Source organism: Pelodiscus sinensis, chromosome 29, assembly GCF_052426305.1.
Source record: "Pelodiscus sinensis isolate ZL-2025 chromosome 29, ASM5242630v1, whole genome shotgun sequence".
NCBI lineage: Eukaryota > Metazoa > Chordata > Testudines > Trionychidae > Pelodiscus > Pelodiscus sinensis.
The window spans coordinates 8,515,669-8,652,134 of record NC_143080.1 but is presented as its reverse complement, the minus strand read 5'-3'; the positions used below and the strand labels follow the sequence as shown (position 1 = coordinate 8,652,134).

General features: G+C 56.1%; 5 protein-coding genes across 18 annotated transcripts in view; 2 read left to right on the top strand and 3 right to left on the bottom strand.

Annotated features, from left to right (window-relative positions):
* The window catches only part of UBTF (upstream binding transcription factor), a 43,423-nt gene extending 7,023 nt beyond the window's left edge, over nucleotides 1–36,400 (top strand). For 3 of the 6 annotated variants that reach the window (XM_075911193.2, XM_075911195.2, XM_075911196.2), the window contains 19 exons: nucleotides 8,009–8,184; nucleotides 9,270–9,353; nucleotides 13,939–14,094; nucleotides 16,231–16,295; nucleotides 17,201–17,321; nucleotides 17,759–17,869; nucleotides 18,206–18,339; nucleotides 19,908–20,049; nucleotides 21,098–21,139; nucleotides 26,342–26,455; nucleotides 26,771–26,926; nucleotides 28,173–28,328; nucleotides 29,022–29,132; nucleotides 29,630–29,718; nucleotides 30,214–30,403; nucleotides 31,211–31,258; nucleotides 32,687–32,755; nucleotides 33,719–33,865; nucleotides 35,971–36,400. In XM_075911193.2, the coding sequence (XP_075767308.2) occupies nucleotides 8,009–8,184; nucleotides 9,270–9,353; nucleotides 13,939–14,094; nucleotides 16,231–16,295; nucleotides 17,201–17,321; nucleotides 17,759–17,869; nucleotides 18,206–18,339; nucleotides 19,908–20,049; nucleotides 21,098–21,139; nucleotides 26,342–26,455; nucleotides 26,771–26,926; nucleotides 28,173–28,328; nucleotides 29,022–29,132; nucleotides 29,630–29,718; nucleotides 30,214–30,403; nucleotides 31,211–31,258; nucleotides 32,687–32,755; nucleotides 33,719–33,865; nucleotides 35,971–36,084 (2,225 nt within the window). In that variant the 3' untranslated portion in view covers nucleotides 36,085–36,400. The other 3 variants (XM_075911197.2, XM_075911199.2, XM_075911198.2) reach the window with 3 other exon arrangements.
* Nucleotides 36,401–52,489: 16,089 nt separating this feature from the next.
* ATXN7L3 (ataxin 7 like 3) lies at nucleotides 52,490–73,628 on the top strand. Of its 3 annotated transcripts, XM_089773971.1 has the most exons (14): nucleotides 52,625–52,928; nucleotides 56,304–56,416; nucleotides 58,218–58,350; nucleotides 61,782–61,953; nucleotides 62,490–62,587; nucleotides 63,362–63,384; nucleotides 63,945–63,990; nucleotides 64,779–64,810; nucleotides 65,278–65,346; nucleotides 68,060–68,103; nucleotides 68,362–68,433; nucleotides 69,182–69,315; nucleotides 69,650–69,692; nucleotides 69,767–73,628. In XM_089773971.1, the coding sequence occupies exons 2-14, from the start codon at nucleotides 56,366–56,368 to the stop codon at nucleotides 69,861–69,863; spliced, it is 1,014 nt and encodes a 337-aa protein (XP_089630097.1). In that variant the 5' UTR covers nucleotides 52,625–52,928; nucleotides 56,304–56,365; the 3' UTR covers nucleotides 69,864–73,628. The 3 variants fall into 3 exon arrangements, with proteins under 3 accessions (XP_075767319.1, XP_089630097.1, XP_075767318.1); XM_075911204.2 differs by lacking the exon at nucleotides 52,625–52,928 and adding an exon at nucleotides 52,490–52,511 and having other exon boundaries at nucleotides 69,650–73,628; XM_075911203.2 differs by having other exon boundaries at nucleotides 52,627–52,928; nucleotides 69,650–73,628.
* On the bottom strand, nucleotides 73,623–80,992 carry TMUB2 (transmembrane and ubiquitin like domain containing 2). 3 transcript variants are annotated; one of them, XM_075911206.2, is made up of 3 exons: nucleotides 80,835–80,992; nucleotides 77,302–77,898; nucleotides 73,623–76,129 (listed from the first exon to the last, which is right to left on the bottom strand). In XM_075911206.2, exons 2-3 carry the CDS (start codon nucleotides 77,871–77,873, stop codon nucleotides 75,775–75,777), a joined length of 927 nt encoding a protein of 308 aa, XP_075767321.2. In that variant the 5' UTR covers nucleotides 77,874–77,898; nucleotides 80,835–80,992; the 3' UTR covers nucleotides 73,623–75,774. The 3 variants fall into 3 exon arrangements, with proteins under 3 accessions (XP_075767321.2, XP_089630098.1, XP_089630099.1); XM_089773972.1 differs by having other exon boundaries at nucleotides 77,302–78,003; nucleotides 80,835–80,983; XM_089773973.1 differs by lacking the exon at nucleotides 80,835–80,992 and adding an exon at nucleotides 79,896–80,039.
* A 2,119-nt stretch (nucleotides 80,993–83,111) lies between these two features.
* On the bottom strand, nucleotides 83,112–96,969 carry ASB16 (ankyrin repeat and SOCS box containing 16). 2 transcript variants are annotated; one of them, XM_006125719.5, is made up of 5 exons: nucleotides 95,419–96,969; nucleotides 94,228–94,495; nucleotides 90,862–91,354; nucleotides 90,025–90,138; nucleotides 83,112–88,494 (listed from the first exon to the last, which is right to left on the bottom strand). In XM_006125719.5, the coding sequence occupies exons 1-5, from the start codon at nucleotides 95,732–95,734 to the stop codon at nucleotides 88,309–88,311; spliced, it is 1,377 nt and encodes a 458-aa protein (XP_006125781.3). In that variant the 5' UTR covers nucleotides 95,735–96,969; the 3' UTR covers nucleotides 83,112–88,308. The 2 variants fall into 2 exon arrangements, with proteins under 2 accessions (XP_006125781.3, XP_075767317.2); XM_075911202.2 differs by having other exon boundaries at nucleotides 94,228–94,942; nucleotides 95,419–95,558.
* Nucleotides 96,970–97,038: 69 nt separating this feature from the next.
* Nucleotides 97,039–112,175, bottom strand: HROB (homologous recombination factor with OB-fold). 4 transcript variants are annotated; one of them, XM_006125720.5, is made up of 10 exons: nucleotides 111,446–111,688; nucleotides 111,312–111,362; nucleotides 109,553–110,689; nucleotides 107,065–107,148; nucleotides 105,182–105,322; nucleotides 102,811–102,919; nucleotides 101,896–101,981; nucleotides 100,042–100,200; nucleotides 99,528–99,750; nucleotides 97,042–99,092 (listed from the first exon to the last, which is right to left on the bottom strand). In XM_006125720.5, the coding sequence occupies exons 1-10, from the start codon at nucleotides 111,572–111,574 to the stop codon at nucleotides 99,019–99,021; spliced, it is 2,193 nt and encodes a 730-aa protein (XP_006125782.3). In that variant the 5' UTR covers nucleotides 111,575–111,688; the 3' UTR covers nucleotides 97,042–99,018. The 4 variants fall into 4 exon arrangements, with proteins under 4 accessions (XP_089630095.1, XP_006125782.3, XP_089630094.1 ...); XM_089773968.1 differs by lacking the exon at nucleotides 111,446–111,688 and adding an exon at nucleotides 112,036–112,175 and having other exon boundaries at nucleotides 97,044–99,092; XM_089773970.1 differs by lacking the exon at nucleotides 111,446–111,688 and adding an exon at nucleotides 112,062–112,156 and having other exon boundaries at nucleotides 97,046–99,092.
* Nucleotides 112,176–136,466: the final 24,291 nt, after the last annotated feature.

Sequence of the window (136,466 nt, the reverse complement as noted above, 5' to 3'; positions counted from 1 at the left end):
GGTTGGCCAGCTCTGGAAATCTCAGAAGATCCGAACTCTTAATTCTTAATTTGGTTTTTATATCTTTATTTGCCCCCTTTGTGAAAATCCGCTGACTCTTCCTAGTTCTTCTGGAGTTGCGCAAGCCTGCAACTTTGTGGACAAAGCGGGACTTCTGTAAGAGTTGCAGTAGCACCGTTGTCCCAGAATTACACAATTATGGGTTTGGCTAGTGCAGGGGTGAAGGACCTTTTGTGTATCAGGCTCATTGAACCACTAACAATATCAGCGGGGAACCCCAGACATTCAACTCACCTGCTCTTGCGGGAGAAGGAGGGAGGAAAGGGGCTTCCCCCCGCCCCCCCACAGTGGGGTGTGCTGGCACCGAGGGGTTGGAGCCACAAGCTCCAGCTTGCCTCGCTGCAAGGGGAAACCCCAAGCCTCTGCCCCCGCGGTGGGTGAGTTGAACATGTGTGGCCTGCAGGCCAGATGAAAATGAACGAAGGGGAGGGAGGTTGCCCACTCCTGCTCTAGCGAGCCCAGGACTTTAACAAAGGAGGGGAAGGAATTTGGAAAAGAAGTCATGGGAGGGATGTGAGGAGGAAACGGTGGTCTCAGTCCTGCCCTCCGATTCGCCCAGTGGTTCCCTGTCCTGTGCAGATCCCCGCTGGAGTCACTGACGCTCTGCATGGACGCAGGGCACCACGCGAGCAGATCCCACTGCAAGGTCGAGACCCACGTCTGTGCCTCAGGCCCACGGCTCAGTGAGTGGAGCCTCCTCGCCCAGACCTGCGCTGAGCAGGGACCTCGGCTTGCCAGTTTGCTTTTCAGTTCCACGGGGGCAGGAAATTGTCAGGCGGGGGATGTTCAGACATGTTCAGGGTTTCTGGTCGGAGTCCATTCCTGCAGCGAGCTCCCGGCCGTGCTGTTGACTTCAGCAGAGAGGCAGAGCCGAAGACGCTGCAGGATCAGGGCTATGAAATGCTACTTAAAGGCTAAATGTTGTTCCGTAGGGAAACTTCCATTCGCTTACACGGTCAGTAGGTTTTAACTTTCCTGTGGCTACACTCGCCAACCCCCCTCTGGGGGGGTAGGCAGCCTGGCTCCCCCCCCTCCCCCCCGGCCTCCAGGAAGGACCAGGCTGAGGTGTGGCATGCCTGGCCAGCCCCCGCTCACCCTCCTGGCTGCAAGGACACCCCGGAGGCCAGGCCAGGTGGGAAGAGGGAGCTCTCCAGGGCCTCGCAGGTCCCGCACTCTTCCCCTGTCGGCCGGCCCCGGCTCTTGGGCTCTCTGCCTCTTCCCCTCCTGGCTGCCGGGGTGGGGGGCCGGGGCGAGGTTGTACTGCCCCGGTGCTCCCCCAGGCCGCCGGGACGGGATGGGCCAAAGCCGTGCTGGGCCTGTTTCTCCCCCCGGCCGCTGGGGAGGCTCCGAGGCCACCTCGACTCTTCCCCCCGCCAGAGGCCAAAGTCACCCCCCTGCCCCTGCCTCTTTGCTCCCACCAGCTGCCGGGGATGGGGGGGGCCGAGGCCTGGCCTGCCCAGCTTTCCTCCTAACCCCACACCTCTGGAAAGGCTGTGCGGCTGCAGCCCTGCCCCTCGGAGCTCCAGGGAGACTGGGAAGGCTGCACTACTGCTGCCCGGCTGCCACCACCCCCGGCACCAGGGAGGCCGGGGCCCTCAGCGCAGGTAAGGGAGGAGGCGGGGTGGCCGACATCCCGCAGGAAAAACTTTTGTCTATAGAGAGAGGGTTTTTTTTTTTCATTCCATTTGGGCTAGTGGTTTCCTTGCCACCAAATTGCTAGAAATATAGGCCTGGCAAGGACTTTCTGGCCATGTAGTTCAGTCCCCTGCACTGAGGCAGTATTATCTAGACCACCCCCAAGAGGAGTTTGGCCTTTTCTTAAAAACGCCCAGTGATGGAGATCCAACCCCCCCTCCCTTCAGGAAATTGTTCAGGTGTTTAACTCCCTTGACTGGAAGTTTTTCTTACTGTGCCCTTTCCTGTTTATAACAATCTTTTGCATGCTTGTATCCTGTTCCTTCTTGGTGTTCCCTTTTCCATAATAAGCAAACCCTATTTTTCCCCCCCAGTCTTTCCTCATAGGCTGTGTTTTCTAGACCATTTGCCACCTGTGTTGTCTCTGGATTCTCTCCAGTTGAGCCACATCTGGAAGTGGGCACGCTACCCCGTTTGAGGCTTTGAGTGCTGCTGAGTTACCTCTTGTGTCTGTCTTACAGCGCTCCCGTGAATACAGCCCAGAATGACGCTTGCTTTTTTTTTTTTTTTTTGCAACATTGTTGACTCATTGTAGTTTGTGATCCTCTGTAATCCCCAGAGCCTCTCCTGCCCTGTTCCCTCCTCTCATTTTTGTATTTTGTGCTATCCGTTATTCCTTCCTAAGTGGAGCGACTTTGTGTTTGTCATGATTGAATTCCGGCCTATTTATTTCAGACCGCTTCTCCCCGGGACGTCCTTAAGATTTGTGGGGTGCTACCCAGAGCTTAAATCGGTGCCTCCAGGTCTGAGGACAGCCTGGAGGGGCGGGAGATCATGATTTTTTTTAGAGCTGTGATTTTATAATCGTTAGCAACACAGTAATGAAATAGTTTTAAACGGGATTTTTAACAAGATCCTGTGACTAACACTGTAAATTCAGAAACGGACAGTAAACACCTAGGGTTGACAAATACCTGCTATGAAATGGTTTCATTACCACTTGAATGACTCTTTCACAGGTTCAGTGGCTGCTAATAGCTCTGGCAGGCTTTTTCCTTTTTAAGTTAGCTAGACCCTCCCTGGAGGAAGTAGAGTTGCAGAAAGGCGGGTGGGTGGACATTAAGAACCAGGGCTTGCCTCAAATTTTCGGGTGCCCTACGCAGCCCTGACTTCTCCAGTTTGTCAAGATAATTTTGGTCCAGTCCTCTAACATGTAGGGTTGCCAGGTGTCCGGTTTTCATTCAGACAGTCCATTATTTTTGGCTGCTGAACGGTAAAAAAAAACCGGACATGCAATATACCTTTTCTTGGATGGAAGGCTGATGGGGACATCCCCTGCTTTGTTTTTTTTTTTGCTCAACAACTTTGGCTCCCCGTTTTTTTTGGTTTGTTTTTTGCTTTTTGGGGGGCTCAACTCATTTTTTTTCCGGGATTTTTTGTAAGATATCTGGCAACCCTACCAACATGCTTTCAACCCCTTCTACCTTAGGATTGTCCATACAATTTGTTAGTGCACTCCAGGGATGTGAATGATTAACCGCATAAACAAGAGAAGTCCTGTGGCACCTTATAGGCATCTGACGAAGTGGGTCTTTGCCCACGAAAGCTTAATGCTCCAATAAATCTTAGTCTATAAGGTGCCACAGGACTTCTCGTTGGTTATGCAGATTCAGACTAACACAACTACCCCTCTAATGATTAACCGGTAAGCATCACCTGGTAAGGTTAACAGTTGGGAGCTGGAGCAGCCCCCTGGGGCCCACTGTGGGTGGGGGCACTCCAGCCCAGCCAGAAAAAACTCCGTTGGGTGCACCCCAGTTAGGGGCGCTCCAGCCTGGCTGGAGGTGCACCCACCCATGGCGAGTGGGCTGGAGCAGCCCCCCCTGCTACCCCTCTTTAATGGGTTAAGCGGTTACACATAGGCTGCATCTAGACTGGCAAGTTTTTCTGCAAAAGCGGCTGCTTTTGCATAAAAACTTGCCAGCTGTCTACACTGGCCGCTTGAATTTGCGCAGGAACACTGACGATCGAATGTAAGATTGTCAGTGTTCTTCCGCAAATACTATGCTGCTCCCGTTCGGGAAAAAGCCCTCTTGCACAAATGTATTTTTTGCAAGTGTAGACAGCTAAAAACTGTTTTGCGCAAAAAAGCCCCGATGGCGAAAATGGCGATCGGGGCTTTCTTGCGCAAAACCGCGTCTAGATTGGCACGGACGCTTTAGCACAAAAAGTGCTTTCGCGCAAAAGCACCTGTGCCAATCTAGACGCTCTTTTCCGCAAATGCTTTTCTGTTAAAAGCATTTGCGGAAAATCATGCAGTCTAGACCTAGCCATAGGCTACGTCTACACTGGCCCCTTTTCCGGAAGGGGCATGTAAATTTCACCAGTCGTCGTAGGGAAATAAGCGGGGGATTTAAATATCCCCCGCGGCATTTAAATAAAAATGTCCGCCGCTTTTTTCCGGCTTTTAAAAAAGCCGGAAAAGAGCGTCTACACTGGCCCCGATCCTCCGGGAAAAAGTGCCCTTTTCCGGAGGGTCTTATTCCTACTTTGAAGTAGGAATAAGACCCTCCGGAAAAGGGCACTTTGAAGTAGGAATAAGACCCTCCGGAAAAGGGCACTTTTTCCGGAGGATCGGGGCCAGTGTAGACGCTCTTTTCCGGCTTTTTTAAAAGCCGGAAAAAAGCGGCGGACATTTTTATTTAAATGCCGCGGGGGATATTTAAATCCCCCGCGGATTTCCCTACGACGACTGGTGAAATTTACATGCCCCTTCCGGAAAAGGGGCCAGTGTAGACGTAGCCCTGATGTTTAACTGTGTAAGTAACTGAATGGGATTTTACATCCCTAGTGTACTCTGTGCCATTATCCAAATGATCTGTGAAGATACCAAATCGAATGGATCCGGGGTAGGTCCTTGTGGGACTCCTCTTGCTGTGCCCCTCCAGTCTGACTGTGAGCAAGTGATGTTTTCTTTCTGAGTATGGTTTTCCAGCTGGTAGTCCCCTGCTCCTCAATTGCAGATTCATATAGGCTCCCTACTTTCCTTGGGAGAAGGTCATGTGAGGCAGTATCAGAAGCCTTCCTAGAGTGGGGTTGCATCCTATCTACTTCTCCTAGCCTCAAGGATTGTTACCCTGTCCAAGAAGGGTATTAGCTTGGTTTGACATGATTTGTTCTTGACAAATCCATGTTGACTGCTACTTATCACCTTGATCTTCCCCGTGCTTACAAGCAGACTGCTTGGCGATATGCTCCATTCTCTTTTCTGGCCTTTGGAGTTGAGCTGAATTTGCCAGGTTTTGTCCTTATTCCTCTTTGTATGGCGAGGTGCTTTAATTGCCCTTTCACACTCCTCTGAAATCTCTCCTGTCCTCCATGAGTTTTCAAAGACAATCGCTAGTGGTTTGGAGATCTCGTCAAGGGTTGTAAGATCCAGCCACTAAGGTCATGTGGTCGGCTCTCCTGCCCAACACAGGCTGGAGACCCTCACTCAGTCACTCCGTGCATGTGTTGATTGCCGAGAGAAACGAGCCAGGACGATAACGGTGTTTAACTGTCTCCTTCGCCAGGGTTCAGTCTCCCCTTGTTTTCATTAACGTGCGTCCTCACTTCGGACTCCGAACCAAAGCCTTTGCTGCCGGTGAATTGCTGGTGGGCCGCACAGCCGGCTCTGCCGCATCTCCCTGCCTCGAGGGTCGGTGGTCGCAAAATGGAAACCGTCACATGTAGAGCACACGGGACTTTGTGCAACCCGCCGCTCTCCACTGATGTGGAGCTCTGACCCCCCAGCTTGCAGGGCAGCCCTTCATCTCCCGATTGCTCAGGCTGTGTACTTGTAGCAAGGGGGACGGCAGACTTGTTTGGACCCTGGGCAAGGTGGGGGGAAGGGGCGGGGCCTAGGGCGGAAGAGGCGGGGCTGAGAGAGCCTCTCCCGGGCAGCCCTCAGCGCTCTCTGGGGCTCTGGCGGTGATTTAAAGGGCCAGGAGCTCCGGCAGCTGCCATTCCACGGTCGTGGTGGCTAGGAGCCCCAGGCCCTTTTAAATCAGTGGGCTCCAGGGAAATTGCCCCCTCCCCCTATCGATGGACCTGACTTGTAGCTTCTTGGTGTTGATGTCTCCCCCAAGCCCCCCACAGCAATTCTGGGCCCCAGGCACGTACCCGCTGCGCTCGCGTGGACACGACCCGCCTGACACTGGGCGGTGCTGCTGGGCGCGCTCTTCCCGTGTGGGCAAGGCCTGCCCGGCTGCCTGTGCCACTGCCGGTACCACCCCGCACACGCTTAGGAGCCCGGCGGGTGATTTGAAAGGGGTTCCCGGACGCTGCTGCTGCTGCTGCTGCCACGGGTCCTTTTAAATTGCCCGAGCCCAGGTCAGCAGGCCTGGACTCCTGCTCTGTTTCTGGGGCGCCCAGCTGAGAGAACCCACCGGGTTTTAAAATCAGCAGGTCCTGGCCTCTTTTCAGGGCCCAAGCAGTTGAAGGTGCAACCCCCCGGTGGGGAGGGGGATTCTGAGGAGGAAGGGGATGAAAGCAAGCGAAGGAAAGTCTGGGCTACGTGTCAGGGAGAAGTGCTGCAGGAAGTGAGAGCTCTGTGACCCACAGCGGTTCCCCGGGGCTTTTCCCCCTTTAGCTCTGACTTCTGCCGGCTGAGGGGCTGGGGGACATTGGAAACAGCCCTGCCAGGCTCCCCACTTCCCCTTTTGCTGCCATCGCTGGGCGCGTCAATTCCCCACCCTCTCTCTGGCCGGCTTCCTGTTTCTTCCGGCCGGCAGGATTAGGGGTTGCCCCCACCTACGCCGAGTGGCAGCGGTGGAGCAGGGCAGCAACCCCCAAGCCACGGGGCGGCCACTTAGACCGTCTTAACGGAGGGGAAACGATCTCTGCCCGGGGGCAGAGAGGACCGGTTTGTGCTGCCCCTCTTCACAAGGGGCTGGTTCCGGTTGTTCAAACGGCGCCTTTGCAAAGTTCCAAAGGCAGCAGAGAACAACATGGCCGCTGCTCCTCGTAGGTGACCCACTCAGGATCTGCCCCTGCGCCCCCCCGTCCTCCTGTGGGGTTGGGGCAGCCCTGGCTCTGCTCTGAACACAGGGGCTCCCTGCACTGGGGGAATTCAGTGGGGATGCCCGCTGCCTGTCCTTGAGCCCCACCATGCCAGTCTTGCTGGCCTCCCAAGTGCCATAGCTCAGAGATGACTCGAGCTAATTGGGGCGGCTTGCCAGAGGGTGTCCCCCGCCTCCCTGCGTCTTGGCAGGGCACCCCGCGGAGAGGGTTGGGCTCCCTGGAAGATCCCACCGGGTTGTGGCAGCTTTCTCTCCGCCCATCAGAGGTTCTCAACCTTCCTGCATGTTCCCGGGCTGTGCCAACCTGTGCTGCTCTCTCCTGGGCTGTGCGTTGCCCTGTGCCCTTTTCCACCTCCTGTGTGGCCCTGGGTGCGTCCACTTTGCACCACTGCAACTGTGTCCCTCCCCCGCTACCGCGGACCTCTGCTAGGCTCTAGCATGGCATAAACCAGGGGTGGGGAGCCTCAGGCCCAGCGGCCGCATCCGGCCCCCGGCTTGTCTGGATCCAGCCCCCGAGGCCCATGGCATTGGGGAGCCCGTGCTGGTGCTCCAGCTCCCCCGCTGCTCCCCTGTGAGGCTGGAGCACACAAAATCTACTAGGCTGAGCCCCCCCCCGGTTCTGGTGTGCGAGGGGAACGTGAGGGAAGGTCTTTCTGCCTCTCAATCAGGCACCATGTCAGGCAGGGTTTTTTGTGTGCGGCCCTCCCCTAATTGTGGGTCAGTGGCCCCCAAAGCAAGAAAAGTTCCCCACCCCCTGAATAAGTCTTGGGTTAATTGAAGCCCTTCCACACCAAAACCCGGAGCCATGGCTTTCCAGGGGGAGGTTTCCCAGGCTGCCAGCCCGCAGTGCCTTAGACAAGAAAAGGTTCTTGCAAGTGGCCAATAGCTCCTGCCTTGTTGTGTCAAAGAAACACCCTCAATGCTTGCATAGCAATAGCTGCCAGCTTGTCTGCTGCGGCGTTCACCCCCCACCCCAACCCTCTGGCTAATGGAGACACAGCTGGAGGTGCCCCTCCTCAGCCAGTCCAGGCAATCTTCATTACGGTGGAGAATTCCATGCTGGGCCCTGTTGGGTCTCTGCAGCACTGCTGGGGTAAAGGTGATCCTGGCTGCAAGCTGCCTTGCTTGGGTCTGCCGGTAGCTGCAAGGGGCGGAAGGGCTGTCGCGTTGCTGGGGATCCGTAAAAGCTGACAGCAGGGAGGGGCCAGCTGACTGCGAGGCGGTTGAAAGCCTTTGTGTTCTTCCTTGCTCAGACCGTTGGTCCCAGGAGGACATGCTGACCCTGCTGGAGTGCATGAAGGGCATCCTGCCCTCCAACGACGGCAGCAAATTCAAAACCACCGAGTCCCATCTGGACTGGGACAAAGTGGCCTTCAAGGACTTCTCTGCCGAGATGTGCAAGATGAAGTGGATGGAGATCTCAACCGAGGTAACCTCCCCGCGTTGGGCCGTCTCCTGAGGAGGGATGTTACATTTAGATTCATGGGCTAATAGAGTAGTCGTTGCAATTTGCATCGACTAGTCGACAAGGGCGCCTCAACAGCCCCAGGGTGAAAGCGCTGCCGGGAGCACAGGGCCAGCGGGGGACTCAAGCAGTGCCCCGTTGGCCCCGTGCTCCCCACGGCGTTTCGAGGCGGCTGTGCCGCATGGAGCCCGGGATCAGCAGGAGAGTGCCCAGCTGTCCCTAGGCTCCACACGGCACTGCCACTTTGAAACACTGCGTGCAGCCCAGGGCCAGCTGGGAACTGCATGCAGCGTTTCCCTGGGCTCTACGTGGTGCTGCTGCTTTGAAGCATCCCCTCTTTTTCTCCCCCCTTTGCTGCCTCTTTCTCATAGAGGCAGGGGGGCGAGGAAGCGACGAGTCGACTAGTTCTTCACATCCCTACTCCTGAGGCTTGGTGGAGTAGTGCAGGAGGGTAGCCTAGTGGTCAGAGCAGGAGTATGGGACCCAGGGATGCCCGAGTTCCCTTTCTCGCCTACCTAAACAACCACAGTCTGATTAGCCAGCCACAAGACTTAGGTTTTCCAATCATTTGTTAACTTTCTCCCCTGCTCTGGCTCGACCAATAACTCACTGTGGGCTGCTCCCTTCCCCCACCCCTTGTCCCTATGTCCTCTGCACAGTGGAGATGATCCTGACCAGTGTTACCTCTAATCTTTGCCATCCTTGTGCAGAATAAATTTTTGTAATGTGCACCAAAGGATGTGCAAATGTGCACCACCAATAGAAACAAAGCCTAGCTGAGGGCACTCTGCTAGTGATCTGGGCGGCATTGGATTCTTTCCTAAGTGGCCGCACAAGCGCAAATCTTACAGGGAACGCTGTTCCTAACCGTACCTGCTTGGTGAAGGGCTCAAACAGCGGCTGGAATTTGCCACAGTGTGAATATGAAACCGTACAACGCTCGGCGTGTTGGCATAGGTGCGCTGGGCGCTGTATGAAGCACAAAGTCCCCTGCCCTCCCCCAGCTTGTGGTCTGTCGATCTGTCCTCGATCCCTGCTTATTCTTGTAGGTGAGGAAATTCCGAACCCTGACAGAGGTGATCATGGATGCAGAGGAGCATGTAAAGAATCCTTACAAAGGCAAAAAGCTCAAGGTAGGTAATAGACAGGAGCGGGGCCGACAAATGGGGACCATAGAATCATAGAGACCTAGAACTGGAAGGGACCATAGAATCATAGAGACCTAGAACTGGAAGGGACCATAGAATCATAGAGACCTAGAACTGGAAGGGACCATAGAATCATAGAGACCTAGAACTGGAAGGGACCATAGAATCATAGAGACCTAGCACTGGAAGGGACCATAGAATCATAGGGTATGTCTACACTGCCACCCTAGTTCGAACTAGGGTGGCAGTGTAGACATACCCATAGAGACTCTAGAACTGGAAGGGACCATTCTGTCCAGGCTGGCAGGATCTCAGCCCTGGGCAGCGAAACTACCTTCACCATCATTTGGAGGAGGGGGAGTTGTCTTCTGTGCTGGAGTCCAGTAAAATGCATCACAAGTCACGTTTCCCAGATGCGATGTTCTCTGGCAGGGCAATAGACAAGTCGATGGATCTAGTGGGGCCATACCAGGGAATTCCATTCCATCTCAGCCGGGACAGCTTCGCTTCCTTATGACAGACTAGCTGGACTTACCCAGCGTTGCCCGGGAAACCGGAGGAACAAAATTTAGAAAAACAGAAGCTGGTCCTGACAGCCTCCAGCCACACCACAGCTGCCAGTGCCTGACATCTGGCCATTATGGCAGACCCCTATGCTTTTCTACTGCTGCATAAAGCAAACTCTCTGACTCAGAAAAGAGGCGTTGCAATGTTGAGAATCAGAGCTATTTGACTTGGCAAACTGAGATACAAAAGTCACAATAGAAACTAGGTCTCTGTTTCCTTCCCGTGTCGTGAGTCTTGGAGCCATGAAAAGCACAGTGGAAGGGAGAGCCCCCAAATCATATAGAGGCCCCTCTTCAGTAGTGCGATGCTTTGCTTCCTATCAGATGGTATTTTTGCTAATTATCTTTGTAGAAGCTAATGGTTTTTGGTAGGGACGTAGGGGAGAGGCATGCTGGGTCTGCAAATTCTCATCCAAGAGCTGAGTATAGGGATGCCTCAATCCATGGGGCTGGCCCTACTGAATCGGAGAGATTTCAAGGGGACCCCGCAAACTCTTCTCCCATCTTTTTTGATGAAACTATGAGTCAACTAACTGAGCCTGCTGGCACCTCTGTAGTCCCTCCTCCAGCACCACGCCCTTGACCAGCTGCCCCTCCCATGGACTGCATCTCTCACCCCCCCCCCCCCCTGCTCCCCCAGGATCATCCAGTATCAAACCCAGGACCAGTGCTGAGATTTGAGGGATCCCCCCTCCCCCCACCTTGGATTAATTTCTCATCCACCCAGCATCATCCAGTGCTGCCCCTTGGGCCAGTGCCCCTCAAAGGAGACCCCCTCCTCCCGCCATGGGCTTCATTTCTCACTCTCTCCCTGCAGGATTGTCCAGCCCCACTTCCTTCATCCCCCTACAATCCTGCCCCCCTCCCACTTGCCCCCAATGGTCCAGCTGCACCCCCCTACAATCCTGCCCCCTCCCACTTGCCCCCAATGGTCCGGCCCCCCCCGGACCAGTTCCCCCCCCGATTCATTCCCACCATCCCCCTCCCCCTCACTCTCATCTCCGGGTCTCTGATGCGCTTCCTTCCGGACATTTTTTCAAAGTGGCAGCTGAGCGGTAACACCAGCCCTGCCCCCTCCGCCTAGAGCAAGCCCCGTTAGCCCGCCCACCCATTAGTCGGCCGCCAGGCCCCGAGCCAATCGCACTATTGAAGAGGGGCCCCCATATGCTTCCAGCAATGACAGGGAAGCCACTTCTCCCCGCACTGCCAAGCTCCGTGCAGCCCCGGGGGAGGCGTCGGTCTCTCCTCTCTTCCCTCCCACAGGACCTTAAAACCTTCTCCTGGAGGAAAGGTTCTCCCATGGAAAGTGTGGTTGCGGTTGCTCTTATAGTGTCCAAGTTATTAGAGCACAAAGATACAAACATTCTCCTTTCTATATTAGAGTAGATTTACCCTGTGTCGCTCGGGTCCTTCACCCAAATAAGTTTTGTTTTTCTTCATTTGAATCATTGCTCTGGGGTGGGGCTGGGCACGAGGGGTTCAGGAGGCAGGTGGCCTGGGGAGAGAGAACTACCCCAACTGTGTCTCAGTGTAGCAGCTTGGGGCCAGGTGAAATACACCTGTACATGCAGCGGGCACAGTCGGGGGAAGGGTTCATGTCAGACCTCTGAAATACAGAGTAGAGAGCTTTCCCTTTCCCCTCCCCTTCCCGCTGCTGACCCAATGGGGATTATAATTAAACTAGCCAATTAGCCCGTCATAAGACGGGATTTTCAGGTCTCTCCTCCATGTCGGTCTTCCCTCCTGAGCCTCCGGTGTCTGTCTCTCTCTCTCTCTCTCTCCTTCCCCTACTGCCTCCCCGTCCCTCTCTCAGTTCTCCTCTGCCTTCTGCCTCTCCCTCCTTCTCCTTCCCCTACTGCCTCCCCGTCTCTCTCTCTCAGCTCTCCTCCGCCTTCTGCCTCTCCCTCTGTCTCTCTCTTTCTCTTCTCCCCCTCCTGCCTCTCACTCTCCCTTTCTCTTCTCCTCCTCCTCCTGCCTCTCACTCTCCCTTTCTCTTCTCCTCCTCCTCCTGCCTCTCAGTCTGTCTCCGCTCCGTCTCTCTCTGTCTCTTTTCCCCCTCCTGCCTCTCACTCTCCTTTGTCTCCGTTGGGGATGCACGCTCGTCCAGGCCCCACCCCCTGGGCGTGTACGTCACCGCCTCGCCTCCCCTTTGCCTCCTGCCATGGTGCTCGGCTGACTTCTGCGCCGCTCAGCTGGGCCACCGCATGGGAGCAAATGGCCGTTTGAGCCCCGCGCTCCCCATGCAGCAGCCCCGTACTGCATGGGGAGCGCAGACCCCAAACAGCCGCTTGCGCTGCTGAGCGGCACAGAAGTCGGCCAAGCGCCACGGCGGGAGGCAACAGCGCCACCCAGAGGGAACAGCCAGCGTTTCAGCGTTACAGAGTCACAGACATTGGGCTACTATATATATGATACTGTGTAGAGATGTGGTCGCCTCATCTCAGAAAAGATATTTTGGCATCGGAAAAGGTTCAGAAAAGGGGTTTGGAACAGGTCCCATATGAAGAGAGATTAAAAAGACTTGGACTTTTCAGCTTAGAAAAGAGGAGACTAAGGGGGGATAGGATAGAGGTCTATAAAATCATGCCTGGTGTGGAAAAAGTGAATAAGGAAAAGTTATTTACTTATTCCCATAATATAAGAACCAGGGGTCACCAAATGAAATGAATAGGCAGCAGGTTTAAAACAAAAAAAAAGAATGTTTTTCTTCACTCAGCGCACAGTCAACCTGTGGAACTCCTTGCCAGAGGATGTGGCGAAGACTAAGACTTTAATAGAGTTCTAAAAAGAGCTAGATAGATTCATGGAGGTTAGGTCCATCAATGGTTATTAGCCAGGATGGGTAGAAATGGTGTCCCTAGCCTCTGTTTCTCTGGAGGTGGGTGACAGGGGAGGGATCCCATGAGGATTCCCTGTTGTGATCCCTCCCTCTGGGGCATCTGGTATTAGTCACCGTTGGCAGACAGGACCCTGGGCTGGATGGACCGTTGGTCTGATCCTGTGTTGACCCAGTTCCCATCTCTAGCTCCTTGTTGCCCCCCTGTGGTCATTCTGTTGTATAACTGTCCCACCTACCAGACCCCTGTCCTTTCCATTTTACGAGAAATGGTTAAACTCCACGCATCTCTCGTGAGCCCCAAACTCCGGCTTTGCCTTAAGTTAGGATAAGAGGAAGCCGCATACCAAATTTGATGGTCCTAGTTCTTGCCGTCTAGGCGGAGTTCTTGAACAAACGGACTCACAGACAGAGAGATATTTCTAAAACATATAGTAAGAAGATGATGATCACACTCGTCTGCTTCCTAGTGCTGTAGAAGATTAGTTACCTCAGGCCTGTAAAGCACATTAAAGGTGGAAAGCTCTGGGTAACAGCCACGTATGGTGACCATACAAACTATGTACAGCAGACGTGGGGATGTCATTGATAGCCTGTGTCTAGGTTTAGATGGGGACCTGCGAATTGGCTGTGGGAAGCAACATGGCCTAGTGGTTACAGCACACAATGTCCGTTCGGATTCTTGGGTTCTAATCCCAGTTCTGCGGTTGACTCTCGGCATGAGTGAAATCACTTCCTCATTTCGTGCCTCAGTTTCCTTTTCCCTATCTTTTAAAATGGCGAATGTCCCACAAGCTGGGCCGTGAGGCCTAACTATATGTATATTGCTTTGGGAAGCCCTGGTTTAGCCTGGATAAATCAGTGAGATTGTTACTTACTTGTTTGAGGTACTTGCGTGGGCCTCGTTACAGTAGCATCTGAGCACTTCGCAGCCTGCCATGCGTGTCTCCTCTAGGCTGGGCTGTTCCCCTGCTCGTGTCACAGTTGGGGAACCAAAGCACAGGGCCAGCTGCTGAGTGACTTGTCCTGGGTGGCACCAGGAGTTGGTGGCAGAAAAGGGAACTAACCCGTGTTCCAGGCTGGTGTGTGGCCCATCGGGCCACCCGTCCCCATTCGAGGACGCAGTGTGTGTAGGGATGTGGATGTCTAATTGTCCTCTTTCCCTCAGAAACACCCCGATTTCCCCAAGAAGCCCCTGACACCCTACTTCCGCTTCTTCATGGAGAAGCGAGCCAAATATGCCAAGCTGCACCCCGAAATGAGCAACCTGGATCTGACCAAAATCCTGTCCAAGAAATACAAGGAGCTCCCCGAAAAGAAAAAGGTAGGTGGAGCCTACAGAGCACGGCGTCGGGGAGCTCGTCTCTCTTGCCTGCAGGCACACGCCCGTCCCTTCGCTGTGAGGGTAAGTCTAGACTGCACCCCTCTGCCAGAAGAGGGATGCAGATTAGGCTGGGCGAAATTGCTAATGAAGCGGGGATTTAAATATCCCGCGCTTCATTAGCATAAAAATGGCCGCCGCTTTTTTCGGCACGGAGCTTTGTCGGAGGAAAGCGGCAGTCTAGACGAGACGCTGGTCTATCGCTAAAGAAAGCCTTTTCCGATAGATATCTCGTTTTACGAGGCATAAGGGATCTGTTGGAAAAGGCTTTCTTTAGCGATAGATCAGCGTCTAGACTGCCGCTTTTCTACGACAAAGCTCCGTGCCGAAAAAAGCGGCGGCCATTTTTATGCTAATGAAGCGCGGGATATTTAAATCCCCGCTTCATTAGCAATTTCGCCCAGCCTAATCTGCATCCCTCTGCTGGCAGAGGGGTGCAGTCTAGACATACCCTGAGTGTGCGTAGCCAGATCCCCCTGTAGTCAATGGTGGAGGGATGCTTTGGAGTCTACCTGTGCAGGGTGAGGATTCACGGGGGCAGCAAGTCCTTAGGACAGGGCCTGTGCAGAGAGGCAGTGTGGCCTAATGGGCAGAACACTGGGATTTGGGAGTCCTGGCTCAGCTGCTGGCTTGCTGGGTGACTGTGGGCAAGTCACAGCATCGCACCGTGCCTCGGTTTCCCCCCTGCTCTGTACAATGGCGATAAGGACACTGAGCTCCTTAATGAAGCGCTTTGAGATCATTGAGTGAGCAGCGCTGAACGGAGCCGGGAGTTGTCAGCCTATGACATATTGAAACCATCCTTAGTGCACTTCGTGTTTCCCCAGATCTGGGATCGGTGGGAGCGTGTTTGGTACGGCGAGGAGAAGGGCCCGTCTGTGGTGTCCACCGTTTTTTCTGTTGCCATGGCAATGGAGCCTCATAAGGCTACAGGGCCAGCTGCGGGGCGGGGCTATGGCTAATATGGGCTAGGCTCTGAGTCCAGGCTGCCCGTGTGTGGGCTCAGAGGCTCTGTCTGCAGTCGCTCGCCTGGCAATCAGAAGAGGTTGGAAACGAACCGTTCGCTGTGTGAAATGTTGGGTCTACCCAAGAGGCCAGCCCTGGCTGGTTCCATCCCATGCCACAACCCAGTGGCCGTCCCAGACCAGCTGCCACCCATCCGGGGGCGTCAGAGGATCCGCTGGAGAGCGGCAGAACCCACCAAAGCCCATCTCCCTCCCGCCCCCGACGCACTTGCTGGGCATACGTGCAGAGCGGCACGCGCTCTCGGCTTTGTATTGAAGCCCTGACCTGTTCCCGCAGGGGCCGCCGCGCCAGTGACATGAGACAGTGATAAACGTCCCTCCTTGCCACCTGGCGCCAGGTCCTGGTGGCGTGAAACCAGGCCGCGGTCTGCCTGGCTCTAGGCAATGGCTAGGGAGCAATCGCTCCGCAGCGGCCCACGGATTCAGGGCCCTTTGGGACGAATGGGAATTGTGCCTCTAACCCCCTTTGGCTGCTTTGGAAATCTCAGCCCCTAGCTGCGAGGGGTGTTAGCAAGAAGTTGACTACTCGCTTCCCTCCCACCCCCTTGCTGCCTCTGCTGGGGGAACAGGAGATGGTGCTGGGGGGAGCCAGCTTTTAAAGCCGGTTCCCCCCAGCACTGTCTCCGCAATGCTGCCTCCCCCGCTCCTCACAAGTCCCTGCTGCCTCTAATAGACTCAGCTCGGGCTGGTCCAGGTTGCTGTGCTTCTGCATTTTAAATATAATAAAAGCCCAGGGCTCTTACTACATTTAAAATGCAAAGCCACCGCACGGGTGGCTTCCAGAGCCGGCGTGAGCCAGGGCTGCTGAGTTCCCGCTTGAGCCGGCTCCGGGAGCTACCCCTGCTACGGCTCTGCAGAGCGGTCCTTATCGACTAATCGCGTGGTTGATGCAAATTGTACCGACTACATGATTAGCCAGATCACCGCAATTTAGCTAGCTGCCGTTTCAGGGCCCGATCCTGCAGGGAGCTGCACGCCCTCAGCCCCTGTTAACCCCAGCAAAACCCATGGCTTCCCTCCCCTGTTAAATCCCCGGCTCCTTTGTCCCACCCAGATGAAATACATCCAGGACTTCCAGCGGGAGAAGCAGGAATTTGAGCGGAACCTGGCAAGATTCAGGTAGGGCGCCGTCCAGCAGCCTCTAACCGAATTCATCAGGACGATGCCCGTGTATCTGTAAAACGCACAGGGGGGAGCCCCTTGTGGGTGATTAACGAGGCGAGTCTGACGAGGTGAACGGGGGGAAGGACGGCCGAGTCTGATTGGTTTCCTGACAGCTTAAGACTCACTAGGCCACTGGCTTCAAGCCGGGAGCCCCGGCAGGGGGGCGGTCGAAGGCTGTTTCTCTGGCAAAGCAGCCATGCAGTGTGGATATTGGGGGCTCCAATGGAGGAGGCCCAGTTGATGAGGTTCGTAAATACACTAAAGAGATCCCCCCTTGCAGTGTGGACACGATCTCTTCCAGCCCCAATTCCTGTGATCCCTTCACTCTCTTCTTGGGCCCTCCCCCGCCTCCTAAGCCCTAGGCCCTGATCCTCAAAGTCATTTAGGCTGCTCATTAGGCTCATGGGCACCTCAATCTTGAGGGGTTAGGCCAGGGGTGGGGAACCATTTTTGGGTGGGGGGGCCACTGACCCTCAGAAGAATCAGTTGTGGGGGCCACACAAAAGTGTGAAGCAAAAAACCAAACTCCTCACTGAGGAGGCTCCCAACTGAGGAGGAGAGAGACCCTCCCCACATTCCCCTCTCATACCAGAGCCTAGGGGGGCCCAGGCTCATAGATTTTTTTGTGAGGGGGGATGGCGGGGGCTGGAGCACCGGCGCAAGTTCCCCAATGTTGGGGTGAGCCCTGAGCCCGGGGGGCCAGATCCAGGCAAGCCAAGGGCCTCATCCGGCCCCCAGGCTTTAAGGTTCCCCACCCTCTTAGGTTCCAACCCAAGATGCCCCAGGGTGGGTCCCCAGTGGACCAGTGCCAGGGTCTCCCTTTCTGACACGCGCCCTCCCTCTCTTCCCGCGGCCTGAAGGGAAGACCACCCAGATCTTATTCAGAACGCCAAGAAGTCGGACGTCCCCGAGAAACCCAAAACCCCCCAGCAGCTGTGGTACAATCACGAGAAGAAGATCTACCTGAAAGTGCGTCCGGATGTGAGTTCCTCGTGGAGCTGTGACACTGAGTGTGGGGGGGGGGGGGGCGGGGGTGTCTTTACGCTGTGGGAGGGAGGGGGAGAGAAGCCAGGGGGGAGAAGGGGCCTGAAGGAAGAGGCACCAAGCAGAAGGCCTGTGATGTCCAGACAGAGGTAAGGAAGTGGCTCCGTGTGTCTGGGAGCAGACCCGGTGCCCGGTTTCGGCACAGCCCTGGTTTTGCTGAGGCTAGGGAAGGGCCGTGGCGCCTGCGGGCAGTGAGGAGCCCAGGCCCGCTGTGTTTCCAACCCCATTGGCACAAGCCAGAGCAGTCAGACCCCCTAGCGCAAAGGCGACTCCCCTCCCATGGCCCCTGCGAGCTCGGCTCGCTGGCGGGCGAGAGGGCGGGCGGGGCCCGCGATTCCCCCCCTGTGCCCTCACCTCTGGCTTTGGGTTTTCAGGCCACCACGAAGGAGGTGAAGGACGCGCTGGGCAAGCAGTGGTCTCAACTTTCGGACAAAAAGAGACTGAAATGGATTCATAAGGCCCTGGAACAGCGAAAGGAGTACGAGGTAGGGAACAGTCACCAGTTCCCCTCCATCATCTCCCCGGCCCGGCGGGCGCCACCTCTAGGCCACCAGCCGAGGGGCGTTCCAGGAGCCGGCCCCTCTCTGTAACCAGCCTGAGGGGTTGCTGTTTGAGGCCCCTTGCTTTCCACGCATTGTGGGACTAGCCCGCAGCCCCGGTAGCTCAGAGCCTTCCACTGCAGAGCTTGGGATCCTTCGCCTCTCGACAAGAGGGGGCAGGTGGGCGAGGCGTAGGGAGGTGACTGGCTTCTCTCCCCTCCCCGTGCTAGAGGTGTCGGCTTGGCCCCCTTAACCCGCCGGCTGCTTTGCCCCCCTCTGCAGGAGATCATGCGGGATTACATCCAGAAGCACCCGGAGATGAACCTGAGCGAGGAGGGCATCACGCGCTCCACCCTCACCAAGGCAGAACGGCAACTCAAGGACAAGTTCGATGGACGACCCACCAAGCCGCCTCCGTAAGTGCCTGGCCGGTGGGGGGCTGATGTTGCTTTTTCTTGGGGTTGGGGGAGCGCTCACGCTTTCCAGTCCTTCCTCCTTGTGGGTCCAGGGAAACCAGGGCTGGAGGAAGGCAGTCTAGGGCACTCCTGGCATGGTACCCACAGCTCTGCCCTCCCTGGCTTGTCCCCACTGGTCCTTTCCAGCAGCTGGGTCTATCTGCTTGGGAAGATGGTCAGGCCTCCTGTGCTCTCTGCCTGCTACCCCCAGAGCCCTTTGCTGGCAGGGGTGCCCCAAGGCAGCGAGTCTTGGAGTCGACGCCCCGCCGAGCTGCTGTGCCAGGCGCTCCGCAGTCTCAGGCTGACGTGGCAGTCGGGTCTCGGTTTCGAGCTTTGCTTCGCAATCGCGCGGATTAGTCTCGAGAGCTTCAGCCTGGCTTGGCGTTTAACATTTAGATTGGCCTCGCTATCCCTCAGGGGTGTGGGGAAAAAGATCACACCCTAGGGGCGCTACGGTTAGGTTGACCTGATGGCCGGTGTCGATCTGGCTTGGCAGCCGAAAGAATTCTTCCATGGACCTGGCTGCCGCTGCTTGGGGAGGTGGGTTAACTGCAGCGGGTGCGTTTATGCTGCTGCAGTACGGTGGCTTGGCCGCAGCGTAGCATCCGTCATGTGGACGTCCCCTCGGGTTCTGAGGAACCGTGTGACTTAACTCCAGTAGTGCCGAGGTCGTCTTCTGGCAGGAAGTGCTACCGGCTCCTCGTCATCCAGCCACGTTCCACGGGCGTTGACACACTGGCTGATCCAGATTTTGGAGAACAATATAATTGGGATTTTATCCAGAAAGTTTTCCCCTTCTCTTTTGCTGCACAGCTGAAATGCAGCCACCTCTGGGGTTGAACATGGCAGGGGATGCGAGGTAGGGCTGTAATAGTGTAGTCGATTAACTGTTAAGCAAAAGCTTTATAGGGTAACACTATAGACTACACGCATTCCCCCTCTTCCCCTGCCAGTACATTTTTTAGCAGTCTTGCCAGCAGCTCGGCTCAGTCCTGGCTTGCGCCAGGTCCGGGACCTACCCCTGCTGCGGCTCTGCATGTAAAGTGCATTAGGAGCTAGGTGGCAGGCAGCCCGGCTCAGTTCCGGCTCATGGCTCCAGGAGCTCAGCTCAGCTTCCCCCTCCTCCACTGGACAGGCAGGGGCGACAGGCAGCCAGTCCATGACAGGAGCTGGTTTTTAAATTGGCTCCCCTCGCAGACCAGCTCCTGCTTGGCACCCCACGCTGCTGCTTCTGATACAGGCAGGGGTCTCCTGAGGAGTGTGACTGGAGCGCCTGGCTGCCAGCCCCACCCCCAGGGACTATAGAACAGTTGAGTTACTGCTAAGAATTCATGCGCTGAATTGACTAGTCAATTGACCGATATTTAACATCCCTCCTGGGAGGTGAAGCGGAGGGAGCGGGCTGTAATCCCCGACGCTGTTCCCCAGAGGGGCACATGGGAGCTTTCCCTGGCCACGAGTGGGCAGGACCCTGGTCGGAAAGGGGGTGGGGAAGGAGTGGTGACCCCACCGCCGTGGTTGCTCCACAGGAACAGCTACTCTCTGTACTGTGCGGAGCTGATGGCCAACATGAAGGACGTCCCCAGCACGGAGCGGATGGTGCTGTGCAGCCAGCAGTGGAAGCTGCTTTCCCAGAAGGAGAAGGATGCGTACCACAAAAAGTGTGATCAGGTGAATGGGAGCGAACAGGGTTTTTTTGGTAACTCGGTAGCTGCTGATTTTTCAGCGGTGACATGTTTATACGTGGGGGAGAAGGGCGGGAGATGGTGCTCGGGTGGAGCTGGCTTTTAAGCCGGCTCCCCGTGAGCACCAGCTCCCCGCCTGCCCTCGTGTCTGTCCTTTCCTCCCCCGCTGCTGCCACTGATTCAGAGGCAGCAGCGTGGGGAGCAGACAGCTCTGCAGGAGCCGGTACGTGCAGGGAGCCAACTTGCTCCCCTCACCCTGCTCCCTCACCCTGCCTGCTCCCCTCACCCCCTGTGCTTCTGTGCCTCTATCAGAGGCAGCGGGGAGGAGACATGAGGGGGAAGCCAGCTTAAAAGCCAGCGCTCCGTGGGCACGGGTTCTCCCCCTCGCTGCCTCTGTATCTGAGGCAGCGGGGTGGGGGGGGGCGGTGGTTAGTCCTTAAGATGAATGGACAAGCCCAGGTTCATTGGTTAATCGTGTAAACAGCTACACGCTGCCGTCCCTAGGGAACAAGCTGGGGGCCTGCTGGTCCGTGGAGCTGGGTGTGGGGAAGGGGAGGAGGGCGGAGGAGAGAACAGCTGGAAACAGCTGGGTTTTTCAGCTGCATTGGCCATTTAAGTGGCAGTGTTCACACATGGATCTGGGTTAGAGCCACCCCCACTGCGGGCACGGCTCTCGTTTGCACAGCCTGTCTGCGGAGCTTGATGCCTGGCTCTGCCCATGGCCAGTCCCCGTACCTTCTCCGAGCCTCAGATGAAGCCGGGGGCATTAGAGGCTGTGAAGTGCTCGGAGCCCCTCCAGCAGGGAGTGGGCATCAGAAGCCCAACGCACTGACTGTGGCGAGGTTGCGGCCAGAGGCTCGAGCCGAGGGAATCGGCTCTCGCTCCTGTGCCGTACGGAGCTAGTTCCCACGCCAGTGCAGAGAGCTCTGTGATTTTAGATTGGTGCGTGGGGATGGAGGCGAGGTCTCTTAGTAACCGACTCTCCCTCTCTCCCTCTCTCTCTCTGTCCCTCCTGCTGCTGCTTTTCTCACCAGAAAAAGAAAGATTACGAAATCGAACTCCTTCGCTTCCTGGAGGTGGGTGTGCCCCAGATGCGGGTGGGTGGGTGGCTCGGCTCGGTCGCGAGGGGGGGGGGGTCTCCGCCAGTATTCTCTTGGCACGTCTCCTGTTGTTCATCGGTTTTATTTTGCGTGGGCACCTGATCGTGTTGCAACATTACAAAGGGAGGGGGGGCACTTTGTAGGGTATGCGTGGGGGGGGTCCTGTTTTACTCTGCAGGGCTGGCTTGAGGGGGGCAGGATGGTATCCTCGTATTCCCCGGCCGCAGCTCCAGTGGGCTCCTTTCTCAGGGGCAGGTGTAAATCGGAAGTTGGTTCCATTATAGGTGGGGTCTTGCCCCACCTCAGTGCGGTGTCCTAGCGCCTTCTCGACAAGCGTGAAACACTTGGATTAACTGCCCTCCCCGTGGCTTGTTCTCTCGCCCATCTTCCCCCCCCGGGGAGCACGGCGTGGGCCCTGCAGGTGGGGCTTGGCCTGGGTGAGTGTCCCAGCTGCTCTGCGTGTGTGTTGGAGGAGGCAGAGCCGAGACGCGCGCCTGGCGCTGGAAGCAAAGGGCGGGAGGTTAGGGATGCCCACCTGTTCCCCAGGCTTTGACCTGCTCCATCACCCAGCACCCAGTGGAGTCGGGGAGCGAACAGAGAATCTGTGTGAGAGAGAGATTTTCCCCCCCACCCCCTCCCGCCATGCATCTGCCATCCTCAAGCCCCTGGGGCCTCGGCCTTCAGGCAGCTGGTTTGGGGTGGGGGCGGGCAGTTAGGTGGTGGGCAGCTAGTTTGGGGTGGGGGCGGGCAGTTAGGTGGTGGGCAGCTGGTTTGGGGTGGGGGCGGGCAGTTAGGTGGTGGGCAGCTAGTTTGGGGTGGGGGCGGGCAGTTAGGTGGTGGGCAGCTGGTTTGGGGTGGGGGCGGGCAGGGTTTTGTTTGGACTCAGACCCACTTTTTTCCCAAAGCCTCTGGGAGCTGCTAGCCCCCGTGTTGTGTCTAGATGGGCTTGGTGAGTGCTTTAGGGCTTTTGTTTGTAAAACGAAACGGTGGAAAACCCAACAGATCCCTTCCCCGTGGGTAGAAAGTTTCCCCTCTTGGGGGGGGGGAGGGGGGGCGCCCTCTGCCTACCTGTCTTGGGATGGTCCCTTTTGTCAGAGGGTGTTTTAATCCCATCGCTGGGCGCACTCGCTAGTTTAAATCCAGGTGCTCTGGAAAGGTGCCAGTGGGTTTAGAACATGGCCCGTAGCGCACCAGGCATTTCAAGCGGGGATGCCGTTTCTCCTCTCCCTCTCCGGAGCCCTAACGGGAAGCGTGGTCTAGCGCAGGAGTCTCCAGCCTTCTAAAGCACGAGATCAGTTTTTCAATTTAAGTGCAATCCAGGATCTACCTCAAACCCAAATCCCCTTGTCCCGTCTCCTTCGTGCCCCTTCTCCGAGGCCCTGTCCCTGCTCACTGTCAGAGGCTCTCAGATCTCCCGGTAGATCCCGATCGACTGGTTGGTGACCACTGCTCTGGTGGCTAAGTAACAGGCCTGCGAGTCTAGACCAGGGCTCCCGCTAAGATTTTCCATCCATGAGCAGAGTGAGTTCAGTCTCGTGCGCCCATCTCGAGGCCGTGGGTGCTTGTTCGGACGGGTGTCATCATGGCACCCACCAGTGGCGCTGCTCCCCCAGCCCAGCACCCACCTTTGCTAGGACCCCAATCCCTGCTCCTAGGCAGTCCCCCCCCCACACTTTATAGGGAGAAGTTGAGACCTGCCCCTCCCAGGGAGTGCTGCTTCTGGGGAGGGCTGCGTGCAGGGCAGGGGCTGCTGCCTGCAGGGCTGACTGCGAGTCTCTCGGGGAGCAGCCACAGTGTTACCCATCCGGCCACGTCCTGTCTCACTGTTTCCTTGTGTTTCCTGTTGAACTACGTGGTGTGCTTGTGTTAAGATTTCACACTCCTTGGGGCAAAAATTGCCTTTTTGATCTGTTTGTCTAGCACTTAACATAAAGGTCAATGTTCCCTCTAATCTTCCCCATCCTTGTGCAGAATACATTTTGTTCTGTGCACTGAGGCATGTGCCATGTGCACCACCAGTAGAGAGACAAAATGGAGCTGTGGGCCCTCTGCTAGTCCACTGGGCAGCATTTGAATTTCTCCCGAGCAGCCGCCCACGTGCACAGCTTACAGGGAACCCTGGCCTGGTCCATAATTTGGACTTTCAGGCCCTACCATAATACAGATAAACAGATTTCACACTAATCCTTGGTGCTGATTTAGCACCTTTCATCTAAAGAAGTTCAAAGCCACTTAAAAGTGTTGTCTCCAGTTGGCTGGTGGAGAAATGTAAAGCCAGAGATGTTAAATGATTTGTCCATGGCCACTCAGGGGCAACGTCAGGAATACAAGGCAGATTCCCAGCGCCGGATGCACAGGTTTGCAAGCGCCAGTGTAGGCCACTGCATTGGTCACTGCTCTAGCAGCTGTGCAACTTAGGGTCAAGCTGGTCGCAGCTGAGAGCTCTGAGGCAATACGCTTCCAAAGGTCTCGCTAGCAGCCCTTCTGCCAAACCAATGGGATCTCAGGAGAACTGGTTCCAACTACTCCTCACTGGAACCTTTCCATCCGACGGCGGATTGAACAGGGAGAATTGCACCGGGCCCTTCTTCCAAAAACACTGACTCCAAAACAGATTTTAATTCGACAGCAGGGGTGGGGAAACCTCAGGCCTGGGGGGGCAGATGCAGCTCCCAGCTTGCCTGGATCTAGCCCCCAAGGGTTAGGGCTCCCCCCCAGATCATTGGGGAACCTGCACCTACCACAGGACTGGAGCACACAAAATCTGCTAGCCTGGGCCCCGCTAGGCTCTGGTGTGCAACGGGAATGGGGGGAGTCTTTCTGCTTCTCCATAGGGGCCACCTCAGTGAGAGTTTGTCTTTTTTTCTTTTGGGCTTCTCACCTGACTGATTTGACTGTGGGTCAGCGGCCCCCGACCCAAAAAAAGTTCCCTGCCCTTGTTCTACATACACCAGCTTTAAGTTTAGAGCAAAAGAGTCCGTAGTACGCTGACGAGGAAAAGAAAGCTTTTAAGGTGTGGAGATATTGGAGAAGGTCTAGAGAAGAGCAACAGAAATGATGAAAGGTCTAGAAAACATGAGCTGTGAGGGAAGGCCGAAAAAATTGGGCTTGTTTAGTTTAGAAAAGAGAAGACGTAGAGGGGACGCGAGAGCTGTTTTCCGGTATCAAAAAAGGTTTTAAAAGGAGGAGGGAGAAAAATTGTTTTCCTTGGCCTCTGAGAATAGGACCAGAAGCAATGGGCTTAAACTGCAGCAAGGGAGGTTTAGGTTGGAAATTAGGAAACACTTCCTGCCTGTCAGGGTGGTTAAACACTGGAATAAATTGCCTGGGGAGGTTGTGGAGTCTCCATCACTGGAGATATTCAAGAGCAGGTCGGACAGACATCAGAGATGATCTAGATGGTGCTTGGTCCTGCCGTGAGGGCAGGGGACTGGCGCTGATGACCTCTTGAGGTCCCTTCCAGTTCTAGTGTTCAGTGATTCTATGGGATTAAAAGTGAGGGAGAGATTCAGGGGGTCTGGATTTTGATGATCCAGACAAAGGGAGCAACAGAAGGGATGGCGTGACGCCATGGTGGAAAGGAATAGAGTTAACCGAGATGTGTAAGAGCCAAGAAAACAAGCAAATAGAAGGAATATAAGAAAAGGAAAGACCTAGGTCAGTCCGACGCTTTCTTGCTTACGACACATTCACTGCTACTTCATCTGGGAAAGTTGTGTTCTTCCCTTTAATCTACGATCTGTATCCTCTAGGTCTAGGAGAAGCAGTACAGCCGGGTGCAATCCCTCCTCGTGTGCTAACAACTCTTAGGATGTGTCTGAATTACATCCCTTTTTCTCAAAAAAGGGATGCGAATGAGACACTTCGAAATTGCAAATGAAGCCGGGAGTTAAATTTCCCGTGCTTCATTTACATACTGGCGGCTGCAGGTTTTTTCAAAACGGGGCTTTTCGAAAGAAAAACGGCTGCTTTGACGGGGATTGATCGAAAATAAAACTCTTTTTCGAAAGATCCTGTACTGTAAAAAGGGTTTTATTTTCGATCGATCCTAAGCAGCCGTTTTTCTTTCGAAAAGCCCCGTTTCGGAAAAAACCGTGGCTGCCATTATGCAAATGAAGCACGGGACATTTAAATCCCGCCTTCATTTGCAATTTTGAAGTGTCTCATTTGCACATCCCTTTTTCGAGAAAAGATGTAGTTTAGACACAGCCGAATTGATATAAATGGAAGGGGGAAACGAGTAGCTGAAGTCTGAAAGATCCTCGAATCCCAGGGCTGGCAGAACCCTCAGGAGTCATCGAGTCCAACCCCCTGCCCAAAGCAGGACCAATCCCAACTCAATCCTCCCAGCCAAGGCTCTGTCAAGCCGGGACTTAACAACCTCTATAGGGATGTAGATTCTACCCCCAACCTAGGGAACCCATCCCAGGATAGAGATGCCAAGATCTCTGCCTCTGACAATATTTCACCCCTTGCACCAGTCTGGGGTACAGGGTAGGCAATATTCGGGGTTGGCCAGCAACAGTTTTAAAGCCTGGGAGTGGGGTGCTGGGGACTGGCAGCAGCTTCCCCAGTTTTAAAGCCTAGCTCCAGCTCTGGCAGCCGCCCGCCATGCAGCCCTGCCCTGGGAGCAGCTGGGCAGCCACCTGGCCCCCCCACTCTCCCACCAAACCCACCTGCAGCAGCAGCTGACCTTCCCTGCTCTGCGGAGGAGGTGGGTGGGATTGAAATTCTTTGAGCGCGCCCGTGCAGGTGCCCACCCTAGAGGGAACTTAGGTCTAGACTCATGTCTATGCCACAGATTCGCTGGGTGTCCTTGGGCAAATCACTGCCACTCTGTATGTCTCTTTCCCTTTCTCTAAAGTGGGTTTCTAATGCTGTAATGAACTAGTTTATGCCTCTGTGCACCACTGCCCTCTAGTGGATGCGACTGGAAGTGCTCCCACTGTATCATAAGCCCAGTACAGCTAATGGAGATTCTCTAGTTAGCAGATTCTGGAGGGGGAGAATCCGAGGTCCGTGTGGTTTGAGATCATCGGATAGAAGGCCTTAGTGGGATTAAAGCAGTTATGATGATGTTTTACTATTCCCTTTTTGCTGGATTGTGCCTGGTGCTTAAGAACTCTCTGACACCCGCCTCCCCCTCCTCCCGTGTCTCTTTCTTTGCTTGGAACGCAGAGCCTGCCTGAGGAGGAGCAGCAGAGGGTGCTGGGGGAAGAGAAAATGCTGGGAGTGAACAAGAAAGGCGCCACCAGCCCTGCTTCCAAAAAGTCATCGCCAGACACTGGCAAGGTGAGGGCTGGCTTTGGCACAGGCGGGGTGGGTGCAGGGGGGTGCGTGTGTGTGTCATGAGAGTGGAGGGACCAAGCCAGTTACTTTTAAACCAGCTTCAAGACTTCTTGATAGCAGCTGCTGGGTCAGCAGGGGGAAAAAAAAACCCCAATAAAAGAAAGAACAGAAATTCCGATTTTTTTGGGGTCTCTTCTGTAACGATTTGAAGCTGCTGCGGTATTTTTGGGGCCCTTTTTTTCCTCCGTCTTTATATCTGATTTTTTTTTTTTTAAAAACCCTCAACTCCACACCAAGTCCCTTTGTGCTCTTCAACAGGCAGGTTCTGAGAAACCCAAACGGCCCATTTCCGCTATGTTTATCTTCTCGGAGGAGAAGCGAAAGCAGCTGCAGGAAGAGCGACCCGAACTTTCCGAGAGCGAGCTGACCCGGCTGCTGGCGCGGATGTGGAACGACCTTTCAGAGAAGAAAAAGGTTGTGAAATCGACGGCACGCGCCTTCAAACCCCTCGCTTTACGGAACGGCATCTCTAGCTAATTCGCCTCTCTCCAGAGCCCTGGAGGATGCCCGTCGCATCCATCCCCTCTAGGGGGCGCCAGCCGTTCTGTCACTGCTCACTCCTTACCTGGCCAGATGCTGCCCTGATTTTCTCCGCCCTGGCCATCAAGGCGCCAGCAGGGGGCGCTGGAGCGTGCTCGAGTGTGGCCCAGATGGACAGGCCCCCCACGCTGACCCCCTCCTCCGCAGTGGGGTCCTGGCCTTTCTCCATTGCACCTGTGAGTCTGGGCAGCCCAGGACCTGCTGCGGGGAAGGAGACGCCAGAATTAAACCAGCAGCTCAAAGAGCTTAGAACGTGCTGGGATGAAACCCGGAGAGGTCTTGACCCTGGATTTAAAAGCCTGGCGAGGGGCAGTGGAGTCGTCCGTCTGGCCCCGGGGGCGGCGGGTGGGGGGGTATTTAGCTCAGTGAGTGTGTTGGGAGTTCTGCTTTGGCTGGAAAGTTTCTGGGTGTGTGAGATGGGGGGAGGGGGCAATGGAGGACGGGCTATTTTTTCTATGCCCCAAGTCCCCAAACTGTGGGGCACCCCTTCCCCAGGGAGGCGCAGCCTTGCACCTGCTCCTAGCCTAGGCCCCCCAGTCTGTGTCTCCTCCCCCACCCCTGGAGCTGTGACTCCACTCCCAGCCCCGACTGCTAGCCCCGGCTCCCTTACCTCTGTGTCTCCCCCTTTTCCCAGAGCCGGGGCTCTGCTTCCGCCCCCAGGCCCAGGGCGTGGGAGGGCAGGGCTAAGGGGGCCACGAGGTAAGACGTTTGGGACCACTGCCCTGTGCCACCTGTGGGGGGGACACGTGGCCTTGGGGGCCTTGCACAGCAATGGGGAGAGGAGAAAAGGGGCTGGGACCTGCGTGCTCCCCCATACCCCTCTGCCCGCTATGCTAGAACACCCTCCCCTGCCATTTCCAGGCAGGCTGCTGCAGTCGCCCTGCTTCGGCCCAAACAGTCCTGCCAGTGGATGGAGCTGGAGGGCAGCCCCCAGGCGCTGTGGGCTACACTGCATTGGCTCCCCCCTCTTGCCTTAGCAGGGTGTGAGGGGGAATTGGGGCCCAGTGCTCACGTGCCTGGGTTATTTCACAGCTAGGTCCCCCGTGCAGGGGCGGGTCAGGCATGTGGGGCCCGGGAGAGACCTGGTCCTGACCCAGCCCCCCTGTGTGTGTCTGCGCAGGCCAAGTACAAAGCCCGCGAGGCCGCCATGAAGGCGCAGTCGGAGAAGAAGCACGGCGCGGACAAGGAGGAACGCGCCAAGCTGCCCGAGTCGCCCAAGACGGCCGAAGAGATCTGGCAGCAGAGCGTCATCGGAGACTACCTGGCTCGCTTCAAGGTGAGGGCTGGGAAGGAGGCAAAGAGACACTCCCCTGCCACCCCCACACTCCCGGCCGGGGAAGGATTCTGGTCGCAGGGCATCCTGCTAGTTCTGCCCCCTCTGGGGTGGGCTTGCTCTGGGGATGGAAAGGGTTAACCGGTTACACGGTCAGCATTTGGCTTCTTGGCATGCTGACCAGGGTAACCAGTTAACCGGCCGCCCCACTCATGGTGTGGGAGCAGAGGGAAGGCAGAACAGCTGCGGGCGCGGGAGCCGAGCTGCGGGCGCGGGAGCCGAGCTGCGGGCGCGGGTGCGGGAGCCGAGCTGCGGGCGCGGGTGCGGGAGCCGAGCTGCGGGTGCGGGAGCCGGGGTGCGGGTGCGGGAGCCGGGGTGCGGGAGCTGAGCTGCGGGTGCGGGAGCCGGGGTGCGGGTGCGGGAGCCGAGCTGCGGGTGCGGGAGCCACAATTTTTCCTTTCAAGAGCTGCGGGTTGGCCACCCCAGACTCATCATTCACATCCCTAGTTCGGTCGTGTGGGCGCGCCCTCAGTCAGCTGGTCTCACCCGGGCAGGGGCTAACTGTCCCCGTGCGGCGGGTTGGGGAGGAGGGTACTTGCCCACGCTCCGTGGCAGGGTGGAGAATAGGAGTCCAGAGCAATCGCCTCCGTGCCCCGGTTGGTAACCCGCGCGTGGCTGGGTCTCCCTGTGCCGCAGAACGACCGGGGCAAGGCGCTGAAGGCCATGGAGGCCACTTGGAACAACATGGAGAAGAAGGAGAAGCTGATGTGGATCAAGAAGGCGGCGGAGGATCAGAAACGATATGAGGTGGGCTCCCCTGGGGCTCTGCTCCCTGCCCCCCAACCTGAGCTGCGTCCCCTCCGCGGGGCACGGGGAGGGAGTCGCCGCGCAGCGGCATCACGGCGCCGTCTGCCCCCGCTGCACGGGGAGGGGGTGCCGGGTCCGGAGAGAGGAGACCTGCCTCCGGAGGGGCGTAGAGAGCCAGATGGGGATTCCTCTCCCCAGGCTGGGACGAGGGGTTGCTGCTTTCTAGGGGACTCGTTCCTCTGACCCCCCACGCACCTGCAGCTGGGATCCAGCCCCAGATCTCTGGGTTCCCTCTGGGGCTGGGACCCCACCTCCGAGACCCAGCGTCCCTGGATGGGGCAGGTGGCTCCCATATCTCAGGCAAGCCGTTGCCCCAATGGCAGGCTGCACCTACCCCTTGGTTGCCAGAAGTTTCCAACTGCAGGGTTGGGGGGGAGAGGCTGTGCTGAGCTGGCAATGGGCCTCACCTCCGTCTCTATCCTCCCCCTCCCCCCCAGAGAGAGCTGAGTGAGATGAGGGCCCCCCCGTGCTCCACAAACTCCTCAAAGAAGATGAAGTTCCAGGGAGAGCCGAAGAAACCCCCCATGTGAGTATCGGTCCAGGCTGGCGTCTCTTCCAGACCATGTGGAAGCCAGGCCAGTCATCCTGTACAGGAGAGAGTGGGTGGGCCGGGGCGGGATGGGGGGGGGGGCACCGCGGGGGCTCCAGCGGTGGGATGGGGACTGAGCTCAACCCTTCAGGGCCTGATAGCTCACGCAGTGCCAGCTAACTGAGAAGGGAGTGATGTCTAATAGTTAGAGGCAGGGAAGGGCAGAGAGTCCTGGGCTCCGTTCCTGTATCTGGGGTGCGCGTGGGCCGGGAGTCGGGACTCACGGGTCCTAATCCCGCCTTTGGGTGGGGGCAGCTTTTGGACTCCTGGCTCGGGGGCGGGTGGGGAGTCGGTGTCTGGGGGTCAGAGGGGAAGGACAGGTCAGGATCTTTTCTTGGCTCTGGGCATGTCTGTTCCTGCCTCCTGGCCTGGCTGCTCACGGCTGGGGTTGGGACGGGCCCCGCTCGCTGACCCCGCTCTCCCTCGCCCCAGGAACGGTTACCAGAAGTTCTCCCAGGAGCTGCTGTCCAACGGGGAACTGAACCACCTGCCGCTGAAGGAGCGGATGGTGGAGATCGGCAGCCGCTGGCAGCGCATTTCCCAGAGCCAGAAGGACTATTACAAGAAGATGGCGGAAGAGCAGCAGAAGCAGTACAAGATGCACCTGGAAATCTGGCTCAAGGTGAGTGGCTGGGGGCCGAACCACCTTCATGCCCTGCCTGGCCCCCGGCTTGGCCAGCCCTCCGGCAGCGCAGCCCTCCGACCACCCGCCTGGTCCTCTGCTGACCCTCCCCCACTCCGTTCGCAGGTGCCCGGAGGGTTTCTTCACCCCCTGGGCGTTTGGGATGCAGTGTCCTTGGTTTCGCTTCTCCCTGCACTGAGAGGCCAGTAGGATGGCTCAGAGTGGCTGCCCTGGTTCCCACGCTTTGGGGGGGGCCCACGGCAGCTGCCTCAACCGTCCTATGGATGGGGTGGTCCCCCATATTGATGTTAACTGCGGGAGGATTCCCTGGGAGGGGCCTGGCGTGGGGGGGTGCAATGGGGGAGCAGGAGGGGGTGGATTGGGGGGGAGAGATAGGACAGGGGGTAGGAGCAGGAATTAGGGAGGTGGGGGGTTGCTATGGGCCCGCACCCCCCCAGGGACGGCCCATAGGGCGTGTCTGTGGCGACGACAGATGCTGTCCCCCGGGCCCACGCTGCTCCCCTCTGCCAGCGTGGGAGCCCGGGGGGGCTCCAGACCCAGCTGTAACTCTTCCCCCAGTTCCCTGTCGGGCTTTCCAAGCTTGGGAGCCTGAGGAAATCCCCCCACCCCGGGTGGCGGGGCGGGGCTGTTACTCTCCAGCAGCACCAGGGGGCTTCGCTTCCCACCCCCGTCCCCCTCCCCAGCACAGCGCCCCCTGTTGGAGCTGGGAACACCCCTGCAGTTGCATCGCTCTGTCCCCTCCCCGCCCCCGTTCCGGGTGGTGATTGTCGTCTCCTGTCTCGGCAGAGTCTGTCCCCGCAGGAGCGAGCCACCTACAAAGAACACACCTCCAATGTGAGTATCCCCGCAACAGCGGGGCCGGGGGGAGCGGCTCGGCGGGATCACGGGGTTGGGGGGGGGCCTTGGGTTCACCCCTCCGTCCCAGATGATGGTTGAAACCTGGGGTTTTCAAACTGGGGGGTGGAATGTCGGGCGCTGGGGCTCGGTGCTGCCGGGGGATCAGGTGAGCAGTGGGGGGAGCTGAGGCAGCCACCTGCCTGTCCTGACACTGCAGACTGCGCTGCACCCCAGAAGAGTCCGGCAGCAGATCCAGCTCCTAGGTTGGGGGAGGGGAGTGCGCACAGAGCTCTGCGCCCTGCCCCTGCACTCGCCCCGCACTCTCATTGGCTGGGAACCTGCCCCCGACTGCTTCTGGGGCGCAGCCTGGTCGGCGGTGGCAGGAGAGGCAGGAAGCTGCCTTAGCCGCCCTGCTGACAGGGAACCGCTCGGGGTCAGCCCCTTCTGCCCTAGCCCTGATCCCCCCCCAAAGCTGGGGCCCCCTTGTACACCCCAAAGCTCCCATCCTCAGCCCCGCCCTGGAGCCCGCCCTCCTGTCAAAGTCTGTTGGGTTGCGGCATCAACGATTTTCTCCAACTGGGTCATGAGGAAAACTTTGAAAACGGTCGCTCGAGGGAACAAAGTCGTAATGGGTTATGTGCCGGGGCACTGAGCCTGAACCCCGCGGGGCCCTCTTGTTTTAGGGGTTGTCTGTATGCCTCGGAAGAGAGACCGCCGGCCTCAAGCAGCTTCTCGTCTCAGTAGACTCCGGGAACCAAGTGTGTGGGGGGTGGGCGGGACGCTTGACCAAAGTCAGCCAGCAGGGTAGTGGCAGAGCTGGGAATATAGAGCTAACCAGGTGGTTTTCAGCAACTACGTAAGGGTGCGTCTCGACTACATACCTCTGCCGACAGAGGCATGTAAACTAGGCTACCCGATGTAGTCGATGAAGCGGGGATTTAAATAATCCCCGCTTCATTAAAATAAAGATGGCCGCCGCGCTGTGCCGCATCAGCTGATCGTCGGCACAGTCAAGACGCGGATCGGTCAACACAGGAAGCCTTTGTCGACTGCTCCCTTATGCCTCGTGGAATGAGGTTTACAGGAGCGGTCGACAAAGGTTTCCCCTGTGGACCGCTCCGCGTCTTGACTGCCGCGCTGTGCCGACAATCAGCTGATCCGGCACAGCGCGGCGTCCATCTTTATTTTAATGAAGTGAGGATTATTTAAATCCCCGTTTCATCGACTACCTCGGGTAGCCTGGTTTACATGCCTCTGTCGGCAGAGGCATGTAGTCAAGACGCACCCTAAGCTGGCCCCACCTGAGGCCTTTCTGTGGGTGGTAGTGATGGTTCTGGGTACTTTAACCTCAGGTCTGCTAGGAGGTATCAAGGAGCTGCCGGATTTACTCCATTGACTATTCTTCTTTCCCTCCCTCCTCCGCAGAAGCGTAAGAACATGGGGAAGGTGCGGGGGCCGAACGCCAAAATGAAGCCCGCCATGCAGATCAAGTCGGTAAGTGTCCTCGTGCTCTGTCTTCCCCACGCTGGGCCAGTGGCATGACTGCACCGAGACGTTCCTGCCCCCTGGAGGGGTAGCTCTCTGGTGGGGCGGGGTGGTTGGAGAACAAGAGTTTAAAAAAAAGAAAAACCTGAAGTGTTTTTTAGAAATGCCACTGTGGTGCGGTCTGGGAACTGTAGTTCAGGTGCCTGTTACTCCTGTGTAGGACTACATTTCCCATGATGCACCATGGCACGCTTGGTACAGTGATGCTGTGCATTGTGGGAGATGTAGTCCAGCTGGGGAGCCCAGCCTGGCCTGGAGAGGAGCGTGGTAGCCAGGGGTGGGCAATAATTGTTTATGGGGGCCACTTCAGAAATTTTTTAACTGGCCCTGGGCTGCACCCAAAGGGGCAGGGCCAGGATACTTCCCTGCTTCCCCACCCACAGACCATGATTGGTTTGGGGGAGGGGGAGCGAGTGAAGTCTTTGCCCCCCCTCCAGAGGTTCCCCCTAGGCGCCCATGACCCTGGGGTGGGAGGAAACGTCACGCACTCTCCCATCTGCCCCCAGGCCAATCAGGGTTTGGGGGCGAGGGGAGCGCGCAAAGTCTCCTCCCACCCTGCCAGGAGTGCACAAGTGCCACCCGCTCCTGGCAGGGCGGGGGCAGGGTGGAAGGAACTTTGTGCGCTCCCCCCTGCTTCCGGGCCCTAATCGGCCTGGGGGCAGGGGAGCGGCAGGGCCTTTGTGGCCCGGATCAGCCCGCAGAGGCTCTTTTGCCCACCCCTGGTGGTAGCACATGGCACCTGAACTTCGCATCCCAGGGGGCACTGGGTAATCCCTGGGTCTGTTGCACGGAGGCCCCTAGCCTGTTTTCTGGAGGCCCTGCTTTTCTTCGGCCATCGTGGGGCTTCCAGGGAGGGGTGGGGGCCAAACAGCCTGGCCACAGCCGCCCACCGCGCCCCTCTGGCCCCCCCAGGAGTCCGAGGAGGAGGATGACGACGAGGATGACGAGGAGGAAGAGGAGGACGACGAGGACGACGAGGAGGAGAACGGGGACTCGTCCGAGGAAGGCGGGGACTCATCGGAGTCGAGCAGTGAGGAGGAGAGCGAGGATGGGGATGAGGTAAGGCCGCCTGCAGCGCACTGCGGGACTCGGGATGGGTGCCTTGCCTCTTGCTCACCCCACCTCGCTCTTCCCCTCCCCCCCAGTACACCCCCTCTGAGCCTGTTCACTGCTCCCAGGGCCGGCCGTGGTATCTCAGTCTGCCCTGGGATCCCTGGGCCCAGTAATCCATAGGAGTCTCTCTTCCTGCCCCCTTCCCCTGCAACATGGGATCCAGCCTTGGCAATGACCTCAGAGGAGCTGCGCCTATTCACGGGAGATCTCACCGGATCGTGTCACGCAGCCGGCGTCCGCAGCGCGAGGAGCTGTCATCCAAGAACACAGTTTGGGCAAACCAGGGCTCTGCACCTTGCTTCCCACAGCCCCGATTTCCGGGGCAGGGCTGCGTGTTCCATGCAGCGTTCCCTCTAATTTTTTCCATCCATGGGCGGAATACATTTTGTTATGTGCACCGAGGCATGTGCAGATGTGCACCACCAGTAGAAACACTTGCTGTGGGTGCTCTGCTAAACAGCTGGGCAGTGCCTGGGTGGCTGCCCACGTGCTCAGCTTACAGCAGGGGTCTCCAACCTTTTTAAGCACAAGATCACTTTTTGAATTTAAGTGCAATCCAAGATCTGCCTCATATATAATACCCTTGCCCCGCTTCCTTCCTACCCCTTCTCCAAGGCCCCGCCCCTGCTCACTCCATCCTTCCTCTCTTGCCCATCCTCACTCACTTTCATCAGGCTGGGGCAGAGGGTTGGGGGCGCAGGCTCTGGTCTTGGATTTAGGGATTTGGAGTGTGAGAGGGGCTCTGAGCTGCTCTTGGGGCAGGCAGTTGGATGTAGGAGGGGGTTCTAGGAGCAGGCTCTGGGAGGGTGTTTGGATGCAGAAGGGGTTAAGAGCTAGGATAAGGGCTTGGGGTGCATGAGGGGGCTCATGACTGGGGTAGGAGTTTGGGTTGTGGGCTCCATCTGGGCACTGCTGGTGTCTCCTGGGTGGTGGTGCAGGGGGGTTAAGGCAAACTCGTCTGTGCCCTGGCCCTGAACCACTCCCAAAAACAGCCAGCAAACTCCATCCCTGGTCCTGTTGTGCCGCCTCTCTGCTCTGTGGAGAAAGGATACAGAATGGGAGAGGGGACACCCTGACACCAGCACCCCTTTCCCTCCCCTGCCCTGCACAGAAAGCAGGAGACTCCCGGGGGAGGGGCAGGAGATGCACAGCACTGGGGGCAAGGGGCAGCTGAAGTGCCTGCACTTGACAGCCTCTTGGCCAAACCAGTCAGGATCACCTGTCAGAGGGTCCAAGATCTCCCGGTAGATCCCGATCGACTGGTTGGTGACCACTGGCCTACAGGGAACCCTGCTCCCTAGGTACCGTATACAAGGGTTAAGTGTGTCGTCTGGTGAAGATATCTGGCCTGATTCTGATCTTGGTCCTAACGGTGTAAACCTGGAGTAAGTCAGTGGAGCTACTCTGGATTTACACCAGGGTCCCACGACAACAGAATTTGGTCAATGGTGCTTGTGCAGGTGCTGGTTTCTGTGCCGTAATGGTGATTTTCTCACCCTCCCATGGGCTGGCAATCCACGTTCATTTATTCATCCTCAGCACGTTCTACTGTTTCCCACTTCCGGGGGTGGGGGGGACGGGCTTTCCCAAGTTCGCGGAGCGTGGCCGGGGGTGTTCTGAAACCCCGAACTATTTCACCGGGTTAAAAACAAACCTAAAAGCACCTAAGTTCCTGGAGGAGAGGCCGGTGGGATTGTACTGGGGATGGGAACAGCTCCTAAAGCCTTCCCCCCTTCCCCTCCGGGCTCACAGATTCGAAAGCAAAACCGCCTGTCAGCCGCGTTTCTGAGCGGCGTGCGGGTGGGGCAAGGCCAGCGGGGAGTCTGCCTGGGGCCAGATCCGATGGCTTGGCGGGCTGGATGCAGCCCTGGGCTGTATTTTGCCCAGGCCTGGCCTACGGGCTGCTGCCCATTGGGTGGCAGAGATCCCAGCGAATTTGGGCGGCGCTGGCGTGGGAAATCCAGGGGCAGCAGGGTTTACCCAGACATGGCTGCTTGAGTTCCCAGCCCCCCTCCCCAGACTCTTAACCCTTTCTTTGCCTTTCGCCCCAGAACGAGGACGACGAGGAGGAGGACGACGACGACGAGGACGAAGACAATGACTCCGAGGGCAGCAGCAGCTCCTCCTCCTCCTCAGGCGATTCCTCCGACTCGGACTCCAACTGAAACGCCCAAAGCGCCACCTTCTTGCCGTACTTTCAGTAATCCCCCCCCACACCCCGACCAGTAATATCCTGGCTGGAGCTCTGGGTAGATGGTTGCAGGGAGGGGGATGGGAAAAATCACTGTGGCTAATTTTTTTTCCCCCCTCCCTCTTAAAGATTTTCACACTAATGGGGTGGTGGTGGGGAAGCTGATAAAAGGCTTTTTTTGCAGGGTGGGGGGAGGGGAATTTCTGTGTTGTTTTTCCAACATAGAGTTTATGCTCAATCTTTTTTTTTTTTTTTTTTTTTTTTTGAGAGGGAGGGGGGATTTTCACACCTCAAGCTGCCCCCACCTCCCCTTTCAGTGTCCAGCTGCCACCTCCAGACTTTGTACAAACGCCCCCACCAAAATCCTTTTTAAAACGGCGAGAAAACAAACCACCCAGCGGCGCCAATGTCGTGGCAAGAGGGCGCGGAGGGTTGTTCCCGCGCGTGAGCCGAGCGGCTCAGGACTCAGCCGTTGGGACGGTCTCCCCCTTGGCCTCTGCAGCTGCAGGAAGGAATGGTCTCGTACCGGCGGAAGCTGCACCCGGAGCTCCTGGAGAGCAAGGTGCCACTGCACTTAAGAGCTCCCGGAATGAACTTTGCAGGCAGAATTTTTGTGTGTGTTGGGGGTGGGGGGAGAGTTTAAACAGGTTGCCCAGTTTCGGGGGTGGGAGGGGCTGGCACGGGGTGGGGGAGTCAAGGGGCTGTCATGGAGCATAGACCATCAAGAACTGATCATTGCATCACCCAGTAGAAATATGGTTGATCCGTCGTATCCAACCAGCATTTGGGCAAAGACAGTGGCCGGCGGATCCCAGATTTTTTTCTATTTTATTTTATTTTTTTTTTTACGATGAAGTGACCAATTATTGTACTGGAACGGGGCATTTGTTGACTGTCCCTGGGAGGGAGCGGGCCAGGGAGAGGGGTTCAGCTGCCAGGAGAGCTCGTCTGTTGTCGTCCGTGGTTGTCGTGTTTGTTGTTGTATTTTTTTTCTTTTATAAAGCGAGAAAGATCCATCTTTTTATAACCAAAATCTCTGTCTCTGGCGAGCCCTTGTGGCTTGGCATCTCCCCTCCCCCCGCTGCCCTCAGCCAACGCGAGAGGCCGCCTACATCAGGGCGGCGTGGAGATTGTTTCGGGAGGCGGGGACAGTGGGCGCGAATTGGTACAAGTTTCTCCTCTATCCATGCCTAGAGCAGCCTGCGTGTGGAATAGGGCGAGGGGGGGGCCTGCCATGAGAACCCAGCTGGACCATTCCACGCTGGACACCCAAGCTGGGCTGCATTATTGGGGCTGACCAGTTTCTCCCCCCTCCCAGGACCGATCTCCTCTGTCACTTTTGCTGCCAGCTCCAATAGTGTTGGTCGGATTATTCTTTTGGAAAGGAACGTTGGGGGAAGTTGCTCCGGAAAGCCAATCCTTAGCGTCACACGGCTGCGAGCTGCGCTCCCACGGCAGCTGCTTCCGAGGCGCAGGATTAGCAGCTGTGCGTATATTATATTAGTATATAATTGGCTATATATTAATATATCACATGTTCCTTTCCCGGTTGAGAGCTGGGGCTAGCTTTTCGCCCCATCCTTTTCTTACGAGGTTCATAAATGGTTGTGTAATTGGTTCTGTAAATAGCGTGTGTGTGAGAAAGAGAAAAGGCTCCGTTGCCTAATTCTCTGGGTTACTTACTGTTACAGCTCAAAGAGGGACTTGCTCCCCTCTTTCTCCCCCCCAGTGCAGAGGGTTCTTATGGGACCCCCGTGCCATCGAAGCCCTCAGTAGGTCCCTATTCCTTCCACCTTTCCTCCGGGCTGGCCGGGGGTGCTTTCACCCAGAGGGTGTGGGTCTGGAAAATGACCGCATCGGGGAAGAAAAATCCAGTGTTTGAATAACGTTGGTGTCTTTTTTTTTTTTTTAAATCCTTTCCCCGCGCCACGAGGGGAGCTGGGGGGTAAAGTTGGGCGGGCGGCGTGTTGGCCGTCTGTTCTCCCCCACCACGCCTGCCCCCTTTCAGCAAAACCCGCCACGGACGGGAAGAGGTGGCTCCGTTTCGGGGATTTTGTTAGCAGGAGCCGCAGCGGTGAATGCAAGTGCAGTGTTTCTGGGACAAGACTGCCCCTCCCTCTCCGCTCCCCCTTGATGCATTCACAGCACCAGCAATTTCATCTCTCATCTCACTGCATTCTGTGCCCCCTCCTCCCCCAATGTAGCCTGGGGAATCCAGCTTACTAAGAGACACTTGAGAACAAAAACTGGGTCCCCATTACTCCCCCCCCCCAAAAGCCCTGCCACCCTCTTTCCTCCCCTCCTCGCCCAAATAACTCTCTTTCCCCACCTCCTCTCCCCAGCACTGGGCGGGGTGACAGTATTGAGCGGGCCGGCGTGTGGCTGTCGCGGTTTTCCCCTCCGCCCCGGGTGCACGATCACTCCCCCCAGTCCCAGAGCCATGCTGTCACCCAGCGTGGTCCCGTGAGCACGGGAGGCAAGGCCGCTTGGAACCAGGAGGACTTTGCCTTTCTGCTTCCTTTCCTAGGATCTACATGTCAAGGGTTTAGCCAGCCCCTTGTGTTTTGGATTTGGCACAGCCAAGTCTGGCCAGAGTGGTGCAAAGTCCCTTTCCCTACTGTCGCAGTTGGAAAGGGGAGGGGAGAGAAAACAGATGACTAGTGAGAGGTGGTTTGGGGGTTTTTTAATAGGAGATTAGGACAACCTCAAGAGGGGGAAGCTCCCTGCAGGGAGGCAGGCAAGGGGGGGGGGGATTTTAGCAGCAAGGGTTGGGAGGGGGGCCAGGTTTGGGTTTATGGGCAAAGCAGCGTTGGCCTTGATGTCTAGCAGCAAGGGGGGAGTTGCAGCAGATTTCGGGGGGCTGGTTGGAGTGGTGGTTCCTTGGGCTGCACCCACAAGCCTCACTCCCACCTCTGTTTTCCACCGCAGCCCTTGCTTCTGCGGGATGAGCAGGCGGGTGAGTAGAGCCCCTTCTTGGGTGACTTTAGGCCTGTCTGCCCCCAATACAGCATGCAGGGGGCTACTCAAACATCCTGCGCTCTAGGATTTGGAGCATCCCAGATTCCACACCAGGTTAGTGTGGGGATGCTGTGTTGGGAACCACAGACCTACCCGCTCCCCACGTCCTCTGAAGAGAGGGCAGCTGCTGTGGGTTGTGCCTGTCAAATCAGGTCTCTACCGGGGGAGGAGATGGGGGGGGGCTACGAAAATGGGGTCCAAACGCCCAGTGGGAATATAATCAACTGAGTCACAGCATAGGAAAGGGGCTTTGTGACCACCGTAGGTGGGTCTGCACCCAGTAGCAGACCCTCCTTGCTAGGAACTTGGCACAGGCTATGCTTTCTGGGCCAGAGCCGGGTAGTTCTTGCCCAGGTATGGATTGCAGGGCCGAAGCCAGGCTAGAACGCTGCCTTCTGACTGTTTTAAGGGAGGCGTTCCTCCCTCCCATCTCCCTTCCCGGGTCTCTTGTTTGATTGTCTCCTTGGCCCCAATTCAGGAAAGCACATGTTTCATGTCAGCGAGATTTGGGTGAGTGCTTTTCTGAACTGGAGCCAGAGGGCTGCTGGGATTAAAATCCCCTTTTCTGGCCGATCAGGTCACGTTCCCAGGCAGGAATGACTCTACAGATTTCAGTGGGCTTCCCCGGCTGAGGTGAAACCGCCCCCCAGGCCTTCCGAGTCCCAAAGGGAAGCCATGCTATGGATTCAAGGAGGGTGAGGGAGATATCTTGGGAGTGAGGGGGTGCGTGCCATTCAGGCAGCTCACAGGATACCCTCCCCAAAGAGTAACGGACAATCTTTGTAGATCTAGCAAAGGGACTCAAGTGCTGATGAAAATTTAGGGTTTTTCACTCCTCCTTTCTGCCCCTTCTCTGGGTATGTTTCGATGTAACATGCCTGTGATCTCTCTTCCCCCATTCTTCCTGCCTGCTGTTTTGTATCTGTCTGTCCTGGATCCCACTTCCCAACTCTCCTCTCTCACCCCTCCCGCCCCTCTTGATCCTTTTTTTTTTTTTTTTGGGTTGGTTCTTGTTTTCTTTTTCCCTTCGTGGGGAAACCGATTTCATTTTGCTGATTGTACCCAGCGCTGTTGTATTTTAGTGGATGTGTTTTTTAGTACAAAAAAAAATTTCAAAAAAATTTTTTTCTGTTTAAAAAAAATAAAAATGAAAAATTCTTACAGTACTGACAATTTTTTTTTAAAGTTACAGGGGAGGAAAAAGTGGTTTGTACTGTAAGAGAATTGAAGCTGAGTGCATTTTTGCACTACCACAAAAACCCGTAATACTTATAGATGGACATTCTTGTGAATTACAAAAAATAAAAATAAAAAAAAATCATTTTTTTTCTAATATTTAAAGAGTGTTTTTTGTAGGTTTAAAACAAATGAAAAACAAACAAAACCCAACTTCAATTTGTATTGCTCAGTGGACTTAGAAATCAACCCTGGACAGACTTAAAACTGTGGAGGGATTTTTGGGGTTGGTTTTTTTTTTTTTTTTTGGAGGGCAAGGGAGGGATGGGGTTCGTATAATGAAGTGAAAAATAATGTTTCTGTTCTCATGTCATTACTATTAAAAAAAATAAAACTTTAGGAAAAAAACTCAGTGTATGAGGTTGTTTCCCTCCGTTGTGGCTTTGCTTAACTTAATAATTAGCTATTGCTGTTTGTTTTACAGTAGTGTTGAGAGGTGGGCTTGGGGCTGATAGGACTGTACCTACTGGGTTTGAATGTGAAATTCTATGGCTTTTGTGCAAATTGGAGTAGATCTCTGTTTCTCAGCCTTTTTAGATTGATGACCTCTTACTTGGAGGGAAAAGCCTTTGTGACCGAACATTAAATGTATCAGGGCTAAGCCTATTCTAGAGAGGTCTGTTTTGAGGGGTGGACGCCGAACACTTAACCTTGAAGGGGAAGGTGCACGAGAGAGCAAGATTAAAAAAAAAATTTCCCCTTCCCCGACTGCCTTTGAACACTTGGAGGTCGCCACCTTAAAACTAAGACCTGCATCTTTATGACCAGGGCCGGCCTTAGGTCGATTTGTCCGATTTCCCCGAATCGGGCTCCGCACCTACAGGGGCCCTGAACCCGGAAGAGTGCCGGGCGCGCTGTGGGAGGGGGCATCGGCCCCGGCGGAGGAGTGCGGCGGCTGCTTGTGCCACAGGAGGTGTGAGTGGAGCGCAGGGTTTCCCTGCGTCACAGAGAGGTGGAGGGGTGGGGGGGTATTAGCTATCTCCGGGGCTTTGCGGGGGAGGTAGCTGGGGATTTTTTGTGTGCCGGTTTTTTTTTTTGTTTTGCTCAACCAAAATTGCTGTGGGGCCTCGTCAAAATTATTCGAATTGGGCCCCGCGTTTCCCTAAAGCTGGCCCTGTTTATGACCTTAAGAGACAGCCCTTGTTCCAAAGAATTGACAGTACAAGGCCCTCAGCCTACACACACTCTGTATGTTGAAGCATGTAAGAACGAAGCACAGACTCCTCTATTCTATGTGTTTATGCAGCACCTAGCAGGGGGGTGGGCAAAGGGGGCCTCAGGGCGGGGGAGCTGCGTGAAGCTTCCTTCGCCCTGCCCCGGCTCTGCAAGGTGCCTGTCCTGGGGGTGGGGGAGCATGCCAAGCCTCTTCCAGGCATGGGTGCCTAGTGGGAAAGGGGGCTCCCCCACATGCAGACCAATCATGGTCTGGAGGTGGGGGTAGCCCTGCCCTTTCTTATTTAGGCCCAGCCCCTTCCAGGGTGGCCCAGGACTATTTCAAACATTTTTGAAGTGGCCCCTGGGCAAAAATGATTGCCCACCCCTGGCCTAGCACAGTGGGATCCTGATCTTCCATTGTTCAAGAGGATGTGTGGGAGGCACATGTATCGGTTTTGGGGTAAGAGGCAGGGCGGCGCAGGGATAGGGAGGGAGCAGAGCAGAGGTGGGGCCAGAGGCAGCCCTTTCCTAGGCTGGGGGGGGAAGGTGTCATGGCTGGAGATCCCCCCCCCCCATGTCCCTTACTAGTCACCCCTGACTTGGCCGGCAGTTCTCAGCCAGGGGGTACGTGTACAAAGAGATCTTCCAAGGGGTACCTCAGCTTGTCTAGATATTTGCCTAATTTTACAGCAGGCTACAGCAAGTAGTTTATTACGCGAGGTTAAACTTTGTGAAACCAGTCAGATTCCTGAAAGGGGCACAGCCTCCTGGAAAGGTTGAAAGCCACTGGACTAGGCTAATGATTTTAAAACGGGGCTTCCCTGGAATGCTAGTGCCCCACAGAGCCTCTGCTTTCAGCAAGGTAAAAGAGCTGCCAGCCCCCGCAGGACTGTGTGATGATCAGAGAATGGTACCAGACTAAGACCTGTTCTAACGCCCAAATCCCTGGCCTTGGGAGGTAGCTGCCACCATCCAAGTGAGGAAAACCCCCTTTTCTTCTTGAACCCAGGAAGAAAGCACTTGGGAACTTTTTCCAGAGAGGTACCCCAAGCTCTTTTACCACAAGAAAGCTTGGGGAGGGGGGGAGGAGAAGGAGAAAACAAACTGCAATCTCTGATAGCTGATCTCTCCGTCTTGAGCATGCATACACTGGTCTCCTATTGCCTTCCAGGACCCAAGAATCAAATCAGCACCTTCAAAAAGGCAATTTTCTTAGCAAAACAAAAAGCTATCCTTGATAAAGCAGGCTGGGTTGCTAGGCATTTTAAAGCAAAAGACAAAAGAACTATTTAAAAATACAGGGAAATTCCATCCCTGGGATACAGCTTAAAGTACAGTGGATGGGGCGGGGGGAGGCGACACATGGACTTAGCACAGAGAAGTTAACCAAACAAAACAAAGAAAATAACCTGAGCATGTCTAAATAGACGTTCCATTCCCTAGCTACTCACATATTCATGCTTCAAGGTCCAGTCCATTTCCATGGCCTGGAGTCTTTGTAGACGTGGTAGTTCTGACTGGTTCAAGTCATCTTATAGAATCATAGAGCTGGAAGAGAACTTAGAAGGCCATCAAGGCCAGCCCCCTGCCCAAGGCAGGACCAATCCCAATTAAATCAACCCAGCCGGGGCTTTGTCAAGCCTAGACTTAAACACCTCTAGGGATGGAGAGTCCACTACTTCCCTAGGTAACCCTCCTAGTGGAATAGTTTTTCCTAATATCCAACCTGGACCTCTCCCACCACAACTGGACCTCTCCCACCGTTCCTTGTTCGGCCATCCATCAATCCTGTGAACAGCCTTTCTTTAGCCTTTTTGGAACCTCCCTTCAGGAAGTTGAAGGCTGCTATCAAATCCCCCCTCACTCTTCTCTTCTGCAGACTAAATAGACCCAACTCCCTCAGCCTCTCCTCGTAGGTCAAATGCTCCAGCCCCCTAATCATTTTGGTTGCCCTCCCCTGGACCCTCTCCAATGCATCCACATCCTTCCTGTAATTGGGGATCCAGGACTGTACACAATACTCCAGATGTGGCCTCACCAGAGCCGAGTAAAGAGGAATAATCACATCTCTGGATTGACTGGCAATGCTTCTCTTAATGCAACCTAATATGCAATTAGCCTTCTTGGCTACAAGGGCACACTGTTGAATCATATCCAGCTTCTCATCCACTGTAATCCCCAGGTCCTTTCCTACAGAACTGCTACTTAGCCAATTGGTCCCCAGCCTGTAACAATGCTTGGGATTCTTCTATCCCAAGTGCAGGACTCTACACTTGTCCTTGTTGAACCTCATCAGATTTCTTGTGGCCCAATCCTCTAATTTGTCTAAGTCACTCTGGACTCTATCCCTGCACTCCAGCATGTCTACCTCTCCCCCTAGCTTAGTGTCATCCACAAACTTACTGAGGGTGCAATCCATCCCCTTATCCAGGTCATTAATAAAGATGTTGAACAAAACCGATCCCAGAACCGAACCTTGGGGCACTCCGCTAGAAACCAACCGCCATCCTGACATCGAACTGTTGATCACTACCCGCTGGGCCCGGTCTTCCAACCAGCTTTCTATCCATCTTACCGTCCATTTATCCAATCCACTTTCCCTTAACTTGCTGGCAAGAATATTGTGGGAGACCGTATCAAAAGCCTTGCTAAAGTCAAGGTATATCACATCCACTGACTTCCCCATATTCACAGAGCCAGTTACCTCATCATAGAAGCTAATCAGATTGGTCAGGTACGACTTGCCCTTCATGAAACCACACTGACTATTCTTGCTCACCTTCCCCTCTTCCAAGTGCTTCAAAATGGATTCCTTGAGGATCCCCTCCATGATTTCTCCAGGGACTGAGGTACGACTGACCGGCCTATAGTTCCCTGGGTCATCCTCCTTCCCTTTCTTAAAGATGGGCACTACATTTGCCTTTTTCCAATCATCCGGGATCTCTCCCAATCTCCATGACTTTTCAAAGATAATGGCCAAAGCTCCTCAATGACATTTGCCAACTCCCTCAGTACCCTCGGATGTGTTAAGTCCGGACCCATGGATTTATGTAGGTTTAGCTTTTCTAAATAGTTCCTAACCTGTTCTTTCCCCATGAAGGGCTGTCCACCTTCGTCCCATATTACATCACTTAGCGCATTAGTCTGGGAGCTGACCTTGTCTGTGAAGACAGAGGCAAGGAAAGCATTGAGTACTTCAGCTTTCCCCACATCATCTGTCATTGGGTTACCATCCTCATCCATTAGGGGCCCCACACTCTCTCTGATCACCACCTTCTTGCTAACATGCCTGTAGAAACCTTTCTTGTTATCCTTCACATCCCCTGTGAGTTGCAATTTCAATTGTGCTTTCACCTTCCTGATAACTCCCCTGCATTCTCAAGCTATACATTTATACCCCTCCCTAGTCATCTGTCCAAGTTTCCCGGCTTAAAATCTCACACAAAGAAGAAAAAGCAAGCAGGGTTTCTTTCAGTTCACCTTCCCCCATTGGCTCTCCTGGCTCCCTGCCAACAGCTCGTAGCTACCTGAGTTTAACCCTTTGGCTCCTGAATGCTGGGATGTTCAGAAAAGGCCAGCTCTCCTATCCATCACACCCCATTCTTACGTTCGTGCTGTGAAATAGCCTGCAGCCGCAGACTTACATACACCAACGAGTTTACATGGGCTCCAAATTCCATCAGGCATGCACATGCCCCTTCATCTTCGATCTGTACTTGAAACCCCCAGCCTGGCCCTCGGAGCTGCTGTGCTGCTCCAAACACTGGATTTGATTTCTTTATTCTCCGATGCTGTGAGAGCAAAGAGGGTCCCCCAAACTCCGCACAGGGACGAGGTGCTTCCATGGCGCAGGACAACAGCTTTCTGGGAGGAGATTTACATAAAGGCCTGTCCGCTTCTGGAAACTGACGCTGCCATGGGACTGCCAATTGGGGTCAGGTTGTTAAACCAGAAGCCCACCCACATTCCAGAACAGGTAAATTCTTTGCCCCTGCTGAATTCCCTCCATGTTAGCAATCGAATACGAGAGTCGGTATTTCCTTCCTTACACTTGTCACACAGAATGGCCGCGTGTTATTAACAGCAACTGTGAGGTGGTTGCATTTCCACGGTCAATGAAATGATTCCTCTCTACACCCAGGGTCTGTAAACCCTCGGCTAGGAAAGGCAGGCACGTAAGGGGTTTTGCAGCTAGTTTGTTCACTCTTCTGCTGATACTGGAATCTGTTCCTTCTTGTGCATCCACAGAATCATTAAAATGTTGCTACCAGTGATGTTTGCACTAGGGATGTAATAGTGTAGTTGATTAACTGATAAGCAAAAGCTAATAGGTTAATGCTATAGACTACGTGCACGTCCCTCCACTCCCACCTGCCAGTAAATTTTTTAGCAGGCCGGCCAGTAGCTCAGCTCAGTCCCAGCTCACACTGGGTCCGGGACCTACTCCCGCTGTGGCTCTGTATTAGGAGCCATATGGGCAAGCAGCCTGGTTCAGTTCTGGCTCATGCTGTGTCTCGGAGCTCAGCCCCGCTCTCCACCCCCTCCTGGACAGGGGCGGCTGCCACCCTGCGCTGCTGCCTCTGTATCAGAGGCAGCAGCATGGGGCAACAGGCAGCCGGTCCACCAGGGGAGCTGGTTTTAAACTATCTCCCCTTGCAGACCAGCTCTCGCCTGGCACCCTAGGCTGCTGCCTCTGATTCAGAGGCAGCAATGTGGAGTGGCAGGGGTTTCCTTGGGAGTGGGGCTGGAGCACACTGGCTTCTGGCCCCACCCTCCGGGGCCTATAGAATAGTCGACTAACCGATAAGAATGCATGACTAGTCAAATAACCGATATTTAACATCCCTAGTTTTCACCCATCCAATTCAAGACCATAGAGGGTCACACGGTAGAAAGGGGGGGGCTGGATAACCAGACACAGAGGGCTGCACAGCTGTTGCTAAGGCTAGAATCCCTGCTGTTGGTAACTATGAGCATGGAGGAAAGAACCCAGCCTCACCCTCCGATCGCGGGGGGAGCTGTCTGGAGTGGCAGGGGGCACGTTTTTCTGTGTCAGTGGGTCCCCGGGGATCTGGAGAGCTCGAGACCCAACCGTGGAATTCCACAACCCGGCTTTCAGAATCCCTTTTCAGAGCAGAACCACACTTTCTACGATGGGCTGCCTAGCAACAGTTGCTAGGACAGTACCAGCTTCCACTGGTACAGAACTGGCCTGCGGAGGGGGTGAAACCGTGCTGTCTGCCCCCAGCCTCTATGCTCAGCAGCGGCCCAAAGCTGGTAGAACAAAGACACCTGCAGATCAGGACTGAGGGAGAGCAGCTGAGCGGCGTGGGAAGCAGGGCTGGAAGGGCAGGGTGCTGTAAGCCAGGATGAAAGCGCCTCCGGGCCCCCTATCTATCAGGGTACAGCCACCGAAGAGTGTCTACCGGTTCCTCACTTCCCTGGGCACTAAATTTCTCTCCCTGGGCAGCTGATCTCCGTGAGTGAAGGGCAGCTGGCCTGTCTCTAAGGTGAGGCTGCTTCTATGAGAAGCACGACAGCCCTGGACACTTGCTTGTCCCAGACCACGGTGACTTACAAGGATCAATGGTGTCATTGTAGGCCTCCTGGCTGTCTTGTTGGATCAACGTACTTGCTACCCGGCAGGATGACAAGAGGCTGGCATGGGGAAAAGGGACACCCGGAGGAAGGGGAGGATCCCCTGGGGAGTGGGCAGGGAAGGCACAGACAGATGGAGAGAAGGGCAGGAAGTAGTCAGGTATGCTGATGGGATGGAACCGGGCAAGAAGGCAGCATGCAGATTTATATGGAGGAAGATCACTGGGTATGAGGGGAATCCTTGAAGGAGGGAGGAGTAGGCAGGCAAGTGTGGGGAGCAGGCAGGCAGGCTCTTCTGAGAGTGAGGGGAGCAGACAAGCAGGTTCCTCTGAGAGTGGGGGGAGCAGGCAGGCATGTGTGGGGAGCAGATCCCCTGAGAGTGGGGGGAGCAGGCAGGTGTGGAGAGCAGGCTCCCATGAGTGGAGGGAGCGGACAGGCAGGCTCTCCTGAGAGTGGGGGGGGGGAGAGCAGGCAGGCAGGTGTGTGTGGGGCACCTCTGAAGGGGAAGGAGTAGGCAGGCAGGCATGGGGTCACCTCTGAAGGACGGGGAGTAGGCAGGCCGTTGTGTGGAGGCACCTCTGAAGGTGGGGGGAGCAGGCAGGCAGTTGTGTGGAGGTGCCTCTGAAGGGGAGGAGCAGGCAGTTGTGGGGGGGGAGTCTCTGAAGGGGAGGAGCAGGCAGGTGTGTGTGGGGGGGAGTCTCTGAAGGGGAGGAGCAGGCAGGTGTGTGTGGGGGGAAGTCTCTGAAGGGGAGGAGCAGGCAGGTGTGTGTGTGGGGGGGAGTCTCTGAAGGAGAGGAGCAGGCAGGTGTGTGTGTGTGGGGGAGTCTCTGAAGGGGAGGAGCAGGCAGGTGTGTGTGTGGGGGGGGAGTCTCTGAAGGGGAGGAGCAGGCAGGTGTGTGTGTGGGGGAGTCTCTGAAGGGGAGGAGCAGGCAGGTGTGTGTGGGGGGAGTCTGAAGGGGAGGAGCAGGCAGGTGTGTGTGTGGGGGGGGAGTCTCTGAAGGGGAGGAGCAGGCAGGTGTGTGTGTGGGGGGAGTCTCTGAAGGGGAGGAGCAGGCAGGTGTGTGTGTGGGGGGGAGTCTCTGAAGGGGAGGAGCAGGCAGGTGTGTGTGTGTGGGGGGGGAGTCTCTGAAGGGGAGGAGCAGGCAGGTGTGTGTGTGTGGGGGAGTCTCTGAAGGGGAGGAGCAGGCAGGTGTGTGTGTGTGGGGGAGTCTCTGAAGGGGAGGAGCAGGCAGGTGTGTGTGTGTGTGTGTGGGGGGAGTCTCTGAAGGGGAGGAGCAGGCAGGTGTGTGTGTGTGTGGGGGAGTCTCTGAAGGGGAGGAGCAGGCAGGTGTGTGTGGGGGGGGAGTCTGAAGGGGAGGAGCAGGCAGGTGTGTGTGTGTGTGGGGGAGTCTCTGAAGGGGAGGAGCAGGCAGGTGTGTGTGGGGGGGGAGTCTGAAGGGGAGGAGCAGGCAGGTGTGTGTGTGTGTGGGGGAGTCTCTGAAGGGGAGGAGCAGGCAGGTGTGTGTGTGGGGGGGGAGTCTCTGAAGGGGAGGAGCAGGCAGGTGTGTGTGTGGGGGGGGGAGTCTCTGAAGGGGAGGAGCAGGCAGGTGTGTGTGTGTGGGGGGGGAGTCTCTGAAGGGGAGGAGCAGGCAGGTGTGTGTGGGGGGGGAGTCTCTGAAGGGGAGGAGCAGGCAGGTGTGTGTGTGTGGGGGGGAGTCTCTGAAGGGGAGGAGCAGGCAGGTGTGTGTGTGGGGGGGGAGTCTCTGAAGGGGAGGAGCAGGCAGGTGTGTGTGTGGGGGGGGAGTCTCTGAAGGGGAGGAGCAGGCAGGTGTGTGTGTGTGGGGGGGAGTCTCTGAAGGGGAGGAGCAGGCAGGTGTGTGTGTGTGTGGGGGAGTCTCTGAAGGGGAGGAGCAGGCAGGTGTGTGTGTGTGGGGGGGAGTCTCTGAAGGGGAGGAGCAGGCAGGTGTGTGTGTGTGGGGGGGAGTCTCTGAAGGGGAGGAGCAGGCAGGTGTGTGTGTGGGGGGGGAGTCTCTGAAGGGGAGGAGCAGGCAGGTGTGTGTGTGGGGGGGGAGTCTCTGAAGGGGAGGAGCAGGCAGGTGTGTGTGTGTGGGGGGGAGTCTCTGAAGGGGAGGAGCAGGCAGGTGTGTGTGTGGGGGGGGAGTCTCTGAAGGGGAGGAGCAGGCAGGTGTGTGTGTGGGGGGGGAGTCTCTGAAGGGGAGGAGCAGGCAGGTGTGTGTGTGTGTGGGGGAGTCTCTGAAGGGGAGGAGCAGGCAGGTGTGTGTGTGGGGGGAGGCTCTGAAGGGGAGGAGCAGGCAGGTGTGTGTGGGGGGGGAGTCTCTGAAGGGGAGGAGCAGGCAGGTGTGGGGGGGGAGTCTCTGAAGGGGAGGAGCAGGCAGGTGTGTGTGTGGGGGGGGGAGTCTCTGAAGGGGAGGAGCAGGCAGGTGTGTGTGTGGGGGGGAGTCTCTGAAGGGGAGGAGCAGGCAGGTGTGTGTGTGGGGGGGGGAGTCTCTGAAGGGGAGGAGCAGGCAGGTGTGTGTGTTAGGGGGAGTCTCTGAAGGGGAGGAGCAGGCAGGTGTGTGTGGGGGGAGTCTCTGAAGGGGAGGAGCAGGCAGGTGTGTGTGTGGGGGGGAGTCTCTGAAGGGGAGGAGCAGGCAGGTGTGTGTGTGTGGGGGGGGAGTCTCTGAAGGGGAGGAGCAGGCAGGTGTGTGTGGGGGGGGAGTCTCTGAAGGGGAGGAGCAGGCAGGTGTGTGTGTGTGGGGGGGGGAGTCTCTGAAGGGGAGGAGCAGGCAGGTGTGTGTGTGTGGGGGGGAGTCTCTGAAGGGGAGGAGCAGGCAGGTGTGTGTGTGGGGGGGGAGTCTCTGAAGGGGAGGAGCAGGCAGGTGTGTGTGTGGGGGGGGAGTCTCTGAAGGGGAGGAGCAGGCAGGTGTGTGTGTGGGGGGGAGTCTCTGAAGGGGAGGAGCAGGCAGGTGTGTGTGTGGGGGGGAGTCTCTGAAGGGGAGGAGCAGGCAGGTGTGTGTGTGGGGGGGGAGTCTCTGAAGGGGAGGAGCAGGCAGGTGTGTGTGTGTGGGGGAGTCTCTGAAGGGGAGGAGCAGGCAGGTGTGTGTGTGTGGGGGGGAGTCTCTGAAGGGGAGGAGCAGGCAGGTGTGTGTGGGGGGGGAGTCTCTGAAGGGGAGGAGCAGGCAGGTGTGTGTGTGGGGGGGGGAGTCTCTGAAGGGGAGGAGCAGGCAGGTGTGTGTGTGGGGGGGGAGTCTCTGAAGGGGAGGAGCAGGCAGGTGTGTGTGTGTGTGGGGGAGTCTCTGAAGGGGAGGAGCAGGCAGGTGTGTGGGGGGGGGAGTCTCTGAAGGGGAGGAGCAGGCAGGTGTGTGTGTGGGGGGGTGTCTCTGAAGGGGAGGAGCAGGCAGGTGTGTGTGTGGGGGGGAGTCTCTGAAGGGGAGGAGCAGGCAGGTGTGTGTGTGTGGGGGGAGTCTCTGAAGGGGAGGAGCAGGCAGGTGTGTGGGGGGGGAGTCTCTGAAGGGGAGGAGCAGGCAGGTGTGTGTGTGTGGGGGTGTCTGAAGGGGAGGAGCAGGCAGGTGTGTGTGTGGGGGGGTGTCTCTGAAGGGGAGGAGCAGGCAGGTGTGTGTGTGGGGGGGAGTCTCTGAAGGGGAGGAGCAGGCAGGTGTGTGTGTGTGGGGGAGTCTCTGAAGGGGAGGAGCAGGCAGGTGTGTGTGTGTGGGGGGGGAGTCTCTGAAGGGGAGGAGCAGGCAGGTGTGTGTGTGGGGGGGGAGTCTCTGAAGGGGAGGAGCAGGCAGGTGTGTGTGTGGGGGGGGGTGTCTCTGAAGGGGAGGAGCAGGCAGGTGTGTGTGGGGGGGGGGAGTCTCTGAAGGGGAGGAGCAGGCAGGTGTGTGTGTGTGTGGGGGGGAGTCTCTGAAGGGGAGGAGCAGGCAGGTGTGTGTGTGTGGGGGGAGTCTCTGAAGGGGAGGAGCAGGCAGGTGTGTGTGTGTGGGGGGGAGTCTCTGAAGGGGAGGAGCAGGCAGGTGTGTGTGTGTGGGGGTGTCTCTGAAGGGGAGGAGCAGGCAGGTGTGTGTGTGGGGGGGGGTGTCTCTGAAGGGGAGGAGCAGGCAGGTGTGTGTGGGGGGGGGAGTCTCTGAAGAGGAGGAGCAGGCAGGTGTGTGTGTGTGGGGGGAGTCTCTGAAGGGGAGGAGCAGGCAGGTGTGTGTGTGGGGGGGGGAGTCTCTGAAGGGGAGGAGCAGGCAGGTGTGTGTGTGTGGGGGGGAGTCTCTGAAGGGGAGGAGCAGGCAGGTGTGTGTGTGTGGGGGGGAGTCTCTGAAGGGGAGGAGCAGGCAGGTGTGTGTGTGGGGGGGAGTCTCTGAAGGGGAGGAGCAGGCAGGTGTGTGTGTGGGGGGGAGTCTCTGAAGGGGAGGAGCAGGCAGGTGTGTGTGTGGGGGGGAGTCTCTGAAGGGGAGGAGCAGGCAGGTGTGTGTGTGTGGGGGGGGAGTCTCTGAAGGGGAGGAGCAGGCAGGTGTGTGTGTGTGGGGGGAGTCTCTGAAGGGGAGGAGCAGGCAGGTGTGTGTGTGTGGGGGGGAGTCTCTGAAGGGGAGGAGCAGGCAGGTGTGTGTGTGTGGGGGGGGGAGTCTCTGAAGGGGAGGAGCAGGCAGGTGTGTGTGTGTGGGGGGGAGTCTCTGAAGGGGAGGAGCAGGCAGGTGTGTGTGTGTGGGGGGAGTCTCTGAAGGGGAGGAGCAGGCAGGTGTGTGTGTGGGGGGGGGAGTCTCTGAAGGGGAGGAGCAGGCAGGTGTGTGTGGGGGGGAGTCTCTGAAGGGGAGGAGCAGGCAGGTGTGTGTGTGTGGGGGGGGAGTCTCTGAAGGGGAGGAGCAGGCAGGTGTGTGTGTGGGGGGGTCTCTGAAGGGGAGGAGCAGGCAGGTGTGTGTGTGGGGGGGGGAGTCTCTGAAGGGGAGGAGCAGGCAGGTGTGTGTGTGTGGGGGGGAGTCTCTGAAGGGGAGGAGCAGGCAGGTGTGTGTGTGTGGGGGGGAGTCTCTGAAGGGGAGGAGCAGGCAGGTGTGTGTGTGTGGGGGGGAGTCTCTGAAGGGGAGGAGCAGGCAGGTGTGTGTGTGGGGGGGGGAGTCTCTGAAGGGGAGGAGCAGGCAGGTGTGTGTGTGTGGGGGGGGAGTCTCTGAAGGGGAGGAGCAGGCAGGTGTGTGTGTGGGGGGGGGAGTCTCTGAAGGGGAGGAGCAGGCAGGCAAGCGCGGGGCGGGGCGGGGGGACTCCAGACGGGGGAGCAGGCGTGGTTTTCCCGGAGGAGGAGGGAGCAAGTGGCCCCACCCCCGCGGCCCCTTTGTGCGCCGCCCGCTTCAAGCCCCGCCTCTCTCCCTGGAATCCTCTGACACTCGCCGTCTTGCAACAATGTAGCCAGCTCCGCGCGGCGCACAGCAGCGTGAAAAGGTGCCGGCTGCACTGATTGGCCACCGGCTAGCGGCCTCTCCCGCCTATTGGCGGGTGAGCCCGGCCTCGGCCCGCCCACCGCCCGGCCTAGCAGTATAGGTTGAGCGCCTGGTAGAAGCCACCCCCTCCCCCCCAGCGCCTGCCTGCAAATGCTGCTGCCGCCGCCCGGGCGGAGAGCGCGCTAGGGACGGGGCCGCCGCGGCTGCTGCAGGGCCGGGCTGAGCCCCCCCCAGCCTGCGCGGGCGGCTCGGCTGCCCCGGGCCGCGGCGTGCGGGACCATGGCCGGGGCCGCCGCCCGCTGAATGCGCCCGGGGAGGCGCCGCCGGGCATGGGGAGCCGGGCGCGGGGCGGGCGCTGCTGCTAGCGGGGAGCTCGGCTCTGAGCGGCCCCCCCCCCCGCGTCTTCCGCACAGCCGGGGTGAGTAACGGGGGGAGGGGCGAGGTCACTGAGCCGGGGGGGGGGGCAGCAGCGCCCCCTCCCGCCGGGCCCCCGGGGGAGTGAGTCAGGCTGGGGAGGGGCAGGTCGGAGGCACCGGGGCCGCGTCTCACCTGACCCAGGTCAGGCGCCGGGGCAAGCCCATGAGGCAGGCGGAAGCTCCTTAGGGCTGGGGGGGAGGCGCCTCTCTTCCCCCCCCCCCCCCCAGCGGGGCAACTGAGCATCCGCCCCGGCGTGGCCCTCGCTCCAAGCCAGGTGCGCGGGGCGGGTCCTGCGTTGCCAGCCGCCGGGTCCTGCCCCTCTGGCTGCCGCTGGGGCTTGGCGGACGCAGGGAGGGGCTGGGCGAGAGGGGCAGGACCCCGGGGCCGGCTCCGTGGCTCGCTGCCTTTTGTTAAGCGCCGCGAGCCTGGGAGGCGGCTGCTGCGAACAATGGGCCGCTGGGGGGAAGCCCCCCAAGTGTTGGCAGCCCCCTGGGAGCGCCTCCCTCCTTCGACCCCATCCCCTGTGCCCGCAAGCCGCTCCCTGCCGGCCGGGGGGTGGGGGAGCTGCCCTGGGGGAGATGCACTGGGAAGGGAAGAGGCCAGTTTTGAAAGCAGCATTTCCTCTTTCGGCCGGGGAGGTGGGCGCTCTCCCTGGCCACCCGCCCCGAGACTGGCCCAGACCTCGGGCTGCCTCCGCACCCCGCTTTCCTCTCTGCGCCCCCCTGGCCTGCCATTGGCATGAGGCAGCAGCCGGCAATATGGCTCCTAAGTGGATGGCTGGGTTGTTTCCTGGGTATGTGCGAGGGGGGCGGGGAGGCGTCTTTCCCCCAGGCTGCCCACTTGCATCTGATGTGACATTTCTCTGGCAGCCTTCAGTGCCAAGGCTGGGGAGCAAGCTGCTTAACACCTGTCCGGCTCCTGCCATCCCAGGTGTATCCCTTCCTGCAGAACTGCACTTCTCCAGGGTGGTGGGAAGCCAGTGGGGGGCCTTGCGACATGTTCCTCTGTGTGGACTATTCCACAAAGGGGGTGGGGAGAAGGGCAGATCAAGGGTGCCTTTTCTCAGAAGCAGGGAACACATGCCTTTTCTTCCCCCCCCCCCTTCCCTTCCAGTAGCTGGTGGTGAGGCCTCGGCCCCATGGCTCTTGCAGGGTGTGCAGACTCAGGGAGGTGCTAACAGACCGGGGGCAGCAGTGCAGATCTGTCCTGCCCAGGTGATGTTTCTCCAGCAGACAGATGGCTCTGCGCACCCCTGTAGCAGAGGGGGCTGTCGGTGCGGAAAGATAGCAGGAGCGACCTGTTCTCCACCTTGCTTGCAGCTTCCTGGCAAGAGACTGTCTCGTCGCTGGTGTGTCTCAACATGTTACTGCTCCGGTCCTGGCCCAAGTACCACGGTCTCGCTCCTCGTTCCCCTTTGCCTTCGCTGCTGGGTCTAGATTGTTGTTTTCCTAGGCAGGAGCTCTGCTAGCCTAGGAGTGGCCCTGTTTATCTGAGTCGGCCTCACGGAGAGACTGCGTTTCTAGCTAATGAAACCCCAGAGCTCACGCTAGTGGCTTATTAGCTCTGGCTCCACCTGCCCTCTGACCTGGGGCTTGGCATCTCCGGATGGGTGTCTTGGGTGTTATGCTTGGAGCTGGTTTGAGATCCTTTTATTTATTTCTATTGCGGTAGTGCTTTAGAGCCCCTAGCTGAGACCAGGGCTAGAGGCACTGCGTGTACACCGCCTCAGATTATCCCTGCTCTGTGGTCCATTGGCTACAACACTGGGCTGGGATACAGGACACTTAGTTTCTATACCTGGCCTGCTAGGTCACCTTGAGCAAGTTGCTGTGCTGCTCTGTGTCTCCGTTTCTCCCATCTGAAAAATGGGGGGGGGGGGGGGGAGAGAAATGTTACTAACCCTTGAGCTCTATTGTTAAGAGGCGAGCAGTGGTGGGAGCAATAATAAAAAGCTTGTGATGCCAAGAGACAAGACCAATAAAAGGTGGGAGGGGAAACAGATGCAGAAAAGTGACTTGCCCAAGGGGGTCACAGCAAGCCAGTGGCAGAGCAGCGATTAGAACGGGTCTCCTGAGGCCCAGACCCACCCCCCAGGTGCTGGGCCGTGCTGTCTATCCTGTACCATCCCCTGGCCCAAGGCTTGGGAGAAGAGGTGATGGCGATTCAGAGACTGGGTGAAATGCTGTTAATTGCTTCCCAAACTGGAGGGGCCCGGTGGTTTGTTTCTGTTGGCTGAGCTCATCTCAGGCACACATGGGAGGGGAGTTCCGCATATCCCTCGTTTCCCTGCCCAGCTCTGTCTGCTGCCCTCTTGTCCCCCTCTATTTTGGGGTGGGCTCCTTGCAGCCTCTCGCTTCCTATCTCTTGCCAGGATCTCCCCCCCCCCCCATTTCCCTCTCTGTTCCTTCCCCCCCCCCCTTATTCTTCCTTTATTTCCTGTCTGGGTGGGAAGGGTGTTGACTTGGTAAACTGCTGAGAGGCTGGGCAGAGCTGATGTGGGGTGCTGGAATGTGCTAATGGCTGCCATCTACCGGTGCTCTTGTCTGGAGACAATTACCGCTCCAGTAGACACTGACAGGTTTGCGAACTAGATGCCAGGGGCTCTGTGTGTCCCCTGTTCGCCCCCTTCCAGCTGTCGGATTCTTCTCCCCAAAATCCGGGCGGTTCTGCCCACTAGTGCCAAGGACGTGCCCTGCAGTTCTGGCGTTGCTGGGACGCAGCATTTGAAAATTCCTGTGTCAGGCAGACCCAAGGCGGTGCGGAGGGCCTGGCTTTGATTGAGCAGTTACAAATCTTGCAGCCTGCAATGGGGGGCTGGAGGGAAAACTGGGGCGCTGCTGTTGTTTTTGCAGGCTCTCCAAAAGGAGGGGCTGTCTGGGTAGCAGCTGGGGCTACTCTTCTGACCTGGCACTGCTTCATGAGTCACTGGTATCCAGGGCTTTTGGGCCATGGGGCCGATCTGCACAGCTCCTAGCACGGCGGGGAGCCCTGGGCATTGAGTGATGCTAGCAGCTTTCCTTACCGTGGTACCCAGCCCTCCCATCTTGTTTCAGAACTGGCTGCGCTTGTCGGTGATCCTGACACGCTCCGAATAGCACTGGTTGGGCACCGTCCATGCTTGGTTGCGGGCGGAGGCGCTTGCTCTCCCCGTGTGCCGGGGCGGAGGTCGGTGCCTGGAAACGGAGCCTCCTGCGTGGCCGAGGTGTGGGTGTCGCTTGTCTGCGGGTCGCTGATCCCGCCCGTCTGTGGTGGAGCGTTCTCGAACGACGCCCCTTCCACAGGGAGATCCCTGCCTGGCTCGCCACAGGCGGAGGGACTCGAGTTGCCCTTCAACGGTGCCCTCACCTGCTGACGGGTTTCTCGCTTCTTTGTGCAGGGGGATCCCAGCCGGGCCTGTGCTATGTGTGTTCAAAGCGTCTTCTCCACTAGTGTTTGCAAATGAAAATGGAGGAAATGTCTTTGTCTGGCCTGGATAACAGCAAGCTGGAGGTAAGCGAGCCCTGGCCTGCAGGGCTTCAGAGCCAGGCTCCCTTGGAGAATCCTTCCCATCCTCCCCGGCCTCCAGATTTACCCCGTGGATCTGGGAGCTGCTCGGTGGGAGAGGCGGGTCCTTGCTGTCACTCTCAGCTCTGCAGAGCCAAGGGGGCTCCAGGCTGCGTTAGCCACGGAATCGCTCTGAGTTCCAGTTCCAGGGCCACAGCCTGCGCTCCGTGGCACCCGTGGATGCCGGAGGTGCTGGGGGGGGGGGGGGGGGGGGAATTTGCTCTGGCAACTTTGATGCTGGGGGAGGGGAGATGATGCCAGCAAGAGCCAAGCCTGACTCATGGGCCCAGAAATGCCAGGAATGTATCCGAGGGGCAGGATGTGGGGACAGGAAAGCCGTGCCTCCAAGCTGGAGGGCCTGGCAGAAGGAAGGGCAGTGAAACGTGGCGTGTCTAGGGCAGGTTAAAGAACGGCTTTGCCGGGGAAAGGCTCGTGGGCTTGCTGGAGGGAAGGCAGCCGCGAGGGGCAGCGCCTGCTGGGTCCCCAGGGAGAAGGGGGATCTCTCTCTCTCTCTCTCTCCAGGTGTAGGCGCTGACAGACTGCAGTTGTGCCCCCCATTCTGCCAGAGGCAGTGGGGGGGGGGGGGTCAGACTCCGCCTTGCTTGGCCCCCAATTCTCTCTGTCCTGAGCTGAGTCCTCAAGGAGGGGAGGAGCTGGGGTGTTTGGCAGGGTGGGGGCACATCCAGACTGTGCGAGACCACCCCAGGAGGAGGAAGATGAGAGCTGGATGTCTGCTGCCTCGGGGGGGGGAGTTAGGAGTCACGAGATTTCCCAGGGCAGCTCCTCTGTGCTCTGGGGGAAGAGAACTCTTCTCTCTCCCCCGCCCCCCAGCTGGGGTAAAGCCATCCCTCCTGCACTCACCCAGATGTCCCTGTAGCCACGCATGGGCAGCTGCCCCGGCACTGTGGAGCCAGCTGGGCCGAGAATACACTGGGGAAAGCTGGCAGCAGGGGATACAGTGCTGGGGTGGGGGTCCGATGGGGGTCGCGGGGGGCACCTGTGCTCTGCAGCGGTGGGGGTGAGGGTTGTCCCCGGAATAGCCCCGGGGATGCGCCGATTGTGCCGCTGGGACCCATCTCATCCCGGCAGCGCTGTGCCCGGGGCACGATGGGCAGCGTGCCCGGCTGGCCCCCCGCTGCTTTGCTCCTGTGCCGCACGGTCCTGGCCCCTGCCTGGTGAAGCGCTTGGCGGCCATGTGTACGGAGCACGTCAGGGAACCCGTTACCCACAGCAGCCCACGGAGCCTCCCCACGGGGCTGCTTTTAAGGCAGACGAGCGTGGTGCAGAGACACGCTGCTCGGGGACCCCAGTGCCCGGGGTCACCCCCTATGGGAGGCGATGGCTACAGTCCCCTTTAAGACAACGCCCCACAAACCCGGCGAGGGGTGGTAACTGCAAAGGGGCCGGCGGCCAGTTGGTGCTTGTGCTGTGGATGAGCCCTGCTGCTAGGAATAATCTTGGATCCGCCCTTCAAACAACCCCCCCCCCCCCCATCCATTGCCCTGCAGGGGTGTTTCCTCTTCCGGGTGCAACCAGCCTTGGAAGTGCCTTGGGTCGTCCGTCCCCCCAGCGATTCAGCACCCCGCAGTCAGGCCTACGTGCTCTTAGCAACGTTGCAATCTCGGGCGGAGGATGGGGGGGCTTTGGTGGCAGGAGCTGCTGAAGCTGGCAGGGGGGTAACTTCACCCGGTGGGATGCAATCGGGGCCCCCTCCCCGCTGCTCCTCACCGGCTCCGTTGGGCTCCAGGCCATCGCTCACGAGATTTACACGGACCTGGTCGAGGACGCCTGCCTGGGGCTTTGCTTCGAGGTGCACCGGGCAGTCAAGTGTGGCTACTTCTTCCTGGACGACACGGACCCCGACAGCATGAAGGACTTCGGTGAGTTTCCCCTTCTGGCACCGTTCCCCCTCCTGGGGCTTACAGGGGAGCACAGGCAGGACCCTCCTTGGGTTGTAAGGGCTCCGTCAGCTTGGTGCTCTAGAAATGGAGAACTGGGCTCCGAGATCTGCTTTTTCATGGGGCCCCTTCACACAGCGAGGCCCGATGCTTCCAGAGCACCCCTAGAAGCACGTGGAGGGCTTGGCGGCTCCCCTGTGGAGCTTTGAAAGGCCCTTTTTGGCAAGGGAGACACAGCTACAGTAGCTACCCAGCTAGAGGGTAAACCGGCCAGACACCCAGTGCAGACTCCTGCTCAGAGTGGGCACCCAGCTGAGATCCAGGAGGGTTCCCTGGATCAGATCCAATGTCCATCCAGACCGGTGGCTCTCAGGCGTTCCGGGTGACCCTGCAGGAGCCTGATCTGTCTTGGCATCATCTCGCTTAAAAACAACGTGTTTGCGAAATCAGCCTTCAAAATCCAAGGGCCACAGCCCGCTAGTGCCGACGCTGCACTGACTTTCTCTCTCTGCCGTGCGGTTCTAAAACAAATCCATTGGAACCTACATCTGGTCCTGGTGGTGGTCGCAGGCTGCTGTGTGCTCCACGCTGCAAGTCAGTGTAGGAAATCGGAGCTTGTCCTGCCTTCGCGAAGGCGTTGGTTGTGGCCTGTGGCAAAACTGGGCCAATAGTTAGTGGAGCGAATGTCCCCTCTGGACAGTTTCTGCGTACCCCCAGGGGCGCACGTTCCCCGATTGAGAACCCCTGGGCTAGCCCAGCATCCTGTCCCTGACATTGGCCGCCCCAGCTGGTTCAGAGGATGATGGGACAGCCTGTCTTCCTGGCCCTGTTCATTAGAAGCCGCCTTCTGCCCTGGAGCTGGTGGTTTTAGACTCCTGGTCTTTAAACCCTTGTCTTCCTCTGAGCGGGGCCGGGGCAAAGCAGAGGTGTTGTCTTGCTTGAACTAGACTGGTCCCGGTAAGGGGATGCAGCCTCTCTCGTGTGTGTGCGCAGTGAAAGCTGCTGTATGTGGGGGTAGATGAGCTGGTTCAGGAAGGGGAAAAGCTGTTGCTGGCTCAAAGCACTTTCCTACCCAGTTGCACTGTCCTCGTGCTAGGTCTTGCACGAGATTGGTTAAAAATCCCACCCTTAATCAGCAGGTCCAAAATCTGCGTGCGCGTGGCCTTGTCAGTGCCTGGCACGGTAACGCTCCAGACAGCGGTTTTCAGACCAAAGGGGTCCCCTCTACACCATCTCCCTTTGCTTCTGGCATTGCAGCTGTTCTAGGCCGCTGCCTGGCTGGGTTTCTCAGGGCTCCTGCTTCCATGCAGCCGAGCGAGGATGTTGAGTTAGGGCCACAGGGGGAATCCCCAAGAATCCTTCGCTGACTGCGTATTTATAAAGTGTGACTTGTCTGCAGTCCGACTAGACTCCTGCGCCGCTCCTCTTCCTGGCCTGACATGAGGCCCTGGCTTAAACAGAAACCCCAAGAGGGTCGCTTTGTGTTGAGAGAAACTGAAAACACAACGAATAGTCCTGCAGTACCTTACAGACGAACAAAACCTGTCAGTGGGCCCGGGAGCTTTTGTGGGCTCAACCCGCCTCTTCAGATGACACGATCGTGCTTTATGGTCGGTTCTTTAGAAGCATGAATGCTCACCCCCCAAGTGGAGGGCTCGCGAGCCTGGTTTGGGTAGTGGCGGGTCAGACAATAGGAATGAATCTAAACCTCAAACTTGGCCTGGATTTCATCAGGCAAGTGGAAGTTGCTTCGCAAGGCCAAGTCAGTTGAAGTCATAAGGACGCGTCTGGCATTGGCTGTGCTAATAGGGGCCTGCGTTTCTTTTTTTGTGGGGGAGGGCGAGAGGCTCTTGCAGGATGGTGGCGGAATGGGCGCTTCTGTAGCAAGGGGCTGGCTGGGGACTGGCCTTGGTAGAAAGGTGGAAGGAGGGTTTTTAGTACAATTGGTGAAGTGACTGTTTCTCTGCTCCCTGGAGTCCCAGCCCCTGGGGATGTAAGAGTTGAACCACTTAACCAACAAACATCAGCTTACTGGTAGCAGTTGCAGTTAAACTTCTCTGTCGGCTCCCACTTGCTTCCAGCCGCTGCCCTGCACTGCGGGCTCTGAGGTGGCAGCCGGCTCCCTGGGAGCGGGACCGGCAGCTGGCACCAGATCCTGGTGTGCACTGGCTCTGGCTGTTGGCCCCGCTCCTGGGGAGCCAGCTGCCACCCCGCACTGCAAGCTCTGGTACCTCAGAGCCTGCAGCAGGGGGCGGCAGCCAGCTCCCTGGGAGCAGGGCTGGCAGCTGGAGCTGGGGCACACAGGGAGCCGGCTTATCCTTTAAGCCAGCTCCCGGCACGCACCGACTGCCGTCCCTGCTCCCAGGGAGCCGGCTGCGCTGCGGACTCTGCAGTATAAGCCTCACGCTGCAGAGCCTGCAGCGTACGTAACCGCTATGATTTTTAAGTTACTTTTTCATACCTTTTTTACATACCTAGTTCCACTGTGTATTTGCATTGGAGTGCAGGCCCCAATGGAGGTTGGACTCAGGAGCAGCACTTCTGTTGGTCTTCGGGCCCCCTCTTGCCTCAGTTTCTCCCCCCGGTCCCCTTCCATCCCAGTCATCCAGACTTTGCTCTGCAGTGACTCCCCTTCAGGGAGTTTCTGCTGCCAAGTTCTGGAGCAGCGGTGGGCACCCTGCAGCTGCGGGGCTCTAGATGTGGCCTGCGAGGCGTTTTGTTTAGTGTCCTCCACGGGCGAGGTTGCCAGATTCCGCTGGCTTCTGTCTAGTTTTTTCACCCGGTCTCCCCAAAGAGCCCTGCAGGGCAGGTGAAGGGAGGCGCCTGTGGATTGCGCACACAGTTGTCTGTGCGCGTCCCCTGCAGCCAATCAAACGGCTCGGGCACGTTCTAGCTCACCAAGCGCCGTGAGCAAAACAGCCTGTCCCGGGAGGCAGCTTTGGCTAGAACAGTCTTAGGGCCACCCGTGCGCCCGCTCCCTGGCCCAGGTTGTCTGTCGCTGCTCTGGAGGGTTACTCCACCTCCCCAGGCCTTTCCACCAGCCCTTTCCTGGCCGTTCTTGCTGTGCTCACGCCAAGGCTCCCTTGGTATCCCGCGGCCGGCCTTGCGTTTACCCGTCCTCCCGGTAAGCCTAGAATGCATGTGGCAGAGCCCCACCTCCTTAGAGGGCCAGCTCCCACTGTAACACCCCCCCCGGTGCTAGTGCTGTAAATATTCCCAAATGTCCGGTGCAGTTGGCAACCCAGGTGCCCACAGAAACTGGCTCTGTGCCCCGTGTGGGCTCGGGGCCCGGGGGAGCTCTCGGTGCCCGGCCAGGCCCTGCCAGGTGAATGCTGGGCTCTCGTGGAGCGTTGTGGGGGCGGAGGGAGGGACGTGGCACCGGGAGGGCTGAGGCGTGTGCCCCCTCTGCTCAGAAATCGTGGACCAGCCGGGCGTGGACATCTTCGGCCAGGTCTACAACCAGTGGAAGAACAAGGAGTGCGTGTGTCCCAACTGCAGCCGCAGCATCGCTGCCTCCCGCTTCGCCCCCCACCTGGAGAAGTGCCTGGGGATGGGCCGCAACAGCAGCCGGATCGCAAACAGGAGGTGAGGGCCGGGGCGGGCGGCAGTGGCCACTAAGCCGAGCCCTTTTCAGCTGCCCATGACCAGTGAGCCCCCACCCATGGATGTATCCCCCCCGGGGGAAACTGAGGCACAGGGAAGCTTAGCAGGGTACTGCGGTGAGTCTGGTTGAACTGGATGCAGAGCCCTGGAGTCCTGATGTAACCACTAGGCCGCCCTCCTTCCCTCTGAGCTGGGGCCAGAACCCAGGCATCTCAGTCCTCTTGACTTTCTAATGACTGGACCCTGCTTCCCTCCTGGACTCAGGCACCGAGCCCAGGAGTCTTGAGGCCCGTTTCCCTAGCTGCAATTAACACGGTTTTCTGCAAAACCTTCACTTGGTGAAACCCCTCTGCTCCTTGTTTTGCTCCCTGCTTCCCCCCACCCCACCATGCGGCTGTTCATGCTCAAGATGCCCCTCCCCAGACCTGGGCGGGTGGCTGTCCCTCTCCCTCGGGCCGCCTGCCCCGGGACCGGGGGGAGCAGGCCTCTGGAGCGCCCTTGTCTCTGTCTCCCAACAGGATCGCTAGCAGCAACAACATGAACAAATCCGAGAGCGACCAGGAGGACAACGACGACATCAACGATAACGACTGGTCCTACGGCTCCGAGAAGAAAGGTGGCGCGGCCGGGGGTGGGGGGCGCTTGCCTAGCGCAGGCTGTGGGCAGCGGGTGGGTCAGGGGGCTCTACCATGCATCAGCCTTTGTGCAGGAAGAGCCAGGTCCCCACCTCCAGTGACCCTGGGGAGTGTGGGAAGCAAGGGGGGGTCCCTACCCAGAATCCCTTAAGCCTGGCATCCCACCAGGGCCTGCCCTTCACTTGCTCCTCTGTGGAGCAGCTGTCAGAGCCCAGCACCTCTTGCCCAAGGTCATGGGGAGGAGGGCGTGGGGCAGAGCCAGGAATTGACCCCCCAGTGCCTGAGTCCAGCCCAGAGCCCCCCGGCCTGTCCTGCCTCTCCTGGGGGCGAGTTTGGGAAAGAACCTTACCTGCATCTCGTTTAGGGGAGGGCATAGACCCAGAGGCTCCGGTCTCCCTCCTGTGCCCCCCGGCTCTGCTCTGTCGGCAGCCAGGCTGAGAAGTGCACCGGGGAGCTGGCAGCACAGCGCGCGAGAGCCTGTGGCCGTGTGTTTCAGGCCCACAGGAGCTGCCCTGGGAGCAGCCTGTGGGGCAGCCGACGCCAAAAGGGTTCAAGCGAAGCAGCGTGGGGCTCGGCTTCTCCTGGGCCTGGCCATCCTGTCTCCTCGTTTCTCACCCCGGCTCCTGTGGACACTTGTACCCCTTTTCCCGGCGCTCCCGTGGGACGTGGGGGGCAGGCTCTGAGGCTGGTTGGATGTTGTGTTGGTGACGCCGTCAGGGCTAACGACCGTTCTTCCTTTCTCCTTCCCTTCCTAGCAAAGAAGCGGAAATCCGATAAGGTATGTGCCGCATGGCCTACAGCTGCCCACAGCCAGCAGCATGTTTGCAGGGGTGGTGCACCCCCACCTGTGCCTCAGTGCCCGCAACAAAATTTATTCCCCACCTGGATGGGGGGAAAAATAAAGGGAGCTTTGCCTGTGGCTCCTCCAGCCGCATGGCACCGGGGCACGGGACATGCGGTGTGCGCTGTCCCAGCTTCCTGCTGCCGGTTCCCTCCCCGGGGCTGCTCTGGTCCCGCGAGCGTTGCGAGGGAGTGTGGTTAGCGCCGTGTGGCGTGGCCGGCGCTCGTCTCCAGCTAGTCTGTGGGGCTGGGGAGGGGGGTGATGAGCAGCCTGGTCCCTAGAGAGTGGAGGATGCTGTTGGTGCAGCAAAGCCCCAGGCATTGGATGGGTGGCCCATAGACCCCGTTGTTCTGGTCCCAGGTGAGTCCGTTCCCTTGGCTAACCAGGGTGGGGAGTGTGGCTGAAAGTGTGGCTGTCCCTGAGGCGTGGCAGGCAGAAGGGCAGGGACGGGCCAGGTACGTTCTCTCTCCCCCCAAAGCATCTGTCTCTCGTTGCAGAACCCCAACTCGCCCCGGAGATCGAAATCCTTAAAACACAAGAATGGTGAGTGGCGAGGGGCCGGGACTTAGCTCCCCACAGCCCAGCCGACTGAGCGGATGTCTCGGGGGGGGCGCCCCGGTGCCGTCAGCCCAGCCCTGGCAGCAACTGTGGGGCAGGCGGGACCGACGCTGGCCGAGCCGCGCGGCAGGGCGATGGCCGTGCCAGGCTGGAAGAAGGAGCAGGAGGGTGGCAGGGCATTAGCCTCGGGGGATCCCCTAGCATAGTCTGGGCTGCTGGGTGCCCCAGGAGGATCCAATGTCCTGGGCTGCTGAGCTGCTCCCTGTAGGTCCCTGGCTCTCCCCGGAGAAGCTGATGGCTGCGGCTGAGCTGCTCCTGGAGGATCCTACAGGAAGTGTGGGTGCAGGGCTGCCAGCGGCCGCCGGACACCCTGGCTCACATCTCATGGTGCCCACTGACTAGAGCTCCTCTAAAAGGGGCCTGGGGAGAGGGGGCGGGCGTTTGCCCAGGGCCTCTCCCAAATGTTCCTGCTGCCTGCTCACTGGCTTCCTTGGTCCTGCCATGTCCGGTTTGAGGCTCTTCCCTCGCTCTGTTCCCTTGTGCCTGCCCCTGCCCCCTCCTGCCCTTAAACCCGCTTCTCCTGGGAGCCCCTCCTACACTCCCCCTCCGGCCGGGGCTGTGTCCGGCACCGTGGACGTGCAGGGCTGCGGGAGGAGGGGCTGCTTGGTGACACTGTGCCCAGGTAGGGAGGGAGGGGGCGTGGCTGCTGTTTAAGCCCCCATCCCTCCCTTTGCCCAAAGGGACGTTTCTCATCATCTCGTCCCTCTTTTCAGGGGAGCTCGGTGGGAACTCGGATCCCTTTAAGGTGAGTGTAGGTGTGAATCCGTGTTGGGGAGGAGGGAAGCATGGCCCAGTGGGTAGGGTGTCTGGCTGTGACTCAGACCTTCCCCTCCCTGTGCCTCGGTTCCCGGACTGGAGGGCGTGAAGAAATTCCAAGGGGGCGGGGGCGTGAGGTGACCCAGCCCCCCCTCCCATCAAGTTTTGCTGCCCTGCTGTGTGTGTGTGTGTGTGTGTGTGTGTGTGTGTGTGTGAGAGCACGCGCTCAACAAGTTTTTTTGGACCGGGGTGGGCATGAGGGTTTTTCAAAAATCATAAAGGGGGGGGCATGATGCTGAACGGTTTGGGAACCACTGATCTTGTGTGTGTAGCTTAGAAGGGCTGGTTCGCACCGTGTAGTTGTGGGGTCTTGCTCTGGGGCCCTCACTACAGCGATATCGCGCTGCGCCCCCGAAAATGCTTGTGATGCTCCGTCACCCTCGTATTTCCCTGCAGTACAGCAATTCTTCTGGAATCAGCTACGAAACGCTGGGTCCTGAGGAGCTCCGCTCATTGCTCACCACGGTGAGTTGCCTCCTGGGGGGGAATCGGGAGGGAATTTTCCCCCACCCTCCTCTGTGTGGGGGCCAGGGCTCCTGGTTCTATCCCCGGTTCAGATGCTACCGGCGGGGGGGGGGGTGTCTGTGGCCCAGTGGCAGTCGGCTGCCCAGGGTGGGAAGAGCTAAGATCTGGAAAGCAGTCAGAGCTGGACAGTCGCTTTCCTGCTCTGCTTGGGGCATGAGCAATACAAGTAGCCAGGGTGGGAGGCAACACAACTAGGTTGCTCCAATTCCTGTGAGATCAAGCCTATGAGTTGGGGGTCTAAGGATCTAGGGTCCAAGTAAAAATGCCCATGCCTCCTCCCCTGCTCCTGGGAGTTGTACTGGACCTAGCCTGGAGCTAGTAAGTATCTAACGCTCCGAGCGACCGCTCCTGCCCTCCGCTTCCTGGGGGTCTTGACTCTGGAGTGTGTCTCCCAAGCCCTTCCTCTTGGGCACTGCTCCTTGTTCAAAGGCTGCCTACCTTGGACACGGTTGCCCTGTCCCTGCAGTGAAAAGCCAGCGTGTCTGGCTGCTGATCCCTCCCGCTGCCGCCTGCTGGGCTCGCAGCAGCAGCAAAACTGACCAGTCTAGTTGGATTTATGTAGGGACGTGAAGGACTAGTCGACTTATCCCATAAGCATTTGCTTATCGGCAATTGACGGGCTGTTCGACTAGTCGTGCCCCCCCCCACATCAGAGACAAGAAAAGGGGGGGGGAGAAGAGGGGGTACTTCAAAGCGGCAGCGTTGCTTGAAGCCTGGGCCCGGACGCCAGGCTCCATGCGACGCTGCTGCTTTGAAACGCCGCATGCAGCCCAGGGCCAGCTGGGGTTGTCCCCAGGGTGCAAGTGGAGTTTCAAAGCGGCAGCGCTGCATGGAGCCTGGGATTAGCTGGGGACTCTCCCGCTGACCCCGGGCTCCCTGCGGTGCTTTCGCCTTTGAAGTGTAGCAACGGCCACATGGAACAGTCAAAATGCATCCACGATTCGATTAGTCAGTTCCCTGATACTTAACATCCTTCGTTAATGCTGCAGCGGTTTGACGGTGCCTCTTACAGCAGCAGAAAGGAGGAGTCCTGTGGCACTCTAAAGACTAACATGGATTTGGGTGAAGACCCACTTCCTCACGAAAAGGGAGTTGCTTCCTCGAGAGCAGTGTTTCCCAATTTTATTTGGCCACGGAACCCTTTTCAGCTTAAAATAATTTCAAGGAACCCCCCCCTAGAGTTCCCAGGGTAAAATTTGGCAAGCCCCCCCCCCCCCCCCCCCAAAAAGAGCCCTGCCAGAATTGGTTGAGCAAAAAAACCTGCAAAATAGTCTCTTTTTAAGAGGGGGCGGGGCAATGCTGCGTTCTCACCGAACCCTGGGGTTCCACGGAGCACCAATTGGGAAACACTGCTCAAGAGGAAGGCCAGTGCTAACGAGGCTGATTCAGCCAGGGTGGATGTGGCCGACTCCTAACAGTTGAGGGAGTGAAGACCAGGAGAGGGAAAGTTGCTTTTGGAGTGAGCCAGCCAGCCCCAGCCCCTGTTCAAACCCAGATGAATAGTGACCAGTTTGCAGCGTTGCAGATTCTCGTTGACATAGGATCCCAGGGCTGGAAGAGACCTCAGGAGTCATCGAGTCCAACCCCCGGCCCAGAGCAGGACCAACCCCAACTCAATCCTCCCAGCCAGGACTTAAAAACCTCTAGGGCAGCCGGCTGTGGCTCTTCTCCTCCCCTTCCCCTTCCAAAAGCGCGGCTCGCGAAGCCATAGCCACGGCTTGTGAAGCTGCCCCTGCGCATGGCTCCCTGTGCTGTCTGGTGTGGCCATTCAAAGTGGCATCTTCAAGATGGTGGCAGCCAGCGGGAGCCTGATGTGGCCAAAAAGCCTGTAATCGTGTTTCTTAAAGGGGTAACCTCCCTCAACAATTTTTCCTCGACAATTTGTTTTTTCCTCGACAATTTTTCCTCCCCGGCTCTTTGTGCTATACACACAACTATTTTGGCTCTTTGCCTGTAACGGGTTGGCCACCCCCGCTCTAGGGAACCCGTCCCAGTGCTTCCCCACCCTCCTAGGGAAATAGTTTTTCCTAATATCCAACCTGGACCTCCCCCACTGTAATTTGAGAGGGGTGTGTGTGTGTAAGCACGGCCACTTTTGAGTCTTATTGAGTGTCCCAGGAGCACTGGTTCTCCACTGGAGAAGGTAACACCCTTCTTTTCACGTGCTACGTACGCCTGCCTCTGACTTCCACTCCATGCGTCTGATGCAGCGAGTCTTTGCCCACGAAAGCTTGTCCCCAAATAGACCTGTGCGTCTCCACAGTGCCACGGGACTCCTCGTTGCTTTTGCAGCTGCAGACCAACATGAGACCCCCTCAGCGACTCGCAGCAGCAGAGGCACCTGGGGCTGCCTGGCTGCAGACTCGGGAAGAAAAGAGCTGCAGGCAGGAGGCCGCCTTGGTAGCTCTCGGGGCTAGAAATGTGTAAATTCTGCAGCTGCTGCTGGCTCCAGCCGCTTGCTGGGGTAAAGCTGCCGCTTTGCCCTGGGGATTGAAATCTTTGGAGCTCTGTGCTGCCCTCAGAGCCGGGGGTCTCTGGCTGCCAAGGAAGGTCCCTGGTTAAGGGTGTCTGAAAGCCCCACGTGGCAATGCCCCTGTGCTCCGGTTGCCCTCGCTGCCTCTGGGCTCACTCACCCCGTCTGTTCTCTCGCCAGCAATGCGGGGTGATCTCCGAACACACCAAGAAGATGTGCACCAGGTGAGAGCGTGGCCCCAGGGCTCTGGGCCTTTCCCAAAGGGTGAGCTCAGGCCTTGCCGCAGCCTTGGACTGTGGGGGGGAGGGGGCGGGTCTGGATGTCCTCTCCTGTCCTAGGAGCAGCTGTGGCTCAGTTCCCGTGGGTAGCCCCCTCCCATCAGCAAGACTCCCCGCCCAGGGAGCAAGGGCAGGGCTGGAAAGTGCAGGGAGGGGGGGACAAGCCACGGCGCGCTCTGGGCCTCACCACCTGTCCCCCCGCAGGTCGCTGCGCTGCCCCCAGCACACCGACGAGCAGCGGAGGTCAGTCAGGGTCTACCTCCTTGGACCCTCCGCGTAAGTGCGATGGGACCCGGCGCGCCCAGGGGAGAGGGACGGGCTCCTGGGCTTTCTGCTGCCAGGCCCTGGTGTGAGATCTCTGGCAAGAGCAGCCGCAGCTTCACCAGAGGAGCCCTTGTGCAACCCCAGGTGTAGGAGCGCCGGGCGGGTGGCCCCGGGGAACGGGTCTCGCTCGCGTTGGAGGCAGGTGACAGAGGTGGGCTGGCAGCCCGGGCAGGTCCACAGAGGGGAGAGGCCCCAGAGACTGGCTCGGGGCGGGGGGGGGAAGGGACTTCTCGGTTCCTGGAAGAGGGAACCTGTCCCAGGCTCGGGGGGGGGGGGGGGGGGGGTTGGAGAAGGCTCCAAGCAGCATGAGGAGGGGGGATCTGGGGAGCTGCAGGAGGGAAGGGCTCTTGTGACCCCACCCCACTCTGGCCAGCTGGACGGGGGGGGGAGAGGGGGTGTCCCAGCGAGGCACGGTCCCTCCAATGGAGCAGACGAGTGGCAGCCAGGCCTTGGGGAAGGCTTGGAACAGAAGTGCCCTTGCTGGTTACCCCCAAAACGAGTGGAATGGGAGGGGGGAGGGGGCTGCATGTAACAGGAGATCCCAAGGCCTCATTGGATGGCCAGTTGGAGCAGGTTCTCCTCTTCCCTCCCCCCCCCCCCCCAATTTCCCTGGCCCAGCTGACTGCTAACCTTGCTTGGTGGGGGGAGGGGTGCTGTCTGTGGGCAAGGCTGTGACCCCTCCCGTGTGTGGCCTCCCCAGCTCGCTCCCGGAAGCAGAGGGCAGCATGGAAAACGACAGCTTTGATGTGGCAGAGAGCCAGGCCCTCATGAGCCGGCTGCAGTGGGACGGCTCCTCGGACATCTCGCCCTCCGACTCAGCCTCCTCGAAAGCAAGTAAGTGGTGGTGGTGGTGGGGGGGGGGGGGTCTCTCCTGGCTGCCAGAGCCTCGGGAGAGGTGCCTGGAGGAATTGGGGTCCCTGGCCTGTGGTGCCCTGGGCAGAAGGGGCAGGCTGCCCCCCAGTTAATAGAAACCCCTCTGCTCTCCAGCCACTCGCTCCCGGCTTCCCCTGCCTTGCAGGGCCTGGACTTTCCGGCTGAGTCGCCACGGGAGTCTGTAGTGGGGAGCCGATGGGACTAGTCTCTGGAGCGGGGCACTTTCTTGGAGCTGGGGGGGCGGGACACGGGGCCCAGTTCCTCCCTCATGGTCCCTCTTCTCCCTTCGGCCCAGGTACGAACAACTCGGAGTCGCGCAAAACCAAAAAGAAGAAGCCGCACTTGAGCCTGGTGGGGGGCGCGCCGGGGCTGGGCTCCAGCAAGAAGAAGAAACCCAAACCGCCCGCGCCCCCCACCCCCAGCATCTACGACGACATCAACTGAGGGGCGGGGGAGGGTGGCGGCCCTGCCTGACGCCCATCGTGCCTCCTACCCCCCCGCTCGAGTAACTGTGAAGAGAAGGAATTGGACTGCCCCTGGCTTCGGGACAGGGTGCGGTGGCGCTGAAGGACGTCACTGCCTGGGGACACGGCTGACGTGTCGCATCCCCATCCCCCCGTGTCTATTTATTCTGTGATTTTTACTGGATGTCCTATCATGACTCGGTGGTGCCTTGGCCACACTAGAGCCGGGCGGGGGGGGACTGGACGAATACCTGGGCCTTGAAGGGAGGTATGCAGGAGCCTGGCCATGCCAGCCCTGCTCTGAAGGGGATGGACGGGGAGCAAGAGGCCCCACAGCTGTCCTGTTAGCAGCAGCGCTGACCCCTGAGGACGAGGGTCAATGGCAGTCAGGGTCTGTCCTTTCAGGGCCTTCCCCTTAAGGCTGTGAGACTTGTGGTGCGGAGGGGCCTGACTGGCTCCAGGCGTCTGTGTTCATTTGCACCTGTTGGGACTGGGCCATGTGGCAGAGTCTGATGTGGGGTGCTCTTCCCGGGGGGTGCTGGCCACGTGCCAGGCTCACTCCGTGCTGGTGCTCGTTGGTTGGGCAGGCCCCAGAGCGGGCACTTGTCGGTGTGCTGGGCACGGGAGAGCAGAGGCTGCAGGGTAACGTGGACACCTCAGCCTGGCGTGCCCTGGCTGGGCTTTGGGCTGCCTGGCTCTGTGGTGTGGCTGGCGCGTTCAGCCCGAGGGCGAGGTGCTGGAGCCGTCTCGGAACGGGTGTGGGGCAGGGTGTGCCCTCGCCATGCTCTGCCTTGCCTCGTGTTGTCCTGCAGGGGGCGTGGCAGCCGGGCCTGTGCCCAAGTGTGGGCTCTGTCTGTGGCTGCCGAGGCTGGCGCACCGCTCCAGAAAACCAGGGGCGGCAAGAACCTACTAGCCCCCGTCCCTGGCGCCCGTCTCCCTGAGGCTTGGGAGGGCCGTGTGCGAGCCCACCGAATCGCGCTGCTTGGGTTGCCCTTGGCTAGGGGCGACTCTTTACCCGGCACATGCTAAGCGGGACCCCGGCCCCATTTTCGGGGCAGGATACGCCCACCCCGTTTCCAGGGACACCATGTGCTTCCTGCTGACTTGGAAAACAGAATGCTTAATTTTCCTCTTCTCCCTGGGTGGCCCCCCAGCTTCTGTTCTTCCCGAGGTGTCTCTTCCCCAAGAACCAGGCCCCGCTGGCTTCTCCTCTTTGGTCTGCTCTTCTCTGGTTTGTCTTGAATTTCCATCTCGGCGACTATCAGCAGTTGGTTGCAGCCAGCTGAGCTGTCCCAGCGGCGTGTGCGTGGGGCAAATCTCCCAGGGACCAGAGACCTGAGCTGGCCGGTTTTGTTTCTAAGGTTTTCTGTGAGGAGCCGGCTGATTTGCAGTTGGGGGGAGAATTGAAGTGGCTGTCGGCTTCTCAGCCTTTTGCTAATGCACCTGGAATGCTCTGTGGCCTGCAGGTGGCAGCAGGTGTCTGACTTCCTGGGTGCTTGTGCCAGCCTGTCCGTCCGCATCTGAGAACTGACTGGTGGGGAGCCTTTCCGGTTAGAGCCGTGGCCCTGGGCCAGCCCTCTGGGGTGTGCTGCTTTGTGGGGGAGAGCTGGGGCACCCTCAATGAAAGGGCAGGAAGCCAACGGCATCCTCTGGCCCAGGGGGATGTAGCCCTCCCCTTTCATGCAGAGCTAGCTGCTTGGGTTGTGGTGGAGGCTGCATGGGGCGTAATCTCTGCCAGCTGCAGATGAATATGGGGGCGGGGTAGAGGGGTTCTTCACACTGAGGAGCAATGGAGGAGACCAGGAGCCAGAGTGTGGGGCACAAGGCCATGCCCTGGTCAGCTGTTGACATGGGAATGTGGCTCTGGTCTGGGATCTGTTCAACGGCTCGCTCCCTGCAATGGGTGGGTCCACCTGGGCTCGCCAGTGGTTTCCAGGCAGGGCCTCCCCTTGGAACGGGGATCAACCCTGAGCAGAGGCTCTGCAGGCTGGCAAACAGGAAGGGCGTCTCCGAGGGCAAGTGAGGCATCTGGCGCCTTGCTGATTCCCTGTCCGAACTAACGTGCACCTGGCACCTGTTGTTCTGAGCTAGACTCTGGCTGGACTCCCTTGTCTGGCTTGAAGTCCAGCCCGTCTGGTTCGAGGGAAGGGGCTGGCTGCAGGGAAGAGGCAGTGGGGACTTTGTGTCTCTTGGGGAGGGGAGGGCCTGTCCCCTGGGGTTTGGGTGCAGGTAGGCTAAGCAGAAGTTGCCTCTTTATCCCATGCTCATTTGGGGGGGGGGGGAAGTCTTGTTTTTAATCTAGGTTAAGAATCATGATGCTCTTCACTGGGGTACCAGAGCGTGGCAGAGATTCGGGCCTCGCATGCAGTTGTCCCTGTGAACAGGGTGCTGACTTGCTGTGCCTTCTGCTAGTGAGTGTGCTGCTCGCTGGGACGGCAGGTGCCAGAGTCATGGGGGGGGGGGGATGGGACTCTGTGGTGGTGGCCCTGTGCACTGCTTAACCCCTGGCTGAGACTGAGCCGTCTGTGGTCTCAGCCCCTCATCCACTCCCCCTCCTCCGGTCTTAGCAGAGGGGATCACTGCAGCTCGCTGGCTGCTTGCACAGGGGAACAGCAACTTGCTCCCTCCCTCCCTTTGAGCTGTGTTGCTGCTCCAGCCCAGAGCCAGGGAACTTAGCAGTGATCTCCAGTGGACTCCTGGCTTGTGGCTGGGCTGCTTAGAACTATGCCCTTCCCCTGGCTCTAGGGTGGCTGAGCTGGCTGTTGTCTCTCTAGTGAATCCAATAGACACAACTGCAGGCTTCTCACACCACTGTGGTTAGCCAAGTCAGAGGGATGCTGCTAGCTTCAGGGCAGGGCTGCAGGGTGCTCCCATGTGCCACTTTGAATCGAGCATGGCTAGTGGCTGTAGCTTGCCCCCAGCCAGAGGTTCCACAAAGGTGCTGAGATGATTGCTGTGGGCACCGGGGCATGTCAGTGTAGGAACAACGGCCTGTAGGGACCATGGACCGCTGTCCTGCAGAGCAGCGCTTGTGTTGCTCTAGACCTTTCTGTGGAAGGCGGGCAGCAGGAGTCCACCCTGCCGCAGTAAGATGTGGGAAGGGCAGTCTGCAACAGGCTCTTCCTTCTAAGGTTCAACTACTTGTTGGATTTGTGCTTTGGGGGTCACTACAGCACAGTGCAGAGAGGTTAAGACTTTTAAAAGAACCTGTCTAGGTGAATGGGTAGTAGCTCTAGGAGCAGCTGGCTAGCCACCTGCTCTCCAGGTATTGATGGCAGTGGAGCTAACTGCCACGGAGCCACTGTGTGCACACAAGCCCCAAACAACAACAACAAATGAGCCCAAGTTTACCCCCCACTGCCATAGCTGCTAGTAGAAATCCCTGGAAGCACAGCTGCATTAGTTTCAATGCAGTCTCAGAGAATAATCAAGGCTGCTTTTTTTTTTTTTAATACAGGCTCTGTATTCCTCCCCCTCCCATTTTTATTTGTAAGGTAAGCCTGCTTCACTTGAAACCCTGCATTCTATCATGATACTGGTCGTGAGGAGGGTTTTAATTTGTAACGATATAGAGAAACTGCACCTGTGACTTCTCATTTGTGTCCCTCAACACAACTGTCGGGGGGTGGGGAACGACACAGGCAGTGATCAAGTGGGGAAGGTGGGGTAAGTACTGTACTGTGGTCTTGAAATTTTTATTTTTGCATATGTAATTCATCCTGTACAGGTAGTTCCAACTTTGTAAGATCTGTGTATTCCCATTAGTAGATTGTGGCTGCCCATGTAAATAAAATGCATCTTGACTTGGTATCCAAGCTTCTTTAATGATGTTATACAGAAAAGTGCAGCTGTCCACCCTTCTGAGATGGGAAATAGTAAGTTACAGCAACTGTGGCTTTTTTTTTAACAGCCCCCTCCCAAGGGTCTATCATTAATCATAAAACTACATAAGGAAGAATGGAAACGAAATGTGCAAGCTGCCACACTGAAACTGATTGGAAGGGAGGGCCAGAATGCAGTGGTACCCTTGCGTCATGCACTGAGACCTGTCTTGCTGCTAGTGATTGAGAGTAGAAGCCAACGTCCCCGCTGTGACTGTCACACAAGAACAGAGTGCTTTTTTTTGTGCTAGTAGAACTACTTCAGGTTAGGGTGTGGGGTTTTGGTTTGTTAGTAAAAGCCCTGGTCAGAATCCGGTTATACTAGAATCACTCATTCTGGCTTAGCTTTTTCTGCTTCCTATGTCTACATGTGCCTCGGTACTTGTTTAATTGGCTGGGTGGGGTGACTTGACCCTTAAGGCTTCCCCCTTTGTCTATGGGGGAAACTGCCAAGAAGAATTGTAGTTCCACTCACAGGATAGTAATTTTGGAATAAGAATATTTGAGAAGTGTTCACAGGGGAAGCTATTTCAGAATGGCTTACCTTTAGTCTAGGTATTTTGGTCAATTTCCCTCTGTAGACAAGGTCTAAACCAGCCAGTTCACAGGTCTGTTTCTCAGGCCTTCCTTTTCATTACATGTTCAACCTATAGTGGTCCCCTCACCGCCTGTGGCTTTTCTTCTGGCCTGTAACAATCCTATTTCTTTGCTCATCCCATGGGGCATGACGAGCTCACTGTCTAACAAGGAAGGAGGGGATGCTTGCTTGAAGAAGAAAGAGCCCAACCACTGCTGTGGAAGTTGGTAAGTAACAAGACCTAGAGGCTTAACTGGGCTGAAACACAGCAAGGCTCTACATTTGTTTGGGAATCTCAGCCTCCACCCCATAATGGTTAGCAACTTCAGTGAAAAGGGATACAGTAAGCCTGCCCTGTCCTTACCCACAACATAAGCTCAGCTCTCTTAAGGCAAATTCTTTTCTGCTCCCCTGCAAACCAAAGCAGCCTTTAACCACCCGGAGCAACTTTCCATGTATTCATTTTCTCTCCACAAAATCCACATTGGTGCCTGTCTTTACAAATGTATTCAGCAAAACCAAGGGCAAGGAAGAAAGTGCTGTAAAGAATGAAGAACACTTGCCTCAACACTTCCTGTGGTAGGCACAAATCTACCCCCTGCTAGGGAGCGCTCAGCAAAAGGTGCAACCTTCCATGTACAAAAAAGAGTCCTTTTAAAAAGTAGTTCCCTCCCATTTACACAATGTGCCTGTGAGAATAGTTGGGCTTTAGAATTAGCACTATAAGCGCCAACCTCGTACAATACAAAACACGCCTGCTAGAGGGCCCAGTATCCCTGAAAGGGAGTTCTAGCGCTTAGATCCTGGGGGAGTGTGCGCACAAACTTCACTCACATGCTGACTGAGCCAGCTCTATGTAATCCAGGAAGGCAGCCCCTAACCTCTTCCAGGAGTGGCAAAGTGGTGCCATGCAGGATCAAGGGCAACATGCTGTCCTCCCCAGAGTGCATTCCTGGGAGTTTAGCCTAACCTATAGCAAGCCTGAGCATGCAAACCTACAGTAGCTGCATTCTAACAAGCCCGTTCATCCACAGAAGAGAGGCCGGACCAGAGTTCTGCCAGGCTAGAGAGTAGATCTTCTTACAGGCCACCTTCCTGCAGCTGAGGCTGCTTTAAAGATGTTCATGAGGAAGGAGACTTTCTGTCCCTTGCCTCATCTCTACCTGAGGAGTTGCTGCAGTGTCTTGGGAGTGATGATTCATCTCATGCCATAAATGAAACAGGCCAGTTAGAGTGCAGCAGGCGCACCCAGCAAAGCTGTCTCCTTCTACCAAGGAAGAAAGTCTCATTAAGCAACAGGAAAGTGAGGCACCAGTGAATCTTCCACCTGTTGTATACAGAAGGTGTTCTCGTATTTGAGCAGGCAGGGGATTCTCTGGGCCCTTAGCCAGTTTCCCTAACACCATTTGTCTCAGCACATTTAAAACAAGCTATAAAACAAAGGCTGGGTTCTGGTGACAGGGACAGACAAGAGTATCTACCCCTTCACCTTTGCCTCTTATCGTCCATACATCCCAAAAACCAGGAAGCTGAAGAAGACAGTCACCCCGACCAAGGAGACGGTGGCTGGCGCAGTGAAGAACTGGCGGTAGTTGATGCGGCAGTACCAGATCACAGCTAGCATCACCACAAAAACAGGGAGCATCAGATTCCCTAAGTTCACTGTGACCCCTCCTGCTTCTCCTGGGGTGACCACAGAGTCTGCCGTGGGCAAGCTGGTGGTCTGAGAGTGGTGGCAATGGATCACACAGTTGTCCATGATATTGAGGGAGCGGAAGGTCCGTGCCTGGTCCTGGAGTAGCTGCCCCTGATAGATAAACTTCATCTGATTTTCTCGTCCTGGAAAATATTTGCTTTTCAGGAAAACAGAAAGAGGCAAAGTTTAAGAGAGAGGCCTTAAGCACCAGTCCTACATGCAGCCAAGCCTGGGATAGTGGCTAGGGATGTGAATGACTAATTGGCGAATCAGTATTCATCACCCTTACTGAGTGATGCTCACTGGTAACGGTTAGCTAGTGGGGGGTTGAGCAGACCCTGCCCACCACAGGCCGGGGGCTTTTCCAGCCTGGTGCTTGTTTCAGCCTGGCTGGAGCAGCCTTCATTATGGCAGGCCAGAATACACCCTGCTGGTGGTTGGGCTGATTCCTCCCCTCCCCCCATTTAAGCGATTTACCAGTTAAATATAAAGTTCGACCCGTTAAGCAGAGTGCTCAAGCCATTAACTGGCATAAAACCCAAACAACAGAGCAAGGTTAAGTGTCATGAGGAGTCAAATGTAGTCAGTAAGCAATGGTCAACCTCACTGTCCTTCCCAAAACACAGCAGCAGCGACGAAGCCATTTATGTTTGCAGAATGGGGAAGTTACACAGCTTCTGCCTGTTCTAGCTACCAGTGAATAGGAAAATGAAACCACCTTCACAGTGGGTTCAAACATTTATTTGTGCCTTAAACCAGCCATTTCAGGCTCCAATCCAGATTAGCCCCGCGTAGCCATTACCAAAACATAGTCTAGAAAGTGCCTTACATGCTCCAAGACGACAAGGTTCCCTGCCCCAAGGTGATTGTCCCATGCAAACAGCAAGCAGTAGCCAAAGGCAGAAGGAGGGGGCAGGGGAGAAGAGGACAAAATATCAAGTGGGGTGTAGGGGGTGGGTTCTAGTTCCCAGTTTTGCCATTGCCTTGCTGGGTGACCTCAGGCAAGTCACTTCCCCTTCTGTGCGTACTGCTGAGAAGGGCTGTAAGAGCCAGGTAACATCACCGACCAACAGTTATACAAAGTAAGAGAAAAATCCTTCCAAGCCATTGCCAACAGGGAGAGCACAGGCCTAGAAGCCCCAGAGTTCAATTTAATTGTACTACACATTTACGGTCAGGCAGTGCCTAGACCAGACACACCCAGGAATAATCGTCGCAGTACCCATGTCTGTGCTTGAGGGTGGGAGGTTTGTGCACTTTAGTCTGGGCCTCAGATTCAAGTGGAATCCTTTCCCCCATTGCCTGAAGTTCCATCAAAGGGAGTCTTACCTCTTGAGAACACCCACAGTGTCCTCCGGTCTCACCATGGCCACCTCTTCTGTATCATTGAGGAACTTGAGACGCACTTTGATAAGCCCAGAGCATGGCTCGCTTTCCTCCCTGAGGCGTGACAATGGCAGGGGACCTTGGCTCTCTGGACCCAGCTGTTCAAGGGCACTGGACTCACTGGATGATGTCCTTTTGGGCAAGCCTTGTATGTTCAGCAGATGGTCGAGGCTGGAGTCAGAGGTGCTACCACTGCCCCCCTGCTCAACTGCAGGGCCCAAGTTAGAGGCCGCACCCTCTTCCTCGTCTGTTTTTTCTTCTGCACTTTCAGCAGACCCCTGGGGCTCCGCGGGTTCTGGCGTTACTGAGTTCCCCACATACCGTTCGACATGGCCAAGATGGATCACTGAGGATTCACCTGTAGCTACAATAGTTCCCAAAAGCTGGCTGCTTCCATCTGCTACGTAAGTGGAAAGCCATGCCAGAACCAGAGCCAGGACAAGAACCACCATGCCAGCCACCACGGTTACTTCATCCCCCACGCCTTCAATTATGGTCATGCCAGGGGGCTCCATCTCTTGGCTTCTTGCAGAAGCTTAGCTGCAAAGAACAAGGTAAAAGGAACTCAGTCTCCCCTTGTGCTCTGTACAGCCTCAGTTTGTTCCCCTTCAGGAGTATCTTCCTTTTGTTGGTCCGTGGCTGGAGCTAAGAAAAGAACAAGGGAATGAGAAGCTGTAGTTTCTGCCTTTCTAACTGTGGAGACCCTTGGTTTGTTTTAACACTGGTCCCCTTTCCTTAAAAACAGAGAGCATAAGAACCTTCAAGTGAGACATGCACAGCAAGTAGATAAGGGAACCATAACCAGCCAAGTTCACATGAAAGAAAATTAGATTCGGGGAAGGCATAAAAACAAAGCAACTGTAGTTTTGGAAGTTATTTCTGCCACATCTGCTATTTTGTACAATAGGAGATCCTGTCTAACAGCCACATTTGAACACAGTGTAGCTGTTTTTCTAATAGGTGAACTTTGCCACAAAACAGGCCAGATGTCCCCATTTCAGGAGAGCAACTGTTGATGTTCAGTGAAGGAATTGTGTGGCAAAGTTCACTTTTTAGAGTTGATGGGCAGCTGCCCTTAGAGTATCTCCTAAATAAACAACAAATTAGTGAGAGGGGAAGTGTTCCCTTACATGTATCTTTATTACTGGCATAGCTGAAAGAAAAGAAAGATAATGCAGAACTACTGAGAAAGTTAACACTGGTAGAAGCAAAGCAAGACCAAAAAATTACAAAAATATGAAATCAATTTAGCAAAAGGCAAGTCAGCTTTTTCCACAAGCAGCTCCTTCATTAATGTTCATGTATAAAACATCCCCAACCAAATCTCAAGTAAGCTGGCACCAAACTAAGAAATAATAACCATAACCAATTCTTCCATGGTGCCCTCCACAAAAGGTGTAAGCAGAACATGTGAGCTGTAATATGAGAACAAACTAGCACTTCTCATAGATGAGGAAAGAATATATTTTGCACCTTAACCACATAACTGCATTGGACAGGTCACCACTGTACTTCAGTTTCCCAGTCTGCAAAATGGTAATGGTAATATCAATCTTTCATAGGAAGATCATGAAGTTCAGCTCATTTGTAAACGTCTCAGAAAATAATGCAGAAATGCTCTTGAATGATACAGAAAGATTTTAAGTGATTGGACGCACACTGTCCAGATACAGGACTCCACCTTCTATGGATCAGGTAAAAGGCATGCCCACTGACGACTCACACATTTTTAGGAAACAAACACATTGCCAGAGTCTGCAGTTACCCAGTTACAGGGACTTGCTTCTAACTGATGTGGAGAAAGAGGAGTTGGCTGTTTCTTTAGCTAAGACTTGGGCTTGAAATCATAGAAGAGAAATTAAACGTTAGGAACAAGGGTCACATAGATTACTCCCTCACCCAGTTTACAATCATGCATTCAGTACAATTTACCATAGAAGCCTGTGTGATCTAGTAATTAATGCAGGGGACTTGGGGTCAGGACCCCTGGGTTGTAGTAGTCCTGGCTCTATTGTTGAATCATTATGTGACCATGGATAAATCACTTTTCCTCCCAGTCTCTCACTCACTTTCCTCAACTGTAAAATGGGAATATTCATTGCCTCACAGGTGGGCTGCTGAAAGTTACACAGAACTTGTGAGAAACATAGGGTTACCAGGTGTCCGGTTTTGAACCAGACAGTCCAGTATTTTAGCTTTCTGTTTGGGAAACAAATTGAGAAGTTATAAATGAGAAAATATAAATGTCCAGTTATTTTCTAAATAAGATGTAATGTAGATTGTGATGTAATGTCAAGTATTTCCGGAATTTTTGTTGAAACCATCTGGCAACCCTAGAGAAGCACTAGTGAGATTCACACACACAGCACCCTTGTCAGTCTAATCTAAGAAAACACCAGTAGGTGCCTGGCTAGGGTGCATCAAATGGAAACACCATTTGAAAACAGATATCACATTCTGTTTTTTTAGAGAGTACTGAATCACAGAGACCTTTGCCACAAAAATCTATGACTAATGTACGGGGAGAAAACACCTACCACAGCCAGGGACACAGGGTTGCCCTCAAACAGGCAGGATTCCTGCATGGCTGATAAAGGAAGAAATTCGTTTCCTAGCCCTCCTTGACCCTTGACTTTCCCTGCCCATTTCCATGATCAGGGGACTGACACCTTGCAGTAAGGCTCCTCTGCTTCAGGGAAGCACCAAAGCCTCTCAGGCCTGGGTGGGGAGGGCACTGGGGGGAGGGGGGATTAGCCTCCCATGGACTGCGTGTTAACACCACAGAGTGGGGAGATGGCACTAATGGGGGGGGGGCACGTTCCCAAGCAATAACATGGCCTCCACAGCAGTCCTCAAGGGAGGAAAGGGGGGGGGGTTAAAACCCTACAGAGGAATAGACATGGGGGGGGGGGGTTTAAACCCCTGTTTTGGGTCAGCGCCACGCTGGGGGGAAGGGAGGGGGAAGAGCCGCGGAGGCAGTGGCAGCTGAGTAGCGGGGGGAAGGGCAGAACTGGGGGTGGGGAATAGCTGGGAGGGAGTGGCAGCCAAGTAGCAGGAGAGGGGCAGAGCTGGGGGGGGGGGGGGGGCAGCCGAGTAGCGGGGGAAGGGCAGAGCTGGGGGGGAGCCAAGTAGCGGGGGAGGGGACAACTGGGGGGGGTGGGAGCCGAGGGGGGGCAGAACCGGGAGGGTGAGAGCCGAGTAGCGGGGGGGGAGAACGAGGGGGGGGCAGAACCGGGGGGGGGGGTGAGAGCCGAGTAGCGGGAGGGGGAGAGCTGGGGGGGGCAGAACCGGGGGGGGTGGGAGCCGAGTAGCGGGGGGGGGCCGGGGGCGCAAACCCCGTGGGGGGAAGGGCCGCGCCGGGGCGCTTGGGAGCCCAGGACAGCGGTCGAGCGGGGGATTCACCCTTCGTGGGCGGGGAGGGGCCGGGCCGAGGCGGGGGGGTTAAGCCGGGGGGGGGGGGGGTCTCTACCACTTACCCGGCACTCCCGCAGACGCCTCCTCCCTGCCGAAGGCCCCATACGCCGCGTCACAAGCACACGCCGCCTACGTCAGACGCGCGCCCACCGAGCTCAACTACGTTCCGCGCGCGCTGCGAACGTCAGAGGGACCCGCCCAGCGGGCCGGATGGTGGGGGAGGAGCGCGTCGGCGTACGCTGGTGACGTAGTTAAAATGAGCCGCGAGGGAAAGGGGCGGGGCCAGGAGGCAGGCGATTGGTCGGATTGATCCAAGCCCGCCTCCATAACAGGTCCCTTCAAGAGAGTTGGGCAGGGGGCGGCGCCAGGACTAGTGGGCGGGGCTTGTAACAAAGGGGTGTGGCTTCCACCTCTGTGGTCCCTATAAGGGAGGCAAGGGGGTAACTTGGCAGGGGCTAGCTCAGCCCAGCAGTGTCCCCAGGAAGTGGGGCAGAAGCTGGGGGGCAGCTCAGAAAAGACAAGACCTAGGAGACTCTGGCTGCAGGGTGGGGCCAAGGGGAAGGGGTGAACCCACAAGGTTGCAATGGTCCAAATGCTGCGTAATGCCCCGCTGTGGGACTGGGAGCCCCTGGGTCCTGCGGGACTCGCATGGGTCATAGCAGGAGCCAGCTCGACATTAAAGAACCATGTGGAGTAGGTATTAAAAAATAGGCCCACACAGGACTCTACTGCTGAGCCAGCAGCTAGAGATGTTAATCACTCCAGGAAAAGCCTTGGGAAACGTACTGGGGTGCAGTGGTGCTGCTGGAGTGCAGTGCTACAGAACAGGTTGGACACTAACATTCTAGGGAAAGTAAAAGCAGATGGACAGCCACCCAAATGTATGGTGCAAACGGGTAATTTATGAGGTCCCATTGGACATGGCTGTGGCCGGAAATAAAGCACGTGTTGTAGGTGGGGAATCATGTGAGTGGGTTGTACCCACGAATACTCATGATACCATCTACATTTTTTGTTAGGCTTGCAGCACGTTAGGGACTATTTGGTATTTTTTAATGTGCTAGTAAGTGATAATTAGTAGGAGAGGGGGTGAGAACAAACTGCCCACAGTAGTGCAAATTACATTTAGAAGAACTTTCCGTACCATGGTTAAGCTAGGAAATGAAATGTTTTGGATGAAACCATATGGAACATGGAACCAGTCATGATTTTAGAAGCCTCTACCATATCCCCTCTTAGCTGTCACTTTATTAAGCTGAAAAATCCAAGTCTTATTAATTTCTCCTCCTATAGCAGCTGTTCCATACCCTGATCATTTTTGTTGCCCTTTCTCAATCTTTTTCAATTCTAATATTTCTCTTTTGAGAGGAAGTGATCACATCTGCCCCCAGCATTCAAGATACAGACATGCCACAGATTTATAGAGGCAATATGATATTTTCTGTCTCATTATGTATCCATTTCTTAATGAGTCCCAACATGGTTTGCTTTTTTTTTTTTAAACTATTGCACATAGTATGTTTTCAAAGAACTTTCCACATAGACTCCAAGATCTCGAGTTGATTCTAGCCTTTCTTTCACATCTAGTGCCACTCGCCCACCAGCACACCCTGTTAGAACCTCCTGAAATATTTTGTACCCTGGTATTACTGTGTCCCATTAATTATCCTCCTTTTGCCAAGTTCCTGTGATGCCTCATTCTATTAAGAGCCTCATTCAATACAAGGCACTCGAGTTCACCCATGTTATTTAGAGTTCTAGCATTTGTGTATTTAAGCACCTTAAACACTTGTCACTATTTAGCAGTCAGCCATTACCTGATGTGACTCAACGAGTGTTTAGTGACTAGACCACAAGCACGATTATGAAACACGTGTCCAGTTACAAGAAACAGCTGCTGCCCCACACCCCAGGCACCAGAAGTCATAAGGACAGTGCTGAAAGGGAGGCAGCATTAACAAAGATATGCTATTTTTTCTGAGGACACAGCAGAGGAAGAGTGCAATGGCAGGACTGTGTGAGGAATATAGTGGCTGGTAGTATTAGGCTCAGTCAATGAGACAGCTTTGCTGTAAAGACAGGTGCCTGGAATCCATGCCTGGCTACAAGGTCAGGGTCGGGGTGGGACTAGGAGCTGTGCCTGGCTCCAGGAACCTGGCCTCGCTTGGTTAGAGGGGTTTAACTCTTCCTGCCCCACTCCCCAGACTTTCACATGCAGGGAAACTGAGGCATGGAACAGGGAGGTAACTTGCTCAAGGCCATCCCGCAGGGGAATAGTAGAACTGGAGATAGGGGCTAGGGGACCCAGATTCAGACCCCATCTCTGACAGACCACCCTGGAAGGAGAAGTAGCCATCTCTTGGGTAGAGTATGGCTTTTGTTTAATAGCAAACACCAACAGGATGTAACCTAGCAGGAGAAGGAATTAAGAAGAAACCACATCCTGCAGGGGGCTAAGTACAATTATTACCAAAGTGCAGCTGAGGGCTGAGGCACACGGTTCAGCACGTCTGATCGCATCCCGTCCAGGGCGGGGGCACATTGTTGTACAGAAGCTTCCTGCATTACAATGTTTTAAAGGGACCCAAACCCTTAGAATTTGGTGTGGCTGCCGCCCTGTGCAAGCTGCCAGCCCAGCTCAGGCTAAAGTTTGTGATGCTACATGATCATGTCTGGGGCAGTGGCCCCTGCTTAATGCTTCAAGGAGGAAAGAGGGGAAAAAAAGACCCACATACCCTAACCCTCCCCTACCAAGAGGCAAAACACACAGCTGTGCAAAGAACCATGACATTTGAGGCACCATATTGATCCAAATTCTATTGTGCCCTATGCAACCGCATGTTGTCTTAAGGCTCTGGCTGCCCCATCCCGTGACAGCCCGCCCTCTGCCCCTTCTGCTAGCTGCACCCAAAGGGCTCTGTGCCCAGCCCCCACTTACCGGAGATGAGTGCCCCTCATGGGCCAGAGGACTGGGCAGGGAGCAGCTGCACAGCAGGTGGCTGAAGAGAAGCAGGACTTTCACCGTAAAGGGGCCACGTCTCTCTGGCCGGCTGTGTGACCACCTGCTGCTCCTCTAGCCCACACCGCCTTCCCTGCTTGCTCCAGGTTGTCAACTCTCCTGGCATGGACCGGGAGTGTTGGCAACCCCTTTCCCTCAGCTGCAAAGGGCACCAGCATCGGTAGGGATGGCCCTGCCTTCTCCCACCCTGAACCCTACCATTTTGCACTAGCGAGTGATGTCTTCAGAGTCCCTGCAGCTGCTATCCTCATGTGTATCACCTTTACAACCTGAGCCCCGGATCCTGATTCCGCCATGTCCGGCAGGGTGTGACCTGGGGAATGGTCTGTCGTATTCCAACTGCGGGGGGGAGGGAGGGGAATGTCAGTGCCAGAGTCTGGCTTGGAGCAGGAGGTTGGATTCAAGCCCCACCTCTCACTTCCGTCAGCAAAGAAGAGGGAGAAAAATTGTTCCCTTGGGCCTCTGATGATAGGACAAGAAGCAATGGGCTTAAACTGCAGCAAGGGAGGTTTAAGAAAAACTTTATTCCAGTGTTTAACTACCCTGACAAATTGCATAGGGAGGTTGTGGAAGCTCCATCACTGGAGACATTTATGAGCAGGTTGGACAGACACCTACCAGGGATGGTTTGGATGGTGCTGGGTCCTGTTGTGAGGGCAGGGGACTGGACTTGACCTCTCAAGGTCCCTTCCAGTTCTAATGTTCTATAGGAGATGGGTTAAGGCATTATCCCTGTTCTACAGAGGGAGAACAAAGGGGAACAGCACTGCCCTGGCTTCCAGGGCACGAGGAAGGGCCTTGTCACCAAGGAAATGGCTCAGCAATATCAGATAAAAATACAACTGCTGGGCTCTACCATGCCCCGAGCAGCACCTTCAACATGCCAGCAGCTCCGCCTGTCTCCACTGCAGGAAGCAGCCAGGCAGCACTCCTTGCCCAAAGGGACTTGTCCTCCCCAAAGATCTCCCCTTCAATTGCAGGCACTTGTTTTTCCTTCTGCTGCAGGATCCCTGCCCGGTGTGCCAGAAGATCAGGGCAGATCATAGAATCATAGGACTGGAAGGGACCTCGAGAGGTCATCGAGTCCAGCCCCCCGCCCTCAAGGCAGGACCAAGCTCCGTCTACACCATCCCTGACAGATGTCTATCTAACCTGTTCTTAAATATCTCCAGAGAGGGAGATTCCACCACCTCCCTTGGCAATTTAGTCCAATATTTGACCACCCTGACAGTTAGGAATTTTTTCCTAATGTCCAATCTAAACCTCCCTTGCTGCACTTTAAGCCCATTACTCCTTGTCCTGTCCTCAGAAACCAAGAGGAACAAATTTTCTCCTTCCTCCTTGTGACACCCTTTTAGATATTTGAAAACCGCTATCATGTCCCCCCTTAATCTTCTTTTTTCCAAACTAAACAAGCCCAGTTCATGAAGCCTGGCTTCATAGGTCATGTTCTCTAGACCTTTAATCATTCTTGTCGCTCTTCTCTGTACCCTTTCCAATTTCTCCACATCTTTCTTGAAAATGGCGCCCAGAACTGGACACAGTACTCCAGCTGAGGCCTAACTAGTGCAGAGTAGAGCGGCAGAATGACTTCACGAGTTTTGCTTACAACACACCTGTTGATACAACCTAGAATCATATTTGCTTTTTTTTGCAGCAGCATCACACTGTTGACTCATATTCAACTTGTGGTCCACTATGACCCCTAGATCCCTTTCCGCCATGCTCCTTCCTAGACAGTCGCTTCCCATCTTGTATGTATGGAACTGATTGTTCCTTCCTAAGTGGAGCACTTTGCATTTCTCTTTATTAAACCTCATCCTGTTTACCTCTGACCATTTCTCTAACTTGCTAAGGTCATTTTGAATTATGTCCCTATCCTCCAAAGAAGTTGCAACCCCACCCAGTTTGGTATCATCTGCAAACTTAATAAGCGTACTCTCTATCCCAATATCTACATCATTGATGAAGATATTGAACAGTACGGGTCCCAAAACAGACCCTTGCGGAACTCCACTTGTTATCCCTTTCCAGCAGGATTTAGCACCGTTAACAACAACTCTCTGACTACGGTTATCCAGCCAATTATGCACCCACCTTATCGTGGCCCTATCTAAGTTATATTTGCCTAGATTATCAATAACTGCCGCTGTTGTACAGGCCCAGGTTGGTTTGGTTTTTAGGACCATTACCCTGCACTGGGGACAAAACATTCACACGCCCTAAAAAGGAAAGCAGAGGGGTTAGTGCAGCTGTGTAAGAACCTGGGTTCTAGTCCCACCTGCCCTGTTGATTTGCTTGGCTAAGTCATGATTGGGCCTCAGGGTTCACCAGCTGTAAAATGGGGCTCGTGCTTAGAACCCTGCCTGGATACAAAATTGGTATTGGGAAAAACAAAACGCGGCCACTCGCAGATTTAAAGTGAGTTCCATGGATTTGCAGGGCTCTCCTCGTGCTTCCCCACAGTTGCGAAGGGCATGGAGATGACGAAGAGGAATATTAGTTACTGCACTTTTGCTTTGGGGCCCATAAATATTTCCATCTGCTGCCCTCTGCATAACCTGGAGTTTTTTTTAAAAACCTTGCACCAGAGAAAGTCAGTCTCCTTAAGTCAGTCCTGCCGCCCTGCTCATAATGGTTTCTACTGTCCACCTCTGGTCCTTTACTCTTCTCAGTGTATCCTTCTTAAGATACAAGAGCTGATGACCTCAGAATCAAGTGCTTATTGTAAACACCCAAACTGCTAAGGATCCTCATTAACAAGGGAAAACACAGACCCTAGCCCCAGCCCCAGCTGTCACATAAGCAATGCAGGAAGATTTAAGACAAGCGTGGTTTTAAATTTATTTGCTGTAGCTTTTTATTTTACATTGGGAAACAACTAACACAGGCTGCCCCTAAAGTGCATAAATTGAACAGAATAATTTTACTGCAAGCTGCATGTAACTTTTGTGCTCAAGAAAAATAGTTCAGCTAATGAGACCATCCGTAATTATATTAGAAGGGCTACAGTGTGGCCTAGTGGCTAGATCAAAGCTAGCATTCTGAGAGCTAGTCTCAGCCCTACCACTGGCCTGTTGGGGAAGTCATTTCCACCTCCCTGTGCCTCGCTTTTGCCTGTGGTAAAGCAGACCTGCCTTTATAAAATGCTTTGAGATTTACAGATGAAGAAAGCTAGATATTTTTTGTTGTAAGCCAACTGAGAGGGGTTGGGAGGAAACATCCCCTCTGGGGAAATTATTGGCCCACTGGGGGGTGTTCTTGACACACACACACAAAGCTGCTGGCACTGGTCATTCTTGGACACAAGATGAGATAGGCTTCTGGGCTGGCAATTGCTACAGATCTGTCCATTAGGCCTTTGCATCACTCTCCTCTGTCTTTAAGAGCACTCCAGTTTGGGAGGGACATGCAGCACAGGCCACAGGCATCGCAAACCGAGCAGCAGATCTGTGCTTATGTTTTGTGCCTTGCTGCTGCTGGCATATTTATAGCCAGAGCATAGTTCTGGGGCCACAGCGCAGTCTGGCAGCCCCCAAGACGTGGGTTTCTGACCCCAGTACAGGCAAGAGTCAAAGCCAAATGCCATCAATCGAATCAGGGTGTTGATTCAGAAAAAGCCTACAGGTGAGAACTGCCTGTAAAGAACAAACCAACCCCAGTGTGACATCAAGGAGACCAGCAGTCCCTCTAAGCTGCAGGGCAGCCCAGCTTCACTGGTGATTAATCAGCCTCACCCCTTCCATCAGTTCCCTGCAGAGCCCTGAGCGTCTGACTGGGCAGGGCTGATTAAGCCCCTGTGAAGCTGCGGAGTTTAGAAGGAACACAGAGACCAGGCACCATCTACCCTAGTGACCTGTGGCCAGCAGGGGGCAGTACCAGCTGCTTCAGAGGTTGATGCAGGAAACCCAGGCTGTTGTGGGGTAACCTGTCCCGGGGACAAGAAACGTTCTCTGTTCCCATCAGAGTGAGACGTTCTTCCTGATCCCATTGGTCAGCATTTGGCTCCTGGCCAAAGTGGAGGGGGTTTAAATAGAACTGCACTGCCTTTTAAAATACAACAGACCATCTAACTCAGCATTTTCTTGTTCTCTAGCTCCATGTCCAGTCTTTCCCCGAGTTCTGCTCAGCTCTCTGCTTCAATGACCTCTTGAGGCAATGAGTTCCACAGGCCAATGCGGCACTGCACAGGGAAGACTATTCGGCCCTGTCAGTTTTACATTGTGAATTTTCCATCCTTTGCCCTCGTATTATTGAGCAGGGTGGAAACCGGTGCTAGCACAAGCCAAGCCTTGTTATGAAAGTACGAACGGGCTAGACTGTGTCAGCCTCACTCTTGCGGAGCAGCATGTAAGTAGCCCCCGGGGCTACTACTCAGCATGAGTGAACTGACAGAATACACACCCCTGCACACCAGGAGCCCCGTCTGCATTGACACCCACTGGCTCTCCCCAGTCACCCATCAGCAATTCAAAGCCATTCCCCCAATATCATGCCTGAAGGACGCATCTCCGCGGTCACCGGATGTAGCCCTCTAGCGGGAGCTGCAGATAAGCCCGCAGAGACGGGGGCAGTTTGAGTTCGGGGATGGCTGAATGGCACCGCGCTCCCAGGTACGTGCGCAGCGCGCAGCGCGCCAGATGCTGCAGCTGGCGGGGCTGGTTGGTCATCTGGAGAGCAGAGTCGTAGAAAGTCTTGTGCTCCTGCCGAGGGGGAAGGAAGATTCAATGAGGCTCCATCTATCACAAGGCTCAGCAGTCAGGAGAGGCAGACACGAAGGGCTTCTACAGGGTGTTCAGCAGCATATTTCCTCCCCAGGAGCACCCCATTTTATTAGTCCCCCATGCACTTAGGGGGCTGCTGCAGAACCTTCCCTCTGATGGTTAAAACCTTTTCCCAACCTTTACTAAGGAGGCACCGGAGGCAAACAACTGAACTAGCTTTAAGATGGAGCTTAATACAATTTATGAATGGGATGATAGGATGGGTGGCCTATGACAGCAGGGGCCTGGATTAGGGACGCAAGCGACTAGCTGACTACCTGACACACCTTGGCTTATCGGGTAGGTGAGTCACTACTTGACTAGTCGCTCCTCCTGCCCCCCCTTGCTGCCTCTCTATCAAAGGCACCAAGAGGGAGGGGGAGCAGGAGCAGGCTTAAAAACGGTTTCCCCCCAGCACCATCTCTGCAGGGAGGAGGTGGCGCAGCGGGGACCAAAACAGTCCCTGCTCACGCGAGGTCCTGACTGCTGGGCCCCTCCCTTTGAAATGTACAAGAGCCACCTGCAACTCTTATACATTTCAAAGGGGGAGGCACAGCGGGACAGCAAGCAGCCCTCTACTGACTAATCGAGCAGTCGATGGAAATTCCATCGACTACTCGATTAGCTGATTAATCGAAATTTAACATCCCTAGCCTGGGCTTGACGAGCCAGTCCACTCTTAAACCCCAGTCCTCTCTAGGAACTGGGAGGACCAAGAGCTCTATGGGTGTTAATGCCGCCTCTCCCACTCTTTCCCCAGCCAGTGATGTCACCATTACACTCAGCTGCATGTGGGAGCCACGGATTTAGTCCCCTTGACCAATGCAGGACTGGACCAGTTTTAAGCGTCCCAAGCTATGGCTCTTCCACCCCTTCCTTCCAGAGTCGCTCCTGCAGCCACAGATCCACTGCTTGGGACTCTATCTGGTCCCCACAGATGAGCTGCCCAGAGATCCAAATTCTCGACGTTACGCAGAACACGCGATACAGCTGTGTACTGGGACGGCTAACGTGTTGCCTACAGCCCCAGGCAGAGCGAGCACCAGGCTGCGTATTAGGCAGGGGTGTAGCACCCTAAATTCTCACTGGGGTACGTGAGCCTCTTCCATGAAAACCAAGCCCAGCTAAGCCACCCAAGTCCCCTGCAGCCGCTGGCTGAGTTCAGAGCAGCACTGTGCTCACGGCAGCGCATGCAAAACCCAACCAACGGGGTCTCCTGGCTGCTCGCATCCCACTTGCGGCATCTCTCGCTTGGATCGGCTGTGACCACAAAGGGCACTGGACCAATTAGCCCTCCGTCTCCAGTGTAGGGCTGCATGTAGCAGATGCTCACCCTGCTTCGCAGCCCTGGATATACCTGATCTGGGAGTCGAGCTCCCATTCTGCCCCCAGAGCGGCCCACACTGTGCCTCTCCCCTGCTCTGGATCAGCTTCCTGCAGGGTGCTATGTGGGTGCACGCTAGGAGGTACCTGCCACATCTCCGGAGGCACCGCTTCCACCCAGGAATCGCAGGACAGGATCCGGTCGTAGGAGTTCAGCACGACTTCCAGGGCACGTGGGGACAAGGAGCAGAACTTCAGCATCTGAGAGCCCGGCGAGAGAAAGCAGAAGATTGCTGAGCCGGCCAGGAGGGAGAGGAGGAATGCAAGGAAGACGAGGGTGCCAGAGACGATGGCCTGGTGAGGTGGGCCTCAGCCCTAGAGGACAGGGACTCCCAGCTGTCACAGGGCCAGACCCCAGCAGGAGAAGATGCAAGATGGAGGAGCACGTGCAAAGGGAACCATGTGCATATTTTCTGGAAGGGACACAAAACCCCCTTTGCCCTGAGTGAGGTTCACCCCACCCTGCTGTGCTGTGAGACTGCAGTTATACAGGCTGCCACGGAGGCCTGTCCCCGCAGAGGGACTTGGGGCCCTACAAGAAGGCTCTAGGCAGAGAATTGCCCAAGGCCCATCTGCTCCAGGACCCCGCCTCTCATGGCTGCACTGGATACTCCAGAGGAAGATGCAAGCAGCTAATTAATAATAATGCTCTTCTTCCTAACCCCAGCAGCGAGTGGCTGGTTTAATGCCCTGAAGCAAGAACCCCTCTCCCAGGCACAAAGGGAGCCTTGTACAGAACCAGGAGGTGGAGAGGAAAAGGCCTATTAACCCTCCTCCTCTGCCCCACCAAGACAGGGGATTAGGGGCAATGCATTTCACTCCCCAGCCCCTAAGCTTTTACTCTTCTCAGTGTCAACCCTCGGCCAACGAGACAACCTGCCTCATTTCTGAGGATTTCAACGTGCCCCCCGCTTGCTCCCTCACCTTGGGATTGATGGCCGCCGCCCCGTGGTCCAGCAGGCTGGCGATGATCCGCTCGGGCTGCCCGTCCAGGTACTCCTCGATGGCCTGCAGGGCGCAGTCCATGGGCGTGTAGCCGGCACAGTTGCTGACGTTCACGGCGGCCCCATGCTGGAGCAGCAGGTCCACCAGGCGGGGGTGGCAGTTGCCGCAGGCATTGTGGAGGGGGGTGTGGTTCTTCCTGCCGGCCGTCTTGGCGTCGGCCCCGCACTCCAGCAGCCGCTTGGCCACCCGGTAGTAGCGCCCGGCCTTGGTGGGCTTGTCGGCGCCGGCACAGGCGGCGTTCAGGGCCGTCTCCCCTTCCCTGTTCCGGTGGGTGAGGCCGGCCCCGTAGCACAGGTAGAGCTGCACGTGCTCCTCCAGGCCGTGCTCAGCGGCTACGTGCAGCGGAGTCGTCCGCCTGTCCCTGGTGCTCAGGTTCACCAGGGCCCCGTGCTCCAGCAGCAGCTCGGCGCACCTGGAGACACACAGCCAGGGACTGAGCTACAGTGCCCTTCCCCGGCCCTCACCACTGCTCCTCCTGCCACTCCAGCCCCCTCTCTAACACCTGGGGGGACAGACGGACCGTGTCCCCTCTCTCCTCTCCCCAGAACCAGTGTTCAGTGTAAGCTGAGCGCTTGGGCGGGCACCCAGCTGATTGGCAGAGTGCCCACACTGCTCACAGCCGCCAGCACGTGTTTCTACTGGTGGTGCACAAAGGCACATGCCTCAGTGCACATACAATTTATTCCGCACATGGATGGACAAAATTAGAGGGACCATTGCCCAGAACAGTATGCAGGGACTTGTCCTTTCTCCCCCTTCCCAGCCTGGGCCAGAGAGCTGGGTTCTGCTTCCACTGCCGGGGCCTAGTCTGAACCCATGCAACTCACAGCAGATCTTGGGGCTTTGATCCGCTTGAGAAAAGTGTGCTCAGGTTGGGGCCAGCAACCTGCCTGGATCCAAGGTCCATGGGAGGCAGGGCCCAGTGTGGAAGGGTCGGACGCCACCGGGCTAAATGAACACGAGATGTTCACCCGGGGAATCTGGGTTGCTCATACTGGCAAGGCCCAGGCTCACGTGGGCTCCATCCACCTGTCCCTAGTGCCTGCCAGGAACACGGCCTGGTTCTGGACCCATTCTTATCTTACTACACCCTCCATAAGTCAGGGGAAGAGGAGGGCCCGAAACATAAGCCCTGGTATCACAGGCCTGGTGTGAGGCCTCTGCCCCAACGGCCAAGACTATTGCTCACAGCTTCACTTGGCTTTCGGTTAGCAGAGGCAGGACCCGCTCACAGAACTTGGTGCGAACTGGGCTGCGAGTGCAGAAACACGACGTGGCACGGGCGGCGCGAGGGTACCACCTCCTGCAGCAACACGCGGTACCAACATGCTCCCCATAGATGAGAGCCGGGGTGGGCAAAAGGGCCTCCACGGGCCAGATGAGGCCCGCCAAGCGGGGGGATCCGGCCCATGGAGGCCCTACTGCTCCCCCACCCCCAGGCTAGGGTTGCCAGATGTCCAGTATCCATCCAGACAGTCCGGTATTTTCGGCTCCTGTCCAGTAAAAAAAATTCAGAGAATACCGGACACCTGAAATGTCGGGCATTTTCTGAATTTTTCCTCGGCCAGAAGGCGAAAATGCCGGGCACCTGGCAACCCTACAAACACTCAGCGCCCAGCCTCTCCCCCTCCACCCCCCGAGCCACCCCTTGGCTCCCAACACCCCCAGCCCCCTGACCCCATGCTTACCTGGTTCCCCAAGGCTGCCAGCCAAACGACCTAGGGGAAGCAATGGTTTCCCCTGGGTCTTAGTGCTCAACCACTCCCCTGTTCCTATCCCTGCTCACTCTTAAAGGGAGTTTTATTGCTGTTTTATTTTAATCTTTTTTTTTTTGGCTTACTTGGAGGTTTTTTTGGGGGGGGGAGCTCAATAACTTTGGTCTCCTCCACTCCCTTTTTTCCCCCCTTCAACAGAATTTTTTCCTGTTTTTTTTTTGGGGGGGGGGGGGGGGCGCGGCTGTTCAGTATTTTTGTTTCAACCATCTGGCAGCCCTACCCCAGGCCAATTAGGGCCTGGGGGCAGGGGACCATGCGAAGCCTCCTCCGCTCTGCCCCCGCCCTGCAGGGAGCACGTGGCGCTTTGAAACATCGAATGCTGCTTGCGGGGGGGAGGGGGAAGAAGAGGAACGTGGAGGAGGTTTCATGCACTCTCCCGCCCCCAGGCCCTGATTGGCCTCTTCCAGGGCGTGGGTGCCTAGTGGGAAGGGGGTGCAAAGGGCCCCCCCATCCCACAAAGAGCTGATTTTCAGAGGACAGGTTCCCCAGGAACAAGCCGGGGCTTGTTGGGCTGGGCTGCGCCCCAACAATCTGCTGGGCTCTTCGAGTCTTGGATTTCGACCCGAGTGACGCCCAGAGGGATCGCTGCAGGCTCTCTGCAGACTCAGGCAGACGCCCTTGGCAGCAGCAAGAGAGCTCGGCTCCACATGCGGGAAGCTTCTGGTGGGGCCGGCAAAGGGGCGAGACTTCAGAGGCAAGTGACAGAAACGAACTTGTGCCTTTGGCACACCGGCGCCAGGCAGGGCTGCTGACTTGCAATGGCAGGCCGAGGGGAGGCAGGCCTACTGTCTCGGCTCAGTAATGCTGTAACCCAGCTCATGGGGGGGGGGGGAGAAATAGGAGAAGCCACCTGACACACTTATGCCACACTAGGGAAGATCATTGGCGTGGAGGCGGCGTGGCCTACCGGGTAGAGCACAGGACTGATATGCAGACCTAGCTCTAATTCTCAGCTCTGTGGGGTGAGTTTGGGCACTGCCCTCTATGCCTCAGTTTCCCCATCTGTAATGATACTGCCCTTCTTTGTGATACTGCCCTTCTTTGTAAAGGGCTCTGAGGACTGTGAGTGGAGTATTCGCGCGTTGTACAGCCGAGAAACACTAGCTACTGACAAGAGGAGCTCAAAAAAAGAGGCACACCCAAGCCTCGCTACCAGACTTTTGGCCCCACACCTCTAGCCCTGACTATTGGGAATAGAATTTTCAAATGAGGACCTGAGGCAGCAATGCCTGCCCCAGTCTGCAGGGAGCCTGAAACAGCTCAGGTGTGAGATCTGGCTCAGGTCCTTGTTGACTCTGAAGACTAGTGACAACCTGCAAAACGAGACCACTTACCTCTTACTGTTGGAGCTTTGGCCTGTGGGCAGAGCTTGGGGGAGGGCCATTTTCCCAGCCTCCCCCCTTAAAGACCAGGTAGTTTGCAAGTCACTGACCTGCCCTATAGGTCTCTGCTGGTTAGGGGATTCATTAGGAAATACCAGACTCTGCCCCGTCCCTGCCCGCAAGCTTACCGCAAGGTCTCTGGGGAGGTGCAGAGATGCAGTGGAGCCAGCCCCTCCTCCGTCAGCACGTTGGCGTCGGCACCGTAGCTCAAGAGCAACTGGGCACACTCGGCGCGCTGGTGGATGCAGCTGTCATGGAGAGCAGCCTTCCCGCCCACCACGGCATCGACCTCGGCCCCCTGCAGGATCAAGTGCTTCACGCAGTCCCGATAGCCTCTGCCCGCCACGATCCGCAAGGGGGACGTGTGCCTCTTCTGGGGACTCAGCACCCACAGCCCTGCAGGGGGGCAGGGGAATCTCAGAAGGCCCAGCCCAGGTGCACTTCTCATGGTTAATGGCACCTGCCAACTTTGCCCCAGGGAGAGGGCTGGTGCGTCCATCTAGTCCGAACAGTTCCTAGGACTCCCTGGAGTTCATCCGCGTGACCCGACGCCGGCAGAGGGCTGGGCACACGCCTGCTTTCAGGGTCACAGCGAGGCAGGGGGAGAGGGCAGAGAAGTGGAGCAGCTTGTGTAAGATCAGAGGGGCAATGAGTTTTAGCCACCAGGGCTGCGGATTGTCGGGGAATCCAAGCTCTGTTCCTGGCTTGGACGCTGTCCTGCTGGGGCATCTCTGCCAGCTCTCTGCCCTTGTGTTTTCCCCTCCCCACTTAAGTTGCTTCATCGATGTAGGTTGCAGACACTCCAGGGCAAGGACCATCTCTGACTACATTGATGTACAGTAACTAGTGCACACAGACAGACACAGCAGCTGGCATCTCTAGGTGCTATTAAAATGCAAACAATGGCCCAGCCACTAAGACAAAGAGCTGGGTCTAGAACCCAGGACTCCCGGCATGCAACCCCCTGCTCTCCAGCAGGGCACGTGTCCTTGAATGGACAGAACCCAGGAGACCATGGGGGGGCTTTCGCTGAACTCTGCTTGGCTCCCTTCTGACACTCTGAGCCAAGCCATGAGAACGGACACTTCTTTGGGAGCAAAAGCTCTCTGGCTCTGATGGCGGGGTGGGGAAGGAGAAGAGCTCTGATGGCGGGGGGGGGGGGAGGAGCGCAGGGAAGAGCTCTGATGGCGGGGGGGGGGGGGGGGGCAGAGCCTCCCAGGGCAGCAGCGGGGAGGATGGCAGCACTTAACCCTGTGTTTGTTCCAACCACAAGCCCGGACCAGAAACTCTCGTCCCGCCCCCCACGCCTCACTCCGTACCTAGCTCCGCCGACCACAGCAGCTCCTCGCTGACCGTCTCCACGATCACGTTGGCCATGGCCTCGTCCTTGAAGATGTTCTTGATGGTCTGCAGGTCCCCGGTGTACAGGACGTTGTGGACAGCAGGGTCCCGGCAGTACTGGGGACGCCGCGCCGGCTTGGGGAGGAGCAGGGGGCTCCTGGTGGCCGGTGGGAACCTCCTGCTAAGGCACTGCCTAGAGAGAGCCCGCCGCCGGTCCTCCCACTCCAGCCGCTCTCTCTGCAGGCGCAGCGAGCGCAGGGTGGAGGACGTGAACGCAAAGGTCTCCCCGGACATCCTCTCGGCTTAGCCAGGGCAGCCTCCTTCTCTGTGGAGCAGGCAGATGGGGGGGAAGTGCCCCCTGCCACCTCACTCAGACTTATAAATACGGGTATGAGGAGGGAACCCCTCCCCTTGGCGACAGAGAGCAAGCCAGGCCATGCTATAAATAGAGGGGCTATTTACCACGGCAGTAAACAGATGTTTGTGCAGTGTCGTGTTCTATCCGGGGCCAGGGGTGTTGAGCCGTTAGTGGCAGGCGTCTAAGCAAACCGGGGACACCTGCTCATCGTGGCAGAATAAACAGAGCCCGGAGGGGCCTGCTTGTCAGTTACAGCCACTGACAACGCTGGCGGAGAGCGAGCCACGGGAATGGAAGCTCCTGAGGCGGGCGCGCACAGAGTGCCCCTCTACTTGTTTCATTGCGCCTTGGCTATAAGACCTGCAACAACCGGGACCCCAAAGAGGCAGCTGAGACCACTGCCCATCATGCTGACCAGTATCGCTTCTGGCTTCCTCGTGCCGCCCTCATACCGTCCCCTCCTGGAATCTCTGGTCTTAGATTTGGCTTGGGAGCTCTCGGGGGCAGACGCCAGCTTTCTGATTCTGTGTTTTCCCAACCTCTGAGGGTTTGGCCCAGGACTAGGGCCGCTAGGTGCTACTGCAAACAGACAATACATCATGCTAATTTGGCCCCTCGTTTGCGCTTGCATGTTGTCCATCAACCGAGTGCAGGTGGGGCCAGACTGACAGTGCTGGAGCTGGTGGTTTCTCCACTGCAGGAGTGGCGTGACGGCCACAGCGAAGAGCCTGAAGCTGCCACCACGCTATCCCCCTTGCTGGGGGAGAGAGATGGACTCCTTGCTGGGAGTTCTTGGAGGCGGGAGGGTGGCGTGGGGTCCCATGGAAGGGCTCAACTCCCTCATCCCAAGAGGCTGGCCGGGGGGCTCGAACAACTGGCACTTGCCTGTGGCACAAATCCAGCCCAGGGAAGCGGCACAGGAGTTTTTCCATAGAGGAGACCTGTGACGGAGACGGGGCGGTATACAGCGGTCAATTCCTTTAGACACAGCATGCCATGGGCCGGCCTTGGAATCCCCTGCCTGCTCTGAAGAGGATGCCAGGGTCTGCCAGCTTCACCCTTCGAGGGAGGTGTGCTCGTAGGGCCCCCGCTTCTTACCCCAGCCACTGGGGCAAATCTACTGGGCTCTTCGAGTCTTGGATTTAGACCCAAGTGACACTCACAGAGCAGGCGTCTCTGAGGGATCATTGCAGGCTCTCTGCAGACTCAGGCAGGGAGAGCTCAGTTCCACGCGTGGGAAGCTTCTGGTGGGGCCGGCAAAGGGGCAAGACTTCAGAGGCAAGTGACAGAAATGAACTTGTGCCTTTGGCACACCAGAGCCAGGCAGGGCTGCTGACTTGCGACGGCAGGCCGAGGGGAGGCAGGCCTATCGTCTCGGCTCAGTAATGCTGTAACCCAGCTCATGGGGGGTTACTGAGATGCAGCCCTAGTTCTATTCTCAGCTCTGTGGGGTGAGTTTTGGCACTGTCCTCTGGGCCTCAGTTTCACCACCTGTAACGTGGGGCTAACGATACTGTCCTTCTTCGTAAAGGGCTCTGAGGACTGCGAGCTGAGTATTAATACACTGTACAGGTGAAAAATGCTTGCTACTAATGAGACGTGCTAGGCCGTGGAAGAGGAAGCAGTGGAAAGTAAATAGCTCAGGGTGCTTTCAGGCAGGATAAAGCTTTGGAGAATGCATTGGGTAGAACAAACCTACAGCAGCTAAGGGGGAATTTCTTGGCAGATATGCAGCGTTAACTATTTCTTGGCTCTTGAGTGGGGAGCAGGGCTGTCCCTACCTACACCCCACAGCACAATGGGGATGAGTCCGCAAGGGGGGTGGGAAGGACCTGTAACATTGAGTGCACTCATCACCCCTGTTATGGGATGAAAGGTGTAATGCTGGGCGAGGAATGCTGCCTCCCTTTCCTTGCCTAACCGCACCGCAGCCCCCAGGCACCTGCTGTAGTTACTTTGTCTTGACTCAGGGCCCAGTTCTGAGTGGTGCCGACAAACAACAGACTTAGGCCCTGAGGCCTTCTCAATATCAGCTCTCCGGAGACAGGAATTGCTCCGTCTCCTAGCTGGGCAGTGTCCTCCAACTGCCCCAGCTGAGACCAAACTCAGAATAGAAGAGCGCAGAATTCAGGCTGGAGAATTTGTACCCTGGATGACTCCTGTGAAGGGAAAACACCGTCTGCTCACTATTAGGGATGGTGCCTTCTGCATCACCTTGAGAGATTTGATTTTCTTTTATAACACAAGCGCATCTCTCGAAGATCAGAGCCTGGGAAGCTTCCCCAGAACAGCGCTAGATCAGCAGGGAGCCAGGCAGTTGGTAAAAGTTTGGCCCGGACATGAGTGCAGCCGTCACCATCTCAAGCACAGCGTAGGGATTCCGGCTGGCCCTGGCTGCCATCCCAGTGCCCAGCTGAGAACGACGCCCACACAGCTGCACTGGACACAAGCCTTTGTCTGTGGGGAGCCGCGGGCCTGTTCCTGAAAAGGTACTGAGCTCCCTTTGATACTCAGTGACTCGGATGGGAGTTTCGGTTGCTCTGCGGGGGCGAGGATCGGACTCCAATATCCAGGACTCTGTCGCCCTCATCAGCAGCTCCTCTCCTGTCGCAGGCTGGATCACGCAGCCCTTGCCTGTGTCAGTCCCCAGTGAGGCCAACAGGCACGTTGCAGGAGCGAGCCAGCCAGCTTCAAGGAAATGCTTTAGAAGGAGACAAACTCCAGTTTAACACAAGCCTCCGCGGCTCCCCACACAGCCCCATGCTCCCCCGGCGAGGAGACAGGCTGGCTCTGCAGGAAATCAAAGTGGAGGAGGCTGGGCAGCCAAAGAAAGAGCGTCACACGTTAAAGTCCCAAACACCCATTTAATGCAGGACTCGGCTACTGGAGGGGAAAGCTGTGTCACTCGCAGGTAGCGACCCCTCAAGGGCTCCATGCACAGACTACGAGGCTGCTGCTGCCCAAGGTAGCAAGGCAGGCATCGTTCCCTGTCAGGGCTGCCGGCATCGCCCCTTTTGCGAACGGGAGCCCCAGACTATCTGTCAGCAGGGTCCCGTCATCATGGCTCGCAGCCACAGAACGCACCTGCCGTTCAGAGCCCTGTGCAGACACAAGCGTCACCTCACTGGTCAGAGTCCTTGCTCTGCCGTGACACTGGGGTTCTGCCGCTGGCTGAGCATCCATCTGGGGGAATCAGCGCCTCGCCGGCACTCCAGAGAGGTCACCAGCTGCTCTCCATGCCCGAAGCAGAGAAGAAGTCCTCCGGCAACTGTCCTAGGAGCCCGTCCAGGTCATCTGCGCAGATGGGAGAATAGGGGCTCAAGTCCGTTTCTCCCACCTCCTCTGAAAGTTGCCCATTTAATCCCCGGGGGCATCTAGTCCCTGTTACTGGGGGATTAAACCTTTTGCCCCAGGAGTTAAAGTGCCAAATATATGAGCCCACCTCTCTGTAAGGATTAAACACATTTGGGAAAGGGGAAAATAAAAGATGACACTAAGGGAACCAGCTAACATCTCTTCCATGACTTCCTACCAATGGTAGCTGTGACCCCAATACGACAGGACCAGCAGAAGGCATCTGGCTAGTTGGGGGGTGGGCCAGATTCTTGAGTACCTGGAACCCGCCACCGGAATCAAAGTTTCCAAGAGAGCTCAGCTCCCCCACGCACCCAACAAGCGGAGCTCTGTGGGGCACAAGGCCCATACCATCTGCAGCAGAATCTGCCTTACCCATGTCACAGGCTTCAACCCCCAGGGGCTCCTTTTGGGAAGGTCTGTTTGACCCTGCTTCGCTTGTTCCATGGCTCCCCAGCAGCAGTCGCCTCCCAGGCGATGGGTCTGTACTCCACCTGCTGTTTCCGTCCCTCCTGGAGCACCTCATATCCCCAGGGGTGGTCCTGACCCCGGGAGCATTCGCGGGAAAGTCCTGCTGGACTTCAGCTGGGCTTTGGACCTACAAAAAGCCAGACACAGCTGAGATGCTCTGAGCTTTCCCTTTGTTTGCTCTCAGCACCACAGCGTGAGACCCTCACTTCCTGAAGTCTCCCTATTCCCCCACACTACCTTCAAAATAGCCTCCTCCAGGAACCAGGCAGTTCCTCCTGAGTCCATAACAACCCTTAGCCAGGCTCGGCTTCTTAGCAGAGCACTCCTAGCCCTGGCCAGGCTGGCCCCATAGCACACAGGAGACCACCCCCCCATCCCTGCCATCTAGCACGGCTCTCTGCTCCGCATTGCGCTGTACCTCTAAGGACACAGGCATTGGCCTGTCGCCCATCTCCCCATGCTCCTGTGAAGGCTGCAGAGGGCTCCCGTCCCTGGACTCCGGCAGGTAAATCTTCACCAGGTTGTTGGGGGTCACGTTGAGGTAGTGATTGCGGTGGGACGGGGAAAACACGCCCACCTGCAATGAGAGCGAAAGGCCACTCGCCTATACGCAGGCTACTCTGCTGGTTCCCAGTGGCTCACCCCATGAGAGGCAACGGGCAGGTGCCACTGGAAGACTCAGCAGCTCCCGAGTGCTGTGCAAGCGCCAGGCCTCACCAGCCTCCGTGACAGCTGACTGGCAGTGCCAGAGACCGCTACTCCAAATCCAAAGCAGGGGCAGTGTGGGACACGTCCCCACCCCCTTGGGACAGCCGGGTGAGTTCAGGCTCCACGGCCCATTCAGTCACTGGCCTCGGAGGCCAGCCAACCCCCACGGCGGAAAACCTGGGTCAATTGTTCATTGCCTACAGGATGGCTGCCCAGTAGGAAAAGACCAAGAGCTCTCCCTGCCTATCCCACTCATAGAATCTAGAACTGGACGGGACCTCCAGGGGTCAGCCAGTCCAGTCCCCCGCCCTCACGGCAGAACCAAGCACCATTTAGACCATCCTTGACAGGTGTGTGTCTAACCCAGGCCTGGGCAAAATACAGCCGAGCAAGCCAGTGGATCTGGCTTATGGAGGCAGCAGGGAGCCCCAGGCTGACAGGCCCCGTTTCTGTTTCAAAACTGCAGGGGAGGGAGGAAAGCTTCAGGAGCTGCTCCTGCCCCCAGCACAATCCCACTGGCCGGTTTCTGGCCAGAAACTGGCCAATGGGAGCTGCTTGTTTGAATAACAAGCAGCCAAGAAGAACCACACCCCCTCTCTTCTGTGCATTTATTCACACAAGCACAAGGCTGGGCAGGCAAGTGTGCTGTCTGGGAAATGTTTTAAACTCTGCAAGCCTTAGTTCTGCAGGCAGGTGGGTTTGGCTGCTGGCTGGTAAGTCTCCTGGCCAGAGCCTGCCTCTGGCACCCCAGCCCCTCCCTTACCCAAACCCTCTGCCCCCCTCTTGTACACATACCACCCACCCAGATCTGGCACCCCAATCTCCTGCCCCAGATCACAATCCCCTCCTACCCTAGGTCACATCCCAAATCCCTGCACTCCAGTCCCCTGCCCTAGGTCACAACCACCTCCTCTTCATCCAAACTCCCTCTCAGACTCCATTCTCCCTCCTGCACCCCCATCCCTTACCCCAAGCTCCCTTCTGCACTCAATCTCCATCCCAGACCCTGCACCTCCTCCATTCGTATCATGGAAGAGTGCGGCCCTTGACCACTTTCCAAAATCTTGGAGTCCCCCCCACTCTGTCCAAAATTATTGCCCATCCCTGGTCTATCCTGCTCTTAAATCTCCAATGATGGAGATTCCTCAACCTCCCTTGGCAATTTATTCCAGTGTTTAACGTACGAACGGCCATACCGGCTCAGACCACAGGTCCATCTAGCCCAGTATCCTGTCTGCCAATAGTGGCCAGTGCCAGGTGCCCCAGAGGCAGTGAACAGAACAAGGAATCAAGTGATCCCTCCTGTCTCCCATTTCCAGCCTCTGACAAACAGAGGCTAGGGACACCATTCCTACCCATACAAGCAGGAAGAGACACCTGGGGCTGGATGCAAATCAGTGACCTAGCAGCACATGGATCTGCGGGCTCCTTATTAAATCCACATCCCCAGAACTGGATGCTTTTAGGACTTCCTGTTGCAAGAAGGGTCTCTCTCCAGAAACAAAACATACCCGAGAGTCCTTCAGTACCCAACCCTGGCCCTGATCTCTGTTGCTGGAGGTACCTGCTTTAAGAGAAGCACCGACCCAGGCCTCAGATCACTCTGTCTCTCCTCCAGCAGCAGGCGGTGCACTGTCCCCTGCATCTCTCCTGTGGACAGGACAGAGAACCCATCAGCAACACAGGGCAGATGCGGTCAGCCCAACACCGAGCAGTGCTACGCTGTGGCACAATGCACTGCAGCAGCCATTACGCATGGGCCAAGCCAGGCTGTCTCCAAGAGGGAGGGCCAGCAAGCCACCTGGGAAGGAGATCAGGACAAGAGGGCAAGCTACAAGGCTGCTTATTCAACGCGCCTCATCTTGCTGTTTCCAGCCCAGCTTCCTGGAAGGGAGGAGGCCTCTTGTGGCTACACTGCCAGGCTCAGTCCTGTACTGGCCCCTGGAAGATGGGGCGTAGCTGATCACATCCCTCTCTGAGGTCCAATGAGGGGCTCCTCTCTCCACACAGCGTGGAGAGGCCTGTTCTCAGCTAACAGCAGGCCAGAGGTAGATGGGACCAGCGAGTCTCACGTTTGAGAGATGGCAGCTGATTGCTGCAGGCAGCAGAAAGGAACCAAACCCACCTACATACACTGTGTGTGTGTGTATTTTACAGCTAGAAATAAAAAACACAGGCCACAGCTAGAGGCAGAGGCTATAGAGGTGATGGGCCACTGATCAGGTGAACACGACATGCCTCATCTGTGTGGTCCAGAAGAGCAGGGGGCACCAAGGTGATGGAGGCAGAGGAGACCAAGGGAGGCCCCAAGGGCACAGAGAAAGCCAGCAGGCAGGCACTACACATATTTTCAGAGAAACTAGATCTTTGTACTTGAAAGCAAGCCAGCTGTTAGCTGCTGATTATAGTTCCGCTGGTCACTGGCCCTGCTCACCTGCCTCAGTGACCCTCACCCCAAAGGGTTAACCTCCTCCCTTACCGGTAGGGTCCTTGAACACGACGCCAGCATCCACGTTGGTGCGTGTCAGCGTCTTGATCATCACTGCCATGCTGGGGACCCTGTTCTTTGGGAGCTGCTTCAGCGCTGCCTGTACAGGGGACAGAGAGCGCCACTGCCGAGCAGAGAAAGGGTCGCCTGGTGCTGGAGGGCCTGACCCGGGACTCAGGAGACCATGGTCCAATTCCAGCCTCCGTTACATATCTACCCCTCCCCTTGGGCAAGTTGCTTTCCTTCCCTGTACCCATGTCCCACCGCTGTCACACAGGGATCATTTGGTCTTGTCTAGACAGACTGGAAGATCTTCGGGGCAGGGGCTGTCTCACCGTGTGCATGGTCAGCACTAGGGATATGAACGTGTACCCGGTTACACACAGTCGTGTCCCCTCCCTCCCCCTCACCGCTGTTGCCTCTGTATCAAAGGCACCAGCAGGGGGGGAAGGAAGTTGGGAGCTGCTACATGTGGGGAGCTGGCTTTTACATGTGTGCCAGCTCCCGTGGAGAGAGGGAGGAAGGGGAGGCAGCTCCCATGTAACTGCTGAAATTTTCAGTTTGTCTAAATAAATGCATTTTAACATCCCTAGTTAGCCCCCAGCCCAATGCAACCCCAACACCCACTGGGGCTGGCAGGTGCCACATACACCAGTTACTGCAATAAATCAAGTTTTGATCCAGGGGTGTCTACTCTTCTCAGCCTGAGGACCGTCTGTGTCCTTTGTAGCCTCTTGTCATCTGCAGCAGACACCAAGAGGACAAGAGGCTATAAAGGACACAGACGGTCCTCAGGCTGAGAAGAGTAGACACCCCGGATCAAAACTTATTAGCAGCCTTCAACTTCTATGCTCCAGCCTATGCCTCCCTGAGCATGTGCGCACAAATGGAGGGAGGATAGCATTAATGCCCTCTGGTGTGAGTGGCTTTTTATAATCCAGGGTATTTGCAACGTGGCTAGCGGGTGTCTATTTGTATGAAAAAGAAACATGGGCTGCTTTGATCTCCCAATTAATTTGATCTGGGCTAAATTATTTTCAACACCCCCTTTCTCCTCCCACACAACTTCCCCCTCTTAGCCCAACTGTAGGGGGCAGGGATTGCTCAGTGGTTTGAGCACTGGCCTACTAAACCCAGAGTTGAGAGTTCAGTCCTTGAGGGGGCCATTTAGGGATCTATGGCAAATCTGTCAGGGATGGTACTTGGCCTTGCTACAAGGGCAGGGGACTGGACTCAACCTCTCAAGGTCCCTTCCAGCTCCATGAGATAGGTATACCTCTATATATAATATAATATAATAATTCCATTACTGGCTCTAGACACCCCATTGCACTGTAAATGGGCCAAAAATTCCAAAGGAGGCGGAAGAAAAAAGGACCCAGGTACAGGCAAAAGTGTTGCTACTGGACAAACAAGATCAAATGACTTATTTTAATCAAAGCCTTTGCAATGAACTTGGTCTGAGTCAGAGAGCAGCTCAGAAGTCCTGTGACAGGCACTCATGGTTGGCCAAGCTGAATGCTGCAATGAGACTCAACTACCTGCAGGTGTTGAGTTCTGGATGATCATTCACTAGATAGAACCACCTGTGTGAATTCTGGATGATCACTCACTAGATAGAAGCACCTGTGCCTACTGGAAAGCGGTCAACCAAGCAGAGTCACCTGGTTCTAGCAGACACCTGGGCGTACGGGGCACCATGCCAATGTATGCCCAAGAGAGAACTGACTACTGTTTAACGGTTCTGACAATAAAAGTGCCATATATGGCTATCCACATAATAAAGTATTTAGGGCATGAGCCTTAAACAGCCATCTTTAAGACACTAGCTTGTGCTGGGAGACAATTTCCACGGGTCAGTGCATTTTGGAGAATGGGATAATTTATCCTGGGACTCCATGCGCTAGAGAGCACAGGATCTAGCTCCCTGTGGTGGCAGCAGGGACATGACCGTGACTGAGAAAATGGGGTTCCCGAACATGCTTTTAATTGACTGCTAAACTGAAGCCAGATTAGCTTTGAGTTCTTGTGGCCAAGGCACATGAGCCAATGGAGTTCTCATCTCACGTCGCACTGGCTGTTTCACAAAACCAGCACTAGAAGTTCCTTGCCTCCTAGTGACAACTGGAAACTGCCAGCTAACCGCTGCTTCAGACAAATCTTACCAGGCACATCTGCCCTCCCCAGAGAAGGCAGTCGCAGGTGGGTTGCATCTCGTTGGACCTGAACTACATGGCTAAGGAAGCCAAGACTATCAGGTGATGAGAGCGCCTGGGGAGATGCCAGCGCAGAGACAACACAAAGGAGTTGAACTCATCTTTCCGGGAAGTAGCTTTCACACTCCGCACAGGCCCCTCCTTACCTTCCGCAGCACCATGGCCACGCTGTACGTTCTGAGGAAACAGGAGGGGTCTCTCTCATCCAGCCGCAGCTCCCTTTTCATGGCAATCCAGGGACCTTTTCCAAAGTCCTCTTCTATTGGCTGCTGGGAACTCGGCAATTCCTGGAGTCACAGGATGGACATGGTCACTATATTCAAAATCAAATTAAAATGTATCTTGTACTAGCATCTCTTTGGCCATGCAGAGATAGAGCCTTCGCTCGAAGTGGTGCATTAGGAGAAGGCGAGCTGACCTCTCCACTGAATCAATGCGACTCACAAGCATTTTAAAATACCCCTACCTTTTGATTTGGGCTTGGTATTAAATCCTTAACATGTCAATTTCACAGAACATGCACAAAGCCAACCCAAAAATATTTCGACCAGTAAGAATCAAAAGTATAGATAGGCAAAGAGAACATGCTGCCCAATAACTTGGCTGAATCCTTGGATTCTGGCTTGGAATTAAGTTGGTTACAAACTGACTAGCAAATGAACAGTAAAACACAGGTACGATTTGTTGATTTAAGAATATTTATTTTCTACGTCTTGACATGAGATGTTGACAATGTGCATTATCTTATAAAGCTTTAACTTTTCAAATCTCAATGTCTAGGGTCATTAAATAGCTGTACAAACCCCCCCTTTCAGGAATTTCTCCACAGCTTTGGGAATTTAAACAGATGAAAGTCTAAAAAAAATGCTTTAAAACAATCAACATTGCTATTATGAGTCAGATTTATTAACAGATAGAGAGATCAAATTCTGCCAAGCCTACCCATATCTGAGGCCTGGTCTGCACTTAGAAGTTAGGCGGACATACCTACGTTAGTCAAGAGTGTGAAAAATCCAGGGATGCTGAATCTAACCCTGGAATAGACGATGCTACATTGACAAACAGAGCTTGTACCATCATCCAGGAAGACTGCACTCCTACACTGGTGGATTCCGACAGTGTAAAGCTGCATTAGTACTATAGGGTTATGCCAGTATAGCTATGGGGCTGTAGTTATGATTCCGTAGTCTCTGTAGCGTAGACGTACCTTGAGTAAGGCATTAGCACCAAACCGTTTGCTGGCCCATCATGGCTCAAATGCTCCAATAAGCCTTATAGGGCTTGCAACTGCACCTGGACACCAACCAGGATTACTCCCTGGGGAAATGATTCCACAACTGACAGTTCCTAGCTGGGGTCAGAACTGGACTAAGCACTGGAAGAAACAATCCTATGCTCCCTCCTGCCAGGGGACAGGCGAGATGACCCATTAGTCTGTATTTTCCAACTCATTTCTATGCTGGTCAATGGAGATAGCCCAGGCCAGAAATCCCTGCTCCACAACAACCTCTGAACTGTGAGAAAAGTTTGAATCCAGGTCTCTGACACTTCAGATCTGCCAGAAGGACCCCAAAGTACTATCATTCTGTGGGGTGGATGGACAATGCTGTGCCCCGAGGAGAACACAAATGGTCCATTAGCCTCCAGCTGCCACAAAATGCCCTTGTCGCAGGGATGATTAGCATGTAAGGAGCTCCTAGCAGAACATCTGACTGCAGCAGCTGTCAGCCAAGTAGTACTAGTCGCTTGGTCTGTACTCATGGACTATTTGCTGCCCAGATCCCTGGAGGGTTCTAAAGCTTTTGGGTCTCTCTGACTGTCTTTGCTAAGGTGCATTTCAACCAGCAATTCATAGGCAAATAAGAGCCTGAAGATGCTGCCTGATTAGAAACAGGTTTTGGTACCATGCCTCATGATGCTGTTGGATGCAGCCGGCAAGGAGCAGACTCACTCTGGGGTGCTGTGCCCAATTCTGATGCTGTTTTTGCCAGAGGTGCGTGCAATGGGGAATAGAGGAAAAGGGTATTACCTCTGTCCGAAGCTTTGCCAGGGCTCCATGGGCTGGAGTCTGAGGAGTAGAAATCAGGATTTCCTCCAGATTTTTCCCACCATCCTTAGGAGAGAGAAGCATCTGTTAATTGTAAGTACAGCTTCTCAGCTGGACAAGGCATGCGCTCAGGACATCTGAGGCATTTAACACCTTTCACAACTCTCTCAACAAATCTCTGGGGCCTCCAAAGCGATCCTTCAAAAAACAAAGAGGTTCTGCTACAAATCTTATTGAAAGAGCAACAGGCAGGGCTAGGGTTGGGGAGAGGCTGTGAGCCTGTCTTCCTAGACCAGGGAGCCAATACCAGTTTCTGACCAGTCTAACTGAAACTGGTCTCAGCTCTGATGCCTGCCTAGTTAGCCACAGTAAGCTCCTTCTATCTGAATGAGACCGGGATAAAAGCTGTGGGGACAAGAAAAGGATATGTTCCTACCAATAAGGCATTGATCATACCCCCCCCCCCCCCCACTCCCCATGTGACTTATTTGTGCGTGCACCTATACGTACCTCACAGAATAACTAGGGCAGGGATTCCCAACCTTTTTCGGTCCCCCTACCCCCTTAGCTTTTAGTAAATCTTCCCATACCCCCTATTCAATATGAAAGGAAATAAATTCTAGACTCCAGAATCCGCAACTTTTTTCACTACCACTACCACTTTTGAAATATTTCAATTAGGATAATCTAATTATTTACCAAATATTCCCTGTACCTGCTTGACAAGCTTCTCATACACCTTGGGGGTACGTGTACCCCAGGTTGGGAACCCCTGAATTACGGCTTCATAAAGGACAAAAAATAAGCGGCTACTGGAAAGGACTAAGGTGCAAGTTAGCATGGATCCAAATCTTGAAGGTTCAGATGAAACAGCACCAGATCTCAGCCACAACTGTTCCCCATATCAAACCAATCTCACTTTCACATCTGTTCTGCCCAAAGACTGTTTCACATAAAGACATAGTCATGTCTAGGGATGCTAATGATTAACTGGGACTGAGGAGCAGCCCCTCACCCGCAGTCCACCAACTGGGCATCACAGAATGGTTAACTGGTACTTGGGGAGCAGCCTGGTTGGGCTGGAGTGGCCTTCCCACCCACCCGCCCCCATTTAACCAGCTAACTAACTAAAATGGGATTTTACATCCCAGTCAGGTCTACTCGGGTTTTACAGAAAGTTGGGGAGAAACGTAGCCAGGACAGTACAAACATCTAAACATAGCTCCACTCTGAAAAGTGACTCAAACTGTTCCAGCGAGGTTCCCTGTTTTGTCCCCAAAAGACAGTTTTTTCTAAACGCCAATCTGCCAGATCCCCCTGTGATTTCAGTCAATGTTGGGTTCTTTCCTTCTCACTCATCAGCAGCAAAACCTTGCTTTCAGTGACACCGGTGCAACTCCACACTCTTAGGCTAGGTCTACACTATAGCCTTTTTTTGGAAAAAGCTATGCAAATTGCTGGCTGTTCCCCTTCGTCAGGGAGCAAGGGCAAAGTGCACTGTTTGCTACATTCCTCTCTGGGTGGGGAGCACAGGGGGCAAATGAACCTGGGCCATGGACATGCACTCCTCCCCTGGCTGTGCCTGCTGGCACCGCAGTGGCTGGAGAGGTGCTTCTCACCTGGCCCTCAGTGATTCCGTGAGAGGGCTGGGATAGTTCTCTTCCTCTGGGGCAGCCTGCCTACTGAACCCCTGAGCCTCACCCCAGAGTAAGGATTTAAATGAAGAAAAACAAAACTTATTCGCGTTAAGGACCTGAGCAACACTGGGTAAATCTAGTATCAAAAACAAGCCAAACATCTCTGTGCTTTAGTGACCCCAAGGGTTGTTACCCAGATCACATAGCAATCACCCTTTTTTACTACAGTATAACCCGCCCAGCTGACAGGCAGCCTGGACCATTCCCTACCTGCTTTCCCTCAAGAGCTCTCACCCAAAGATCCCATCCACTACAGAGTAGCACAGGACAGTAGGAACCACATACAGCATAGCAAAGCAAACAGTGAACACAATCTCCTCTACGTCACGCCCCCAAAGCAGTGTTCTTATCACCAGTGTTGTCCAGAGATTTCATATGCTCCTGAAATAGTCTCAATGTCAGGGATTCCTAGGACAAATCATACTGAGATACTACTACCCAGATGCTCACTGGTATTTAGACAGCTAACTCCCACTGAAATAGAAGGAAATTTGAGCTCCTAAATACCTCTCAGGATCTGGGCTTATGACTATGTAGCTGCCTTTCTGACCACCATGAAGATAGGAGGATGCAGGTAATACTCCCTGTGACCACCCATGCAGAAGGAAGTCCAGGGTAACAACATCCATTCCTTACTCACCCTGTGGCCAGAGGAGTGTGCTCTGTGTATGCATTGTAGCTGAAAGGCAACACACACAACTCTTGGTGTCAGGAACTCAAATATGTGGTTTCCCACTGAAAGATCAGCCACCTCCTCTGCAACAGTGTCCTACCTGATGAGGCAGAATCCCCGCTGGCCCTGGGAAGCGGCGAGTTTTCACCCGTGAAGAGGTCCAGCCAGCAGCCTTGGGCGTCTTGTTGGCCGCCGTGACCAGCTGCACAAGGTGATTGGTAACCACGGGGGTCTGCAGGGTCGCAGCAGCAGAATAGGGAGCCCTCGAGGAGGTGGAAATCGGTGACTCCACACAAGTCATCAAGGACCGTGGTCCTGTGGGGAGCCTAAGAGGTGGTTGCCATCTGCTGTTGGGCCCGGTGGGTGTGGAACCACCCTGACTGGGCATCTGTGGGGCTGGTGGCCTTGGATTGCCACTCCGTGGGGAGATGAGAGTTGGAGCCTTTACTGGAGTCACAGAAGGGCTGCCTGCTTCGGTTCCAGTCTGACCCCAAGCTGCTAGAAAAGGCCTTGGAGTGTGGCACCTAGGAGTGGAGATGGTGCCACAAGACACACCTGCAGGGCTGCCCTGTGGCACTGCATTCACCAAGGAACTACCTGGAGCCACTAGGCTAAACTGAGATGAGCAAGAACCTGCTGTGCTTGGCCTCAGCTTTAGTTTCAGAGCAGGGTCTGTCTGCTGGAATGGGGATGGAGTTTGTGTCCTGTCTGTCCCTGTCGAGATGGCCCGACTCCCCTCCTGCTGAGGAGAGACTGAGCCACCAGGGCTAGGAGTCACCATTGGATCTCCCATCCGAAGCTTTTTGAATGCTGTCTGACCACAGCTGTTTTCCTCCCTCCTGCACACCTGCACACTGAACTTCTCAGCCAGAGCAGGCCGGTTTGAAGTGTGCAGGCCTGGCACTGCCAACGTAGGGGTCATCTGGTTCTTTAAAGTCCTGAAGCCCACAGCTGGAGGATCCACAATCCGATTGTTCACCCCCGTGAGAGGCCTCAGGCCAGGTGTCGTGCTGGAAGAGCAATCAGCCCCCGTTTTCAGCTTGGGAAGGTTCTGCAGCCCAAAGACTGGGGACAGCATGTCGGTACTGGAAAGAGCGGGTAATTGGGACACGTCAGTTGGTGCGAGGGGGTTGCTTGGGTCTCTGGGCCCAGAGGAAGAGGGCCTCAAGCATCCTGAGTTCATAGGGACCGAATCCGAAAACTGGTTCTCTGCATCTTCCACAGCCAATAGGAAATCCTGCAAAAGCAGACAAGGCACCACAATCATCAAGCTTTCGTTACATGAAATGCTCAGGTGATTCAACTAACCTGGCCTTTAATTTAAGAAGCCAGTACAGCTATAAAGGCCCCAAGATAAGAGACTAGCAATTGCCAGCCCTGAACTAGGACCATAAAGCACAGACCAGTGAAAGTCTCACACAGGGTGGATACAATGACAATTATTGGGTCCATAATTTACACTCCTGTTCTCTCTTGCTATATCTAACTACTTACACGATTTGAGAGCTGGGAGATGTTTTGTCAGCATGTCCTTGGATAAGTGGTGGTATTATTAGCAGCCAGAAGTTTCATTTACTTATTTGTAAATCAAAGGAGAATCACAGAATCTACATAGCCCCATACTTCAGTTCAGTGAGGGGACATTGTCCCACCTACTCTACACTTTGCAGGTGAGTCTCTTGTGTAAACAGGGATTAAGCTGAAGTAGGAGACAAGACTTTTTGGGCCCAGTTCTCAGCTGGTGTAAATGGCTATGCCGCCCTTGAGGAGTCAGCCTAAGGACACATTAGCAGCCTCCTGCTCCACCCTCACTGGCTAGCTCTCACCTGGCCCACCACAGTCCACAGCCTTTTCCTTACCTCGTCTTCAAGCTCCGCTTCCACAGCAAACAGCTTCTGCAGCCCGCAAGCCTGGGACAGAACAAGAGAGACATCAGCTTTGTTTGCAAGTACATCTCAGCCGGCAGCCCCTCCTTCCCCATCTCTCACAACACCTGAATTGCCAGGTTGCTTTGCTCTTCTGGGCCTTTGACTTTGGGGTTTAAACACAACCAGACCGGTGGCAGGCCACAGACGCAGACATTCAGGTTTGCCAGGCAGGGCTTGGTCTCTTCCCCACCCATGGCTGGGGCCAATTTCCAGGCAAATGAAGGACCAGCAGGACTCGCCAGGTACAATTATGCACCTTGGGAGATACCAGCGGCTCATAGTCCTGCCAGGTCAAACCTGACCTGCAACACAGGAACAAAGCAGGGCCTTTGGGGGGGGGGGGGGGGCATAGCTCCCCAAAGGAACCAGCTGCTCCCCCCAGGGCCTACCCCTCGGGGGGGGCAAGGGGCACAGGCTCCTCCCACCCCCCCAGGGCCTACCCCTCGGGGGGGGGCAAGGGGAACAGGCTCCTCCCACCCCCCCAGGGCCTACCCCTCGGGGGGGGCAAGGGGAACAGGCTCCTCCCACCCCCCCAGGGCCTACCCCTCGGGGGGGGGACCAGCTCCCCCCACGGATTCCTGCCCCGGATACTCCTATGCCGGGGGGGGGGGTGGCCACCTTCACCCCCATTGCCCGGGAAGGGGGGGGGCGTTACCATGGCAGCCGCGCAGAGTCCCCTACCCGGCCGCGCGGCCTGAATCTCCCGCCGCCTTAAAGGGGAGGCGCCGCGGCCCGCGAGCGCGGGGGCGGGGACAGCGGCCGCCCCGCCCCCTCCCGCGGTCATTGGCCGTGCGTCCGTCCGCGCGCTGCTCTGCCCCGCCCCCGCCCGTCTGCCTGTCCGTGCGCGCGGTGCTCTGCGCCCCGCGCCCCCAGCTGTCCGGCTGCGCACCAATCCACGCACCCCCCGCCCGTCTGTCCGTCCATTCATCCACCAGTCTCTGTCTGTCCACCCATGTGTCCACCCACCCACCCACCCACCCATTTGTCTCTCCGGCCAGCTGTCCATCGCCTATTCCCCTGGCCATCCATCCACCCACCTGTCCACTTGCTCATCTGTCTACTAATTGTCCTCTGGATGGATCAGTGGAGTGGGGGTGCTGAGAGCCACTGAATCAAACTGTAAACCCTTTATAGGACAGAAAAAACTTCACCTCCAGCACCTATGCAATTTACCCCTCTACCCATCAGTCTGTCGAACTGTCCATCGCCTGCATGCAGATGTGCATCTGTCCATCCACCTGCATAAGTCTGTCCATCCTCTGATCTCTCCATGCCTATGCATGTCTGTCCATCTATCTAGTCACTCAGCTGCCCATCCAGCTGTCTACTCATCCCTCTGTCCTTTCTCCCAACCCTGCCAGTGACCTGTTACCAACCAGCTTCTTGCTGATGCTTGTCACAGCATCCCCTGAGCCCCTGCCACCAGCTGCTTCTCCCCACATCCCCTCTCCTGACACCTGATAAGGATCTAGCATGGCCACCCTCTCCTTTTGCCTTGAGCATCTGCAGTTCCCCTTCTCCTGGCATCGTGCTCCTGGGTGTGGGCTCTCTGGGACGTCTGGGCTTGCCTCTGTAACACCGTTGGCTCTACTCTCCCCAGGATCTTCAGCCAGGCCTGATTCTATGCCTGCAGCCCCCCGAGATATCTGATCCTGACACAGAGCTCCCTGACTCAAGGCCTCTGGCTCTGTGAGAGGGTCCTGGGTCCCTGCGTTCCTCCTGAACCTCTGCGCCTCCAAGTAGACAGCTGAGCTGGAGAGCTGCTACCCCACCCACCACATTGAGGGGTATCTGGCGAAAGTTGTCTGGGCTCTCTGGACCGCATGGGCTTCTTCGCCCCAGTCCATTGACTCTGCCTCTCTAGTCCCAGGGCAGGGGCTCAGCAGTCTGTATGCGCAGCTTCCATTCCCCCAGGAGAGGGTGCTAGCCCCCACTCACCTTCCCAACATCCTCAGGCCATGCCCCTGTGGGATGAACCCCAGCCCCTGTGACCCCAGCAGCTGCTGGAGTCACACCTCTCCAGGCCACCTAAAGAAGCAGGTGAATTAATTCTAATCAATTGTTGAAGTTCCCATCATTGTCACTAGATGCCACTGTCTGCCAAGGCACATCATGTGGCTGCTAGGCACACTTGCTTTGTCACACAGGATGTCACTTGCTCACACACACACCCAGAGCACACTCATAGCCTCACACACATAGAGGGCACAGGCACCCCCGTGTAGCGCTCTCGCACCAAGTATGTCATGCATACATCCAAACACCTGTGCACACACAGGTCGCCCCAGGTGTGTGGCGTGCACACACGGGCCATGCCATGTGTGTGGCGTGCACTCAGAGCACCACTGCAGCAGGTGTGTTGCACACACACACTCTTCACCTCTCATTACGCACCCTGCTCTCTCAGGCATGCTACATGATGCCCAGAACTGCTGCCCCCAGGTAGGTGGGCAGGAGCAAAGCCCTCTCCCTACAGTACCAGAGTTGGTCTATAAGGGGTTCTCGGCTCCAGGGGCATGGGATGGGATTCCTCCTCCTGGGTGGCTTTCTCCCAGCACTGTCTCCTGGCAGTGCCCAAGCAGGGGACTCTGACCCCCAGGGGCACAATTTCATATTTTGGTTTAGGGGAGCAACTTTAACCGTGATTCCAGGGGCTATGTAGGCACTTGAAAACCTTAGTTTTCTGGAAGATCATTTAGAAGTTAGCAGGCAGGGGCGCTGTATCTCATTCCTATATTTAAAATAAGACAAATAAATATTAGACCCACTCAGCTATAACAACAACATGTTCTGGCCTCTTGCGGCAAGTCACTTAAGGGACATTGTTTAGATTTTTTTATATGGTCACGTTGTTACTAACTCTGCAGAGAGAGAGAGAGAGAGCGAGAGACCCCATCAGAACTCCTGGGTGCTAGCTCAGCTCTGGGAGGGATGTAGGATCCAGTGGAATACAGCAGGGGGCAGATACATCTGGGTTCTATATAAGAACATCAGAATGGCCACATTGGGTCAGACCACTGGTCAGTCGAGCCCTGTATCCTGTCTTCTGTCAGTGGCCCATGCCAGAAGCCCCAGAGGGAGTGAACAGAACAGGGAATCATTGAGTGATCTATCCCATCACCCATTCCCTGTTTCTGAATAACAGAAGTGAAGGATATGCAGAACATGTCCATTGAGGGACCTATTGTCCATGAACTTTTCTAGTTCTTTAACGAATCCCACCGTCATAACATTAGTAGGAGTAGTGAACACACTTCATATGAGGATAGGTTAAAAAGACTGAGATTTTTCAGTTTGGTTAAGGGGGAGAACTCTGCCACAATTTGTTGCCCTTCTCTGTAACTTTTCCAAAGTCAATATTATCTTTCTTTTTTTTTTTAGATGGGATGATCAAATCTATACACAGTATTCAGTATGTGGGCATACCATGGATTTATACAGTGGCAATATGGTATTTTCTGTCATATTTTCTATGCCTTTCCTGGTGAGTCCCAATAGTATATTAGATTTTTTGGATTGCTAGTACACATGGAACAGATATTTTCAGACAATGATCCACAAAGACTCTGAGATTTCTTTCATTTAGACCCCGTCATTTGGTATGTTTATTTGGGAGTATATTTTGCCATGTGCATGGCTTTGTATTTATCAATATTGAATTTCCTCTACCATTGTGTTGCCCAGTCACCCAATTTTGTGGAATCCCTTTGTAACTCTTTGCAGTCTGGCTTAGACTTAACTATTTTGAATACATTTTGTATCTGCTTAAATCACTGTTTATCTTTTTTCCCATATTATTTATGAATGTGTTGAATAGGCCTGGTCCCAGTACTGACCCTGGGGGACACCACTGTTTACTTCTCTTCATTCTGACCAGTTATTCCCAACCTTTTGCCTGGAATACCTGACATTGCTTTTGGGATCATCTAAGGATCCTTATGTCAGAGGGGTAGCCGTGTTAGTCTGAATCTGCAAGAACAACAAGAAGTCCTGTGGCACCTTATAGACTAACAGATATATCGGAGCATAAGCTTTTGTGGGCAAAAACCCACTTTGTCCTTATCTCTGTATATTTCTACCTGCCTCTGGAATTTCCACTACATGCATCTGACAGAGTTCCAATCAAGAGTAAGGTTAGAGAGAACAAGGTCAATTCAGGATCCTTAGTTTACTTTAATGACAAGCCTTCAGTCATCTTAATCACCCTGCCTCTGCTTATAAACACTCTGCCTTAAAAACTGCACTGCTCCCAGCTTCTGAATTCATCACATATCACACTCAGGCTGTGTCTACACTGGCCACTTATTCCGGAAAATCAGCCGCTTTTCCAGAATAACTTGCCAGCTGTCTACACTGGCCCCTTGAATTTCCGGAAAAGCACTGACGATCTACTGTAAAATTATCAGTGCTTTTCTGGAAAAACTGCTGCTCCCATTCGGGCAAAAGTCCTTTTTCCGGAAAACTGTTCCGGAAAAGGGCCAGTGTAGACAGCACAGATTTCTTTTCCGCAAAAAAGCCCCGATCGCGAAAATGATGATCGGGGTTTTTTTGTGGAAAAGCGCGTCTACATTGGCACGGACGCTTTCTACCGAAATTGTGGCTTTTCTCGTCTATTTCAGTGTTAGTTCTAGATCAGCTGTTGAGCGGCCGGCAGAAAAGAAAAAAAGCCGCGGCAGCAGTTTAAACCCCTGCCCCGCTCAAAAAAATTAAAAAAATATGTTAAAAATACTAATTATTTTAATAATTAACGTGTTCAGCCAAGTACAGAGAAACTCTCCAGGAACTACCCAGTCAAATACACAGAAAGTTGAATAGCTTTAGTTCAAAGCCCTTTAAGGTTTAAATCTTTCCTGTGTAACTTACATTAATCAGCTCAGAATTCTTTCAAAGCTGAATCTGTCTGTGCGGCTCATGGCTACGTTGACCATACGTCCCCATTTTTGCCAGACAGTCCTGAATTTAAATACTCTGTCCCAGTGCCCCATCAAGTAGTAAAATGTCCTGGAAAGCCCTGCTGGACATTTCATTACTTGATGGGGATACTGGCTTGCAGGGAAGAAGCAATCAAGAAATGGCTCCGTGCACTGCCATTGCTCCTCACGTGGTACAGCAGTGGCCGCCTCCTGCTCTCCCTGCCCAGCTGAGCGTGTAGGTGGCACCATTGGAGCTTTGGTGGTGGACAGTCGGGCCAGCTTCTGATGATGCACATTTTCCAGCCACTCCCCCATATATTACCCCAGCACTGTACACCACGTGGCCTCCTTCCTCCCCTCCACGGGACTGCCTCTGGCATATGGGGTCTAGGGTTACCGGGTGTCTGTTTTATTTGAACCAGACAGTCCGGTATTTGAGCTTTCTGTCTGGGAAACAAATTGAGAAAATACTGGACATATAAATGGTCGGTATTTTCTAATTAAGTAAGTTTTATTGTTATGTTATGACATGTCTTGTGCACGAGTATTCTAGCTCACTCTCTAGGCCTGCATTATGCGCTACTATGCTGATTCGCCACTTGGATGAGTATCAGTACGTAGTTGCATACTGCCTGGCTAGAAGACATGCTCACGCTGCATGAACGTGTCTACTAGCCATGCTGTACCGCAGTAGTGCTGAATATTTTCCTTTTATAAACATATGATTTGCGACAGCGTTGCCTTTTTCTAGCTTTCATCTTTCTCGTATCTCACAGCGCTCTTTTAAGGTAACGAATGTTTTTTTCAGCAAAGAACCTGCTGCTCCAAATTTGTTAAAACTGGTTCAATATTCTGTTTCAATTCCTGTGTCAAATGCTCGTGTGGAAAGAATTTTTAGTGTCATGGGTAATCTATGGACCGATGAACCCAGTCAGTAAGAAGTCAACTTTGTGTTTCTTTTAAATATACCTTTCCCTTGTTTGGAAGCAAAAGATGAGTTTTTGTAAAAGAAAAAATGGATAAAAGACCCAAGGTATTCTCACTACATGAGTGGGACGTTGGATGTGCCAAGGGGGTGGAACACCACATCATACTACAAGATCCCCGACCCTTCAGGGAGAGGTCTAGGAGGATCGCTCTCTCAGAGATGGAAGACGTATGCCATCATCTTCAAGAGCTGATCGCGAACGGTATCATTACTGAGTCCCACAGCCCCTACGCTTCGCCTATTGTGGCGGTTCATAAGAAGAGTGGGAAAATCCGGATGTGTATCGACTACCGCACCTTAAACAGGCGCACTACGGTTGATCAATACACCATGCCTCGAGTACAAGATGCCTTGGACTGTTTGTTGGGTAGCCAGTAGTTCTCGGTATTGGATCTTCGGAGTGGATACTACCAGATCCCTCTGGGAGAAGAGGATAAGGAGAAGACAGCCTTCATCTGTCCATTGGGGTTCTACCAGTTTGAATGCATGCCCCAAGGGATTTCTGGGGCCCCGGCCACATTTCAACGTCTTATGGAGAAAGTAGTGGGAGACATGAATCTACTTCAAGTGTTAGTTTACTTGGATGACTTGATTGTGTTTGGAAGAACCTTGGAAGAACATGAGGAAAGACTTCTTAAAGTGCTTGATAGGTTGGAGGCATATGGTTTGAAGCTTTCAATTGACAAATGCCAGTTCTGCCAAACCTCAGTGAAGTATGTGGGTCACATCGTGTAGTAGGAATAAGAGCCTCCGGAAAAGGGCGCTTTTTCCGGAGGATTGGGGCCAGTGTAGACGCTCTTTTCTGGCTTTTCTAAAAGGCGGAAAAAAGCGGCGGACATTTTTATTTAAATGCCGCGGGGGATATTTAAATCCCCCGCGGATTTCCCTACTACGATAGCTGAAATTAACATGCCCCTTCCGGAAAAGGGGCCAATGTAGACGAGCCCCATCTGTCCAGATAAAAACATTTAGAGAGCAGTTGCAAGACTGGAATCCTTTGAATTGGTTGGGAATAGAGTTAAGCGAACTCATGAAGAAAGCGGTGGGAGGAATATTGATGTTCCTTGTCTTAATATGCTCTATATAAATAATGATACAGCTAGCCTTATGCTGTATTAAAAGGTGCTTACAAAAGATAGAAAATGTAGCAGAAAGCAAGGTACAACAGATGCTTCTGCTAAACGTACAGAACCCTCCCAAGAAAGACTACAAAGACACTTGCACGTTTGAGGATGAATGGGAAAGAATGCTTAAGATTAATTGTGATCCACAAGTGGATCAAAGGGGGGAATGAAGGATAAACTTAACTGTCGTCAGTATGACCCCTGCTGTTAAAGTCTGGTCTTTGTAAAGAGGTACGTGCTTGAACACAGGTATACAAAAGGAGGGGACAGGTGAAACTGGTTTGAACCTGTTGTAAGGGCTGCAAAAGGACTGTGAGGGGACAAATGATGATTGGAGGGAATTTGGTGCAAAGGGGCATGACCTGTATTTGCATGCAATTGTAAGTGGTCAGTAAAAGGGGGGTAATTACCATGTAAGAAAGTACAAAAGACCTTGCCTTTTGTTTGGGCAGTTGCAGAAACTTTTTTTTCTCCTGAGTATCCTGGAGGTTTTTGCCCTGGAATGCATTCCTGAATAAAGCTGGTTGCTTAAGAAGGGTGTCTGGAATTAATTTGGTAGGGGTTTTGGGCCCCCATCTGAACCCTCGGATTAAATTCTCTGTCACTGGCAAACACAAGATAGCTGACCGATGGAAGGCGATGCCTTACTCGGTGATAGAACAGCTGGGAGACCTGCCCGTCTACAAGATCAAACCTGAAAAGGGTCCAGGGCAGACAAAGACAGTACACAGAAACCTTTTGCTTCCTGTGGGGGAATTGGTAAGCACCCCTTGTGAGATGGCCATGACAGGGCAACCGGGCAGAACAAGGGTGCTAGGCCAAAGCCACCCTCCATCATAGACAGCCAGCCCCCTGCAGCTAACCTACCCCTATGCATCACACCCGAGAGTGAGTCTGAGGAGGAGGATGCAACCGTAGTGTATCCAGAAAAGGAGACAAGATCTCAGGATCGATCAGCTGAACCAAAAGAGAGCCCCACCTCTGCTACCCTAAACCCCATGGCGGAAGTGTTTATGCCCATTTCTGACACCCCTGTGCCGCTGGTGGGACCTCCATGTGAGGACACACACAGGTTATTGGAAAGTGGAGACATACAGGGGGAGGATGTCCAGGGCACCCTGGACCCTGCACTGTTAGAACTAGAAACGCAGGGGCCTATGCCAATAGCCGAGGGGCCCACAGAGGTAACCTCATCATCCATTGCTCAAGAGGATGTTTCCACCACCATGGGAACAGAGATTCTCAATAGACGAGACAGGGTAATAAGACCAGTAAAACGGTTAACTTATGATGCACCTGGGGTGAATAGTGAGGAGCCCATACATTTAGCACACAGGCTTGTACAAGCTAAAGTGGGCTTCCTGAGGCCCTTTGGGGGGAACCAGTGAGTGGGTATAGTAGGTGGTGTGATTTGTCGGGACCCCAACTACCTTACCCATTACAAAGATAGCTTCCCCCATTATCACCTCTAATACCATTAACTCACAGACATCTCCCCTTCCCCACCTCTAATATCATTAACTCACAGGCATTTACCTTCCTTCCCCCCCCCCCCCCCCCGCATCCCCCCTCTGTTCTGTAATGTGATTTGTCCTTTTCATATTTGTTCATTTTTTTAAATTGTATCCTTTGGTCTATATGGTTGTGACTATTTTCTTCCACTATTTGATCTGAGGAAGTGGGTCTGGCCCACGAAAGCTCATCATCTAATAAACCATCTTGTTAGTCTTTAAAGTGCTACATAGTCCTGTCTTTTGTTTCAGAGTTAATTTAGATTCCATTAGGAGTCTAGTTGTGAGCTGTGGAGTTAACTTCATTGTGGGCCAGTGGAGTGCGAGTGCGAGTGCTAAGGCTCCTCTGTTATGAGCTGAAATCGCTGTGTGCTGTGGGGAACCTGGTGCTGTGCTGCGGGCGAGAGCTGAAATCACTGGTGTTTTGGTGAGTCTGGCACTGTGCTGCGGACGAGAGCTGAAATCACTGGTGTTTTGGTGAGCCTGGCACTGTGCTGCGGACGAGAGCTGAAATCACTGGTGTTTTGGTGAGCCTGGCACTGTGCTGCGGGCGAGAGCTGAAATCACTGTTGCTGAGGAGAGCCTGGTGCTAAGCTGCTGGGCTACTAGCAGAGCAGCTTGCAAGGGACAACCAGCAAGCGCAGGCGGACAGCAGAGCAGTTTGCCAGGACGACTGGTGAGTGCAGGCGGACAGCAGATGCAGCTGGCGGGGCGACCTGCGGGTGCGGGCAGACGGAAGACGGCAGAGCGGCTGACGGGGACGACCTGCGGCTGGTAGGAGCGGCAGCAGACAGCCAGCAGAGCAGCGGTAGGAGCAACCAGCTGGCAGCCAGGGGCGTGGACCGAGACGGCTGGCAGAGCCGGACAGTGGAGGCGGCTCACTGGACGGCAGGTGGAGTGTGGCGGAGTGACTCATGTCGACGGCGGCAGCAGAACCCCACGGAGAGGCGGAGCCATCGGCGGAGCCACCAGCGGACCACGTAAGGTGTATCGATCCCCGCCCCTCCAGGTTGGGATGGTGAAACCCTGCCGGGTGAACTTTTGAACCCTGGGGCAGCACGAACCTGGGGCAGAGACTTTTGGGGTGTTGGACTTTGGGGGGGATTTATGGCAGGGGGAGGGGCCTTTGCTCACGTTTCGTCTGTAAATCCGAGTTGTGGTGTTTCCCCAATTTAATGCTGATGTCGGTTACCTCATGTTATTAAAGGTTTGCTCCTATACTGAGGCTCTGTGCTTGCAAGAGGGGAAGAATTGCCTCTATTGAGGCACCCAGAGGTGTATGTAAGATTTCCCAGGACATTGGGTGGGGGCTCGAGCCGGTGTTGTATTACCTTGTTGGGAGGAGACCCCTAGATACTGAACCCGGACCTTGCTGCTATTTACTCAGCCTGGCAGAAGGGTTACAATTCTAAGGAATGGTAGAAGGGAGAAGAGCAGAATAGAGACAGTGGATTTCAGAAAGGCAGAAGTAAGCAAGATTAAGAGGAAAACTAACTGAAGACAGCAGTTTTTCAAAGGGACATTATATAGGGCCCAAGAGCAAACTATTTCATTGCGTAGGAAAGATAGGAAGTATAGCAAGAGATCACCTTGGCTTAATGGGGAGACCTTACATGATCTAAAAATCAAAAAGGAGTTGTATAAAAAGTGGAAACTAGGTCAAATTACAAAGGAGGTTGAGACAGGGTGTTCGCCCTGCACTGGCCCTTTAAGGGCAAACCCCAGCCCTGAGCAGGGCGGGGGAGTTTAGCCCCAGCTGAGGCTGTATTAGTTGGTTAGGGCCCAGCTGGGAGCTATATAAGAGCATGGGCGGCTGCTCCTAGGGAGGGCAGTGAGAACCTGGCTGCTGGGGGAGTAGGAGGCTCCCTGGTGCTGGCCAAGCAAACCCCCAGACTGCAGGGCCTGAATAACGGCCTGCTGGAGAAACTACCACCCCCGGAAGGGGGGCTCCGAGACTGACTTGGGCACTGCCGGAGGGCAGTGTGTTGAAGAGGACGACGCGGCCAGGAAGAAAGAGGGGAAACACCACCAGAGGGAAGGTACCCCGCCAGCCAAAGAAGCTAATTTCCAAGACAGACGGCCGGGAGTGCTGCAGTGGTGAGTGAACCCCTCACAGAGGCCCTGACTCCTTGCAAGCGCTCCAGACTTTTTTCTCAGGCCCTAGTTCCGCAAGCCCTCCCCCCTCTGGCTTCCTCACCTTGGGAACCGCAGCCGGCTTTGTAACCTGCAGCAGGTCTGTTTCCAAACCGCACCCAGAGACCAACTGTACATGCTCGTGCTCCACAGGCTCCATTTCCTCACCCTCGATTCCTGCTCCAACGCCAAATGGGGGGATTGTCTACAACCTGTGGCGGGTGAGGAACCCCGGCGGGCCGGTCTCTAGTCCATCCTGGTCTCAGGGCCTGCCAGGAACAATGGTTGGCGGCTCTTTCAGAGCACGGGCGTGTAACCTGGCCTGGTTCCCCCCCATTCCTTGATGCCTGCCCCTTTTGCGGCAGGAAGGAGAACCTGGTGCATGTCTACTCGAGTGCAGCCCGTATTCCAGCTCCTCCCAAACCTGCTGCTGAGGTTCTGGCTGCACTTTTCTCCACACCTCTTCACTTTCGCACACCCGTCCGTGGCCCCACGGGGCCTCCTCTCCACCCTCCTGCTGGCCCTGGCCAAGGCCACTAGCTACGTCACCCGGAAGAAGATGCTGGGTGAGGGGGTGTTCTGCAACAGTGGGGCCTGTTTCCACTCCTATAACCCTTCCCCTCTGGCACCTCTCTTCCCTGCATACAGTTGAGCAGGGAGGAGTCAATTGCCTCTGCTCTGCCCCTGGCTCCCACCCTGCACTCCAGAGCCTTTCACTGGCACCTTCTTTCCCTACGTACAGCTGAACAGGGAGTGGTTAGCCTTTCCCCTTTCCCCTCGCTGAAACCCTTCTCCTCTGCCTATTGCTTGGTGGGGAGGAGTGGCTGGCTATTGCCCTCCCTCCCACACTATTAGTGCCTCTTCCTACCCACCCCAATGATGGAAAAGGTCCCTGCCACTCCCCTTGCCCCTGTTATCCCTGGGGTCCCCCTTTGCCACCGCTCTCGTCGACCCCCATAGCAAATCTCTCAACCCCGGTCCAGACTCCACCACTGCTGTGACCAGGGGAGCCCCCTCCCCAGCCAGTAAAGCACCAGGGGAAGAAGAAAGGCAAATGCCCTACACCTGGAAGGCAAAACTTCCCACGGCAGGCCTCCTTCCCCACCACAGCCCCTCTTTCCCCTGCCGTCCTATCCACCAGCTCTGGGGGCATCGCACCTGTGGTCCCCAAAGCGTATGCTCAGGTGGCCATGGTCTCCGATTCCATCTCTAGCCACCAGAGCCGCTTCCTCTCCCTAACCAGGAGACATGGTGTCTGCTGCCTCACGGCCCATGCCTCGCCCTGCATGGAAACCTACACGCGGGCGTGGGCGCAGGTGGTGGGGTCCTCGGCTGTGGTGGTGGCCTCCAAAACATGGCAAGGTAGTCTTCTTCCTTGCCTCAGAGGCTGCTGCCCAGGAGGCCCTGGAGAAGGGCCTGGTGGTGGTGGGTGGGTCTATGTGCCTGTCAAGTCTCTGGAAGACCTGATGACCTTCTGAGGTCTCTTCCAGCTCTATGGTTCTATGATTCTGGTTGTACAGATGATGCTGACCTCCATCCCACCCTTCCTCCCCAATGCTGCCCTTCTGCCTGTTCTTTCCCCCCGGGGAAACCCATCTTCACTATCAGCCCTCTCCCGTTGGACTGCAAGGACCCCTTCCCTCCAGCATATCCTGATGGGGTGGCATTCTAGGAGTCCTTTCTGGTGTCCTACCAGGGACCTATTACTGGGTCCGCTATTCTGTCGGCGGAGACCCAGTGGTTCTTTACCAGGCGACAGGGCACATCCAGAGGGACTTCCCCCTGGCCCAGTCTGAGGAGGCATCTCGGACCCCCTAGACCTGGGAGGGTGCTGGCCCTAACATTGCTGGCCCCCCGGTAGTCTGGCTTCTGCGGCTGCCCCCCTCCTTTCGTGGACACTGGCAGGGCCAAGGACAAGGTGCAGCTTGCCCTTCAGTGCTGGGGGGGGTCTCAACCACGTCCTCTGGGCCATGAGGGCCCTTCTGTAGAAGGGGAATGGGACCAGAAGGCAGGACATCACAGCCTACCGCCAGGCCCGCAAGTTCTGCGGTGCTCTCCTGGCCTTTGGGTCCAGGAGCATTCTGCTGCGGGACCTGTGGAAGGCCGACAATCACCCTGTTCACGAGGATCCCCCCCCAAAGCTCACTATGAAACTTACTGTGTGTGTGAAGGGTGTCTCCGCAGAAGCCAGGGGCTCTCCTTCCTTCAGGAGGGGTGTACTCAGTGGTCTTCCTGCAGGAGACTTACACGACTCCAGCTGTCGAGGCTGGCTGGCGGCTGGAGTGGAGGGATGGGATGTACTTTAGCCACTTTAGCACCCGTTCAGCTGGGGTGGTCACCCTGTTCTCCCCCACCCTACGGCCCAGGGTGCTGGGGGTCACCAAGGTCATCCTGGGCTGCCTGCTGCATGTCCAGGCCCAAGCAGAGGAGCTGACATTGAACATCCACATTCCAAACGTGGGCCCGGACCAGGTGAACTTTCATCGGAAGGCGGCCACTTTCCTCAACACCTTTATCCTCGCAAGTGCCTGCTCTTGGGGGGGGACTTCAACACTGCCCTGGAGGGCTGGGATTGCTCAGGACTCGAGAACTGCCAGGTCGCCGTGGGCATCCTTAGGGAGATTGTAGACAATCACTCTATGATGGACATCTGGCACGATCACCGCCTAGATGACATCACCACCATCACCTTTGCCTGCATGGAGGACAATCGGATGCACCACTCGGGGGTTGGGCTGCATTTACTTGTCCTGGTTCCATCCAGCATGGGCCCACTCCCCCAGCGTCTGTCCGGCCCCATTCACGGATCCCCATTTGGTGTCTGTGAAAGCCTGTCTCAGCACAGAGAAGCTGGGGCCAACCTTTTGGCATTTCAACAACAGCCTGCTGGAGGACATGGGCTTTGTGGCAACCTTCTGGAGTTCTGACTGGCCTGGCAGGGGCAGTGGCCCACCTTTCCCTCAGCGCCGTGATGGTGGGACATGGGGAAGGTGTGTGCCCGGTTCCTCTGTCGTGTTTACTCCTAGGGCGCCAACTGGAGGAGGGATGTGGCGATAGAGCAGCTGTAGCAGGAGGTCTTGAAGCTTGGGAGGCATCTGGCCGCTGGCCCCAAGAATTCACCCCTCTGTGAGGGGTATTGGGAGAAGTGGGAGGACCACCGGCCCGGGGCACCTTTGTTCAATCCCTCATCTGTCTCCCTCAAGACATGGATTTTGGCTCCCACTTCTATGCCCCCAAGAAAGAGGGGGGCCAAAAAGCACATCCCCTGCCTCCAGGCAGAGGACAGCACCCCCTTCATGGATCCGGAGGAGATACATGGAAGTGCCACAGCCTTTTACACCAGGTCCTTCTCCCCAGCTCTGACCGATGCTGACACCTGCAGGATGCTCTGGACTGAGCTTCCGACGGTCAGTGTGGGCAACCGGGACTAGCTAGAGCTGCCTCTCTTTCTGGCCGAGCACTCAGAAGCCCTCCATCTCATGCCCACCAACAAATCCCTGGGCATGGACGGGCTGACCGTGGAGTTCTACAGCACATTCTGGGATGTTCTCTGCCCAGCCCACATCGCTGTCTGGGCAGAGTCCTTGGAGAGCGGGATCCTCCCTCTGTGGGGCAGGCAAGCTGTGTTCACTGGGCTACTGAGGAACTAGCAACCTTTGGAACTAGCTTCTCATCTTGCTCCTCAGCTCAGACTACAAGATCGTAGCCAAAGCTGTCCCATTGCAGCTGTGGTCCATGCTGGCGGACGTGATCCATCCTGACCAATCCTAGACCATCTCAGCCATACCATTTTTGATAACTTTGTACTTGGTCCAGGACCTCTTGCAGCTCGGGGATGGTCTGTCATTCGCCCTCCTGTTCCTGGACCAGGAGGTGGTGTTCAACAGGATGGACCACTGGTATTTCATGGCATTCTGCGGGCTTTGGGCCCCACTTCGGGGTCTTTCTCTGGGTGCTGTATGCCTCTGAGGAATACTTGGTCAGGCTCAACTGGATCCTGACTGAGCCAGCCAGCTTCGGGCAGGGAGTATATCAGGGGTGTCCACTATCGGGCCAGCTGTATGCTCTGGCGATCGAGCCCTTCCTCCATCTCCTCCACCAGAGGTTGACAGGGTTGGTGCTTTGGGAGCTGGAGCTGCAGCTGGTCCTGCTGGTGTATGCTGACGACATGCTACTCGTGGTCCAAAAGCCAGGCAACCTGGTGCAGGTGGAGGCCGGCAAAACCATCTGCTCAGCGACCTTCTCCACCTGGGTCAAGAGCTCTGGCCTGGTGATTATCGATGGGTGGCAGGAGAGCTCTTTCCCTCCCATGCTTCAAACCATTTGGTGGAGCACAGGTCCGCTGTTCTATCTTGGCATCTACCTTCCTGCCACACATCTCTATCTCCTCCACCAGAGGGTAACAGCCTTCTGGCCCTGGTTCTCAGGCCCCTGTTCTGTGAGTCACCTCCCCACCGTCTGGTTTTCTGCCCCTTTGTTAGCTGGAACGCCTGGCCAGAAGGGACCCGAACGTAGAGGACCGTCCCCAAACCTACCTCTATCATTGGAAGGTTATTAAGTTCCCAAAAACTAAATAGGCAGTTGGGGTAAACTAACTGGATTTTATTTAACTGTTTAAACCAGGTAAGTATAACTTTAAACAGGACCCCACAAACAAAGGAACATAACCTAAGAGTAAAGCTAGACTGTGACGTTAGGTAAACAGAGATAAGAACCCAAGTAGCCAGGTGGAGTATTACAAGGACTCTACCATATCTTGCAGATTTAGGACCCTCACAGCAGCGGCACGGTTCCGGATCCCGTCCCAGGTAGCATCACAGGTGGAGGCTCAGCTGGTTCTCCCTGGCAGTTGTCTGGGGCTGTTCTGCAGCTCCAGCAATGTTTGGCCTATTTCCCCTTCCCCTGCGTCGTTGTGGCTGCAAGTGTGTCCTGAACATGGAGGGGCGTCAGATGGCTGTACACCCCTTGTGTGCAAGTGTGTTACCTCCCACAACCCAAAGCTCTAATGGCATGGTGCTGGTGTACCCATCTGAATGACCTAACACTCTGCCACTCAGATGGGCAGCCCTGGGCAACGGCAGAGGCAGCCCTTAAATAACCTGCTGTTGCAAGGCAGACTTGGGTCACGTGGCCACCAGGTTTCCCGCCAAAACACAGAAAGGGCGGGAAAAGGAGAAGGAAGAAGGGCAGCCAAGATGGAATCCTAGTTGTTATTTAGCCCCCCAAAATGGCGTCCGTGACCAAAATGGCGGCTCACAGATTTGGCCTCTACACCTTGGAACCTCAGCCGGCTGCGTTACCTGCAGCCGGTCTGCCCAGAGACCAAGTGTATGTGCTTGTGTTCCACACACTCCATTTCCTCACCCTCGTGTCCTGCCCCAAAACCAAACGACAGGATTACTTACCACCTGTGGAAGGTGAGGAACACAGGCTCTATTCCACCTTGGTCCCACAGCTCCGCCGGGGACATCGGTTGGTGGCTCCTTCATGGACCCATGAGCATGGGCGAGTACCTGGCGCGGTTCACTCTCCTCCCTGAGGCCTGCCCCTTTTGCGGCATCAGGGAGAACCTGGCACACATCTACCCTGGGTGCACTTGGTTGCAGCCCATATTCCAGCTCCTCCAAAACCTGCTGCTGAGGGTCTGACTACACTTTTCTCCATCTCTTCATTTTTGCACACCCGTCTGTAGCTCCACAGGGTCTCCTCACCACCCTCCTGTTGGCCCTGGCCAAAGCCACTAGCTACATCACCCAGAGGGGATGGTGGGTGATGGGGTGTTCTGTGACCCTGCAGCCTATTCCCGCTCCTCCCTGATCTCATGCATCCAGGCAGAGTTGTTCTGGGCGGCACCCGCTGTCTCCCTAGACAGCTTCGAGGAGCAGTGGCTGCTGTCTGAGGCGCTCTGCTCCGTGTCCCCTTCTGGATCCCTCATTTTGAACCTCTCACCTGCCTCCCTGAGCCTGTTTGTCATGAACCTGTCGGTCCCAAGTAACCAGCTGGAACCACGGACCAATGGTCCCTTGCACAAGGCTGGGAGAGGGGCCTTTAGAAGTGGACAGGAATGTGCCCACCCACCTCCCAGGTTTTTCCAAACAAGGCCTCACTACACAGACTTGCCCAGGCCGTGGGAGATCATGTGAGTGAAGACCGATTCCTTGGCACACTCTGGTAAGTGACATCAGAAGCACCTGATGAATATCTGTACTGGCTTGGCAGTGAAATAGTTCTGGAAGGTCTGGCTACCTGCTCTCCTGGAAGTGCCCAGGGGAAGCTGGGAAGGCATAAAATCTATAGACTGTAGCACGTAAGGGGTAAGGGCTTTAAAACTGTGTCATGGTGCATGGGGGAGGATGAGCACCGGTGCCGAACCAGCTAGTCCTGTCCATGTTCTGTCACCAGCTCAACACCGAGCCTGGCCCCAGGGGCCCTGACACGACTCCCGAGTAGCTCTGGAGTTCTGGCCCAGACTGCACAGGGTCTCTGCAAGGGTTCCAAGTCTTCCATTGAGAACAATCTGTTTCACACACACACAGAACAGGAAGTGACTGTCTCGGAAGGAGTTCTGCAGAAAAGGATCAAGGGGTCATAGTGGACCACAAGCTAAATATGAGTCAACAGTGTGACGCTGTTGCAAAAAAAGCAAACATGATTCCGGGATGCATTAACAGGAGTGCCAGGAGCAAAACACGAGAAGTCATTCTTCCGCTCTACTAGGTCTCAGTTGGAGTATTGTGTCCAGTTCTGGGTACCACATTTCAAGAAAGATGTGGAGAAATTGGAGAAGGTCCAGAGAAGAGCAACAAAAATGTTAAAAGGTCTAGAAAACGTGAGCTATGAGGGAAGGTTGAAGGAACTGGGCTTGTTTAGTTTAGAGAAGAGACATGATAGCGGTTTTCAAGTATCTAACAGGGTGTCATAGGGAGGAGGGGGGAAAAATTGTTCTCCTTGGTCTCTGATAGCAATGGGCTTAAAATTGCAGCAAGAAACATTTAAGTTGGACATTAAGAAAAACTTCCTGACAGGGTGGTTAAACACTGGAATAAATTGCCTAGGGAGGTTGCAGAATCTCCATTACTGGAGAAGCTTCAGAGCAGGTTGGATAGACACCTGTCAAGGATGATCTAGACTAGTGTTTCCCAAATGGTGTTCCACGGAACCCTGGGGGATGATGATGTCACTACTCAGCGCTGCGTGTGCAGTCAGTCAGTGGAGCGGATCGCCTGTTATATACCACCATTAATCCCTGTACTCTGCAATCTGTAACCGCACTTACAGAAATGAGTGATTCCCCCAATATAAAGCAAGAACCGCCCGATTTCACTCAATTATCAAGTAATAAGAAACGCAGGTATACCAAGGATTATTTGTCATTTGGATTCACAAGAAATGGAAATAAAGATGCTCCAGGTGCCCAGTGTGTACTATGCAAGAAAATATTATCTAATAGTTCTTTAGTACCTGCTAAATTGCAAAGACATTTCGAAACAATTCACTCGGAATACAAAGATAAAGATGTTAGCTTTTTAAAGTGGAAACTTGAATCACTTAAAAAAAGTAAACTGTCAAAAATAGCCAAAACAGATAACAAAAACGCAACAGGCGTCTTATAAAGCTAGCTATCATATATCACGCGCCGGAGAAGAGCACACAATTGGGGAATCACTCCTAAAACCATGCGCCGATATAATGCATATTAGTTTTTGAGCTTTATTTTTTGTACACATTAAATGTGATTTTTGTTTTTAAACATGTGCAATTAAACCAAATGTTGATCTCACGACTTTGTGTAAAAGTTCTCACTCTGTCCCGAACCCCTGCCCAGTGCTCAGGCCTGTACTTCCTCAGCCCCCTTTAAGACCAGGCGCCTGAGGGCAGGCTGGCAAACAAACAGTGGCTGGCAAATAAGTGGGAAGGGGCTGATTGCCACTCAATACAGGGGTGGCGGGGGGGGGGGGGGGGGGGGGGGGGACGCAGGCCCTCCCTACTCCACTGTGTCCCGGCCCAGGGCCCTAGCAATGGCAGCCTTGGCGTCCACTGGGGTCAGCAGGGAACCCCTCCTGAAGCAGGCCGACACACATCAAAGGGTGATCAGGTCCATCTTACCATCCCCTGGACTTCTGGACTTCCCTTCAGTTTGTTCCTGGCTCCCAGGCAGTGACGAATTCGCAGGGTCTGTATAGTCCAAGTTCAGGTGCAGGGAGAAAAGGGTCTCCCCTCCTCAAGGCCTGGGCCCGCCGTCCACCTTGGAAAGGCTCCTGCTCCCTCCAATAGCTGGGCTTCTGGGCTCAGCTTTTATCCCTCCTGTCCCTCCCCAAGGCCTCTGTGGACTTAAAGGGGCAGGCGGAGGGAGGGATGCTCCCTCCTCAGGGTCAGTGGCTGTCCCCTCCAGCGCCCATTCCAGAGAAGGAGAGGCAGCAGGGTGCAGGGGCTGCTCTCCTCCTCCTCTCCACCCTGCTCCTGTTCCTGCCTCTGCACCCGCCAGAGCCCTCCTTCCCCACCCAGCTGCCTGCCTGCCTGCTCCCCTGGACGCGCTCCAGCTGCTGCTTCTCACCACTACCACCAGCTGCTGCTGCCTGAGGGGAGAGGGGGGGCCTGCCGGCTGCCCTCCCTCTCCCCTCCACCGCTCCGGAGGAGGACCCCTCCACCAGCACTCACCACCCAGAGGCCTGCCCCACCTGGCTGCTGCCCGCCCGCCCGCTGCTGCTGCTGTACCACCTGCACCCTGCCGAGGAGGACAAGGACTGCCAGTCAGACTGTGGAGGGGGTTTGTTTGTTAAGACTGAGCTTTTTATCTGCTCCTGGGGTGGTGGTGGACAGAGACACCAAGGGTGGGGCTGGGGGAGAGGCATAGAGCCCCCCCAGTCCAGCTGCCTCCCCCATACCACCACCCCCACAACCCCCTCCACCAACCCTTGCAGCACCAGGACTCGCCCCTCGGTGGGGCTGGCTGTTCCCCCGTCTGTATCACCTGGGACTGTCCTGCTGCCGCAGTGGGCAGGGACTGAGCCTCCCACAAGCGCTCATGGGTGTGCTTCCCCCCCTCTTGGACTTGGCCCCCCTCCCTTAGTAGTGTCCGATTGGGGGCCCCCCCCTTACCCTTGGTTTCCTTGCCCTATTCCTCTTTGTAGCAGCCTTGCCCACCCCACTCCCTTAGCCAGTTCTGTTCTCTCCTCCCTCCCTCAGTTTGCTGACCAGCCCCGCCCAGCTTCAGTTTGTTCCATCCGCCCTGCCCACATTGGGCTGGTGTTCTGGTTCCCTGCCCTTGCTTGACCTGCCCCGCCTTGTTCACCCAATACCCCTGCCCCCAGCCTCCCAGTAGTCCTGTAGCCCCACCCAGAGCTCTGGTCCCCACCCCGAGCGCTTGTGCATCCCCCCCAACAGCTCCATAGTCCCCTTTGTACCCCAGTGCAGCCGGAGGAGCCAGCCCCCGCCCTGGACCCATTACCTTGCTTCCTGTCGGCCCTGCCAGCGCCGCCTCCTCTGCCCCCAGCCTTGCAGGGAGGAGTGGTTGCTGGCTTTTCAGGCTCCCTAGTCTATTACCCCTGATAGAACCCTCCCTCCCAGAAATCAGTCGGTGGGAGGGAGTGGTTGGTTCCCTCCCCAATTGTGTATCCCCTCTCCTCGCGTGTCCCTCCCCTGCAATAGCGCCCTCCTCCTCTGCCATCGCCTTAGCAGGGACGAGTGGCTGCTAACCCTCCCTTTCCACGGTTGCCCTTCCCTCAAACTCAGTGCCTTCCCCTCTCCTTTCATTGACGTCCTCCTCCCCTGCCTGCTGCTTGGCGAGGAGGAGTGGCTAGTCCCTACCCTTCCTCCTTGCCATCTGTGCCTCCTTCCACCCTCTCCCCATGATGGAGGAGGCCCCTGCCCCTAGTGGCCCTCAAATGACCGCTGCAGCTGACCTCCTGGCCCTTGGCCCGAGCCCCGCCGCTGCCATGGCCAATGCCCCCCCGGTGCGGGTGGGCCTTCTACCTCGGCCGGGGAGGGAAAAAAGGGTAAAGGCCAGGCCCAGAAAGCTACTCCTCCTGTGGCCGCGGCCATCCCACCCACTGCGGCCCAAACAACTGCTGATGCCCCTTCTCCCCCTGTTGTTCCCTCCACCGGCTCTGGGGGTGATTCACCCACGGCCCCCCAGAGCGTACGCCCAGGTGGCCGCTGCCGCTCCCCCCACGTGCCAGGTCATCTGCCGCTACTGCCGCCTCCAGCTCCATCCCTGGTGGCCGGGGCCCCTTTCCCGCCATGACCAGGAGGCACGGTGTCCGCTGCCTCCTGGTCGCCGCCTCACCCCACATGGAGGCCTACAGGCCGGCGTTGGCGAGAGTGGTGGGGGCCTCGGCCGTGGTGGTGGCCTCCAAAATGTACGGCAAGCCGGTGTTCTTCCTTGCCTCGGAGGCCGCTGCCCAGGCGGTGGTGGAGAGGGGCCTGGCGGTGGGGGGCGTGCGGGTGGTCCTCACCTCCGTCCCGCCCTTCCTTTCTAATGCCGCCCTGTTGCCTTCCCTCTCCACTCTGGGGAAACCCATATTGACTACCAGCCCTCTCCCGCTGGGCTGTAAGGACCCCGCCCTCCGCCACGTCCTGTCCTTCCGCCGGCAGGTACAGCTGCAGCTGCTGCCAGCGGCGCGTGGCGGGGAGGCGCTCGAGGGGTCCTTCCTGGTGCCCTACCAGGGGGCCCTTTACCGAGTCCACTACTCCTCGGGGGAGAGCCAGTGCTTCCTCTGCCGGGCGATGGGGCACATCCAGAGGGAGGAGGCGTCCGGGCCCCCTGGAGCCCGTGAGGACGCCGGCCCCATCACCGCTGGCCCCCCGGGTAGTCCGGGCCCCGTGGCCGCCCCTCTTCCAACCGACAGCCCTGCTCGGGAGCCGGAGGCGTCCCCTCCGGCGTGCCCGAGCGGGCAGGCGGGTCCTGCCTCCACTCGATCTGTCTCTGTGGGGCCCGAGGAGGAGAGGGTGGCGCGGTCGCTGCCGGGCGAGGGCGAGGGAGAGGGGCCCCCCCAGGTGGAGGTATCCCTCCCTCTTCCTCTCCAACCCTTACCACAACGCCCTCCCCGAAAACCAAAAGCGCCCCCGGCCTTGCCCCTGCTGACCAGCCCTCCACTTCTACCTCGGAGGGTAGACGCTCGCTCGGGGAAGCGCAGAGCCCGCTGTTCGCGGGCTCCCTCTCCCCCCTCTGATGGGGAGGGTGGGAAGGCCCCCCGAAAGATCCCGAGGGGGGCCAGTGCTGTCGAGATCGCCCCCGGCGAGCGTCAGCAGGAAGCGCCGGCCGAGGAAGCCGCGGCAGCGAGGGGGGACGACGACGTCCCCCCTGCGGAGCCTATCCATGAGGAGGGCTCTGGTGGAGCCCCCCCGGCCCCGGCTCCAACTGAGCCCCCCCTCCATTCCCGCTGAGGTAATTGTTGCCTTGGCGGCCGGAGGGGAAGGCTCTGGGTTCGAGGGGATGGAGTTGAGCTCCATCTTTGAGGAGATCGAGGCCCTGGGTCTGACCCCACTCACCCAGGGGGAGGATGACCCTCCACCAGCGGGCCTCGGTCTGGGCGGGGACACTGTGGCACCACCCCCTCCTCTCCCTAATCCCGTGTCCCAGGTGGCTGACCCCGTCCTCACACTCGGGGCGCCCCGACATTGCCCACGGGCCCGGCTGACTCGAGCGCCGGAGCTGATGCCGCCGAGCCCTCAGGAGCGACGGCTGGCGCCGAGCGGCCAGGTCCCAGGGCTGGGGATGCCCCCTCTCTAGCAACCGAGGCGGGGCGGTCACCTCCCCTTCTCACTGGGGGCCCAATTGAAGGCATCACTCTGGCCGACGCCGAGGTACCAACACCTGTCTCCCTATCTGAGCCCAGCATCGGCGCGGGCCCTCCTCCTGTTCCATTCGGGAGGCGCCGCAGCCTGGTGGGATGGCCATGGGGGACCCCTCCCCAGACCCCGCCCGAGATTCTGATCCCCTCCCATGTCCCGATTCTCTCCCTACTTCTGTTTCCGCCCTCTATGAACCTATTTCCAGCCCCGGGCCCTCCTCTGCTCCCTATCTCTGACCCATTCCCTAATCCTGACCCACCGTCCGGCCTAGAGCCCACCTTTCCTCCTGTTCCTACCGTGGAGAAAACCCCTCCGCTGCCGTCCCCCTGTCCTCCTCCCATACCGGTCCATGTCGTGTTACCTGACCCGTCCCCACTGCCCCCCCAAATGTCTGCTAGTGCCACCCCTGCGAGGGCCGTCTCGTTCCCACTAGCTGCGAGCGGCTCTCAGGGGGTTGTTTTTGTATCCCCGGTCCCCAATCCGTTAGGGGCTGCCTTGTTCCCTCCGCCGCCCCCTCCCTCGCCGGGGACGGGCAGCGCGGCACCAGCGGTGTCGGCGCCGCGTCGGGGATCGGATCCCTGTTTGCCCATCTGTGGCCCGTGAGCTCCATCTGGGGGCCCGGACGGAGGAGAACCCTGGTTCCCCCTTGGCGCAGAGGAGCGAGCTGTGCCAATTCCTCACGGATAACCGCGGGGCAAAAGGAAAGGTGCAGCTCGCCCTCCAGTGCTGGGGGGATTTCCATTCCATCCTCCAGGCCACTAGAGCCCTGTTGCAGGAGGGGAGAGGGACCAATAGGCAGGACGACGCGGCCTACCGCCGGACCCACAGGTTTCGAGACGCTCTCCTGACCTTCGGGTCAAAGAGCGGTCTGCTGCGGGGCCTGTGGGGGGCCGCCGATTCACCTGCCTCCGAGGATCCACCCCAGACCTCATCATGAATTGCAGCACCATCGCGACGCTGAACGCCCAGGGCTGTGGGGCGGGTCTCCGCAGGAGCCAGGTGCTCTCCTTCCTTCGGGAGGGGGGGTACTCGGTGGTTTTCCTGCAGGAGACCCACACGACTCCAGCCGTCGAAGCTGGCTGGCAGCTGGAGTGGGGGGACGGGGTGCATTTTAGCCACCTCGGCACTCGCTCGGCCGGGATGGCCACCCTGTTCTCCCCTGCCCTACGGCCCGAGGTGCTGGGGACCGCCGAGGTTGTCCCGGACCGCCTGCTGCACGTCTGGGCCCGCGTGGAGGGGCAGATGTTGAACCTGGTCAACGTCTACGCCCCGAAAGCGGGCCCGGACCAGGTCACCTTTTACCGGCAGGCGGCCACCTTCCTTGGCACTCTGGATCCTCGTGAGTGCCTGGTCCTGGGTGGGGACTTCAACACCACCCTCGATGACTGGGACCGTGTAGGACTCGCGAACTGCCAGGCCGCGGCAGACGTCCTCAGGGAGATCATGGACAACCACTCCTTTGTGGACGTCTGGCGGGACCACCACCCGGACGACAGTACCACCTTTACTTACGTCCGGATGGGGAACAAGTGGTCGAGCCAACAAGTGGTTGGATCGCATTTACCTTTCCCGATTCCATCTGGCACGAGCCCACTCCTCCAGCGTCTGGCCGGCCCCGTTCACAGACCACCATCTGGTGGCTGTGAAAGCCTCTCTGACTACGGAGAGGCTGGGGCTGGCCTATTGGCATTTTAACAATAGCTTGCTGGAGGACGTGGGCTTCATGGCGTCCTTCTGGGAGTTCTGGCAGGCCTGGCGGGGGCAGGGGCCCGCCTTTCCCTCGGCGCGGCGATGGTGGGACGTGGGGAAGGTGCGCGCCCGGCCTCTTCTGCCGTGACTACTCCCGGGGCGCCAGCTGGTGGAGGGATGCGGCGATAGAGCAGTTGGAACGGGAGGTTTTGAAGCTTGAGAGGCGCCTGGCCCCTGAGGATCCACCCCTCCACGAGGCGTACTGGGAGAAGCGGGAGGAGCTCCGGGCCCTAAAAGATCACAAGGCCTGGGGGCGCTTTTGTTGGATCTTGCATCCAGCTCCTTCGGGAGATGGATCACGGCTCCCGCTTCTTCTACTCCCTGGAGAAAAAGAGGGGGGCCAAAAAGCACGTCACCTGCCTCCTGACAGAGGACGGCACCCCCCTCACAGATCCGGCGGAGATGCGCAGAAGGGCCAGGGCCTTCTACGCCAGTTTGTTCTCCCCGGATCCAACCGAAGCCGACGCCTGCAGGGCGCTCTGGACCGAGCTCCCGACGGTCAGCGTGGGAGACCGAGACCGGCTGGAGCTGCCTCTCACTCTGGCCAAGTTCTCAGAAGCCCTCCGTCTCATGCCCAACAATAAAACCCCGGGCATGGACGGGCTGACTGTGGAGTTCTACCGCGTATTCTGGGACGTCCTCGGCCCGGACCTCCTCACCGTCTGGGCCGAGTCCTTGAAGAGCGGGGTCCTCCCTCTGTGTGCAGGCGAGCAATGCTCGTCTTATTGCCGAAGAAGGGGGATCTCCGCGACCTACAGAACTGGCGTCCCGTCTCGCTCCTCAGCACAGACTACAAGGTCGTAGAAAAAGCCATCTCGCTGCGACTGCGGTCCGTGCTGGCGGACGTGATCCATCCCGACCAGACCTACACCATC

Bases quoted from the DNA above. Each gene is read 5' to 3' on its own strand.
- ATXN7L3 (XM_075911204.2), top strand. From the start codon at position 56,366: ATGAAAATGGAGGAAATGTCTTTGTCTGGCCTGGATAACAGCAAGCTG. The intron at 63,385-63,944 runs GTATGTGCCGCA...CTCTCGTTGCAG, and splicing joins AGAAGCGGAAATCCGATAAG to AACCCCAACTCGCCCCGGAG. The intron at 68,434-69,181 runs GTAAGTGCGATG...TGGCCTCCCCAG, and splicing joins TACCTCCTTGGACCCTCCGC to CTCGCTCCCGGAAGCAGAGG.
- TMUB2 (XM_075911206.2), bottom strand. From the start codon at position 77,873: ATGGAGCCCCCTGGCATGACCATAATTGAAGGCGTGGGGGATGAAGTA. The intron at 76,130-77,301 runs GTAAGACTCCCT...TTTCCTGAAAAG, and splicing joins ACTGTGGGTGTTCTCAAGAG to CAAATATTTTCCAGGACGAG.
- ASB16 (XM_006125719.5), bottom strand. From the start codon at position 95,734: ATGTCCGGGGAGACCTTTGCGTTCACGTCCTCCACCCTGCGCTCGCTG. The intron at 94,496-95,418 runs GTACGGAGTGAG...GCCCCCCTGCAG, and splicing joins GCTGTGGTCGGCGGAGCTAG to GGCTGTGGGTGCTGAGTCCC. The intron at 90,139-90,861 runs GTGAGGGAGCAA...CCGGGCTCTCAG, and splicing joins CGGCGGCCATCAATCCCAAG to ATGCTGAAGTTCTGCTCCTT.
- HROB (XM_089773968.1), bottom strand. From the start codon at position 112,164: ATGACCGCGGGAGGGGGCGGGGCGGCCGCTGTCCCCGCCCCCGCGCTC. The intron at 101,982-102,810 runs GTAAGGGAGGAG...TCCTGTCCACAG, and splicing joins CGTGTTCAAGGACCCTACCG to GAGAGATGCAGGGGACAGTG. The intron at 100,201-101,895 runs GTACCTCCAGCA...CTCTCATTGCAG, and splicing joins CGGTGCTTCTCTTAAAGCAG to GTGGGCGTGTTTTCCCCGTC.